The sequence below is a fragment of the Thunnus albacares genome, chromosome 5 (assembly GCF_914725855.1).
Source record: "Thunnus albacares chromosome 5, fThuAlb1.1, whole genome shotgun sequence".
NCBI classification, from domain to species: domain Eukaryota; kingdom Metazoa; phylum Chordata; class Actinopteri; order Scombriformes; family Scombridae; genus Thunnus; species Thunnus albacares.
This window is the reverse complement of record NC_058110.1, coordinates 17815754-17937649: the sequence shown is the minus strand read 5'-3', so window position 1 is coordinate 17937649 and position 121896 is coordinate 17815754. Positions and strand designations below refer to the sequence as shown.

At 41.2% G+C, this 121896-nt stretch overlaps 7 protein-coding genes across 14 annotated transcripts in view; 4 read left to right on the top strand and 3 right to left on the bottom strand.

Moving 5' to 3' along the window:
• The first annotated feature begins 2211 nt into the window (after positions 1-2211).
• On the top strand, positions 2212-18676 carry lmbr1l (limb development membrane protein 1-like). Its single transcript, XM_044351698.1, has 17 exons — positions 2212-2418; positions 8554-8638; positions 10870-10903; positions 11251-11390; positions 11956-12059; positions 12150-12273; positions 12373-12441; positions 12527-12591; positions 13668-13740; positions 13843-13929; positions 14068-14144; positions 14264-14341; positions 14439-14512; positions 14752-14842; positions 15881-15947; positions 16144-16305; positions 16856-18676. Exons 1-17 carry the CDS (start codon positions 2356-2358, stop codon positions 16939-16941), a joined length of 1479 nt encoding a protein of 492 aa, XP_044207633.1. The 5' UTR covers positions 2212-2355; the 3' UTR covers positions 16942-18676.
• Positions 18677-22837: 4161 nt separating this feature from the next.
• dhh (desert hedgehog signaling molecule) lies at positions 22838-28118 on the top strand. Of its 3 annotated transcripts, XM_044351700.1 has the most exons (5): positions 22838-23095; positions 23402-23452; positions 23549-23915; positions 26786-27047; positions 27184-28118. In XM_044351700.1, the coding sequence occupies exons 3-5, from the start codon at positions 23604-23606 to the stop codon at positions 28002-28004; spliced, it is 1395 nt and encodes a 464-aa protein (XP_044207635.1). In that variant the 5' UTR covers positions 22838-23095; positions 23402-23452; positions 23549-23603; the 3' UTR covers positions 28005-28118. The 3 variants fall into 3 exon arrangements, with proteins under 3 accessions (XP_044207635.1, XP_044207634.1, XP_044207636.1); XM_044351699.1 differs by lacking the exon at positions 23402-23452 and having other exon boundaries at positions 23773-23915; XM_044351701.1 differs by lacking the exon at positions 23402-23452.
• Positions 28119-31480: 3362 nt separating this feature from the next.
• kmt2d (lysine (K)-specific methyltransferase 2D) lies at positions 31481-68731 on the top strand. 5 transcript variants are annotated; one of them, XM_044352503.1, is made up of 55 exons: positions 31481-32215; positions 35173-35255; positions 35615-35726; positions 35839-36041; positions 36206-36315; positions 36424-36586; positions 37283-37454; positions 39025-39139; positions 39334-39512; positions 39627-39931; positions 40065-40184; positions 40325-41127; positions 41279-41392; positions 41514-41627; positions 41773-41877; positions 41966-42147; positions 42429-42593; positions 42799-42908; positions 43046-43090; positions 43200-43388; positions 43496-43684; positions 43774-43896; positions 45055-45176; positions 45279-45414; positions 45526-45612; positions 45714-45791; positions 45900-46058; positions 46222-46291; positions 46407-46645; positions 46774-46847; positions 47310-47360; positions 47453-49081; positions 49163-49336; positions 50894-51033; positions 51923-53718; positions 53802-53910; positions 55247-55328; positions 55421-55487; positions 55606-55838; positions 55967-58951; positions 59046-59195; positions 59305-59469; positions 59595-59742; positions 59860-59941; positions 60038-60210; positions 60425-60549; positions 60642-60777; positions 61612-61733; positions 61872-63243; positions 63375-63511; positions 63806-63936; positions 64851-65136; positions 65317-65390; positions 65500-65608; positions 65740-68731. In XM_044352503.1, the coding sequence occupies exons 2-55, from the start codon at positions 35207-35209 to the stop codon at positions 65830-65832; spliced, it is 15201 nt and encodes a 5066-aa protein (XP_044208438.1). In that variant the 5' UTR covers positions 31481-32215; positions 35173-35206; the 3' UTR covers positions 65833-68731. The 5 variants fall into 5 exon arrangements, with proteins under 5 accessions (XP_044208438.1, XP_044208436.1, XP_044208439.1 ...); XM_044352501.1 differs by having other exon boundaries at positions 31481-32451; XM_044352504.1 differs by having other exon boundaries at positions 31481-32729; positions 43049-43090.
• Positions 68732-69265: 534 nt separating this feature from the next.
• acvr1ba (activin A receptor type 1Ba) lies at positions 69266-85724 on the bottom strand. Its single transcript, XM_044352182.1, has 9 exons — positions 85507-85724; positions 75642-75878; positions 75268-75528; positions 74722-74952; positions 74275-74442; positions 73923-74079; positions 73519-73643; positions 73286-73416; positions 69266-71801 (listed from the first exon to the last, which is right to left on the bottom strand). Exons 1-9 carry the CDS (start codon positions 85568-85570, stop codon positions 71676-71678), a joined length of 1500 nt encoding a protein of 499 aa, XP_044208117.1. The 5' UTR covers positions 85571-85724; the 3' UTR covers positions 69266-71675.
• Positions 85725-89095: 3371 nt separating this feature from the next.
• acvrl1 (activin A receptor like type 1) lies at positions 89096-103359 on the bottom strand. The gene is made up of 10 exons (XM_044352072.1): positions 102695-103359; positions 95287-95358; positions 93156-93392; positions 92578-92783; positions 92387-92486; positions 92155-92301; positions 91743-92018; positions 91369-91566; positions 90415-90545; positions 89096-90174 (listed from the first exon to the last, which is right to left on the bottom strand). The coding sequence occupies exons 2-10, from the start codon at positions 95354-95356 to the stop codon at positions 90028-90030; spliced, it is 1512 nt and encodes a 503-aa protein (XP_044208007.1). The 5' UTR covers positions 95357-95358; positions 102695-103359; the 3' UTR covers positions 89096-90027.
• A 2889-nt stretch (positions 103360-106248) lies between these two features.
• On the bottom strand, positions 106249-112044 carry ankrd33aa (ankyrin repeat domain 33Aa). The gene is made up of 5 exons (XM_044352174.1): positions 111922-112044; positions 109874-110187; positions 109621-109750; positions 109397-109537; positions 106249-108635 (listed from the first exon to the last, which is right to left on the bottom strand). Exons 2-5 carry the CDS (start codon positions 110129-110131, stop codon positions 107833-107835), a joined length of 1332 nt encoding a protein of 443 aa, XP_044208109.1. The 5' UTR covers positions 110132-110187; positions 111922-112044; the 3' UTR covers positions 106249-107832.
• Positions 112045-119324: 7280 nt separating this feature from the next.
• arhgef25a (Rho guanine nucleotide exchange factor (GEF) 25a) overlaps positions 119325-121896 on the top strand; it is a 43411-nt gene continuing 40839 nt past the window's right edge. For both annotated transcript variants that reach the window (XM_044352601.1, XM_044352600.1), the window contains exons 1-2: positions 119325-119569; positions 120543-120678. In XM_044352601.1, the coding sequence (XP_044208536.1) occupies positions 119474-119569; positions 120543-120678 (232 nt within the window). In that variant the 5' untranslated portion in view covers positions 119325-119473. The remainder of the gene's footprint in view (positions 119570-120542; positions 120679-121896) is intronic.

Below are 121896 nucleotides of genomic sequence, written 5' to 3'. Positions count from 1 at the left end.
TCAATCGTCTCAATCTCCTAGTGAAGTAGAAATATAAAGTGATAAAAATGGAGATAAAATTCAGTAGATATAGCACAGAAGTACCCTCAAATACAGTATTGTATTTCCACTACTGATGAAAACATCTGTGCTTAAGCAGAAAACATTAAGAAAATATAGTTGACATTACTTTGAGAGTTAATCTTTTAAGCATGTAGGCCACGATTTCACCAACAGATGTCACTACATACAGTATATTCATTATCCATTATTTAGCATTAATATGGAGTGAAATCCATGTGCACATCCTCAAGTAGTTGAACATTTTAAAGGTTTACAGATGTTTAAGTTTGCTCTAAAACAACAGTCAAGTGCCCAAATGAACACTTTTTTTGTTTTTGCTGTAATCATTCCTCCTGTTCCTACTGACCATGAGGAGATCCCTTCATAATGCACTTTCAATGTAGGCCATCACTACCCACATGTAGGCCAATGTCGGTAGTGATGGGGACAAAATCCACAGTCTTCCTTCTGTACAAAATGTATTTAGAAGTTTATTGAAGCTAATATGAAGCCTCAGCCGTCCAAATTAGTCAAATGTAGTCAATATCTTTCTAGGTTACTGTCTTTTTAGTGCCAGAACAAGAAAACACTGGGATTCTTTTTTAACTAAAAAAAATGCTATAAATATGGAAAATATCCACTATATTTGACTAAATCAGATGACTGAAACCATCATGTGATCATCAGAAAAAAAACTTTTAACAACATTTTCCTCAAAATGAGGACTGTGGATTTTTCCCCCCATCACTTACATTATAAACTCATTTGGACATGATCCTCTAATGGTCAGTATGAACAGGAGGAATGATTACAGGAAGAAAACAGTGTTCATTTGAGCACCTGACCAGTGTGTTAAGACTGAGTTGAAAAATTGTGAACCAATCCTTTAGTGTTTGATTTGACTTGGTATGTGTGGTAGTTTCAAGTTTATTGCCAAATACTTGTAAGGATGCAACGTGATGACTCGTAATGAAATTCTTAGACTCAGAGCCAACTCATAAATAAAATAAGTCAAATAGTATTATAAGTAGCCAGCAAGGGCATTTGAGAGCAATACAAAAGAAGGCATATTTAATGATTAAAGTAAAACAGAATCAATCAATCAATCAGACTTTTTTGTATAGCACTTTTCATACAAACAAAACATAATGTAAAGTGCTTCACCCAATAAAACAATAACCCCCAATACCCTAGCCCCCCCCTCCCATAGAGTTTTTTTTTTAAATACTTTTTTATTTTATTGTCATCATGGCATTTCATACATCTTACCCATATACCTCTTATATAATCTATGTAGTGATGACAACATTTTTTTAAATATTTTTTATGACATACATAAATGATATGGGTAAGTGTGTCACCCAGTGATATGTCATACAATAAATTATACAATAAATTAAGATAATAAATAAATAAATATGACAATATTTACGGTACAGATTTAAATTATAAAATGTTATAGTAATTCTGAATTCATAGAAAAACATCTTTGATCCTATTTCATATTTTATAATCTGCCTGCAGTGTTCTATCAATCCCTAGTTTATTCTTATATTCTAAATTTCCCACCTTCTTACTTAAAAGAGGAAGGAGAACAAACAACAACAAAAAGCTGAGTCACAGATAAAGACAAAAGGAGAACAAAACCAAAGAGAGAGAGAGAGAGAGAGAGAATACAAGTCTTTACTCAAAGTAAGGGACACGTAATGCTTCCCTAGTTGACTGACAGACCTAAAATGTTTAAACCACAATCCAGTAGCTTCAATTCATTGTTTTTTTGTTGTTGTTTTTTTTTACCATATTATAGTAACTTGACCACTTGGACTTGATTTTTTTTTCAAATAAATTCAAGTTCCCCCTGATTTTATAAGTTAAATATTCCATCTGATATATTTGTTGAACTGTGTCTCTCCATTTGTCAGAGAACATGTTTTTTGAAGCCATAGCGTTTATGATTGGAAACTATCATAAATTTGATCAATTAATAGTGATTATAAGGTCGTACGTAGGCTATACACATACCTTTGTACATAAAAGTGATGATGAGGCTGAGACTATTAATTATAATGATGATTGACAGCTACCTGTGGTGCCCCCCCGCCCCCCTCCCCTCTCCGAAGCCCCGCCCCATGTGGACCCCTCCTTGCTTGGTTTTTTATCATAGCTGAGTGCAGCAGCAGGGCTAGCTCACTTGCATCCGGGCTAACCAGCCAAACATCCACGGCATTACCAAGAAGATGCCCCGTCTTTTAACTTTTTAGCTACTTCCCCCCAGTGCCTCTGAGCCTGAGGACACTGTTATGGTGGCGGAGAATGGAAACGGACGACGTGTCGGTTAGGGAGCAACTTTTCCACAACCGTGTCCGGGAGACCATAGTAAGTACTGAGCTAACGTTAATGCAAGCGTCGGTTAATATGCATATGAGGGGTCACCACTAACAATACGAGCTGCCACCTAATCATTGCTACCAAGCTAAGTCGCTTTACTTTCTTTGATTTGTACGACTCCAAGCGGTAAATGGTCGTGGCTTTGTCTCATATTTCAGCATTGAGCAGCAGTATATGTGTGAAAATGAGTTCAGCGGGAGTTTTTAAGCCACTTTAATGTTTTAAAAACGCTTGTTTTTTAGTGCTTGCTTTAACTCTACTGACGTTGAATATTGCATGGATGCAGCTGGTCATTAAGGCAGCGGTGTGGCACAGGAAACAGCAAGGAGCCTATTCAGCATCTGCGGCCCCTCCATTGTTTTTCTAACGACCTGGGCCTCTTCCCAAATCTTCCTTTCTGTCATGCATTATCAGCCTGCTTCATATTTTCAGCTTTACTCTGCTGTTAATAATGCATTTTTCCCCCTGTGCTGGTCTCTCTCTGGTCAGGACTGGCTCTGGTTTGTGTAACAGTCTCTGTTGAACTTCAGACTTGCCAGACAGATCAGTACAGTTACAGCAGGGCACACAGACACTGACCTTTAACCCTAAAAAATGTACAGTCTGATCTTATGAGCAGTTAATTTCCTCAGATTGGAGATATGACTGATACAGTGTACAATGAAGGACAATATCAGATAGCTTATCTACTGTAAATAGATAATGAAAAGTAAATTATACTAGTACTTTATTTCTATTTGCATTTATTTTGTTTTATTTGCAATGACTCAATCTCAGTGAAGCCAATAAACCTTTTCACTGCAGAAAAAAACATGGGTGTAACTAATAACATTAGCAAGGACCCAGTTTCATGACTCTGATACTGTCCATGCTCACTCAGTTGGAAGGGTTTACTGGGACACTTCATGTTAGTGTTATTAGTTACAGCTGTGCTCTTCCTTCTATGACAAGTCAGATGTCCGCTGTGAAAAAGGTATTTTGCTTACAATTGTAAAAAATATCAAGCAAAAAAAAAAAAAAAAAAAAAAAAAATCTGAGGCAGTCCGAAATGTTTTTTTTAAACTGTCAAGGCTCCACAACACCATTAGTGTTGTCTTTCTCCTTTTCTGTTTTCAAGTGGTTGGCTATGATATTTCAACATGAAGTAATTGGCGACCAGATTAAGTCCGCCTATGTTTGGTGTCACAGGCAGAACCTCTGGACAATCACAAAATCCTTTTTATAGTCTTACGGACGTCTTGTTTTACTAGCAGACACATATTTTAAATTGTGTAGCCAATCACTATCATCAAATTAGCTTTATATGAGCAATAAATGCAGTGCCCAGTGTATTCTAATGCCTTGATTTTGCCCTTGTCCCTTTCACCTAAAGACCTAATGCTATTAGTTGACACCCCCTTCTTAAGCCACTGGCTGGACTCAAGACTCCAGCTTACCATCCCTTCACAGTGCTCCCTCTCAGGCCGGTCAGCTGCCCCTGCATCTCTAGTTATTAATGGCTTTAGGCTAAGCTTATCTCAGCTGATTTTTAAAAAGATGAACATGTGGCAGAAATGTAAGTACCAGCTGTCGTGAGCTAGACATAGAAATTGACATAATAATAGTACTTAAGCAATAAATTGTGGAAGGACAGTCAAATGGTAAAAATCTGTGCTTGAATTGCAGAAAAAAGGGGAAAAAGGGCGGTATAGATGTGAAGTGACTTTAGTCAGATACTTTGCAGCAGCACTAACTGGTGCCACATTCCTGCAAGTCAACAGCCAATCTTTCCTAATTATAAATAAAGTGAACATGTTGCAATATGTATACTGTACAGTGTTGCTCACCAAGTCTTCTTTAAATAGATGATTAAGACAAAATATAACCTTGGGAAGATTTGATTGCAGCCAAATGCTTGTCTTCTTGATTTGATGCAACATTGTAAATCATTCTGGCGAATCTACTAAGTGTAGATTAAAGAAATTATTTATGTGAGGTGATAAAACACTCAACAGTAGAGCCAGGAGTACACACCCACAGCCCGCATCTGAGCCTAGAGGGATCAAGAACGATCGATGATCAGCAGGATAGAAGGTCACCATAAGATCCTGCAGTAGAAAAATGTGACACCCGGCATCTAGGATATCTAGTCACCATGAGAAAAGGTTTTGTACCGTGTTATTAATAATAAAAGAACATGGTTGATTGCAATTTTAATGCTCCACTTCATATGTGTTGTTTATTAGGAAACACTTTCTGTAGTTTTGAGAGAAGGCAGAGGGACATAAATGATGTTTTTTTGAGTACATCGCTACTAAACTGTCAAATATTGGATGACACATTCCAGTTAAGTGATCAAAACTCTAGGCACAACATAACTGCTCACCTTCTTGAGGATTAATATTTTGTTATTTCTGGCTGTTTAATAAATCTTGAATGGGTCTTGCCTAATCTATCCTCTTACTTATAAACAAAGGCCATCAGGCTTTGCTTGAATGCGTTGAGCTGGGCAAGAGGATAGGCGCCTCTGAAATAACACACGCTGAAGGAGTCCACTTGACATTTTGCTAAGACGTGCTGTGCCACTGCCAGCCTTCTGCTCCTTTGAGTTTCTACAGGGGACTACAAGCTTAGGCAAGATGTGAAAACATTTGTGCTTCATTGTTTGTGCTTGTATCAGCACAAAAGATGTTTAGGTCACTCTGTGCATTTTAAAAAGCTCTGCGTGAACTCTGAGCCCTGGAACTTTGTCTTCAACACAAAGATGTTCCTGTGGCTGCTGAATTTCTCTTTAATGCTTTTCTTAGTGGCCTGCCATGTGCTGCCAGATCTCAACAACACCAATCAGCACGTGTCACCACAAACGTGGACTACAGGGTGTTTATTCTGCCCCTCCACCTATTTCTCACCCAATACCCATCCGTTGTTCCCTGCTTTTCTTTTGTTGGATTAACCGTAGCAAGCTCCTTGCCAAATTAGACGGCATTATTGAACAATTTTGCAGACTGAGCTGATTAGTTGTTATGCATGGTCCATTGTTGTTTGTATGATGCAGCTAATGTGTAACCAATGATCATTCCTACTTTCACAGTTAAAAACACTGTGGTGTATTTCTCAACAGACTTCTGTTTAGTTTGGAAAGTTTTATAGCTTTATGTGGCATTTAAGGCATGATGCAGTCTTGTCAAGCAGGTCGAAGTACAGTGTGACAACAAGATATGTTTGACTTGCATAATTGCTTGTCCCTGTTTTAGAATTTTTGGACTCAGCCAGGGAGGTGGTAGCTGAGAATATAATAGACGCAATAAAGCAGAGAAGGTTTCTGATATCAGGTGAACTTGTCTCATGGTGCTTGTTAACACTGATCTGCACAAATGAGACAACAGCTTGTGTTTTTGTTTTCTTTTTACAAGATTTAGTCTCCGTTCTAAAGTGGGTCAACCTCTTGCAACTCCTGCAGTCAGAGGAGGGGTTCATGGTTATACCCCAGCCTGATTTGTTACTCTACCATATGCCCCAGTGATACATTATAGAATGGTCTTTGTCATGAATTTAAATGAATAAATACATTGATGTAAATATACACAGTCTCAATAGTTTTGATGTGTCCCTTTATCATCCACAGTGCATGTATTGGATTACACCACTGTAACCTAACGCTTAATAAGATCAGTTAATAGCCTCTTTGTTCTTGTTCCTGGGAACTCATTATGTTCATGTTTGTATCATTTTAAGAAACTTGTTTTACACCTGTGGGCATGTTGTTACGTTTCTGCTATTCTCCAGAAAGCCTCTCTGTTTTTGTTTGCTGCTGCTTTTACCTCAGGGACGAATTTCTACATCCTGTTAACTTTACTGAACTCCTTCTGATCTGGAAACATCAGTCATGTGCATCTGTCAGTCCAACATGTTGTTGCAGAGTGAAATTTCTCCACTTGATATAAAATTTATTACAGCCACGTTCGGCCCTAAAAGGACTGATCCAAATGATGTTTGTGATCCTGTGAGTTTTCATTGGTTATGACTCGCAAGATTTTTCACGATTAGTCAGTCAATCATTTGGTCAAGAAAACATCAGAAAATGGTGAAAAACACCCATCACAACATCCTGGAGTCCAAGGTGACGTCCTCAAATGTCTTATTTTGTCCAAACAACAATCCAAAATCCCAACATTTAAAATTTACGGTAATGTAAGACCAAGAAAAGCAACAAACTCTCACATTTGAGAGCCGTGAACAAGGGAATGTTTGGCATTTTTGCTTAAACAATTACTTAAACAATTATTTAATTATCAAGATAGTTGCTGATCAATTTTCTCTTGATCCACTAATCAATCAATCGATTAATTGCAGCTCTAATTCACACACTGAATTAATATTTGCATATCTGTTATATAATATGTGCATACAGATATTACAGATTATTATCTGTAACTAACTATCTGTAACTAATATCTTAACACGCTAACGAAGCTGATATTGTTTTCATGTCAAATGGGATGAATGGCAGAGATGGGAAAGACTCCCATTTTTACAACTCGATATTGTTCATGTTACAGGGCAACTCAAGACAGAGTTAGTGAGGGGTAAAAAACAGTACATTGATGATATATGATACAGTACTTTATCCAGTAAATGTGGGTTTTGTAACCTCATACAATGCGCGGTGTCTCTATGTGCTTGATTTTCAGGCACTTCTATATTATGAGGTACCAAGTCAGAAATATCTTGATAAGTTTTCTAAAAAGTGAATCACCCAGTCGTAATTACGAGCTGGATGTCGAAGTGAATTCAAGTTACTAGTCAGAATGTCATAATTACTGTAACTCCTGTATGACTTGAACATGGCATGACAATGAAGAGCTGAGCCAGACTTGTGTGAGGTATCCTAAAATAACCACTGTGCAGAGATTTGATTTAGATAATAACATGGCCTTTTCTCTGATGTTACCTTCAGGCCAAACTTTACATTTTTTTCCCCAGTAGTCATTATGATCTAAGAATAGCAAAGTTATCAAATTTATGTCCATAGAAAAGCTTTGTTTTGTAGTGTGAAAAGAGCATGACAGCTTCAAAGGGACAGCAAACACGGCTGTAGACTTTTAATCATGGATAGTAGTTACGTCTTGTTTGTCTAAGAGAGGAACTTGTGTTGAGGTTTAATTTCTTCTTTGCACAGGAACCTTTACTGACTGATATGCAGCAGAGAGGAGTGCATGCATCCTCTCCCACACAATGGTTTTACTGTGTCCTTGAGACACAAGTTTAGCGTACAGAGATATGTTTGGTATGTGTCTCTGAACTCGATGTCCAAAAATTCAATTTGTTCGTTTGAGTGTGTGTCTGAGCAACACTTAGGCGTTTACAGATTGTCCTGCTTAGGTGTGGTTCTTTTATTAGTAACTGTTCTTTCATATTTTTGCATAATGATCCTGCAAACGATTAACCACAGTGTTGGGGGTGAAATGTTGAGGGCTTCACCAGACAACAGATTGCTGAGTGAATATAGGTTTAGCCTAAATTTGTTGGTAGATTTAGGGTTATGTCAGACGATGATCTTTGCATGGGGGGGCTATCTGTCACTGGTATTAACCCTCTTTTCGTTCTCTCCTTTAATCCCTCCCAGTATATCACTGTCTCCCATTTCATTCTTTGTTTGAATACAGTGGTAATCTTCAGGCTCCATCTGTCTGTCTTGGCCTTGGTAAAAAGATATTTGCAGCTATACTCAGCGGGTTTTCTGTACTTCTTTCTGTTAATCTGTACAAAACAAAATATTCTATGAGAAACATGTATCATAGCTGTGACTGTATGTTTGCCGTCTCTTTTCCCCTCACTGTAGCTTTCTGTTCTGTCTCTACCGGATCATGTTCTTGGTATCTGTGCCACATATCCACCCCCACTTTTTAAGACCTTTCAGAACGCATAGATCAGATATTTGAGCCAACCTAAATAAATATGTTGCTCATCAGTTGTGCCCGACAGAACAGGACAATTTGTTTACAGCGCTTCACTTTTGTTAGTGATTATCAGCTTAAACAAGTAAAAGAAATAACACTATCTCAGTTTTTAGTCATGTTCTCAAACATGGACCGTACAAAGTGAAAATGAGACAAATAAAATTCCTTCCTGTCTCTTTTGCAGATCTGTGTGCTCCTGTTTTCATGCCTTTACATGGTGTCCTACCTCATACTTACCCACTTCAAGAAGACTGCAGAGTTTATCACAGGTGAGTTTTAAAGTCACTCTTCTTCCTGGATTTTAATAGATGCACCACATTAACGCTGCACTGTGAGAAAGACTTCCATCAAAGGCTTGTAGAGAATTGCCGGGGGGAGATTTGATGGTGTTGACAAGCTGACTGATTATATGTTATGGATTGTTTTGGTTTTTTTGAGTATGAAGGCCACACTTTTCAAGCAAGCACATGTTGTCCTTTCTATTTTGAGTAAATAGACTTTTATTTATAGTCTGTGGGGGGGGGGGGGGGGTGAGTGCAGGAGGCAACAGGGTCTTGTTTTAGCCTCATTTGTTTCATAAGAAAGCTCAGACAAATATAAAAAAAAAAAAGGAATGTTGCCTATTTAATAAATGTTACTCGTTTTATAAACATAATGTTCTTAATGTAATCGCACTTTTAAAAAATTCTTTATTGCATAACAGTCTAAGTTGTATTCATCTATACATTTATGTGTAGATATTTTTACATTTGAATATTTTTCCATGTTTGCGTACATGTAAACATGACCTTAGTTTATACACTGCCATGATTGCAAAACACTACCCGTGGCTCTGGACGTTGGCTGGAGCAGCCCAGAGGTGTAGAAGGAGTGTTATGCAACAAGCAACCACCTGTTCAGGCGATATTCCTGTGGATCAGGATGGTGGGGGGGCAGCGAAGAATGTTGCTACAAGATAAACACAGAGCAGTACTTCTTGAGTCGGAGCTTAAGGCCCCTCTACATAGACGAAAACATCTCACACTGGATCCTTTCAGCAAACGTATACAGCCAACATCATGAAACTTGGTTTGGTTTGTATTGTTTAATAATGTAGACAGGAGCAATATAGAAAAATATGTTTTGGTCCACACAGTATTGACAATGCCACCGTAGTTTAGATACAAGTAGAGCTGCAAGAATGTCTCAATTAATCGATTAGTTGATCAGTAACTGTTGTGATAATAGTAAAATCGTTTTAGTAGTTTTGAGTTTTGGACTGTTGGTCGAATAAAATAAGACATTTGAAGACATGACTTTGGGCTTTTGGAGATTATATCTTGCATTTTTTTGGCGTTTTCTGGCATTTTATAGACAAGGCAGTTATTGAGGAAAATAATCTGAAGATTAATTGATAATGATGTAATTGTTAATTGCAGCCCTACAAACAAACATTTACATTAGTATGAGTGTAACAAATATTCCTAATGTACTTGGATCAACAGTTCGTTCTCTATTATTAAAACAAAAAAAAATCCTGTTTAAAGTTCTTTGGGGTTACGAGTCTGTCAGTTACATAATAAATCCAATAACTTGCCACTATTGGAAGCAGATGTAGGATGTCCAACTAGGCAGGTCTCTCTGCTCCGCTGCGGCTGGGCGGGTTGGAATCTGGGGGATAGCCAGAATTTTTTTTTTTTTGTTTTCTTTAAAGAAACCTGCTATCCATTAGCTCACCGTTGTAACTGTTGTCTGTGTGTCAACAGCAGTAGAGCTGTTGTGCCCTGCAGCTAAATGACGATTGTGCAATACCATTCGACAGAGTTGTTTTTGACGTTAAGGAAACAAGAACCTTTTTTTTTTTTTTTTTTTTTTGCTCCTCAAGCTTTACCTCAGTGTTAAATATCTATGTCAACATTTGTTCAGGAAGGAGTTAAAGTACAGTGTGCAGTGGTGTACATTAATTAGCAAAGTACAGCAGTTCTTACAGTATAGTTTTAGACATCTATACCATGTTGCATAATATTAAACAGGTTTTTAGGGTTTTACAGAGTATTTTGGGCATACACAATGTTCTTATTATGCCAGTCTTTGCAGTTCTTTTGCATTTGTAATGTAGTTTTTACAGGAGACTCTTGGCCTTGCTTGAACAGAATGTTCCTAACATGCTCTCCCCCCACTCACTCCCCACATTGAGGCCAATGAAGCTGCTGCTTTTTTCTTTCTCATATGGACAGCCTCTACTACAGCTTTCCCCTATACATGTGTGTGTATATACCACAGTACACACACTCCACCCATGACAGCTTTTACCTTTGCAGTGACAACACAGACTTGCTGTCTATTAACACTTCAGCACTTCATCCGATCGCACTTAGAATGTGTTTAAACTTTCTACGATTACCAAAGTTGCAAAATAATTTGATCACGTCTGTCAAATTAATAATTAATAGAGGATCTAATCAGCAGTCACTCACTTTTTTGTAATAGATGTAATCCTTGTTTCTCTCTTATCTTTCAGATGATATTGAAGATGCCACCGTCAACAAAATTGCGTAAGTATAAACCTGTAATGATTAACTGACCCACAGCAATCTGTTCTCAGTCACTCTGATTACAGTCAGTGTGAATGGTTGAGCAGATGCCTTAGTCAACGTGACATGTGTAATGGCCCGAGGCCCTATGACTGTAGATTTATTGCCCTGTGTCGTGTGTGCCTGCCTGTGTGTTGATGTGGTTGCTGGCTGGGTTGGGACACTCCAACGTCTCTCCGCCCTTTGTCCCTACACGCTGGCACTGTATTACCTTATCCAGACTAGCCTTTCACCTAGGCTGTACTGCAAGGCTGAGGCTAAATACAAACTCACACTTATAGCCTGTCTTTTTTTTCCCCTTCTCCTAGGCTGTGGTTGTGTACGTTCACCCTGTCTGTCGCAGTGTGTGCTGTGCTCCTTCTCCCCATCTCTATTCTGTCCAACGAGGTGCTGCTCACCTTCCCACAAAGCTACTACATGCAGTGGCTCAATGGATCTCTCATCCACGGTACATCTTATCACATTTATCAGTCTACAACACCAAAGCAACAGCGGATAATTGTAGAATTTTGTCACATAAAAGAGGACATTGCTGTTTAAAACAGGATCAGATTTAATTAGGATCCATTGGTAAATCAATACTACACAGGCTTGTGTCCAAACAGCTAATTATTATGGATAGAGTGGCTGCGATCTGACTGGGTGTATTGTTTGAGGAAAAAATGGTCCAACTGTTTACAAATATCTCAGTCAAGCTCTCCAACTCCACTGCCAATGTTTTTTTAATCGACCGAGATGTAAAATAAAGCCCTCAAATCAATCAGGCCTGTAATGCCTGAGAAGTGAGTTATAGCAGCGTTTCCCATTTTTTTGTATTAATTTTGAGCTATTGCAACAACTTGTTGATTAACACATTAGACAAGGTAGCCAGTGTTGTCATACTACTTGGCAGGAACTATGCCGCTCCATGGTTTACTGTAGTACTGCCAAAATTTTTTGCTGCAATTTAACCCTAATAAATGTTTGCAGTGAAAAATTAATATTTCGAAAATGTACCTCTTCCTCTCTGTCAGGCTTGTGGAACCTAGTTTTCCTCTTCTCCAATTTGTCCCTGGTCTTCCTCATGCCCTTCGCCTACTTCTTCACGGAGTCTGAGGGATTCGCAGGGTCCAAAAAGGTACCAGCTTCGGTGTCCCAAAAACAAATGAATTTGACAGCATCAGTGTTTGAACTTGTCGATAACAGAAAATGTGTTTTGTGTGTCTAGGGGGTGATGGCACGAGTGTATGAAGCAGTCGTGCTGCTGTTGCTGCTGGCTCTGCTTGTGCTGGGCATCGTGTGGGTGGCATCAGCGCTCCTCCATGACAACATGGCCAGGAAGAGTCTCTACGGTGAGACACCTTCATTATACCTGAAGATCTTTTAGTGACAACTGGTTTCACAGTTTTTTTTCAATATGGATGCTCAGTCTGTTCTCCTCTGATTTTCAGACTTGTGGGAGTATTACCTTCCCTACTTGTACTCAGGCATCTCTCTGTTTGGAGTGTTGCTGCTTTTGTGTAAGTATATCTTAATCACAATTACTTCAGAGGCAAAAAACTTGACACTTGACACATCATTACATCTGTGTTTTTGTCTTCTCAGTGTGCACTCCTTTTGGGTTGTCCCGGATGTTCAGTGTAACTGGCAGCTTATTGGTCAAACCCCGGGTGAGTGACAAACCTAATATGTAAAATTTAAAAAAAACAAAAGTAGAGTCTACAGCTATGCCATGGATTACTGCAACTCACTGTACCTGGGTGTTGGCCAGTCCTCTTTGTCTCGCCTGCAGCTGGTGCAGAATGTTGCAGGCAGACTCCTAACTGGTACCAGGAAAAAAAGACAACATTACATCTGTACTAGCATCCCTGCACTGGCTTCCTGTCAAATACATGACTGAATTCAAGGTTCTTTTATTTGTTTATTAAAGCCGTACATGGGTCGGCACCCCTGTACATTACAGAACTTCTCTGCCCCTACTCCAACTCAAGGCCTCTTAGATTCTGCTTTTAACTGTTCCTCGATCGAGGCTGGTGGGATAGTAAAATAATAGAAAGTGAAATAGTCTTCTGCTTTCAATTAAATTAAATTAAATTAAATTAAATTAAATGTTCCCCCTCCACCGACACTTTCATGACAAAACTCAAGACGTACATGTTCTCAGTGGCCTTTGGTTGCTCTTAGTGGTTTTAGTATATTTTATTTTATAATCTGTTATTTTTTAATGAATTGGTCTTACAAGTTTTATTCTGTTTTCGGTTTTACATTTGTGCACATGTTTTGATATTGCCTTGTATTTTATCATTGCCATTCGTTGTTGTTTGTGCCTTTTTGCTATATTTGTACCTTTCTACTCCTGATGTCCTTTCACTCGTGACTGTTGTGCCTTTTGCTATAATTTGTACAGCCCTTTGGTCAACTCTGGTTGTTTTTATACTTGCTATATAAATAGACTTGATTTGATTTGATGCTGGCGGCTCTGTGAGGCTGTTCTTGGGCACAGTGGTGCTTTGAGCTAAATGTTAACACATCTTTGTTCAGTGTTAACATGCTAACATTTGCTAATCAGCACTAAAGTCAGGATGTTTGGAATGTCACCAGTTTTGCAAATATTAAGTAATTAACCACAGTTTTGGACAAATTACATAATCATTGAGAGCCATAAAAATGCCCACTTTACATAGCATATCCTTTGCATTTGTCTTGTGTCTGTGAACTGTTTTTCTAATTGATTTATCCCCCTCAGCTGTTGGAAGATGTAGAAGACACTCTGAGCTGCACCTCATTTGAAGAAGACTATCTCTCCAGGAAACTGAAATGTGAGTTGGTCGCCATGAACACACTTGTTTGCATCATCTGATTATTCACTTTAAAGCTGACTGATTGACTTTTTGCCTCTATCATGTGTTGCCTGATTGAAGGTGGCGGTACGTCATGCTGGGTCAAGCTGAACATGGAGGTGATGAAAAAAGAGTACCAGACAGCCCGGAGCAAGCGCATCGCCCTGGGTAAGATTGAGTGAACAGACTGCTCTCTGCTTGGTTTCTCTCACAGTGAATAGAGTGTATAGTCATTTGTTGCTGTACACTCATTTGTTGTTGTCGCTCTTCTCTTTTTTTTTTTTTTCCCTCTTGTTTTCCCCACAGAGATGCGTAGGAAAGCGTCCCCATGGCAGCGAAACCTGGGTTATCCACTGGCCATGCTTGCGCTTCTAGCACTGACGGTACTCTCTCTCTTTTTTTTCTTTTCTTTTTTTTTATTCATTTCTTCTCACAGGCTGTTTTTACTCCCATTTATTGAGCCAGCTGTTTCTATTTATAATTGCTGTTTATGTCCCTTCAGGTGATGTGTGTACTGATGGTCTGTTTCAATGTGTTGGAGTTGCTCCTCGATGAGACGGCTATGCCCAGAGGAATGGAGGTGAGGAAAGAAATTATGAACATGTCACGCTTGATGTGCAACAACTAGTCGTCTGTGCACACTGATGATTGCTGTTTTTTGTGTGTGTGTGTTTTAGGACCCTCACCTGGGGATGGCCTCTTTCTCCATGTTCGGCTCACTGGGCGCTGCAGTTCAAGTAGTCCTTATCCTGTATCCTTTTATCCCATTCAGCTATGATTGTTTGCACAGTGTTAACTCGTCATGTCCATTTGGCTCTGACTCATCCACTAACAGACAGTCCTTGATTGAGCAGACTGTGTGTGAAGCTGACTCATGCTGTCACATTCATACGTTTAAAAATTGATCATTTATATTCTGGATGTTGTTGTTTACTATCTGTGTGAGCGTTATATTCTCCTTTCCTGTGTTGTCCTTAAAATGACTCTCAGCTACCTGATGGTGTCCTCAGTGGTGGGTTTCTATAGCTCTCCTCTGTTCACTAGCCTGCTGCCTCGTGCACAGGACACCAACCTCACACAGGTATGTGACAGTTAGTCTTTACATGTATGTGAAGCCCCTCTCAGACATGTCATTAATCTGATGACAATTTAACAAGTTGGTCTCATGTCTGAATAGGCACCCTGGTCACTTTTACATAAAAGTTATGACTGCAATCTAACTAGGTCGGACCCAGTAACATTTCACTGTCATTTTCAGCACAGCACAAGTCTGACTTGAATGTTGTCAGATTAACATAAATGCTGCAGCAGATTAAGGGAAAACATGCCTTGTAACATCACTGTAATGAATTTTAAAAATCTCAATCATCATGTCTTATGCACAAATCACTTTTATAAATTAGAAAACACTGCGAAAGAACGAACTAGGCTTGAGGAGATTGATCTTCTCATATCAGATCAGTCTATTAGAACTATGTTTCCCTTTGCAGTGCGACTGGAGCAGAAGAGTTAAAAATCCTCGTACAACCACAGTAATAACCAGCACGACCTCTCTATATTTTCAATTTTCATTCATGCCAACTGTTGAATGAATGAAACCCCAGCAAAATGCTTTGAATGACAGGACATTAAGTCAGAGTACTGACTTAATGTCCTGTCATTCAAAGATTTTATATATATACATAAGGCTAGAATGACAAATAAAGCAAATCTGAAACAGAATTGAACATGGAGGGAAAAAAGGATTCAACAGCAAAATAAGTTTTAAAATCCATCACTGATGCAACCTGTGACAGAACAGGAAAACATCTTCTTCCTTGTTATCACAACATTTTAAACTCACCACTCTCTCAATGCTCTCTGCTCCCTCTCGGGCATTAGATGCCAACTATTGCGTGAGCATCGTCTCTTTCCGTAAATGTCATGTCTGAAGAAAGCCATAAGGAACATTAACGTTAAAGTCACCTATGTGTGAATAACATGAACAGCTTGATGAAGCCCGCAATGTTACATATTCCATGTCTGAAAAGGGCTTTATGTTGAAGTGAGATATTACCATTAACTGCTGATGCACCACATTTACTCCTTACAGTAACTTCTACATTTCTTTTCCTTTCAGATAATTGCAAACTGTGTTTCACTTCTTATCCTGAGCTCAGCACTTCCAGTCTTTTCACGCACACTTGGTAAGGACATACCATAAAAACACTTCTCAAAGACTGCATGTAATATCAAGTGTTACTGTAATAGAATTTTACTTGTAGTTTTAATAATGCCCACCAGAGGGCATTTGTATGCTATTAATCCCGTAGCTGCCAGCGAGGCCCTGCTTGAGCAGTTGATTCACCAGTGGAACATTGTTATTTGCTTCCATTGTGTCAGGGATCACCCGTTTCGATCTACTGGGAGACTTTGGTCGGTATAACTGGCTTGGGAACTTCTACATCGTCTTTATGTACAACATGATGTTTGCTGGTCTCACCTCTGCCTCCCTGATCAAGACTGTCACCTGGGCAGTACAGAGAGAGCTCATCCGTGCCTTTGGTCAGTCTTTTGTTTTTATCACATGAAGCAAAACGAAAGTACTGTGCATGCATATGTTTTTGTGTCTGTGTGGGGTTGTGCTGAGCTGAAATTCATTACACATAGTTGTGTCATATGTTTTCCCCCGTTTGGCCTCATTTCCCTATGGGCTGGTCTCTTTTCCTCAGATAGAAAGAATACAATTCTTTCAGGAAAGTGTAAAGGGACAAGAGGAGAGTCAGGTCCCCTCGGGGACCTTCAGGCACACCGCCCTAGACCCCTCGCAGCACACACACCCTCTAACCCTCCACCCAACACAAACAAGCACTCAGAGCATGGACACGCCAAACACACACACACATACAAGCAGTTCCCTTCCTCATAGTACAGATAGCATCTCTGCACTGTGGCAGCTCTCCTGCACTTTCCCATTGCCTCCCAACTCACTTTTGTTCTGTGATTAATAGACTTTCTTTTCACCTAAATCATTATTTTTTCTATCTTTGCAAGTTTTTGTGCCCTACTTTGTGATTGTGCGTGATCTTATGGTCTTGTTTTCTTTTTTTCGCAGGTCTCCACAGACTGCCCTTAACTGTGTCACGCTCCACCGTCCCCTTCAGACTCCTCCTGGCCAGTGGACTGTCTAAAATCCAGTGACTTTTTTTTCTCCTCACCACTGCCTCTCTTAACCTTTAGAAAGTGAGCCACTTCAAATGTGCACCTATTGGATTAAAGGCATTTGCAATTCAGTCCCTTTGCCAGCTGGTACAAGGGTTGGGTCGGCCTGTGTGAAGAGACTTGAAGGAGGCAAGTCTGTCCGCACTGTGTCCAGTGGGAGCTTTGCTTGAAGTTGTGTTTCATGACCAATATATCAGGGTCCAATTTTTTTTTTTGTAGGTATTTGACTGCAAGGACAGCTACTGGTACAAGCGGCTAGCTGAGTCATGGTTATGACTGGAACACGGGGAACAGGGATTAAAGCCATATCGGCAGTGCTGCCATGGTGGACACTGACAAAACAATCCCCCCATAGAGGATCTATTGGATAGCCGTTACTCTGATGACACATGTGAAAGTCAGCAGAGTTATTTTGAAATATTATGCTGTAGCTGTGACATAATTTCCTCTTCCTGCTCTAGGTCGATTTGAGTGTTCACTCTTTCTCAGTGGCTTCCCCACGCTTTCCTCTCCTAGGTTGTACCACTATTTTAAGATTGGGAATCTTACTTCCATGTGTTTGGTGGTCCAGTCTGTACCAATGTCAGTAAATGAGAGGAAGTTGTTATTGGGAGTAACTAGGACACAAAGTACTTTTTCTATCTATGGATCCACAGGTTACACAGAGAATATGAGGTTGAAGTAATAGTCTGGGCTACTTACAGTTGTAGAATAAAACGCATTTTCTGTGGTGGTTTGTCACTGAGCAGGGTTTTACTTTTGTACTTTTGATGACAGTAAGCTTACTGAGTCACAGTATTACTCTTTGATTTTGAAAAATACACTAAAAAGAAAGCTTTACACTTTGTCTTATGCAAGACCTTTGAATGCCATGTGACACTCACTAGGAGAAACTTGTGCCTTAGACCAATCAAACTGTGAATTATTAAGAATTTGTGTGGGAAAGTGCAATATGTTATAAGTAAAACTTTTAACCTTTTAACTTCACTGAAAGTAATTTCTGCTTTTGGTAATGTTTCAATTTCTGTCAAGTATTTTTCATCTCCGCCCTATTGTCTCGGTGAATGTTTAGAATAATTTTGGAATATTTTCAAAAAGCAAATGTGACATCAATTCATGCAATCTTTTCTGGTGTCCCTTTTTTAATTTTTTTTTTCTGATAACGTACATTTTATTGTTTTATCAGCTGTATCTCATCATTCTCAGTGTGTTGGTGATCCTGTGTCACCTTTTGCCTTTGCTGCTGTATCAGCAGGTTATTAGATGTTAGTTTGACCAGCAGGGGACAGTGTCTCTCAAACCCAACATCAGCCTCGGTGTTGTGTGGGGGTCCCTCTCTCTGGTTAGTTATTATATAGATATTATGTATGGAGCACTCTGAGGTTTACTCATTTCACTTTTTCTGGGAATTTTCTTTTGGTTTTTGGGAACAAAAAGTTTATAATGTATTGTTTTTTTTTATCATTATTTATGGGCATTTCGGGATCTATACTTCACATGTCGAGTCATTACTTAAAGGATTTGAACAGTTGTTAAAAATGTTGAATGTGATACAGTTGAGACAAATCTTTAGAGTTGTTCTCAAAGATTAAAAAAAAATAGTGTTGATTGTTTACTTTTAAGATGCTCTAGTGTTTCAGATTTTCTTAAAACTGAATTTTTAACCATCATTGTTTTATGAGCAGAAAGCAATAAAATTGTCTCATGTTTTTAACTTTGTGTCTTCTTTTTGGATACACATCAAGGTGACTTTTACAGTAAACCGTTCGTTTGATGTTGTTACATTTTACGAAATGTGAAGACATCGTGACTGATCTGATGTGGCCTGTGGTGGGTGTATGTGACTGGTGTGTGGGTGTCTGTCCTCTACATCCCTCCACCCTTTTGTTGCACTTCTTTAATCAGCAGCAGAAGAAAGACATATTTTGGGCTGTCTGTCAGCGGTGTCCAGCCACGACGCCACTACAGCCATAGCCCACGCTTTCCCCGCTCCGATGCAAGTGCCAGATAAAAATCCTGCAAATCAGGGGGAGAACCGACGTTCAGTCACATTCACTCCTTCACGTCCCCACTACCCACCCACCTCCTTTCTTCCATCCTTTTTCCTTGCCTATTGTTCATTTCCTCATCTCATTTTTCTGAAGTCAGTTCAAGAAAACCCCAGCTCTGATTAATTTCTCCCTCTTGATTTTTGTTTGCATTTCTTGTTTTGTTTTGTTGGATGTTTTAATTAAGCTTATTTGGTTTAGGTTTTGTTTTGCATTGCGTTTCCTTTTCTAAAAGGAAATGAACCCAAATGTCGCCGTAACATTACTTGCACAGCTGGAGACTGGTTAAGCTCTGAGGAAGTGACACATGAGCCAGACATAAGGTGTGTTTGAGAGAAAGGTTAGTGCATTACCATCATGTCTTTAAAGAATTTGTTCAATGTGATTAATGTTTGAACAAACTCAGACCAAAGCTGTCACTAGTGGGGTTAAGTGGTGATTCAGAGGGCCAACAACAACTCAAGTAATGCAATTTGCTGTCAAGTTATTAACTAAATGTCTTGGGACGTGACTTGGGAAGCAAGTGTTGGACAAAATTAAGGCATTGCCGCATAAAGCGAAGTGAATATAAACCGTTGCTGTAGTGAAATAAACAGGTTTCATGTATGTTTTTGCATTGGAATTCTCCTTGAATTTAAACAAACAATGCCACAACTGTGCCATTGAAAGTCTGTCTGGACTCCACAATGTGTTACACTTTTGAGAAATGGTGTACAATTTCTGTCAATGGTGCTTTAAGCCTTTTCGGCCTATTAGAGAACAACAGTAAAGTGAATTTAATTATTTTTGTCTATCACAGCACATTAAACACACCAACTACCCTACATTATCAATCTTAACCTTGGATTTAGTTGGGCAAACATTAGAATAGCGCCTATCCCTGCAGCAAAATATTAACGGTTGATAGCTATGCAATCAAAGTGTCCCAGCAGTCCCATTGGGTAACACACTCCATTGGACTGGTTGTCGGGCATATCGGGGACAAGGCGGGAGACGGGCAGCTTGTAATGGGATGAGATAGGCTATCTTTATTGTCAAAACATAAGAATGAAGGGGGGAAAAAGACAAAGATTAGCTTTCCTGACAGTCGGCCGTTTGAAGTTCATGCCAAAGTGCATTAGGGGCTGTTATTCCCTCGTTTGTACGCTTGCAAATACAGAACCACTCACAGGAAAAGGCGAGACTTGCTCGCTAATCAACTGATAATGGGTCACACTGTCTGTTTGCCCGCCATCCTGCGTGCACACTCACGGCACACTTGCTTCACACAGTGGACTGGCACAGGCATTTGTGATGTTGGGTAATTGTGGATGAATGGTGTGACATAGATTTTAGGGAGAAACGTGTAAAATTTGTGACAAAAGTGTACTCTGTAAGCATACAGTATCTATACAATGTCAAACAGATTTAAAGGGTCAGGTTCAAAATACAAGGTATAGCATCATATCTGACCTTTGACCTGCTTGTCTGGGGCCAGGAAGTTCCACCCTTCTCAGTCTATTGTCCACTTCAGTGCAGCATCGCCTCAACCTCAGCTTACTGGTGCTCTCTTTCAAACGCCATATCAAGGCTGAGCAAAGCAACTTAAACCCTGGACTTTACATGTTTATATTACACACTTTACATCACAGTGTGTGGTACACCTGAACTCATCACATGTGCTTCTAAGTATATTCTTACTACGGTGGGTAATCATGAGCACAAAGTTACAATACATAAGCCAAGAATCATCCAGTGTGTGCAGCCACATCAGAATGTACCACCCTGCCTCTTCCTGCACTGATAACACGGTGAGAGACAGTGGAATGGTTGGTGCAGTTGTGGGTAGAGAAAGGACGTGTGTGTGTGTGTGTGTGTGTGTGTGTGTTTGGGAGAGGGGAGGAAGGTGGTTAGGTGTCAGTTCCTTGACTTTCCTTTCCCCCCCTCAACCCTCCTAACGGCCTCCATCTAAGGAAGTGGATCCTGCAGAGTGTCTATTCAGCTCCACGAGACAAGACAAACACTTGAAATGTCAAAGCCAGTAATGTTGCACACCCTACATTCTATTTTATAATGAATGTATCCATAAAGACACAGCTTAATCCTAATTTTATCCTTGGCTGCATTTGCAGTTGTCAAGTATTTGCCAATTATGAGCCTGTTTTTATTGTTCCTGTAGAGAACTCCACAGATGAAGGAAAACCTGGCTTGCAGGTATGTAACCACATGCCCGGGTGCAAGCATAAGCGTCCATTTGGAAAGAACAAAGCAGGGTAGGCTAACCCAGGCAGGAAAGATGTCATTTTCAGTTCTGTGGCTTTGCAGGAAACTCAACCATTCACTCAGCCATGTACTCCCATCCTGAAATGGGGGAGTAAACGTTAAGAGCCAGAAGGAGGCAGGAGGGAGGCAGAAGGACTGGGGCACCAAAATAAAAAAACTAATAATAATGACTTTATTTCCATCTCCAACCCGCAGATGTTTGCTTCCTTCCTTTCCCTTTCATGTCAGATGGAAATCTCCTTTCTTGTATCGCTTTGATGAGAAGCACCGGTGTGGGTAATTGTAGATATGAAAGTGTTTGTTGCTTTTTTTTGATTGAGTCATTCCCTGCATTTGTCAAAAAGGCTGATGTCTCTCATCTGCATTGCTCAGGCCAAACTTGAGCATTCCTCTGTGTTTATCATTAGGACAGGAAGATGCAGCTTCGCCTTGCCACCCCTCCCTTCAACATCCTGGGATCTTTTGGACCCTTCCCTAACAAGGATGCCTTTCCATGGTCACTGTGGAGCTCGGTGACCTTTTGCCTTAACAATATGCAAAAGCAAATTTTAAGTGCTGCGCAGATCAGGCACAGTATGATAAATTCAAAGGGTAATCAGGTGTGCAGTCCTCTTTCAACATTATGAGTGTCTTTATAGTGACTTAATCTCGAGCAATCTTTATCATTCAATTAGGAATATCATCAAGATATACTCTGACGCAAAAAACATGAAATCCAGAAACCACTGAGCAACCCACTCTGTTGTGAGTGGGCCAAAGATTCTTTGACGCAAACTCACAGTGAAGAAACTGGCCATGATGCATTGAGTCCTCAAGTGTTCCAGGAAGCTGGAGATAGGATGGTGACACACTTCGACCTTTAATCCGCCATTAATTTCAGCTTCCGTATGTGATTACAGATGTCAGACCCCTGAGACACAATGATTCCTTTCTTTTCTGCTCCCTCTCGAGCATTATCTGACACATTTTATGACTTCTCCCAGCTATTGTTCTGAGATGGATAAAAATAATATGTTGATGTGGCCAGAGGGTGTTTCCAATGGAGAGGTCTTGGGTGCACTGGGTTCAGGGGTCACGTTGGTTCCCCAAACACAGGAAGGCAACACTGTAAGTCACAGTCAAGGGGTGTCAAGGCTGGACACTTGTTTTCTCTCTAAGACCTTCTCCTTCAACTCTGTCTATTAATAACACAAGTCATCACAGTGAGAGTTAACAGCTGACCTCCTCTGTGGTAGGTGGGATGGCAAACAGATGCAAAGGCATGTTGGTTTAAATATATTCAACTGACATGAGAGTTTGAGGCTGTATCTGTACTGTAAATTTATTATAATGCCTCATAAATACAGTTGATACCTAAATTATCATGTGTCTTATAAGCTTTAAAAGTTTGATTTCTTATTGGTTTAAAATGTTGCCAAAACAGTATAATCTATTAGTATCTTATGTACCTTTAAATTAAATACCTTTAAATATTTAATGAGGTGAAGGGGGAGTCATTGTGTTAACACAGTAGGCCAATCATATGTCCTTTGTAAGGTTGAATTGGAGGCGTGTGCTGTCGCAGTGGGAGCGCGCAAAGGAAGGGAGGGCAATCTTGTCCGGACGCTAATAAGACCCAATGGCTGGTGCAAGGTGGCCAGGAGCGCTGAAACGCGACAGAAGACGGTGGACGAAGGAGAGACGAAGGAGAAAAAAAAAATCTCAAGAGAAGCATTTCTGGATGGACAGAGAGGATGAGAGCGCCACAGGAGCGTCCGTAGGAATTGCAGGGGAGTTTGTGTGTCTCGTCAAAGGAGCTGCGTGGAGAGGAGAGGAGAGAAGCGGTAAGTGAGCAGAACCCAACGAAAAACACCTGCGTCAAGACAAGGTACCTGCGAAGGACGTATGAAGATGACGTTCAGCTCGCAGGACGCTTAAAAATCTGCTGATATTTGGTGAAACATTTGGACAGAAACATTTGAAAGCTTGTATGTCTTCTTGTTTTTAATAGCTGATGCCAAACTTCCAAAAAACTTTTGATTTGAACCAATCAGACCATTCATTGTGCTCTAGTTTTTGGTCAGAGCAATCATCAAAAAAGTACAAACATAAGTCAGAACAACTGACTCTGTACTTTTAAACTCTTTTAGGATCAAGAGTGAATGAAATTTAAAAAAGAGGTATCTTTGTCGCATCAGCTGGTAAGTTTTAGTGATAAAAAATATCAGCACTAATACTCCATGAGTTGCAATGGACCAAGATTTGACTCTCACATGTTATCACACACCTGGAACTAGGCTATCACTGCAGGCACTGTGAGCCACTGACTCCTGGGAGCCACAACCCTCCCCAATGAAGCAGTCGTGGTGGGCCCGCCTGGCACAGATTGGCCTGCTTGCTGTGTGGACTTGTATATGGCTGGTCCAGGGATGCGGACCGGGCCAGGGGTTCGGCTCTCCCCGCTGCAAGCACAGGAAACTCACAGCCATGCACTACAAGCAGTTTTTCCCCAACTTCTCAGAAAACAACCTCGGGGCCAGCGGGAGAGCAGAGGGCAAGATCACACGCAACTCTGAGCGCTTCAATGAACTTGTGTGCAACTACAACCCAGACATTATCTTCAAAGATGAGGAGAACACCAATGCAGACCGCTTCATGACTAAGGTGAGACTGGGGTGTAACGCTTAGTCGAGTTCAGTAATCTTCTTCGAATTGAATGATTCACTGGGTCACTTGTTTCCGTTCACCTCGGTGAAATGTGATGACTATGCAGTAGGCATTATGAAATATACAGACAGTGCAGAAAATCAGCTGCAGATTGACAGAAAGGATGCTCTCACTGGTGTCTCTTGAACCTTTTCAAGACAATCCCTATGCTGAATGACTGATTAACTACATACTCTCATACTCATACCTCATACTCTGCCAACCCGGCATGGCACCTTCAAATCAAATCTATAACCTCATTCATTGTTTGCTGTACTCTTAAGCTATTCCTGCCCTTGCCAGGCTCCTGACACAAACAAATGCTCAACACAGAGTGTGTAAGTTTTAACTAAACATCCCCTCCCTTTTCTTGAGATAAGAAGATCAGGATGTAATTCAACACTACCCTTTAAGAGACTGAGTTCCCCTTCAGGAACACTTCCTTTTAATCTTTAACCAAAGTCTTTGTTATTGGAAATAAAACTATTCCTATGACAGGTTTCTCAGACGCCCTACGAGGAGAAATATCCAGGCATGGCATTTAAATTTGAATTACTGATTGTTTAACAGGGATAGGTATCCAAATTCATATCTCAAATTCAGCTGTGAAAAGACTATTGGTGGCCTAGAGGATTGAAAATCTTGGCCAGGAGATGGGCAGCTTTTTGATGAAACACATTTAATCCCACTCTTCTGAATATGAACACACAGTTTCTTTATACTCAGCCCGTTTTGGATGCCGCGGCTTTCTGTGATTGTTTAGGATATGAATCTGTGTTCCTTCCCCTCCCTGAGTGATTTTATGTGATGGAAATCTGCGGTCGTATATGTGTGCCCTTCTGATGCCCATTTTGAGTGTGTGTGTATGTGTGCGTGTTGCCCCTCTTATGCCCAGATGTGAAAGACACTCTTTGTGCGTCATTTGGAGACTCAGAGGGGTCGCCTATACAAAATTCCCGCCTGCTGAAGTAATGGCACCGTTGGAAAAGCGACTATTGTAGTTCCGACAATGAAACGCCTCTCTTCAATGGCATTGCGAGAAAAATGTACCCAGTTTGTTTTCTGTCCCTCTCTCTTTATCACTCTTGCTGTCACATTCCCAAGTGTGTGCCCATACATTCTTCCCCTCTGCCCTCTCTCTTTAGTCGTCTCGCCGTTGCACTGCTTTCTTCTCACCCAACTTTTTTTTCCTCCTCCATCTCTCCCGCTTACACTCTCATCTCTCACTCTCCCAACCCTGCTTTTTTTTAAAAATTCTGTTGCAAGTTAAACTTTATTCATTCAAATTACAGGCCACAAGACTTGTCACTTCACAAGTCCCAAGTGAATAGGCTTTCAGGAGATGATAATGAGTGTATCACCTCATATGCTGACGTCATCATTTTTCAGCCTGCTATTTTGTGACAATGCTGACACAGTCTGTAACATTATGGCCCACGGGGGTGTTAAGAGTCACTGTGCTCATTTCTGATCAAATGTCTCAGGGGTGAAACCGAGAGACTCATGCCTGGCACAATCGAGGAAGGCAGAGAATGGCCTTGATTATTCTGTCACCCTGTCGAAAAGGCCAAGGAATGTGCCAAACTGGCTACAGTAGCTTTGTTCTTATTCTCCGATTGTTTGAGCAAGGTTGAGATGGCCTTTTAGCAGGGTAGAGGAGGAATTGTGAGATGATGCCAACAGACAAATAATTATAACCTGGGAGCCAGAGACGTGAGGTGTTGAAATACTGGAATCGCTCTCGTCTGACTTGCACTGAAATCAGGCTGTGCAATGAGGTGTACAGTACAGTCGCATACTGTTCATACCTCCTGTATTCTTAGGCTGTGCTGTTTCCCCCTGTTAATAAATGATTACAAGTGTCTGTCATTTCTACTGGAGTTTAGTGGAGTTCAGACATGCCTTTCACTGTACACGGTACAGCCTACGGACCAAGTGTAATTATTGTCTTAAACTAAGAATCATCTTTTATATTCTCTTAATTTAAGTTTTCAAGTTATAAACAAAAATATCTGAAGATACAAGAGAACACTCTCACAAAACATCTACACTCTGAAAACTATCCCACTGCCCCAACCCTTCCCTCCTTCCCCAACAGGTTACATCAGTAAATTTAAAAGTCAAAATAATATACTATTATAGGGATTTCAATAAGAGAGTATTCAGACATACACATAGAAATAACATTCACACAGCTCCACATATTCTTTTACAAGAACTTTATTTGGACGCATGAAGCAAGTTTTAAGTTACTCCAATATGTCATTGAAACAGTTATGACTCAATCCTTTCAAATCCCTTATTGAATCTATTTAGGTTCTGCTTTTGTTATTTAAGAACTAAAACTCAAAGATTGATCCGCCGCTCAAACTTTGCATTCTAATACCCATGTTTATATTAGATTTTTGCTATTAAGCTAAATGACTACCTGAATGTTTTGTACATTATTTATTGCTATTAAAAAAGAGGAAGAGGATAAAATATTCATTAAGAGATTTGTTAGACTCTTGGTATAATGAGTGTATGTATTTTACCAAAATGAAACTAGCCATTGGATCCCAACCCTGCACATAACTGCACTTTGCTTTAGAATAATGTTACTACATTATATAAATCGAGACATTTTACAGTAATGGAGACACTGTTTCTCTCTAAATGACTTCAAACATATCTTTGGCATTTCTGCACTGCAATTTCGTGTTCATTATCGACCAACGTATGTCTGTGATAAGCTAATATCAGCTGATATATAGGCTGGTTTATTGATTGGGCTCGAGTTAATACTACTCCAAACTGAATCCTTCCCCCCTGTCTCATTCTGATTCTAGCGGTGTAAGGACTGTCTGAACAGGCTGGCGATAGCAGTGATGAACCAGTGGCCAGGGGTACACTTACGTGTGACAGAAGCCTGGGATGAGGACGGTCACCATCCTCCCGGCTCTCTGCACTATGAAGGCCGGGCTGTGGACATAACCACTGATGACAGAGAAACAGAGAAGTATGGTCTCCTCGCCCAGCTGGCTGTGGAGGCCGGCTTTGACTGGGTCCACTATGAATCCAAATATCATATCCACTGCTCAGTAAAAGCTGGTAAGTTTAAGGAAGGAGCTTTCATAGCTTTCTTTAGAGTGTACTGTCAAATTTCATTCACTGTATGATGTATAAAGACAAAAAAGGAACATAATCTGTTTAGTCATCCTGGCTTTTTCTGCTGATCTTCCTGTAGATCACTCTGTCGCAGTGGAAAAAGGTGGCTGTTTCCCTGGCTGGGCCCGGGTGACTGTTGCTGGAGGGGGGCAGAAGACCCTGTCATCACTGGCTCCTGGGGACCGGGTCATGGCTCTGTCTGAGACAGGCCAAGTAGTGTTCAGCCAAGTCCTCTTGTTTCTGCACCATGACCAAGACAGCTGGTCTACTTTTCTGTCTCTGGAGACAGAAGATGGCCATAGATTGGCCCTTACTCCACATCATTTGGTGTTTTTAGCCCACCATTGCAGACTTGACAGCAGTGAGTACCAGGCTCAGTTTGCCAGCAGAGCCAGAACAGGGGACTGTGTTCTTATCCACATAGCAGAGGGTCAAGTCCGTCCATCTCGAATCAGCTCAGTCTCAGTAGAGGAAAGTGTAGGAGTGTATGCCCCCTTGACAGAAGATGGAACTTTGTTTGTTGATGGGGTGCTGGCATCCAGCTATGCACTGGTGGAGGACCACAGACTGGCACACTGGGCGTTTGGACCTCTGCGACTCCTCTACTCATTCGACCAGCTACTTTGGGGGGATCCAACAAAAGAACAGCAGGCCACTGACAGCGAAACAACTTGCACTAAGACTCCATTGCAAAGTAGCACTTTGGTCACAAAGGACAGAGCAGGTGTAGATGTGGATAGTATCACTCTTAACAAACAAGACAATCTGAGTAGACCTCTAAGAATGGAAATTAAAGAGAAACGCTCCTTGCAAAGACAGACATCAAATGTGCACTGGTATGCTAAATTACTGTACAGTTTTGGATCTATCTTCTTAGACTCCAACTCATTTCATCCCTAAAATCCTAAAAGTATAGACTCCATACATATCGTGCTGTTCAACATTACAACTTTGATACATTTACACTAACACTTCCTGTTCTTTTCTTCAATAAATTAAAGGCAATGGAATGGCTTGCTTGCTTTTGTCACCATTGTTTGCGTTATAATCTGTCATAATGATATACAATACATGCTAATACTTAAGTGATATTTTATCAGAGACTGAATTTGATGGCAAATTGTGCAGGTTCATATAAAAATGGTCATGCTATAATGACTGTGTCATAGTCTATTTGTACATCATGTTATTTGTTTTTAATTATTTCAAATATATATGTAAGAGATGTATTATTCTAAGGGAATAGGAATGAATTTTACCACAATAGAATCTTTATTTTTGTACTTTCTGAATCATAATATATAAATGTTTCATTTTATTATAATTAATTCTGCTACTGTATTGTACGTTCTCACTTGTTATGTCATAAAAAAAAAAAATTAAAATGTCATTTTATTAAGGGACACTGTTTTTCCTTCAGCTCTGGGATAAATGTTGCAGATTACGCGGATTTATCACTTGCTTCTTCAGCAAAAATGAGTCACTTTGCATGGTGAACCTGAGGAATATGCAAAATATGATTTCTAGGGCTCGTAGTTGAGCATTATGTGTGTTACAGTATTCAGGCTCTCTGTGGAAATCTAGTCTAACAGGCTGACGGGTTAATGAAAAGCCCAGATGTACTTAATATTCCCCAACTGTGCCACCACCTTGACTTTATTATAGCCTTTATCACTTAGCTCCTTCAAAGGAGTTATCAGGTTTCTTAGAAGCTTAGAGGAGACAGCTTTATTAGTGTTCATTGATAACTTTGGGTCACATGTATTGGATCTGTTGATGGTGTGGTGCAGTACATTAGTTACACCCCTTTGTATTTTGTCAAACCCCATCTACGCTCCTGACTTGTACCCATCTGTACTGTAAATTGTGACTGTGGTTTGCCACATCCTACTGAACATCTACTTTACTAACAACTTGGCAAAGGTTCATAATGTGTACGGCTATATTCAGGACAAGTAGTCTAGGGTTATACACCCCCTTGTGGAGGAACTGGTATCCTGCCTGTGAATTTGATTTCATATAATTTCCTGTTAATGTCTTAATACATGTAATATCTACGCTGAATAATAAACTTGAATTCAACAAACCTTGATTTGTATTATAATACAGTAGTATATTGGTAACCATCTGTGTACAATGAGACATTAATTTTGTCAAGGAATGCATTTTTATAGCATGGAAAATACAAAAAATATTTGAATGTAGTACACAACACTATGATATCTAAACTTTGGACTCAAAACAGACACGATATGAAGAAAACAATCCACAAAAAGACCTAACTGCATCCTGTAAAACTATCCTACTGTGTTTTTTCCAGTGCTCTTTAAACTTAACTGTGAAAAATTGCACTTGGAAAACCCAAATTGAATTCTCTTCTTCCAGTTTATGTTCTGTTGTAAACATCTGTGGAGGTACAGTATTCTAGGGGATTATCCTTGAGATGCAGGAGGCAGATGGGAAAGCACCGGCTCCGCTGACTAGCCAATAGGAGAAGCCTGATCTCCTAATACCACCCTCTATTTACATCCATTGGCCAATCAGTCACTACCTTCCAACTAGTCTCAGCCCCCCAAAATCTAATCCAATCTTGCTAAAGCTGAATGGGGAGTTAACTAATCCTGTCAGGGGGACCAGTAATAACCTATTTTCAAAATGAAAGCCTGCACACCCCTCATTCAAGCCCTAACAATCTCACATATTCCCTTAACAAATATTTCTGTTTGTAAAATAAGTCATGAACTGCTGTATATAAAATACTTTTTTTAGACACACCTGGACCAGTTGGGTATTGCTGATAGTGGAGCATTTGAGTCCATGTGAAATTGAAACATAGGCCTTCAGTGGCAACTGTCTTTGTAAAAAGAGTTTTCAATTGATTTAACATCTTATCAGTCAATTCTTTTTGGTCTGATTTAACCAGTGAATAATTATCAACAACCATATAACTTTCCTATAAATTAAACCACTAACTATTCTGTCAAATGCCCATTAAGAGGTTGCTGCTACTTTAAACAGTCATGGTTCTAAAAAGCATTGTTTTCACATCTGGCTTCTTTAAGACCTCTTGTCAACTTCCATAACTTACAATGTGTGCAAATAGGATCTAGTGATAATTATGGGGGAAAAAAATGCTGATCTCACCCACACCATGGTGAAAGAAAATTAAACTTAAAACTATAAAAGATACTGATAAATGTTTGTTTCATTCATCTAGTTGCAAGGGTCTTGAGGATACACGTGTACTCATCGTGTTAAAAAATAATTCTTGTAAAAATGCATGAAGTACATAGAGGCCTCTGCACACATGCATTACTACATGAGTTTCAGTGCAGGATCAGCTGCAGATCAACCGCCGCAGCAGGTGCTTGTTCATTGCCTGCAGAACACACGAGCTGTCAGGCGGTCATCTGTAATCACTAACATTACCTTTACATTTGAGACATTTAGCAGATGCTCCACTCTGCAGTTACTTGTAAGTGTTGAGTTATAACCTCAGTAAGCTACTTACCTGTAACAGTTCAGTTTTTTGTTCTGGGGCATGACGGGAGATATACAGTCACTGATGTGGATTAAACCTGTGACCTTCCCTCTATTTTACAGACGGTTACCCAACCTAATTTTCTGTTAGTTCACAGGATCATTCCAGTGACATCCAAGCTTTTACTGCATGTACTGTCAGACTTCTTGTTCGCAGTGTGGCCCATGAAATGCATGTGAAGGAATGGGTCTTGACTTTAGAAGAGTAAACACATATAAAAGTATTGCAAGAACTTGGGCTGGGACACACTTTTTAAAAACAAACAAACACGTGTTTCTCACATTTATGTCTGCCCTTATCTGCATAGCAATTGGAAGGTATATTAGGCTGGTTCGAAGGTATATTAGGATTTTAACATGACAACTGAGCGGCATTTTCAGTGAGAGTTCAACTCAAAATAGTAAAGGAAGTGATGAGTTCTCAAAACAACTTTCTTGAACCCATGTCCTAGGTCATCCATGCCACTGTGATTTTCTTTAAGTGATAAGGCAACCAAATGATAAGAAAGACCTACCTCCCAATCCCATCCCCCACACGATCTGTGTTATGTTCACCCACAGCATACATTATGATTACTCAAATCGAAAACCAGACTTAACTCTGCATTGCATTAGCAAATAATTATTCATATTTTTTTTTAAATGGAAACGCACAGATCTGTCAGCTGATTCAGTGTCAGAGGATAAAAGGGTAGAAAGGTGCAGCCTACTTGTCTAGTGGAGGGTTGATAGGGTATATTATCAGCCTTTTTAACACAGTATAGCATTATTTAAATTCAATGCAGTCATGTTATTTTAAATATTTATCCCTATGTCACTTACAAATACAATACAAATACATACAAATATCACTTATGGTAATTATCCAGGAAAGGCAAAACAATGAGACCATAAACCATCTCCAAATGGACTGGCTCATTTAAGTCATCATCAGTGAACCTGCTAAAAAAAAACTGGCGGAAAATTATTTCACTACACGGCAAAAATCAAGTCATCGATTACACTTCTCAGTCGTTCTCAGTCTCTCCAGCCTAATGCGCAATGCAAAACAGTATAGAAGAGACAGATAAAGATTAAGAAATTAGCCACCATACACATTAGTTATAATCAGCGCCAAGAACAATGCACCTAAACGAATTCAGTCACATCATTGAACACAACATATGCATGAATCCGTAGGCATGTCAAAGTAGCTTTGGTTTTACAATCATAACAATCTAATGAAAAATGGCTTCCCTGGATCCGAAAATCTAATGACCTAATATCTAACGCTAATATCCACCATATTCCAAGTGGTCCGCGCTCTCCCCATTAAAACCCCGTGCTATGCGTTAAAAGACCAGCCTTGCACAGCTTTTAATGACTGTTCTCATGCTGTAACACAATATACCAATAATGAGTAATAACATAACAATTTTTGCATGTATTATTTTTTGACGTAGTTGTTATTAGCTAGCACTGCTAGCCGCTTGGCGGAACAGCCGTGTGCAGACGCAACGCAGTTCAGCGAAGTGAACAGATGCTAGTGACCCATACAAGGGTACCCATGCAAAGTTGTGCTGCAAATTTAGGTAGATGAATGTCTGCAGTCGACTAAAACTTAAAGAAAAAAATTACACACGTACTGGCGTGTGAGAAAAGTTTAGGGCTGTGATTTTCGGATGCACTATTTTGTGCAAACTTGCGAGATTCCAGCACAGAGTAGAAGAGCTAGCTGGTGTTAAGAAGCCAGCCCGGATAGGTAGTTTTTGGGTTCACTGCATGAAGCTGGGAAACACTTTTCGGGACCGGTTGAAGACTTGTCTCGGTGTGTAGTAGTCCCCCCGGTAGTGTACGACCACTCGACACAAAGCTCAAGTTGCTGGTTAGCTTGCTAACCGTAGCATTATCCATCTAGTCGAAGAGCTAGCTAGTAGCACCGCACAGCCTGCCTTCCGCCGACGTGCACTTCCCCCACTCTCCCTCCAGCCGGCTCGCCGCAGCGTTAGTCCGGTACATAAAATGAAGCGACCATCAGCGTTTTGGGAAGCTGTGTGGCTGTTTGGATTTTGCTGATGTATGAGGAGACGATATTGTTTTTGTGAGGTGAGCTCTTTTTAATTGTGGCTTCTTTGAACTTCTTGCAACAGACATACCCAGAGACACACCAACCCTGACCTTAGACCGGGTAACGTTAGCTCCGCTGTCGGTAATATGTAGCTGTTAGCTTCCACAGATGGATCTGTCTATTTGCTGGAGGACTAGCCATGTTACCTGAGTGCTAACTTCAGGTTGAATAGTGCTGTACGGTTGCTCTGTCAGAGGTCTTTCCCACAGAGTAACCGGTTGACATTTTTACAAGTATGTGTTCCTGTGCATGACATTTGATGTATTTCTCGTAGTTGTACCTCTTCGGGACACTTTGCTGCTACGTCACCATCGATAGTTGTTACCTTTTCCGTATCAAACTGTCGCCAGTATGACTGGATAAGACTAGTTGCTGGAATACAACCAACCCTTTTGAAGTCGGTGTTTACATTGAGAAATAGTGCTTAGCGTTGCAATTATTCAACTATAAAATCTCAATAGCTTTTCCCCTTGGCATAGCAACAAATAGTAGCAGGTGTTGGTCAACATTACAAAATGAGAACAAATACGGTGAAAGTTAATTTGTAACGTTAACCCTTGTAACGTTAACTTAGCTAGCCAGGACGTTAAGACGTTAACGTTAACTTGGCCGTCATGTCATCACTTTTTGCTGTGGACAACTTAATTTTAGAGACAACGCGTAATTAGTTTGTTCGTTAGCTAACTGTATATAACACCAGTTTGGTTTTTGTAGGGCTGGTTAGTCACTTTATCGAAAAGAGGGTGCGTGTTCACTGTTGTCACATAATACGTTTATTACGAACATGTAACGTTACAAAAGGAGATTCATGTTGTCCATAAGATATATTACATTCTGCTGTTAAAAGCATGTTTGCTATTTGATAAACAGCGTTTATTACATCTTGTGTGTAGATTAGGTTGAAGTGCATATATCTTGAATTTTATTTGGGCAGTTTTGACTGTAATGTTACAATCTGCTCAAGCTTCAAAACACTCTCAAATAATTTCGTCAGAGATGCATATAATCTACGTCGTTATTGGTTTTACGTTATAATTCAGTAGACTCCGATCTTAGATTAAGATCATTTCTGCTCCTCTGCATTAAAAAAACACCAGAAAAACGACACCTCTGCCTTAGTAGGAATAAAAAAGGAACATTATGTTTGTGTGTGTGAATGTGAGTGTGATAACAGTAGCTCACGGGATGATTTTCTCAGTCTCAGTTAAAAACCTTTTTTTTGTTTGTGTTGAAACTGATGAAACACTGCGAGACTCTCGGCTGGATCAAACAATTTCGAAGCCACACTCACATTTCTTTTCTTTTGAACCCTTTAGATCAGGGCGTACAGCATCATATCACAGATTGTTCTCTTGGTTGTCTATTTTTTGGGGGAGATTAAGGATCATATGAGCAAATATTGCTGAAGCTGCCATACACCATAAGTAAAATACACCAGCATGCGAACTCCTAAGCCGATCGGCCCCTTTCAATGTATTCGTCTGTTAATGGCATTTAAACGTCAGAAACACGATATGGCATCCTATTATTAGTTGTGTGGATGAAAGAATGGTGAGCCCGTCTAGTCCTGCATAGTTTGTTTTACAATATTTTTGTCAATGGCGTGAATCTCACAGCGGAACTATGATGTGAGCGACAAAGGTTCTGCACGAAAGGAGCACCGCTGCAACAGGAAGTTCTGCATACGGAAGTTGTGTTTTCTTTGTGTATCCCGATTTATGGTTGTTTTATTTAGGAAAACACAATTTTATCTTTCATATTTTGTGCCTTTTCCCACAGCAGTTTCACCGGTTTGGATTATGCATTGTTGGGTAAATGAGTATTTGAAATGTTAAAGCGGTTTCCGATCGATCTTGTTTCTGTAACCCTCGCGCTATTTTCATTAGTTGCGAGAAAGCTCGGTTGCATTAGTGCTAACGTTAGTCAGATTAACACAATGAAATCGGCTAAAGACAGGACATAACATTTCTATGTAATTGTTTGCATTGTAGGTTGTAGGTCCTTACATGTAAAAAGTGCTTTTGGATGGGTAGGGAGGTCAGTGCGAACTGTGGTGTGGCAAAGGAAGATGCATTTTTAAAGGGTTTCTTTAATTATATTGATTAACATATGTTGGTTAATAAACATTTTCTGTTTTGCTAATTGAGACCTGCACACTTGTTATCTGTTATTTTTTTATGTGAACAAGCCTAAATCTAATGTATGTTGCAGGTGTATTTAGTGTTTTTTAAAAATATTATCAAATATATTCTCTGCAATCCATTACTTATGTGGTGATAACAGGCCTAATGTTCACGTTATAGCCTGAGTGACCCAACAAAATGTCCACAGAGTGTTTGCATGCTATGAAAGATTTTCTTGCAATATACATCTTCTGATTAACATTCACAAGTTGATTCTACTTATGTTTTTAAATTGTAGATCTCTGTCAAGGAGGTCAAAATCAGCACGGGGGATGGACGAGCAGAAATCAAACTGCGAAGAAAGTGACTCTGAACCAACAGGTAATGTGTTTGAATTTTCTTCATCTCCAAACTTCATCCATTATGAGCTGAAGTTATCACAGTGTGCTTGTGCTTTGATGTAAACAAAAAGGTCTTCATTCTCTCAGATTTTGAAGAGAAACGCACACGGATGAGAACAAAATCAGACTTTCAGTTTCACCACAACAGAGATTTGTAAATGTAAATTATTAGAGGCGATGACAGGAGAACTGAATTCATTTGAATGTTATATCCCCATGACAGATAAGTCAATGTGTTTTGTGAAAGCCATCAATTCTTCATTTTTTCCTTCATTAGTTGTTTTTAAAATGCAACGTTTTATTTTTCTTCTATAAATATTTTCTCTTTCTTATTTTTAGCTGATGACAATGCCCCTACAAAGCAGCTTGTCTCCTCTGAGGGGGAGTCTAAAGCCCTTCCTGCTGCTGAAGACGTGTCTGGTGTTACTGCAGCCTCTTCCAGCACACCTGTGTAAGTCCTTCATTCACACTGCTGCAGTCTTTCTTCCAAGAAGCTGCTCATTGTTGGCAACATCTAAAACTGAATATTTGCTTGTCTTGAACGATTGTTTGTGACTATACAGAGAGAGTGTTCGAGCATGCGCGCTTTGTAACTGCGTGGAGCGCAGCCTGCATGGACAGCGGGAACTGAGACACTTTGGGCCAACTTATGAACGGCCAACCCTCAAGCCATCAGCTTCCCCACTGCCACAGCCCGGGAATGATGACCTGTCTTCCATTGGATTTTCTGACTCTCCCTGTCTGGCGGCGCTCTTTGACGACTCAGGTTAACCTCAAAACATTATAACATTATATTCTATTAATGTACATTATGTAATTACTTCTACAAATGAATTATATTCAAGGCTTCATCTACTAGAAATACAGCGCAGGGATGTATAATTGAAATTTGGTCAGAGATGTTACTGATTTGGGCTTTATAATGAACAGGGGGTTGTTGGGTTCATCATTGGTGTGCGGTGTGGTCAGAGGGAGTGAAGCGGATGGAGAATGAGGAGCTGGAGAACGTGGATAAGGCTGTTATCTCAGGGACACAGCGGGTAAGTGCCCTGTCTATAAATGTGGATTAGATGGTATCAAATGAGAATATAGGGATTAACAGGGGCTTCCTTCACACAATCTTACTTGTAACCATTGGTTTGTTTCAGCTTTGCGAACACTGCAAAAGGCTGGGTGCAACCATTCAATGCCATGCTGAGGGCTGCTCACGGTTCTACCACTTCCCCTGCGCGGCAGCAAGTGGATCTTTCCAGTCCATGAAACAGTTGGTCCTCCTCTGTCCAGAGCACATAGACAAGGCAGAGGAGTTGGGTAAGAAAACCAGGCATCTTCATCAAAATTTTGATGTTATTACTTACTTTAAATCAAAGCAATCAGTTAGATTGTTCCTTTTTATTTAGTTTTCTCTGTCAAACTTGAGCACAGGGTGAAAAAATGCACAGACATTTCAGCTATGCGTTCTTCAGACTTGACTTTGGCTGCACACACCCAAGTCCCCCCTTTTTTGTTTTTGTTTGATCACAATGTTCTTTAACTCAACAATGTTATTATTTAGGGCATGCTCACAGTGTAATGCTTTACTTTTTACTTTTTATTCTTAATTAAACATTACATAGATAATGATCAACTGTCATTGTCAACAAACAGCATTGTCCAAAGCTGTAACTCATACTGAAAATTCCTGTAAGACAACCAGGACTGCTCCATACTGATCAGCTTTGGGCTGTTCTGCCAAGGCCTTGAACATTTTTATGCTCTTTGTTGTCATAAAATATCAGCTGTCTGCATTGCTTGAAAGTTAGAAAATAGCAATCAAAGGAATATCTTTCGTCTCTAAAAAGTTTAAATGTTTTCAAATGTAGACAATGCTCCACTTTGCTAAGCAATACAATAGGCAACTTTTTTAAAAAGTGTCTACTAGCCATCTAGCTATTCCCTATTGACTTTCAAGTTGAACTAAAAAGAATAAAAACCATCCTAATGTGATTTTATTTTTATTTTTTAAAGCGGGTGAAGAGGCTTGGTGTGCAGTGTGTGACTCAGCGGGGGAGCTCACAGACTTGCTGTTCTGTACGGGTTGTGGCCAACATTATCATGCCGCCTGCCTGGAGATTGGTGCCACGCCCATTCAGCGGGCAGGATGGCAGTGCCCAGAGTGTAAAGTGTGCCAGACTTGCAGGTGAGTTCACCGTTGTGAGTTAAACTGCACCCTACGCAAGAGATTTAGAGTGCTTAACATTTTGCATGACATTTGCATTTCTTTTTTGGCTGGACCGCAACAGCGGAGCCAGCCCTATAAGCGCAATTGTCCATGACTGACTAAGTGAGTAGTTGAGTGATGAAGTTACACCATTGGTTTGCTGAAGCTTGGTACACAGAAGTATACCAGGATGCATTTCACACCAAATGGCTGCAATGGTGGAGCCAGGTCAAAAGCTGTTGTAAATTTCGCTGTAGGATTGTTTATATTTCACTTCATTAAGTTTTAATATTTTTTCAGACAAGAAAGTAACCACTTAGATTCCCATTATGTGGTCAGTTTATCCAAATAACGCAGACGTTTTTGAAGATGTGAGCAGCTGCTGGCCGAGTGCCAGCCGGTCATCTCAGCTGCCAGCAGCCCGACTCCTGAGATGACCAGCCGGTCAATCTCCGTCGTCTTCCTGGGGCAGAGTCGGACTGGTCATTGGGAGCCAGGGCCGGTTGTTATGTGGGCCGCTTGAGCAGCCCATTATACAAAAACAAGAGCCTCTTATGTCTTTTCCTCCTTTGATATTACCAAACATTTAACCTCTTGTTTAGACTGGCTTTTTAACTTCATTTGGAAAAATAAGCCACACAAGGTAAAGAAAGGAGGTTTTGTCTATGTCTCTAACAGTGGGAGGTCTTAATGTTTTGGACTCTTTTCCATTCAACCATATTATCAAAATTAACTGGATCAAATGATTTCTAAAAGTATGTAGAATATTATCCCAATCTTTCTGTTTAAAAAAAAAAAGTAGGTTATTAATGTGCCCTTAAGCTGTCGGTAAACTTCTTATCAAACTCTTCAACTTTCTTATGTGTTGGTCCCTTCTATATAAGCACAACTGTTCTCCTCACAGATGTTTTTATGGAATAATGTCAATATCACAAACAGAATCAAATCATTATTTTTTGAAAATCGGTTTAACAACATTTTGCTTGTAAAACAGCTATTTAACTGTGAAGGGCTTCTGTATTCATATGAAGATTTTATAGTGTGCCTGTCTCCCAAAATGAGCACAGAACTGTAATTAAAGCACAGTCAATTGGCATTAAATGCTTTCATGTTGCTTATCACATTTATTCCTAATATAGAAGATAAATGCTCTTTTTGTATTCATTCAGTGTGTACATGTGACAATGTTTTGGGCTGATTTTCAGTCGGAGCTTAAAATATATTTTGGTAAGAAAATTTTATTTAAAGAACACAATTAGTATATTTTAATTTTAATTTCTCCAACAACGAACAATGTCTCATTTTTAAATTTTATGTCAATTTGCTTATTATTTTAGCCAAATTTTAGATTTATAAAATGAAATTCTTGAAGATGTTGCCATCTTATATTACATGTAAACAAACAAATCTAAGCATATATCTTCAAACATTTCATACACATTCCAGCCCTTTACTAGGTTTTGACCTAGTCTTAAAGACATTTGTCCTATTTTACTCAAGCTTTGTTTTCCATTTTTGAGAATAATGTCTTGATTCTTCAATTTCATAGACAACCAGGAGAAGACTCAAAAATGTTGGTATGTGATGCCTGTGATAAGGGCTATCACACCTTCTGTCTCCAGCCAGCCATGGATTCTCTTCCCTCAGACCCATGGAAATGCAGAGTAAGTCACATTTGTCATTTACGTCTGTACAAAGAGATCCCCTTACCCTGGAAACTTACTGTGAAAACACGTTCACTTACTTTTTGGAGACTGTCAGACAATCATAACATGTTTTTACTTAAAAGAGAGGTAGCTTCATGTGGTGCCTTGATCATTTCGTTTACGCTTTCTCCCCATTACCTGTATTTTGCCAGAGGTGTCGTGTATGTACGGAGTGTGGTGTCCGTGGACTGGTGCTGCCAGGTCTGGCCCAGTGGTTTGACAACTACGCCGTGTGTGAGGGCTGCCAGCATCACCGCAGCTCTATGTGTGGCGTGTGCAGCAGAGCTGCCAACCCATCTGTCGCTCTGCAGTGCTGCAGCATGTGCCACAGGTTAATTCAGTGTGCAAACGCAATAGCATTCATTGGAAGTTGTTGTCATATGTGGGCTTGACGCTCATGTTGTCATAAAATATTCCATCTTGATGATTTCTTTTACTGTTTTAGGTGGGTGCACAGTGAGTGTGCTTTACCGGGGGAGCTTCCAGAAGCCAAGTGCATTTGCCTGCTTTGCAAAGAGGATCATGAGCAGCAGCCTGCCACTCAAGCATACACAGCAGAGACACAAACCAGAGAAGCATCTGAGGAGACTGAAGGACATGTGCATTTGGTGGAGATGACAATCCAAACTGATGCAGATATGATGACAGAAGAGCAGAAAGACTTATCTGAGGTAACATCAAGACAGAGAGGCACATCAGTGATGGGTCAGACTGAAGCCAAGGTTGACAAAGAAACACCCATGGAGTTGGGTAAGTCTGAGTCAGACACAACATAAGACAAGACTTACAAGATATTCTAGTTATGAATTTTATTGGACTAGTAAAACAGTGTCTTGTTTATGTCTGAGGAGTGCCTTTGTAAGTTAATTTCTTTTGGCTTCAGGGGTGGAGGCTGCAGTTGTTGAGACAACAGACACTGGGGACACAACCATGGAGGAGGAGCCACAGGTAGCAAAAGAAGAATCAACTTCTGAGGTACCCGCTGCTCCACTTGAGTCTACAGGTAAACTCAGAACCCACTGTGGACATGCATATTTGAAAATGAACACAAAGAAGTACTTTATCATTTGTATGACGGTGTGCCGTAACTAATGATAGATTTGTAAATGATAACACTAATAACCATGCATTCCTTATTCTCAGATGTAGAATGTGCAACAACAGAACAGGGAGCCTCTTGTCTACCTGCTGACGAAGAGAGAGCAGAAGAGGCAGTCAGCCAGGTGACCCGAGCTGCCCCATCCCAGGACTCCATAGCAGAGACACAGTCTAACAAGCCTACAGCAGAACCAACACCAGTGTCAGAGCAGGACCCTGAAAATATGGAGGTGGAGAAGCAGGAGGCCACTCCCTCAGTGGAACAAGAAGTATCACCAGAGTTATTAAAGAGTGGATCTGACGGTGTGCCTATGACAGAACCATTCAGTAAGACTCCACCAAAGTTACCAGCTTCTTCTGCCTCTGTGGTCATAACAGAGCATCTACCCATGTCTGATCAGCAGGAGAGAAGTCCATGCCAGGACCCCCAGTCTCCTCTGTCTTTATCAGTAGACACACAAGAGGCCCTCTCTGCTGTGGACATGGAGGGGAGGCTACTACCTCACTCTGAAGAGGAGGAGGAAGAAGAGGATGATGAGAACTTGAGAGGAGAAGGGCATATTGTGGACATAAAGCAGGAACTGCTCGAGCGAGAGGTTAAGCCAGAATTGCTGCTGGACGAGATGTCCATTATGAGCCATGGAGATGAGAGCAGCAGTGGCTTTCTGGGCTCTCCTGGAGAACCCGATCCTCAGCTCTCCATGGAGTTCGGCCTTATACCTACTGGCCGCTCACACACAGATAACCTGCTCACTGAGACTGATGACTCGCTTCCCTTCGAACCCCTCAGAAGCGACAGAGAGAAGGTGAAACGCAGAGGATCCCCAGGCCGCTCACGGGTCAAACAGGTGAGGTCACAATGTACAAACATACGTGTTTGAGTGATTATGTTTCAACAGCCGACATTTTCGTTCAACTCTTGTTTTTGCTTTTAAGATGTCGATGTCACGTTGTCACAATGTGACTTTACATTAAAATGTTTTTTTCCTCTGCTTGTAGGGGAGAAGCAATAGTTTCCCTGGGAAGCGTAGACCTCGAGGGGGTGGTGGAGGGAGAGGGCGTGGTGGGAGGTCACGCCTCAAAGCCATGGCCTCCTGCATTGATGCCTTCTTGGTGAGATGTACTTTATATACCATTCAGATGGCATGTAATTCTTTCACTTTTATGTGGTCATAATTACCATTTCTCATTTGATTACATATTTTTGCTATGTCGTTCGTTCCCTTGTCCACAGCTAAGCATGACTACAGACACTGGAATAAATAAGGAGGAAGATGATGAGGAAGATGACACCATGCAGAACACAGTGGTTCTTTTCTCAAACACTGATAAATTTGTCCTGCTCCAGGTATAGCTCTTGTTGTAGTTTGACATTTTCAGTTTTCCTGTGGCGTTTCTTGTACCAAGAACCACAGTTGTCACTCTTAAATACAATGCAAACACACTCTGTGTTTCCTCTGTTTTATTTCTTCTCATGTTCTCTCTGTTTTCAGGATATGTGTGTTGTGTGTGGCAGTTTTGGAAAGGGTATGGAGGGGCAGTTACTGGCTTGTGCTCAGTGCGCGCAGTGTTACCATCCTTACTGTGTGAACAGCAAAGTAAGCACAGTGTTATCCTTTGATCTTTTTTTTTTTTCATCTCTGTACTTTGTTAATCCAGGTAAATCCAAACTGATTTCTTTTGTAGATCACCAAGACGATGCTCCGGAAGGGCTGGCGCTGTTTGGAATGTATTGTGTGCGAGGTGTGTGGAAAGGCTTCTGACCCTTCCCGTCTGCTGCTGTGTGATGACTGTGATGTCAGCTATCACACCTACTGCTTGGACCCGCCCCTGCACACCGTACCCAAGGGTGGTTGGAAGTGCAAATGGTAAAAAAAAAAAAAAAAAAAGATAAACTCAAGGAGCACAAAGCTTCGTTCAGCCTTGTAACTTTGAATGGGGTCAAATGGAAATGAATACATGTACATTTGCATATTATGTAAAACACTCATGCCCCAGCCTTGCATTGGCAATTCAGAGGCCTATCTCTCTGCCTCTTGCTTCTGTAGCAACAAAAAGATGTTACACCACTCAAATCGGCATCTGTATTTTTTTAATCTTGCATATTAGCTGTAGAATTGTTACAGTGTGCTTCACTTCTTCTGTGTAGGTGTGTGTGCTGCGTACAATGTGGTTCCAACTCACCGGGTTTCCACTGTGAGTGGCAGAACAACTACACCCACTGTGGCCCCTGTGCCAGCCTCGTCACCTGTCCAGTATGCAGAGAGAACTTCATGGAGGAGGAGCTGCTGCTGCAGTGTCAGCACTGCGATCGGTGGGTGCTGCTCATTAGAACTACATATGCACAAATCCAGACACAGAAACTGAGGAATTCATTAGACTGCAACTAATGAAGACTAGCGGGGAATGGATTATTTATGTATTTTTCATATCATGAATTATTCCATAAGATCTTTGATTTGCTGTGTGATTTGTTATGAAAAGTACGCGAATCAATGCATTTCTGTGTGCCTGTGCAGATGGGTGCATGCTGTCTGTGAGAGTCTGTACACAGAGGATGAGGTGGAACAAGCTTCTGATGAGGGCTTTGCATGCACATCCTGCACCCCATATGTTCCAAAACCTGTGGGTAAGTCTCAGGGTGACACTATTTTAAAACTGAAGACATGAAGACTATGGTTACAAAAATATTCATGGTCATTCTTGTACGTACTGATGACATTATTTTCTTTGCTTTTTCCACTTGCTTTTTGCCATTGTTCACAGTAGTAGAGTCAGCCATTATGGCTTCAATAAAGATCAAAGAGCCAGGTTAGTGGATTTTGCTTTTTCTTAGTTTTTATCATAAGCACATTCTGCATTGTTATCTTTTGTTTGTTTGATTGTAGGTCACTTAGAATTTGCAATTGTCACTTTACAGAGCCCCAGTTCTACCGGTTGGAGGGTGTATGGCTGACAGAATCAGGAATGTCCCTGCTTCGCAGCATCTCCATGTCTCCCCTGCATAAGAGACGGCAGCGTCGCTCCCGTCTTGGCAACTTGTGTTGTGAAGGAGGTTCTGATGGAATGGACCTGAGGGAGGTTGAAGGAGAAGGAGATGATGGAAAAGGTTGGCACACTGTTCGCTCATCCATTTGGTGTATGAACAGTTTTTAGGAGTGTTTTGGCCTTTAATGCAACAATTTATGCAAACTCAATGTTATCTTGTATATCTAGGCTGTGGGGAGCCCATGGACTGTGACTCTAAGATGGAGAACCCTGGGAGCCCTGACAGAGAAGGTGGTGTTGAGAGGGATATGGGTGCAGAGGGAGGCGCCGAAGGCATGGCTGACTGCGAGGGTCTCAAAGGGGGAGCAGAGGAGACAGATGACGGCAAAAAAAGAAAGCGGAAACCCTACAGGCCTGGTAAGCTCCCACAATTTCACGAAATAACTCAGAAAAGCCCAAAGTACTTGTAAATAATTTATGAATATTTTGTTAATAAATTGCAATAGGAATTGGAGGCTTCATGGTGCGACAAAGGAAGTGTCACACACGAATGAAGAAAGAATTTTTTGCCCAGCTGGCTGGAGAGACTACGTTAGATGGACATCCAATAGAGAGAACCATTGAGGAAGGTTAGTGACAACACTGACTATTAATTTCATCCAATATTTCAATGTTATAATAAAGTTATTCCATAATTCTCATATTTTTCATCACAGAAAGTAGTGGTTCCTAAGTGGGGAGGGGGCTCAGTGCTTTAGGGCAATGTTTGTCAATCCTGGTCCTGGGGCACCGTTACCTTGCATATTTTAGATGTTTCCCTGCTCCCAGCGTCATAAGAACCAGTTCTGAGAGAAAAATGTAGTTAAAAAGTATGAAAGTAAAAGTAGTGGTTTGATCCCTCTGACTGATATATTATCATATATGACATCATTAGATTAATAATACAGAAGCATCTGTTTGTAACCAGCATGTTACTGTTGTAGCTGCTGGAGGTGGAGCTAGTTTCAACTACTTTATATATAGTAGATCATATAGTTGACCATAAATAAGCTTAAAAGAGCTGGCAGCAGGTGTCCTGAATCCATGAAAGAAACAGAAATGTTGTTTTCCTTTTCCACTGCAGCAAAAGTAAACTGTTTCATTAATTGCTATGAAAAATGAGCCATTGTTGGATGTTTAAATGTTTCAAAATAAAAGACCAAAATGTTATTTTCTACCTTTTTTTGTTTCTGCTGTACCAAAAACATCAAATTGTGACCCCAAAACTGAGGTAAATACTGAAATATGAATTTTGTGTACTGTCACACCCCTAATTACAGCTACAGAATATGGGACCTTCTGCTTATGGTCTCTCATCTCTGAGGCCCTAAGGTTTTGAGATCGACATTTAGGGGTGTGACGGTATGGATTTTTTCTTACCACGGTGAAAAAGCAACATATCCCTGTGGTTTGGCAGCTAATCATCACGTCCCTACTGACATTAGCCTTGTGTGAAAAATTATCCCCTCATTCAATTTAGTGAGGCTACTCTGTTGACACAGTGGGGGTGCCAATGCAAAGGGATCAGGCAAAAAAATGCTGGGTCATTCTGCAAAAGAGTCAAAGTTGTCTGAACTTGTGCTGGTAGCAACATGCCCCCACCAAAACAGCCCTTTGCATTTTTTAAGGCAAGGCTGTTTTCTGTCTGAATGCCCAGTCATCATCCTTCACCAGTGGCAGCGTGGCCCTATTTTTTTTGTGAATATTATGAATTAAGGAAACAAAATTTCATGGTTTCATGTCCATAGGACCTCACCCTGATATTGATAACATTATGGATCCCAAACCAGTGGAAGGTGAGGAACAGGCCAAGAAACGTCGGGGCCGGAAGAAGAGCAAACTTGAGGACATGTTTCCAGCTTATCTCCAGGTTTGTGGTCTCTCTATGCAGTCTATGCTTTAAATGGTTTTGAAATTTCTGGTATCAAGTGATATAATGTTCATATCTTAAATGTTTGTAATTCACATGCAGGAGGCTTTCTTTGGAAAGACACTTATAGACTTGAGTAAGAAAGCTGTGATGATACCCCCTGGGCAGAGGCCAGGCACATGCCTAGTCCGACCTTCATTACCAGCACCGTCAGGGGTCAAAACTACTTCCCCAGAGAGTAAGAACACTAACTTGATCTGTGAATTATGAAAACTTTGCAAATAATATGTTATACTGGGTGTGGAAAAGGGGAATACATTGTGTATAACCTTTGTGCTTCTCTCACTAGCTGAGGCCAAGGATTGTGTGGTGGAAGACAATTTTCCTGTCAAGCAAGAAGGGGGTGAGGCCCCCCAGGCTCAGGGAGAAGGTGCAGGTGAGTGTCTGTATGGAAACTGATGCAACTGGTTTATTGTAATGGCATTTAGGTAATTACAGGTTGGATTCAAAGTACATTCAAAGTACATTTTCTTTTAGGAGTTTCTGCACCATCCTCATCACTCAAGGACCAGGTATCAACTGATCTTCACGACTCTGATGCAGAAAAAAGTGAAGGTAATCCCCCTGAGAGGATACTTTGGCATACAGTTTGCAACATTAAGTTAGGGAAAGATTTAATATCTGATGTTACATGCCTTACATGCTGTTGTCCTTCCATGGAAGGTCTTCCACAAGGGGTGGAGAGTCAGGACTCTGAGCAGTTCTTCCGAAAGGTTCTGGGAGTGTCAGACGGCTCCTCTTTGGGGGGCATGAAGCCCATCTTGGAGGGCAGTAAGGGAGAACTCAATCGTAGCACTTTGCCACAGAGAGCTCTCCTCTCAGGTGTGTAGAAGGGGATGCTTGTAGATCATATGAAAACCTTTTTGAAGTTCAAAACTCTGTTTGTTGTATGGTTGAGGATTTTGTAAGGACTAGGTATGCAAGTGAGATTCAGAGATTCAAGTGAAGTTCAGCTTGGGATTCTTACATGGAAAATCTCTTGCAGGGTCTCTGCCCTCAGCTGGAATGATGGATGCCTTTCCTGGCCTCTCTCAGTCACCGTTCTTTGACATGCGGTAGGACTAATATAGAATTTTCTTTGAATGTTTCTGAATTAAAATGGACTGTTGTTCCTGACATTGACACGTGTAAGCCCTTTGTTAAGACAGTACCCTATCACATGGTTTACAGGGACCGAGGAGGGCTGTTCAGTCCAGATGGGGGTGAGGAGAGCCCCTGGGCTACTCCCTCAACTCCAGCAACTCCCTCCTCCCCACCAACCCCCACTGAGACCGAGGGTGATGGGTTGTCATACAATCAGCGCAGTCTCCAGCGCTGGGAGAAAGATGAGGAGCTGGGAGAACTCTCAACCATTTCCCCTGTGCTTTATGCCAATACCAACTTTCCCACCCTCAAACAGGACTACCCAGGTGAGTGTGGAAGAATTACTATACGAACATGTCCAACCTATTATTAGAACAAACAGTCATGCTTTTTCAAAGTATAGGTTTATATCACGGTTGGATATTTAGCAGCTGTTTCATGTTTCCCCTGTCAGACTGGGCTAGTCGCTGTAAGCAAATCATGAAGATCTGGAGGAAGGTGTCAGCTGCTGACAAGGTTCCATATCTGGTAGGTTCTCTCTCTTTTTTTTTTTTTTGTAAGTCTTCCAAAGATGGATTTATATTAACTTCACACTTTCCTGCAGTTCTTTTGTAACACAATTTCCTAAAATGTAGTCAGTGACGGCAGGTACTTTTGGTTTTTCTGTGTTTGGTCATATTCTCCCTAGAGGCTTATGGTACTACTACTTTTACCTCTATGTGGAAAGCCTCAAGGGATAAATGGATAAATACAGAAAACTGACTCAAACTCAACTCAAATTTGAAATGTCTGTTACATTGACATCATCACTGGTGGGTACTGCTTATTTAGAACTCCAATGAGAAATTGGGCATTAGGATTATCCAGGTTCAGCCTACACAATGTATGATGTTTTTGCCATTGAACAAAACTATGATTATTTTTTGTTACAGATAAAATACTTTTCAGTTTCTCGACATTTTTATCTTAATATCTAATTTCTTTCTGTAGCAAAAGGCCAAAGATAACCGAGCAGCTCAGAGGATCAACAAGGCACAGAAGGTGAGTTTTGTATTGTCAAGCTGAATGAAAGGTACCAAATTAGAGTCCTGCACGGCTGTTCATGTTTCCTCTGTACTCCCCTCTTCTCACAGCAGGCAGAGAGTCAGGTGTGCAGGCCAGTCAAGACGGAGCCAGGGCGTGTGAAGGGAGAACGGCCCAGTTTACACCTCCAGATCCCTCCACCTTCAGGCTCTACGTCCATCTCTTCCCAGCCCAGCTCTGCAGGAAGCCCATTTCCCTTCCCTCCAGATTCAGGATCATCCTCTGTCTTTTTCTCAGATGGACCTGTTAAGACCCCGGGGTCAGCTGAAATCCGGACAGATCCCTTGGCTAAGCTTCCTCCTCAGTCACCCCATTCTCACTCCCACCCAACCACACCCTACTCCTATGCTGGGGCCAGCCCCTTACAGGCCTCTTCCTCAGGTTATTCCGCTTCCGGCCCACAGGGTCCTCCTCAGGGACGGCCAGCCAGTCTTGGCCCCTTTGACATGCAACCAGGAACTCCTGGAACCCCTAGACGGGCTCAGCAGGTTGACCCCTACTTCAGATCACAGCTGCAGCAGCAACAGGGTCATTTACCGCAATCACAGCAAGGCTCTCAGGAGTCCCTAGGACCTCCAGAAAGTCCTCATTCAAGAGGTGCTGGGCTTGGGGAGTCGCCTATCTTCTCGCCACCCCACAATTCCCACTATGGAGAACCTTTCAGAACCCAGCAAGGGATGGGACGGCCAGAATATGGTTCATCCCCATCACCCTCGGCAGTGGCGTCCTCACCTGCGAGCACAGGGCAGTACAGGGCTGATATGAGTGCACCTTCTCCTCGCTCCTCTGCAGTTGGAAGACCTGACTTAGCCACTGGCTCCCCTGCTGGGATGCTGGACTCTGGGGATGGTTTATTCAAGGCACCTATGACACCACGAATGCACCAAGGGGAGGGTGGGACACTTCATCCTGGAGCTTCCCCTAGCCACCACTCTGATGGCTACAGGCAGTCTCCCTCTCACTCTTTCTCTGACCCTCACACTCAGTCACCATTAACTCCAAGACCGCAGTCAGGTGATAATTGTTCTCTTGGGCCCCAGAGACACCCTGTAGCTCAACAGGAACTGTGCCCTAGAGTCCCCTCCAGCCCACAGTCCCAGGGCAGCTCTCAGTCTCCCCACACTCCTGGTGGCCTCTCCAATGATGCTTACTCTGTCCAGTCTCCTGCCACCCCTCGTTTCCAGTCTCCAGACAATTGTTCTCAGCCACCTTCAAGACCACAATCTAGAGACCCTTTTATCCACAAACCACCTCGTCCCATTTCTGTTGCCCCAGAGGGAAATACAAGTTACAAAGGCTCACCTCATCCTAACCAGCCACCTCCACCCCATCCCACCAACAGTTCCATAGGGGATCCTCTCTCTGGTAAACTGTCAGCACCTCCTCCTTTCAGCCGCAGCCCCAGCACGGGAGGCTTTCAGATAACCCAACAGCAGAGTCAGATGGTCCAGGGTCAGCTACAGCAACCACACCCACAAACTCAACAGACTACAGGGGCAGACAGCTTCAGCTCTAAGGGGCCACCTCCTTCTGGATCTCAAGAACTACCAGCTGTCCGCCCTCCAGAAACACCTCATCAGCCAGCTTTGCCGGGCACTCAAGAAATGCCTGACATTTCAGCAGTGCAGGACCCTGCATTAGTGGGCCTTAGCCCCTCTGAGCTGGAGAAGCACAGACAGGTATCAAAGTATTAGCCAAGGGACAATCATTCTGTGCAACATCTAGATGTTTTGCTAATCAATATCTTTTGTGTTCTTTAGCGCCAGAAACTAAGGGAATTCTTAATCAGACAACAAATGCAAAGAAACTCCATTAGACAAGAAAAGGAGGCGGCTGCTGCTGCTGCTGGCAGCGCGTCCCCTGGCTGGTCTGGAGGAGAGATGGGTGCCTTTCAACAAGACAAGACCCACAGAGCACCACCACCTTATCCACAGGTACACACATTGGGCCTCATTCACAAACAGTGTGTACGCACAAATCTGTGCTTAAATTGTGTGTAGGAATGTTTTAAGCACAAACCTGGGGTTCATCAATATGTGCTTACCTGAATTTGTTCTTTCTCTGTGAATAAATTTAGAACTGCCGTAGACCATGCATATGCACAAATCATGAACATCCTACGGTCTTAAAAAATGATATAGTCATTATTTATTCAATATAAACTGTACATTACAACAACAATTATTTAAAGAATGATTGGGCCTAAATATGCAACATTTAAAAGTGTGAAATTGCTAATAATACACTTACTTTAGTAATTGTAAAATTAGAGGCTAAGATATTGTAATCCATAAATAATCATTATAAATGTAATGAAATTATTAATATATTAAAATTGTCCTGTTCCCACTTTTAGATGACAGTAGCTTATATATCGGAATTTCCATATTTCAACGTGACAGCGATTAATTTCCCCCATCAGATTTGGCCATAATATATGTAGCTGGTTAACCAGCAGCCTGTTCAGTGTCCTCACAGACAGTTCAGTAGTGGCATAGGGAAGGGTGCTCTGCTTTCACTACATCATGGTCTGTTGTGGACAGAGATGAAACATGATGTGCACCCGGCGCAGCAGTAGAGATTTATTTAGATCAATTCAACAGATCTACACATTTACCAACTTTTTATTTTGTTACGGACGCAGTTGTGCAACAGGTATACAGGCTGTGTTCACAATCAGGCTCCAAACGGTTGTACTAATGACATATTTACCTGCCAAATCTGCCTTTTCTGGCTTCTACTTCTGAGCGGTGAAGTTTTTGTACATTTTTATCATCACGGCCCTCTTTACAATGCATGACAGCTCTCTCCACTGCTGCACTGCTCCAACAGAGCTTTCCTTATATAGAGAAATGGGGGTGTGGTAGTATGTTAATTACTAATAACAGGCCTGTCAATTTAGAATGATTCTGATTCATTAACATACGCACGGTGGTAAGAACAAAGTTGGCCGATGTGCACGTGTCATGAATCTGATGGTAATTTTGCATGCACACTTATTTTGTGCGCCAAGTAAGAACATTTCTATGCACATATTGGTGAATGAGGCAGATTGAGTGATATGACATAAACCTTACAAATGCAACATCTTGACAACAGTGTGATGTAGCAATTAGGAAGATGTCTTTGTATGGCCAGTGTAAAATCCCAGCAGGTATGTGCTGAAGAGTTGATGAAAAAGAAACTGAACGACTTAATTAAAGTTACAGTTGCACCATTCTGTTCTGTTGTGCTCCTCCACCGTCCCATCACTCAGAGAACTCTGTAGTTTCTCATCTCAGGCTCCACAGAAGAGGAATGAAATCATGCCCATCTTCCACTGCAGGCTAAAAACCCACCTTTTCAGATAACAAAAAATGAATGAAATGTATTGCTCACACTGTACAAATGCTGTTCGATCTCTCTGATGATCAGTGCAAGTTAAATGACAAAGTATTACAAATAAAAGGAATGGTGCATTTACGTCTATTTGCTGTTTTTACTTCCTTTAGGATCGTGTTGCTGTTACTACTGCTGGAGCTCAGGCTTCTGTGGTAGGGAAGATGCCCATGGCTGTTGGAGGCATGGAGGACAAGCTAATTCGCCCACCACCTACAGGAACCCCTGCCATCATGGATCCTAGTGCACTAAGGTAAGCAATTAATTTTAGTAGAATCACAATTGGTGTGAAATAGTAAAACTTTGACCATGGTCTGGGTGAATACTTGATTCTGATTGCCTGCAGGGTGTCCGTTAATTTCTGATAATGGACACCTACTAAGTAGTTCCAGTGAAACTGTCTGTTCACCGTTCTAAATGAATTCACTGGCTAAAATGAGTAACCATAGCAGCAGGGACGCAGTCAAAGCTTCCGTTTACAATTTATTGCAACATGTTAATAAACTAAGCTAATGAACAACATTCCATTGCATAAGAACCTTATAGGATAGTAATGATTGTTCCAGGTATTAGTCAAACCCCCAGGTGTTACCAGTGAAACTGAGTTATGGCTTATGAAAAACTTCATTCCTGATAATGGTTACCTTGTCGAGCATTATCCCTTACTTGGTTCGTCTTCCACATTTAGAAATTTTCCCCCCACTGAGGTGTGTTCAGACAGACGGCAAAGCAAATTTTTGCCTTGTGCCATTTGTGCAAATTTTACAGCTGGACAGTTTGTGTTAATTCACACCAAATGGCCAATGTACTGACTTTATAGATGTTAGCTGTAAGACAGCTAGCAATGGATACACTGACATTGTATGTGGTAGTGTGCCTGTGTGTGTTTGAATAATTAGTACCTTAATTTAGTCCCAGCCCTTACATCCACAAAACCTGTAACATATAAACACTATTTAAAATCTCCCTCCATTCAAAAATGCATTTTACTTGTTACTTCACTTGGATGGTTGAGTTTCACTGTGCAGAGTTTCAGTATAAGACAGACATTATTCAAAAGAAAGTATTTTATATGTTTCAAACATTTCTGGAGGGGATCTTTAAATTGAAATCATTTTCTTTTATGCTTCTCTGTCTTTCAGGCCGTCAGGGCCCACCAAACCTCAGGGCATGTTTGCCCGTCCACCATTCCCTCCTCAGTGGCAGGGCCAAGCTCCAGGTCCAAGGAGGTTCCCTCAGCCTGGCATGGAAGCTATGGGTGTAAGGCACAATCTCAACCCTGCTGTCAACATCCAGGGTATGGAGGGTGTGGCCAATCCCCACACCATGATACCGGGACATGGTGGAGAGACTATGCAGCCAATGGGTCAAGGACCCCCACCACAGTTCATTGAACTGAGACACAACTCACAGAGGTTACCCCTGCGACCCCAGTTTATGCCTCGTGGACCCCAGCCCAGACCACGTCTCTTTGTCACACAACAAGAGATGGCAGCACCTTATGTACAGCAGCATCCTATAGCTCAAGCTGTTGGCATTCAAGCAGAGGGGGGCAGTGACTCACAGTTGGGGTTACAGCAGGGTGGACTGTCAGTCTTATTGCCTCAGCAGTCTGCAGGCCCAGTAACACAACAGCCCCACCACCTGCAGCCTCAGGCAGCTACTTTGACTCCCAACACTCCTAGCTCTGAGCAGCATCAACTTCCACAACCAAGCCTAGTCACAGAACCCCAGCCTGCCACAGTAGAAAACAGTGAGGAACTGCCAGAGCCTGACCTTGAGGGACTTGGGGATGCCCCAGGGGATGGGGGTGTGGAGGATGAGGATGATTTGGCTCTTGACTTGGACCCAGACAAAGGAGATGATGACTTAGGAAACCTAGACAATCTTGAAACCAATGATCCACATCTAGATGATTTGCTTAACAGTGATGAGTTTGACTTGCTGGCTTACACCGACCCTGAACTCGACCAAGGAGACCCTAAAGATGTCTTCTCAGATCAGCTGCGGTTGGTAGAAGCAGAAAGTGAAACACCTTCATCTTCCTCTGGATCTGTACTTGTTAAAGTGGAAGGGAAGCCCAAGGTGGAACCAGGGCAAAAGTCTCTCTCAGCAACGCCTGCCACTGCAGGTGGGTCAGCTACCCAACTGCCCTCGGTAGAAATTGCAGATATCTCCAAAGTCAAAGTAGAAGACCGAGGTCTGACCCCTCAGCTCCAGCCAGGACAGACTGTTGTGAAAGATGAAATGGGAGAAGCGGTGTCCATGCTTCTTGGTGGGACCACACCATCAGCTAAGCCTGCACAACCAGAAAACCAGTCAGCTTCACTCAATTCTGTTCGATTAGGGGGAATCCCATACCCTCTGCCAAGTCAAGCTGATCCATCGCCTTTTCCTACAGCTGCTCCACATACAGATATTGGTGATGATCCTCTGGGGCTACCTGATGTAGGGGGACAGCACTCGCCTGCTGTAGATTTGGCAAAGGTAGAGAGCTCTTTGGATGGTGAACTGCCTCTTCTAATACAAGATCTGCTGGAGCACGAGAAGAAGGAACTGCAAAAGCAACAACAGCAGCAACAGCTTAACTCTCTCCACCAGGGAGGCATGGCACCTCATTTTCCTGGCCTCCCAAGTCAACAACCGAACCCGCAGGCACCTGGGCAGATAATGCTACCACACCACCGCCCACCTGCCCAAGGAATGATGGCTCAACCAGGGATGGTACCCCGTGCTCCACACATGTTGCAGCAGCAGCAGCAGCAGCAAAGGCTTATGGGTCCTGGAATGGCACCCCCACCTCACATGGCCATGGCCCAACAGCAAGCCATGATGAGAATGGGGCAACCAGGGATCCATACAGGTCTCAGTCATCAACAGCAGCCACAACCAGTGGTTAAACAGTCACCTCTGGCCAACAATTTCTTCCCAGATAAAGGTAAGCACCGTGGCTTGTCATTAATCTATGTAATGATGTTCTAATCATACCATATCAACAGATGTCTTATTCTTTTATCGTAGATTTAGACAAATTTGCTACTGATGACATCATGGATCCCATTGCCAAGGCAAAGATGGTGGCACTTAAGGGTATCAAGAGAGTGTTGGGTGGTCCCCCTGGCATTAACAGGTACTTTTTGTTGTGTAAAGATTCTATACATAAGTTGGACATTTTCCTTTCAATTTCAGTCAGTGTCCAATTTTTCATTTTCTATTCAACAATTTTTGGTTCATTTTTGATATCCATACAAAAACCTGAATGGAAATGACAGAAATTTGTTTAAAAATATTCACTTTCTTCATCTGTAAACACAACATGAGCACATTGCTGCAACCCAGCAAAGCATATGTTCACTCCACATATAAGACTAAGAACAGAAAATAAAAAGAGGGATGCTGACAAAAATGCCACATGGCCAGTCATTCATGAAAATGAATGTTTACCAAGTCATTAGTGAAAACAAAGCAAGTTCTGTAGGAAGAGGGGCTCAATGTTTGAAAGAGTTGGAGTACTGATTTTGGGGATCAACTACTTTCCCTGTTATCTGGTGACCTTTGCAAGAATGTCTTAGTGGTAGCTTGGTATGATGGCAGATGTTAAAAACAGGAAGTTTTGCTTAGTGTAGATGTTGACACCCACAGTGATAATACATTTTGCCACCAAACAATACCTTGTTAAAGGCTCTGCATATACAGGCTGTTTAGCCACCTATGTTGTATAAATACAGACAGGTCAACTTGTAACCATTACATCCATGCACTTATAGCAGTTCATCATTTTGGACCTCTTTTCATTTTCACTTGCTTTTCCAATATTTTTCTCATAGAATCACAGAATTAGCAAAGCCTGCATTTCCAGTGTAATGCAGTCCAGTAAGATATGACTCAATTGAATCAACTCCTCTCAACATGTTGATAACACAATCACTATTTTTTTCAGTTACAAAATTAGGATTACCTGAGTCATTATTGCCACACTTCCCCAAGACAGAGTAAGCAAATGTAGTGTTGTGCACCCCTGAAAAACTGCACTGGTGTTCTTTTAATATTGTAGCATTGTTACATGCTGTTCAAAACATAAGCATAAAACTAACAAATGGAGACACATGCACATATTTTATAAAATATCAACAAACAAAAATGCAAATTAGCAACATTTGGATGAAAACTTTGTGTAACTTGAGAGACACTACAAGATCTGCAGTGTTACTGGCATAACTGTTTGCTAGGAATTATTTTTAAAAATGCATATCTCCTCTTCCAAAAGGAGTTAAGCCAGTATGCAGCAGTGTGACAGTTGTAATGTCTAGTGTCTGATTTCATCACAAGAATCCGCTAGGTAGTGGTAACACCATAGTAATTTGCTACTTTTTTGCACAGTGGTTTCAAAATTACATACCCTTATAGACGATTGTTCAGTACACTGCAGGTATTGTTATACATTATATGTTTCGCTCTCTCTCCAGGCAACAAGTTTCTCTGCTTGCTCAGAGGCTGGCCTCTGCTCCAGGCACAGATCCAGGTCAACTTTCATCTGGACCTCCAAAGGTATGCGGTCTTGCTTTTCAGAAGTGATACATTAAATTTAATTTAATGTATTATGTGGCTGATTTATTTAAATGCTTTCTTTTTGTGTTCAGGAGGGCGAAACAAGTGATCCCACCCAGTCAAGACCTAATCCTCCCCAGTTTGTGCAAGGAATCATCAGTATGTTCTACCAGTGCTGACTCTCATTGGAAATATATTTGGTTATTTGGAAGATGTTATATTGCTGCCCCCTTAAGCATGCCATGTGGATGTTTTAAGTTATCCTCTTTTGTTACAGATGACGCAGAACAGCACCAATACGAAGAATGGCTTCTTCATACCCAGCAGTTACTCCAGATGCAGTTAAAATTTTTGGAGGAACAGATTGGAGTTCATCGCAAATCACGCAAGGCACTGTGTGCTAAGCAACGCACTGCTAAGAAAGCTGGCAGGGAGTTTGCTGAGGCAGATGCGGAGAAACTCAAGTTGGTGACAGAAGAGCAGAGCAAAATTCAGAAACAGCTTGATCAGGTGTGTAGATTTTGGAGAATCTGATTAGTTGCAGAAAATTTCATGACATGTTAACCAACTTGTCCACAGCAAAAATACATGGCATCTTGATATGCAAATTCATGTCTGTACATAATTATTCTCTTTAGGTACGCAAGCAGCAGAAGGAGCACACCAATCTCATTGCAGAGTACAGAAGCAAGCAGCAGCAGCATCAGCAAGGCTCAGGACTTCTTACCCCAGGTCATTCTGCACAGGGTGGCCCCCCTCACATGTTTCCCAAGATGCCCGGCCAGATGATGATGGGCCAACAGGGGACGCCAGTAATGGGCCAGCACCCTGGCATGGTGCCCCAAGGTGGAATGCCTGTCAGAATGCCCCAAGGGCAGCCCTTTATTGGAGCAGCCCAACCCCAGCTCCCTGCAGCTCTTGCAGCCAGTGGTGCCAGGGCCCCGGGTCCTCCTGGAGCTCCAACAGGATTCTTCCCACAGGGGCCTGCAATGCAGGGTGCGGACCCCAGGCTTCTCCAAGAAAGACAGCATCAACATAGGATGCAGATGGCGAAGCTCCAGCAACAGCAGCAGCAACAGCAGGTGATGATGGGCCAGCAACCGATGCCACACCCAAGTCAACAGTCTGCCTTAATTGCTCAGCCACAGTCTGGTGTGATGGGGAACCCACTTATTGCCCAACAACAAGCAAACACTCAACAGGGGATGCTAGCCAACCAGGCCAACCAGCAGAGCATGGTGCAGGTTCCACAAGGAATGGTTGGAGGCCAGTCTGTTGGTCCACAGCCACAGAACCTTATAGGAGGCCAACCCATAAACCATGCTCAAGCCATGATGGCAGCTCAACCAGGAATTATGGGGAACCAGCCAGTTGCACCTCCACAACAACAGAGGCCTCAGCTGATCATGGGTCAGCAGGGAATGGTTGGATCTCCAGGTCATCCTGGCCTTAGGGGTCCCCAGGCTCAGTTGACTCCACAACAACAGAACATTCTGGCCCAACGCATGCTTGCTTCTCAGCAGCAGCAGCAACAGCAGAAGAATTTGGCCCACCTTCAGCAGCAGCAGATGGCACAGCAAAGACAACCAACACAATTGATCAGTCAATCCAACCAAGAACAAGGACGGCTGTCCCAACCTTCTACGCCACAGATGGGTTCCTCACCTTCAGCAGGAAGTATCACACCCCAGCCACAGGGAGCTATGGACAGCCAAAACTCAGGCCCCAAAGAGGGTGGGATTCTCAGTCCAGATACAAGAACATCACCACAGCAAAGTGGACCATCCACTCCCAATCAGTTGTCCCAACTAGGCTCTGCAAATGATCATCAAACTGACTTGGGTCGACAGCAATTACAACAACAGCAGCAGCAGCATCAAAACCAGATTTATATGGCCCAGCAACAACAGTCAAATCCTCAGTCTGAGCAACAATCAGGTTTGGTTGCAAACCAACAAACTGGTGTTCTTCAGCAACAGCAGCAACAGCTTCCACTCACTCTCCAGAGGCAAGGTTCACTTAGTGCTGACAAGCCCAATTTGATGACTATTAAAGAGGAAGGAAAACCAATTGATTTCTTAGTTCAGCAGCAACAACAAACTGTTCAGAATGCCATGCAGCAGTCACAAGATCCCAGCATCCAGCCGCAGATCATAGGCCAGAACCATCCTGGACAGCCACAGACTGTTGTGATGGGCCATAGTCCACAACAGCAAGCCCTCATGGCCCAGCAGCAAAAACAACAGGCCATGATGGGCATGATTCGAGCCCAGCAGCAAGGGATGATGGCACAGAGGCCTGGGGTTCCACCTGGACAGATCCGCACCCCTATCAACATCCAGGCTATTATTGCTCAGAATCCTCAGCTCCGCAATCTTCCCCCAAACCAGCAGATACAGCATATCCAGGCTATGATTGCCCAGAGGCAGCTCCAGCAAGGACAGATGCTGCGGATGTCAATGGGTCAAGGCCAGCACAGTCAGTTGAGACCTCACATGCCACCTGGACAGGTGCCGCAAGTTGGGCAGCAGATGCCAAGGATGGAAGGCCAACAGATGCCGTATGGAGCCATGGGGAAGCCAGGAACAGTGGGCACTCAGCAACAGTCAGTCATGTTGGGCCAACAACCTGGTGTTGCTCCTCAGATACAGCAGGGGATGATGGTTCCTGGGCAACAACAGCCGCAAGTAGGAGAGATGATGCAGCAACATATTATGAGAGGTCAAGTACCAGTGCCACGATCCCCCATGGATCAGGGTCGTATGGTAAGGCCAACATCTCCACGCCAGCCATTAGCCAACTCGCCTGGGGATCCACAACGGCACGCATTTAACCAGGCTATGGGGATGCGTCCACCCACTCCCAACCAGAACCAACAACAAGCTCTAATGGCAGCTGCAGCAGGCCGCATGCAGGGTTCCCCATCCAATGCATATTCTCCAAGAGGTCCGTTTGGCATGAGCCCAGCCCACCCAGCCTCACCCCATTCATCCCATGTCTCTTCACCTTCCATGGCTGACAGTAGGGCTGGAAGGGGGAGTCCATACAGCCAAGTCAAGGCATCTCCACTCAGGTCACCTGGAGCCAAGAGTCCAATTGATTGTCCAGGACTGAAAGTAGAAACTCAGACCTCAGGCAATGAAACATGTCAGGCAGCCTCAGTTATTCCTAATGGGCCACAGAAAGGACTGAATGTTCAGCAACAGTCACAGCAGGTTAAAGAGAGCCATGTTCTTCAAACACAACATGGCTCTAGAGAGGGGGATATCTGCAAGATGACCCTGCAGAACATTAAACAGGAACCAAGGGAGGTTCGGTGTGATGGTGCGGGAGAGGGTTCTGAGGATTCTGGGGCTATAAAGCGAGAAGTAACAGGTGACATGGTTTCTTCTGGGAACAACGCTTGCTTTATTAATGCTGGAAACATGGCTGGAGACCCTGGGACTCAAGGCACTAGATCTGAGACTGGACAGCAACTACTACAGAAACTCCTGAGAACCAAGAACCTTCAGGTTGTTGCTCAGAGGCCTTCTGAAGGCATCCACAATGAGATTAATGGCCACATCAACAGCAAACTAGCAATGCTGGAGCAAAAACTTCAAGGGACTCCACGCAACATGGAGGTATGTTGTATTTTACTGCATTCATTCTTTTTGTCCTCATCATGATGTTGTAAGTGGGGAAAGAACCTCTCATTTATTTTCTCGACTCTTACAGGATTTGCAGTCTATAACAAAAAGGGCTCCTGTACAAAAGCCAAAGCGCACTAATAAGGCAGCTGGAGACCGTGGGCCTAACTCACGGAAAAAGAATAAGAAGGAAGAAGTTGGAAAAAGTGCTGAAGCCCTGATAAAGCAACTCAAACAGGTAAATGGATGGCAAAAAAAATAATGTCTTAAATGATATATGACATTGGGTTTTTGAAGAGTGTTTCATTATTCCACATCATGTAGACTAATGGACATTTACCTTTCAGGGTCTCTCTCTGCTGCCCCTAATGGAACCTTCCATCACTGCTAGTCTGGATCTTTTTGCCCCTTTTGGAAGCAGCCCAGCCAATGGAAAAGCCCAACTCAAAGGATCCTTTGGAAATGCAATGCTGGACAATATCCCAGACTACTATTCTCAGTTACTCACTAAGGTATAACTAAGCTGCAACATGTACCCATGGTTAACTGTTGCAGGCTGTGACAATATTTGGTTATTCATTAATGCTACTTCCACAGCAAAGTTGTTTTAAGAGCATATTGTTTTGTGCCCTCACAGAGTAATCTCAGCAACCCACCAACACCACCATCCTCCCTCCCACCTACGCCTCCGCCTTCTGTACAGCACAAGCTGCTCAATGGAGTGACTCCTGGGGAGGAGTTGTCTGAGGGTCAGAAAGACACTGAGCCAGCAGAAGCGCCAATGGGTAAACACTGGGGGATTTGGCATGAAATTAATGTTTGTCCTGAATATTTGTCTAAAATCTATCTGCAGTTGTGCAGTAATTGGGGTTCCTCCTAATATTCTACAATTTCCCCTGCAGAATCTGTTACAGAAGAGGTGAAGAGTGTAGACATTCTAGCAGCTCTCCCCACCCCACCACATAACCAGAACGAGGACATCAGGTACGACAGGAGAAGTGTCCGAGTTCTTTGTCAACCACAATACATGGATTTGTTGTTGCTGAGTGGCTATGAACGTAGGAAATGTCTTTTTGACAGGATGGAGAGTGACGATGAGGATGCCCCAGAAAGCATCATCCCGGCATCATCCCCTGAGAGTAATGTAGGAGATGAAACCCCACGCTTCCCTCACCTGAGGGAGCCTAAAGAGGAGGATACAGAGAGAGCAATATCCCCCATCATCCCCCTCATTCCTCGCACTGCCATCCCAGGTGAAAATTGCAATAATTTTACATGTGCTCTCTATAAACAGCAACATTCTTCAGACATATGAGCATGTTAAAGAGAAATCTATTCTGAACATGATTCTGATGCGTTATGTTTTACTACTGCAGTCTTAAGTAATTTTACCATTAAATCGATTTATATTGCTGACATGAAACTGACATTAATAAAGATGAATTTTCACATTTTGTTCTCTTTTAGCATTCCCAGAAAGCAAACCATTTGAAGGAGCTGACAGCAAGGCAGTTTCCACATCCAACCACTGGGACAAGGCCAAAAGTAACGAGGTGTCTGTTACCTTCACATTGTCCTCCGCTGCAGCCAAGGTACTAAGCCATGATATAATCGCACCCTGTTTAACTTTTCTTTATCTTCATCCAAAGGTGACAAAAACTTGAACTGACTTTTTTTTTTCCAGAAACTGAACCATGTGATGATGGCCATGGCCCAGCTACTCAAGATAAGGATGCCAGGTTCTTATGAGGTGACTTTCCCTCCCCCAAACCCTGACATGCCTGGAGTGGATGGGCCTGGGAAAGGACCCAGCCAGTCAGGTATGCATTTATAAACTACTGTTAATTTGGATTCTCTGTTGTTCAATTAAGTTAGGATGTTTATTTTATACAGTACCAGTTTGGACACACCTTCCCATTCCCTTGAATGAGAAAGTGTGTCCAAACCTTTGACTGGTACTGTAGGTCACAACAAGATATGAATTTGACTCAGGACATTTTTCATGTCACCCTGCCACACCAAATCATACAGTTCTACTTGAAAATATATTGAAAGGAACAAAAGGTCAGTGTGTTGTTTGAGGTACCGGTGAGACAATGAAATATGATCAAAGTCAAGTTGGAGTTACAGATTAATGCATTTAAGGACTGATAGGAAGGCAAAACACTGCAAAGTGGGTTGTAAAACTAACGGACAAGATTTTACAACTCTGGAAAGTTATCACAGTGGCAACTGTTTTATCTTTTGTTGCAATGACCAGAGGTAAACAGTCAAACATGGCGTTCATGTTACAAAGTTTCCCACCAGGAGTGTGTGCTTGCACTTGTATGTGATTGGCCAATGCAACGTGACATCAGGATGCGTTCCGACAAAGGTTGATTCTAGTTAAATTTTTTGCTGGATGGCTGCTGCAGATTTTTGCTGAGCCTTATGCTGTCCCCACTCCCGCAGTGAAAACGCGCTGCTCCCATTCAAATGAATAGGAGGGCCGACATTTTCACACATTACTGGATTTGGTCTGAATGTGGCCATAGTCTTGTCCTTTTATAGCCTCATATAGATCGAAGCCTGTCAGTGACTACACTGCCAGGGACACACATGTACTTTATTAATCCATAAATAAAGACTAATGTTAAGATGTTCATGTTTTTCAGGGGCTCTGTGTGTGAAGGATGGCGCTTCACCCAGTCAGGATGAGTGGCTAAGGCAATTTGATGTGTCTTTACCAGGCTGTACATTGAAGAAACAGGTGGACATTCTGGCACTTATTAAACAGGTCAGTCATTACAAGGCTCTTGAGAACTGTGAATTACTGATCTCTCTTCTTCTTTTTTTTTTTTTAAGCATGTATTATACATTTGCGTTATATATTTCTTGAAAGCTGTATCTCATCTCATATGTGAATTTTTCTCAGGAATTCCCAGAGAATGAAGACAAACCAGTCCAGCACTGTTACACAACCAAGGTAAATGACTTGGATGTGCGCCACCTTCCAATTATACCAGTGGAGGAATCTCCACCCCCATCGCCGTCCCCTCCACATCCTTCCCCATCTGCCCCAGTTCCAACGAGTGACGTCGAACCTTCCAAAAAATCAGCTTCTCCATCCCCCTCACCCTCCAGTCCCGCCAATGTCCAGATCAAGACTGAGGCTGAACAGGATGTTGATCCTCCTACTGATGCTGTTCAACCAACTGATGTCACAGAGTCTGAAGTTGCTGCTTCAGAAACAGTCACTGATCCAGCAACTGCTTCTGCAGTTCCTGATCCTCCTCCTCAGACTGAAAATCATCTGAGTCCTGCTGCCAAGGAGGAGGAATCGGTCACTGATCCAGCACAACCTCCTAGAGATTCTCCCAGCACCATGGAGTCTTCCCCTAAGGCTGTCAAGCAGCGCAGGCCTCTGTCCCCTGATGAGGAGGTGATACTCCCCAAAGTGAAAAAATGGAAGGGGATTCGCTGGAAGCGTCTTCAGATTGTCATCACAATACGTAAGGGTGGGTCTAAGAAAGAGAGCAGCCGTGAGGTGGCTGAGCTGATGGAGCGCCTGCGCATTACTCTACGACCAGACAAGTTGCCTCGGGATAAACGTAAATGCTGCTTCTGCCACGAGGAAGGTGATGGAGCCACAGATGGGCCTGCACGCTTGCTTAACATTGATGTGGACCTGTGGGTGCACCTCAACTGTGCCCTGTGGTCCACAGAGGTATATGAGACGCAGGGGGGTGCCCTCATAAACGTAGAGGTGGCCCTGCGTCGTGGACTGCGGACTCTGTGTGCATACTGCCAGAAAACAGGTGCCACCAACAGCTGCAACAGACTGCGCTGCCCAAATGTCTACCACTTCGCCTGTGCAATTCGGGCACGCTGCATGTTCTTCAAGGACAAGACAATGTTGTGCACCCAGCATAAGCTGAAGGGCCCCAGTGAAGATGAACTCAGCACGTTTGCTGTTTTACGGCGTGTCTACATTGAGCGTGATGAGGTGAAGCAGATTGCCAGCATCTTACAGCGAGGTGACCGCATCCACCTTTTCCGTGTTGGCGGTCTCATCTTTCACGCTGTTGGCCAGTTGCTTCCCTCCCAAATGAGCAACTTCCATTCACCCACTGCCATCTTCCCTGTCGGGTATGAGGCCACACGCATCTACTGGAGCACGCGCGTGCCCAACAAGCGATGTCGCTACCGCTGCCGCATCAGCGAGGATGATAGTCATCCCCTGTTCGAGGTGCGTGTTCTGGAGCATGGCATGGAGGATTTACAGTACCGTGACACTACTCCAGAGGGTAAGACCTTATATACTGCTCCTACTCTAATGTAGTATGATATATCTCAGTTGTGGTCTACTGTGGTCTGTTTCTACTTATAATAACTCTTTTAACCGCTGACTGAATTAATTCACCATCTTTGTCTTTAGGGATCTGGGACCGGGTTGTTAAACAGGTGGCTAAACTCCGAGATGAATCATCCATGTTGAAGCTGTTCACTGAACATGTCAAGGGAGAGGAGATGTATGGCCTCACAGTTCATGCTGTCATGCGTATCACTGAGTCGGTAAGATTTTGCTAAGAATTAGCAGCAAGAAAAAGTCACTTTGTCTCCACGTTATAATTGTCATGTCTCCAGATTATAATTGAAGCCCCTTTACAAGCCAATACCCACACATACTACTGTGAGACTACTTGACATCTGCCTCTAATAGTCAACATAAACATGAGTATACAAATAGTTCCATTGTTAACAAAAAATAAAGTAAGTATGGGTACATAGCCACACATGTTGGCTATGATATAATGGGTCTACAAAGTGCACAATTAACATGATTTGTGTTACTTCGTTGCGTTTTAGTTGCCTGGAGTGGAGAACTGCCAGAACTACCTTTTCCGATACGGCCGTCACCCACTGATGGAGCTCCCTCTGATGATCAATCCCACTGGCTGTGCTCGCTCTGAGGCCAAGGTCGCCACACACTGCAAGAGGTAAGGCACAGTATGAAAATAACAGGGATGTGGAGGGAGGCTGAAACTTTTATTTCATTATGTTGGAAAAAGTAAGACACTCCCCCCAACCTTTTTTAAAGTCCCCCTCCACTCAAAAATGTGTTCTGCTTCTTGTTCTACAGTTGAATGTTTGAGCTTCACTGTGCAGAACGATGTATGTGCAGAGTTTGAAACTAGAAAGCTGTTTTTCACTTTCATCTGCTGAAAGTGGAAAGTTTCTCTGCTCACTGAAGATCTGATTTTAAGAGGTGGGCCTACAAGCAGGATTTGTGACATCACAAATAGTATGGAAGCCAATCGTGGTCCAATATTCAACTTGCACAAGTGTGATGTGGAAACTTGAAGCCTCCAGTGCACATACACTGAAAATGGACTAGGATCTTGTGTCCAGTAGTTTAACTTTTGAGATGAAATATATATTTGCTATTCACATATTCTGGGATTTTTAAAGAGGGAGATGATGTATATGTTATTTTAAGGATTTTAACAAGATAATTTTACTTTTTTTTGTGGAAAAACTATATTAGACACAAATAATTATTCAAAGTAGAGTATTTTATATACATCTTAAAATATGTCTGGAGGGATCTTTAACATTTTTATTGGACCCTCTCCTTGATTATGTAAAAACTGCACTTTCCTCACCCGAAATGATCTATTTATAATAATAATAATAATATAATATATAAATGTCCAACATAATACAATTGTTTTTAAAAACTATTTTATTGTTAATAAAAACATAATTAATCTCACATGAGAAGAATAAATTAAATCTGATATGAGAAAAAAGTTGAGACCCTCCCCTGTTCTCCCAAAAAAAGTCACACTACCCTCCCTTAAGCAAAAAGCAAAAAAATAACATAACTAATACCCACATACATTTTCTCCAGGCCTCACACCTTAAATAGCACCAGCGTGTCAAAGGCCTACCAGAGCACCTTCACTGGGGAGCTCAACACACCATACAGCAAGCAGTTTGTCCACTCCAAGTCCTCCCAGTATCGGCGCCTGAAGACTGAGTGGAAGAACAACGTGTATCTGGCACGATCCCGCATCCAGGGCCTGGGTCTGTACGCTGCAAAAGATCTGGAGAAGCACACCATGGTCATTGAGTACATCGGTACTGTCATACGCAATGAAGTGGCCAATCGCAGAGAGAAGATCTACGAGTCGCAGGTATGCCAATTAGACACTTGAAAGCAGAAAGTACACAAGCAGCATTTCTTGAGGTATGCACAAAAAAACCAAAAGGAGAAAAAATCTTTCAGCGTTGGGACCAACAAGGTATTTATGTTTGCGAAAAATTAAAATTTTAAGTATACATTAACCTTTTTCTGTTGTCTTCCTCTAACTTAGAACCGTGGGATCTACATGTTCCGCATCAACAACGAGCAGGTGATTGATGCCACTCTGACCGGTGGCCCAGCTCGGTAAGTACTGATTTGGTATTGGTTGCCCTAATAGTAATCCGTTATGTGTGTGGGGGTTTTGTTTGTACTTTATTTTTTTTAACTCGCCTTTTATTCCTCTCCTCTCCAGCTACGTCAACCATTCCTGTGCCCCCAACTGTGTTGCAGAGGTTGTAACATTTGACAAAGAAGACAAGATTATCATCATTTCCAGTCGCAGGATCCCCAAGGGAGAAGAGGTGCAGTGCATTAAAACACTGACAACTACTCACTCTTACACATCCTCTTAATTTTGCTACTTTTTGTATGTAATCGTCGGTTAAGTTCATTTTTAAATCTAAACCTTGAACTCTCTGTTTCTTTATTCTAGCTGACCTACGACTACCAGTTTGATTTCGAGGACGATCAGCACAAGATCCCTTGCCATTGTGGAGCCTGGAATTGCAGGAAGTGGATGAACTAACAAGGAGAAAGAGAAAAATAAATGGATAATTCCCCTCTCACTGGTGCCAGAACACTCCTGCGCCAAAGCCTTTGAATCTTACATAGCCAGTGCATAAGCTGTTCTGAAAGATGTGGAGGAAGGCTGGCCTCCATCATTGAAAGACTAAAGCGTTGACACCTGTAGCCAAAGGTTTGAAGAGCATTAATCAATAAAAGCACCCGACCACCTCCACCAACAGCAGCTTGATGGTGGGCCTAACTTTTCATGTTTGGACTATTCTTTTTCCTCAGCCAAAACCCTTTCCCCCCTCGACTGTTCTCAATAAGCTTACAGTGGCTGGAAAACAATCCTCAACATCTACCAAATGATTCTGACCCTCTATCAATACTCATAGCGCAGAGCTCAACCTGGAGCTTCGTCAAAAAGCCATTTTAAAATACTAAGAATGAACTAATAATGCATTTTTATGTTTTAAGTCGGACCTATTTCCTGTCCCACCCAACCACACCTCCCCCCTCACCTCCCAGAAAAGGCACTTTCCCCATCAAGTCATCAATGAAGACAACACGGATATTGGCTAGCTAGACAATCTTGATGTGGCTCTGTGTAAGAACTGCATATGATCGATGGAAAAAAAAGTTAATATAACATTTAAGATGCTATTGATCTGTGGCTCCAGAGGCACCAGATGTTCTGACTGTGTGGAGTCCCAAGGTGGGTTAGTTGGACCCAGTCTACCTCATTGATTTAGCGGGAAGTGACTGCTTTGTATAAAAAAAAAAAAAAACTGTTAACTGCTACTGTGGAACAGGGGGGGAAAGGGGGAATGTTTTTATGGGCTTAGCCTTCTCGGACAAGCAGGGAATCTTAAGCAGCAGGTTTGCTCTATCTACTCTATGCTGATGATGATTTACAATAATGAGCCAACATAATTATTATTCATGAATTATTTATACAGAGGAAATATATGACAGTTTTGATAAGATATTGCATTAAAAATCACAATCAGAAGCTTAGCGGGTGTCCTGTATGCCACCAAATCATCCTGGACATTGATGTAGCTTTTCTTCTTCTTTTTTTTTTTTCTTTTTCTTTTTATTTATGCGTCTCAAAACCATGCTATTAGCTGTGTGAAAGCACAATAACATCCACCTTTTTTAAGTTGCTTAAGACAGTAATGGTGTGAATGAATGGCTCTAGGATTTACTTGGTCTTTGAAGAAGACTATGAAGTCCCAAAATTAACCAACTACACATTTTTCTTGTTGCTTCGTACATTGAAGTTCCACTCGTTGAAAAACCAGCTGGTGGATGCATGACTACTGTCCCATATGATGCTTTTTATTCCCCAACAACTCAATCTTTTCACAACTCAACCTTAAACTTTGAATCATGCCTCTTCCTATCTGTATTATTTAGTGGACTGTTGTTAAACTTTACTGTAGTAAGTCTTCCTCTGCCTGAGTACAGCCTGCAGTGTTTCTACTTCCTCCCTGTAGTGTGCTTTTTCTAGTGCTGGTACTGTCCTCTCGAGGCTGAACTGACGGCAGGGAAAGACTTATTGGATAAAAGGGCATTTGTTTTCATTTCTATGTAAGATGAATGAAAAAAAAAAAGTCTTTAAAGGGAGCTTTACTAAAACTCCACCTTCCCATACTACTTTATTTCCTCCTTCCCCTAACCTAAGACCTCACATGATTTAAAAATGCAAAATTGTACAAACTGTATATATAGTATATGCATTAGGGGGACAGCAACTCTTTATCCAGCCCCTTTGTAATCAATAAAGTCAAAAAGTGTAGAGAAATAAAATTGAAGAAAAAAAAAATCTACCACTGGATATCATTTTAACAAAGATAAAGCTGTATATAAATATAAATATATGTAAAATGGCAAACTAATATCTTTATGTATATGAACCAGAGTGTTTTGCATTTACCTGTTTTTCTATTAGTGTTTTTGCTATAAGCTCTCAGAGACAAGTTTGTTAAAATAGGTATGAGAAAAATGTCTGGTCTTCTCTAATCACTTTGCGACGAGAAGCCGAGGTAACTACAAAACTGTTTGCGAAAGGATTCATGTGGAGAGTCGTTAATTAGACATGAAAATCACTTCTTGCATAAAACAGTACAATGGTGCATAGCATTTGTATTTATGTAATATTGTTCGTGTTTTTTTTTTCTTTTTATTTATGCTACTGCTTGTTGATTACCAAAACCTGTCCCTTAATTGGTTACAATTGGATTAATATACTCTTGAATGGAAAATCTTGAATTCCCTAGAATATTGTTAGTGTTTTGCTTTTTTATATCTTCCTTATAGAAGTGAATGTGTTGGTAAACCTTGTGAAATGGTTACTTGGCCTAATGTATGTTATGATGTAATACTCAAAGTTAATCCCATACTTAACCTGGTAATGAATTGCACTCTGATAGTATAACGGAGAACTTCTCTAAAGTGGTAGATATTGATCAAGTATCCGAAGCAGTGATATATATATTTTTTGGTATGTTTCTATTTCAAGGGAAGACCATAACGAGACATTATGCCGCTCACTGGATTTTAGCCTGAATAATTTTTAACTTCTCTGAATCTTAATTTAAGTTCTCTGCATATCTTATAATTTAATAAAGTTTGCTCAAAATTGAAGGTTTTTTTTAACCTCACCTACTTTTTAAAAAGATGTTGCATCTGTACAGCAGAGATACTTTTAGGGAATATGAATAAATATAATGATCATTTTTAATTGTATGTGGCATGTTTTGTATGGATATTATTTTGAATTGTACATATTTTTTTCAGGACGCCAGAGGTTGCATCTCTTTATATACAGCTTTCCACTCCCTTTCCCTGTCATCTTATTTCTTTGTCTGCTTTTGTTTCTTGTAAAAGGAAAAATAAAATGCATTTTAAATACATGCTTATTTTACTTTTTTTTTTTTTTTATATAGTTTAAAAAATAATCTTAACTCAAGGCCCACATAACTGATTTCTTGTGGTGCCACCCCTAATGGCCTTCATCAGTGTTTGCTAGGTCGTCATGGTGATGTTTCCCTGGTCCATGTGACCTGATTGTGGAACTCTGGTCAGGCCACAAGATGTAGCTAAAAGCTCCTGAATAAATCTAATAAGTGAACCATGAGATTTTTTCATTTTTAAATTAAGGCCTCCAGGTTAAAATAACTGCCAACTGTCTGATTTCACAGCTGAGGCTCATAAAGAACACATTCATTCAAAGGATTAACACCCAAAACCCATGAAAAAAATGCAATTTGATACCTTAAAAATACTGTATACCTTATATGCGTATAATCCAATATATGGTTTTCTTGTTAGGTTTAGTACAGCCTGCATGCTTGCTGAACTTCTGACCTTTCTACATCTGGAGGCAGCTGTTGACAATGAAAACACTGCATGACACCCTGAATGAGCAGCACCGCTGAAGTCACAGATAAGAAAAAAAGGAATTTATTGTATATCATCTATATACACTTTTTGAACTTATTCTGAAAAGATTTGCACAACATTTTTTTTTTTTTTTTTTTTTTTTAAATCTTGAAGTATTACTCATGAACAGGATGTCTGATGGTCATATACCCATGGCAACAAATCAAACATGGACAGGAGTGTTATGACAATTTTGGTTCAACTGACAGCAGTCTCCCCTTTTCCCCTCCCAGCCCCCCTTCCTCCGCTACGCTCTGCCTGCTGAACTTCTACCCATGTTAACAGTAGCAGCAACATTTCTGGGGTACACAGCCAACGACCCGAAAAAATAAGAGAAAACAACAGGTAGGAAGAGGGGAAAGTCTTAAGTTCATCTACCTCAGTGCAGAGGACCCAGTGTTTGAGACAGCATGCAAAATGGATACTAACATGACACATGGATTCTGGATCAAGTGTTGATAATCATGACACAACTAACATTAACTAAAGTCCATGTGGACATAACAGTGCAGAGCCCAATGATGACAAGTGTCAGTGTAATACTCTCATAACCTTGTCTGCAAACGGACGACAAAGTAGAACGATAACATGCAGTTTCACTTTTACAGCATGTCAGTCTTTGAAGGTAAAACCTCTGAACTACTTATCACATCTAACTGTACGTTTCCCTGGAATCCACATGTGTGAACTGTCAGCAGTTGGGTTTATTTCTGAATAAATAGCCATCGGCAGTATCAGAATTCAAGGTTACACGACGCTCCTAAATATTCCAGTGTCAATGAGAAGGAGATGTCACCCCAGAGGACATAATGTAGAAACAGACCTGCATTACTGAGCTCTGAAAAGAACTCAACAATCAATTCCAACAATTTAAAAAAACAAAAACAAAACAGAAGTTGCAGCAAAATGATCTGGGATCAGTAGTACCACCGAACTGCCATGAGAGGAGCAAGTGAAAAACAAAATCCAGCAGATGACATGACAGTGTTATTTCCTGGCACAGTTAGAAACCATGCAGACAGATCTGAAAGTACCATTCAAGCAAAAAAAAAAAAAAAAAAAAAAAAAAAAAAATCACTGTTCAGATGTCACACTGGAGCTTGTGGCATAAAAGAAAAAAAAAAAAAGAAGCATGTTTTATATACAAATCATATGTACCCATCATCAGTAGTGTCTAATGTCAAAGTCAAAAGAAAACACCGATCATTATGTCTTTACACAAAACACAAAAAAATACATTAAAAACAAAAAAAAAAAAGGAAAAACAGTATTTTTTCATTGCCATTTCATACGCCTCTTATTTGCTCAGTGTGCATGATGTCATCGTCTGTCACCAGCGGGGGTTATGGCTACATCCATATTTTAACTGAGTATCTTATTAGATGAATGCAGAAAAAACCCCTAAAATCTGAACTGTGGTGAAGACTTGGACTGAACTACATTAACATTAATTTTCATATCAAGACTCCGGCTTGTCACGTCTCATCTCACAGTGTTCATCAATATGAAATAAAAACTATCAACAAATAAATAAAAAATTAAAAACCATCCCAAACATTATCCCTGCCAACGTTTCAAACTAACACCAGGACCGGACCGCATCGGTTGTGCGCAAAACCTGCGGGTCTCGCGCGTGATGAGGAAGCTACAATTGTTTGTAGGATATTTAAGTGAGGGATTAAAAGCACAATCCGGCTGTTTGTTTGTATGCTTAATTACCAAATGTCCAATAACTGATTATGTCTAATGAACTACAGACTATACCAGAGGACATCTTGGTGTCTTTGAGACATGCTAGTAGTCCGGACACCTTTTACACACAACTAGAAACAGTGCTTCAGCCTCCCCCACCCTCCCCCCTCCTCACACACTCACAGCAACAGAATGTGTAGCTGCATGGCCAACAGAAGTTAAATGTTATAGTTCTTGAAGTTGAAACCCACAACATGCTTGACTCTTCTGGACAAGGTTAGTCCGTCATGGGACGATTTCGAAGAGGTAAAAAAGATCAAACAAGCAAAAAAAAAAAAAAAAAAAAAAAAAAATCCCGTCACTGTACAATAGTTATTCCTGCCATGGGAAATGAAAAGAAAAAGAAAAAAGGTTGAGTGTGATGATATTAACAGTGGTAGTGCTGTAGTGTTGTGGCCCATGGAGAAGGGGAGGTCGAAGGGGGGACGGGGAGGAGACACGAGGAACAAAAGGGGGAGGTAGGAGGAGGGGAGGAGAGTCGATAGGAGTGGGTGATTCTCAGTAGTTTTGGCTAAAAAGGTGAGGTAGGCCTTGTCACAACTTGGAGTGTGGCTTTAAAACTGGCAGGGTTTTCATTTTGCAGTCAGTCTTTAGTGTTTGTTTCCTATGGGAGTGTGGTCTAGTTGTGCGTCTCCAGCGCGCCTTTTTTCACCGCCTGGCCGCTCACATCTTGACGTCCTCCTCCACGCTGAGTTGAGACAGAGTCTTCTTTATGCGCAGGGCCGTCAGTCTGGCCGCTCCGTTGGCGTACCAGCACTCCCTCATGATCTTCCCCATCACACGCAGTGACTGCACAGGTAAGGAAACGTGGGTTAGATTTAAAATAAATTTAGGCTAAAACAAGACATTTGAGTAAAAAAAAAAAAAAAAAAAAAAAGACACCTGCAGTTAAAGATGGGATAATAATGACCATGTAGATATTAAATCAAATGGAAGTATTCTAAATGTTTTGTGTATCATTTCATTAACATTTCCAGCCTGATGTGTTTGCTCGCTCTGGAAACATTGATTTAAAATTTTCGTGGTGATACCAACTTCTGCTTGTAACTAGAAACACCGCCTCATGGTTGTATGCCTCCGCAAACCAGACAAGTTGCAGTTTACATCCATGTCTGTCCAGACTCATAATATTTGTAGTGAACACTTTGAAGGAATTTAATAAAAAGGTATTAAGAGTATTTTCCAATAAAGCTGATTGTGATAGAACACAAAGTTGCAGCCATGACAGTAGTCGATGCTTCAGATATGGATGTTGCTGCAAAGAAGCTACAAATTTGACAAAAAGCTACAAAACATTAATGCTTCACACACATTTTCAACCCGGCAGCACAGAAGATCTTTACAATCACCAGAGTTTCAAGATGGGAACCCAAGATTAGTGTCACCACTTCAAATGTGAAATATGATCACAATCTCCCCTTCTGCTCCTGAGTTATGGCGTTGAATAATGGCCAGAAAAATGTTTTTGCAGACCATTATGTCACAGTGACATTGACCTTTGGGATATAAGATGTCATCACTTCATCATTTTATCCTATCAGACATTTCTGTGAAACTGTCATAATTAGCGTATGAATTCTTGAGTTATGGCCAAAAGCGCCTTTTGTGAGGTCACAGCGACCTTGACCTTTGATCACCAAATTTTAATCAGTTCATCCTTGAGTCCAAGTGCATATTTTTGCCGGACATAGGCTAATTAAATTCCCTCCAGGCGTTCTTGAGATATCGCGTTCACGAGAATGGGACGGATGTGAGGTCACAGTGACCTTTGATCACAAAAAAATCTAATCAGTTCATCCTTGAGTCCAAGTGGACGTTTTGCCAAATTTGAGGAAATTCCCTCCAGCTGTTCCTGTTCACCAGAATGGGACAGAGGGACGGAAGGACAACCCAAAAACATAATGCCTGAGAGCCGGAAAAATGAGCTCACTAGTGAAACCATCCTAGTTTTTGAGGGGATCGCTCACACTAGCAGACGGCGGAGAAACATCAGGAAAATGAGGCCTGTGAAAACTGAGCCCTGCACTGTTATGAAACAGTACAAGAAAATAAAAGAACCTGTTGGACCTTTCATAGGCTATATATAAAATTTAATTTAATGCTCCCCACAACAGTGATTGACAAATTATTGCTCCATATTTAAGTACTCAAGTCAGGACATCCTGTACTGCCAAACTGATAATGCATAACTGCCTCTCTACAGCCACCGAATGTATTTTTAGAAACCAGTCAGAGCAGCTGTTGGTGTAGAGTGTATATAGAGTGTGAAATACCTCGTAGCTCTGCCACCAGTTGGGCACATTGGGCCTCAGTTTCTGGTCACACACCACCTTCCTCATCTCCTCTATGGAAGGGTCAGAGGGCACGAGGTCGTAGTAGGGCAGCTGGTACTCCTCGTGGATACCTGAAGTAAACAGACTCGGGTTTCATGCTCTCGTTCACTAGACGGATTCATTTCACATGAAGCATGTTTACTTTTCAAATCAGCCTGCGTTAGTGGTCTTACCTCCTGCATTGCAGCGACGCGCGATCTCCCAGTACACCAGGCCCAGCGCGTAGATGTCGGCACATTTGAAGGAATCAAAGTGTTTCATGTTGATGGTTTCATCCAGGACTTCTGGAGCCATATACCTAGGATTGACACAAAGAGCAGCAATGACTAATAGCACCAAATACGAGTTTGGAAATGACAGTCTTTTGGTCTTCAAGGTGTTCATGCTCACTTGGCAGATTGGCTTCACAGAAAATACTTGTTATTAAGATCAACTGCTATTTTTGGTCTTTTCATGGGATTTGTTGACAGTAAGACAAATATAGAATGTCACCAGACTTAAATGTAAAGACCTGCAAGAGCGCTAATGTCTAAATGTGAACGTGTGCTTATGAGTGAATGAATATGGAAACATTTACCTCTTAGTGCCCACGCGCTGGTTAGGTGCTATATCGATTGTGTCCGTGATGGACTCATGGCGGACTGCCAGGCCGAGGTCAGCTATGGCACACATGCCGTTCTTCTTAACCAGGATATTTTTAGACTTGAGGTCACGATGAGCAATGCCAGGCTTACCTGAGGGAAAACAGATAACACATCATTACATTTGCATCAAGAGCTTAGCACAAATAGCACATGATTGCTGAATGTAAAAAAAAAACAAACAAAAAGGGAAAAAGGTGTGTGCGCTTTAACGTTCCTGCTGTGTTTGTTTGTTCGTCCGTTTAATTTATTTTTTCGTGCTGTGTTTTACATGACAGATCGTCTCACCCTGAGTGCCGAGGATCTCCATGTGAAGGTGTGCCAGGCCGCTGGCAGCTGACAGGGCCAGTTTGATCATGCCCTCGATGGTGACGGAGTAGCGGTTCAGGTAGTCAAAAAGGGAGCCGTGCTCATGATAGTCTGACACCAGCCACAGCTGAGTCCAGGTGCCATTATCTGCAAAAGAGCAAAAGAAAATGAGTCTTATTATAGTCATGATATTAACATTATATTAAATTTCACTCATTTTCATGGTGCAAAATAGGATTTCTTACATGGATCCCTTCCTGTCTGTCTCAACCTTCCTTTCATTTTGTTTTTAAAAGGACAGACTTACTTTACTTTGACTTTCTTGTAATATAGGTGGTCTAAGAATTGACCCCAACAATGCTAAAAAAAATCCTCTGAAATCTTCAAGGGATTGGTCCAAGTCTACACATAGAAACACTCCCTCACCTTTATTGTCTGCTGCAATGAATCCGAGGATGTTTTCATGGCGCAGCATGATTGTCTGGTAGATCTCAGCCTCTCGGAACCAGGAGCGCTCCTCTCTGGATGAGAAGATCTTCACCGCCACGTCTCCTCCCCTCCACTTTCCTCGCCAGACCTCACCGAAACGACCTTTTCCTATTATCTCCTGCAGCACGATGGTCCTGGCCACTGTTCGCTGCACAAACAGCGGCAAACCTGAAGGGGGCGGCAGACGACACATGAAATGTTTACTAGTGTTCTCTGTGGACTTGTTTTCCAGATGTGGAGTGGTGGATGAATTCTCAGCAGATTCTAGTTCAGTTTCTTTCTTCTTTTTTTTTTTTTTTAATGTTTTACAGAACAAAGCATTAAAAGAGAAAATACTTGGCAGATGTTATGTCATGTCCGTCTATGTTAAATCATTTGTTATGTTTTGTCTTGATTCACCAACATAGGACATAGAAAACCTGTCCTACAACACCAAAACCATTCTTTTTCACTTTACATCGTCATATCAAATCACGTGTTTACCAGAGCCTGATCCAGAGGTGGACATGTCATAGATGAGGTCCTGCAGGGTCTTGTCCTTGGCCAGGTACAGATGGTCACAGGATGGGTCCTCTACTTCCAGCCTCTGCCTGTGGCTGTAGGCCCTCTGATGATACTGGAACAGGAAAACGCCAACCATCAGCAGCACACAGAGCAGGAACACCGGCCCTGCGATGACCGCTACCAGCTCCACCGGCCCCCATGAGCTTCCTGAGCCCAACCAGTCCCCCTCCTTTGTTGGAACTAGGAGGGCAAAACAGAAGAGATGGAGAAATAGAGGTGATTACTTTAAGGTCAACAGACTGAATCTGTTGTTTGATGTGATTTTTGTCTGATGTTTGATGATGGAGCCTCACCTGGGACCTTCAGGTCAATACTGTTGCAGTAATCTACATAGCAGCAATGTGTGTTGAGTAGGCCTTCAGCGCTCAGACAGTAGAAGGGTTGTCCAGGAGGAACCAGGTTGTCGCGGTTGATACAGATGCGTACATGTTGCTCCTTCCCCTGGATGTAATATGTAGAGGCCATGCAGGCGCCATCCGTCTCGCATTCATAGCCCGTCTTCTCACAGTTTGTGCAGTTACAACGCAGAGCTGCGGGAAAAAAAGAGAATTGAGTAAGTTAAGATTTATCAGAGAGAACCATGATGTTAAACACATTTCACTTTGCAATTTTGTCCAGCAGGGGGCAAACTAGCCCCAGTTTCAACACAGGATGCAAAGAGTGTCCCATTCAGTTATGGGCATTTTGTGACAGGCAACCACAGAGCTTGAAGTTGGTAGCAGCAGCCAGACGGCCCTGGCGGCCCTGAAATCAGATCCTTCACTGCAGATGAACCCAAACATGCTGGGTGGAGACGGACCTGCCCAGTGGGACAGACAAAGTGAAACCCAACAAGGGGAGAGGGCTCCTGCCAAATCCCCAATGCAGCATTCTAATCCATTCCTCTCTTCTGTCTGTCTCACACTGACACAGAGAGCTGCCACTGTTTAAGCTAATGAGATGGGAGTTTTATTAAACACAGCACACTCCTGCGCAGGGACCTATTAAAGCTGACACAATGGAACTCCTGCCGCTGCCATAATAAAACTACGGTGGTCCATCTACACACTCAAATGAGGTCAGAGCCAGAAAGTCCGCCACATCTGCCACATATAAAACAGAACCAGTGTCGGTTGAGCAACCCAGAGAGCAAACTGATTAGATTTGGACTGAAATGTGATTTTGAGTCATAGCACACATGCTTCTCATTTAGATTAAGGTCAGCACAAAAGGCTTCTTCCAAGGTTTTCCTATTACCAAACAGAGTGCAAAGCAGGACCACGCAAGACTGGATAGTTGTGAGACTAAGGCACTAGTTTTCACATGGGAAAAACGCAAGGAAGCGGCTAAGCTCAACTGAAGCCCAGCCAGTGATAAATGACGAACTGTCTGACTGACAACAGGGCCGTGAGTGAGGCGTGACAGGCCAAGAGCGGCTCCTTGGTTGGAACAAAGGCTGGACCACTTAAGACTAATCGCTGTGGACTTAGCAAAGACAAGACCACCGTACCAACAACAACACAGGAGGAGACATAAAGCAGAGAGGAATTTCAATCCTTATTCTCTTACATAAAGAGAGGCTCAGCATCGGTTGGACCGCTGACAATGTCTGGCCCAGAGGAAAGAAAAGATTTTAAGAGTGGCAAGCTTCCACTAATCCTCTGTGTCTTATCCTGAGGGTTTCTTTGACCAGATGAGCTCACTGATCTTCCCTGTTTGTACCAACTTGGGTGTCTGTCAAAAGGTGTCAACAGATTTTAACACTTAAATGAGCCAACTGAGCTGTGACACTATTAGGCTTTTGTTCAGTTCAATAAAAAAAAAAAAGAAAAAAAGTACTCAACATGAATGATACATCGATTGCGACATCAGCATTTAACATCCAAGTGTCCGCAACCACAACCTCTGGTGTCATAGGAGTGGTTTCCACTCAGCTGAACTCTGGGGAGGTTGTAATCTGTGTGGGAGCATTTTTTGCATGTAGCGTGTTTGCTGATGTGTCTATGCTTGTTCACTGTGTGTTAACTGGAAATGGTGGAAGTACGGTTTCAGTAAAATTTCTCATCTGTTGAATGTTTGTGTGCGTGTGTGTGTGTGTTTTCTGCTCTCCGGGAGGTGAGCGGGAAAGTGGCAGGAACTCTTAGTGGAGTGTGTCCAAATTCACTACAGTTCGCATGCAGATGGAATTTCCTACAGATTACACAGAGGTGAAGCAGGATGGGCCTGATAAAGAGAGAAAAACAAGCCCTGTGCCACATCACGCGAATCTGCAGCATTAATGGAGCAAATAGTTTAGCTAAATAAAACAGATGACCGGAGTTACCAGCAGTAGGTTAGGAAGCTAGACGACACTTGATATCTATCATCAAATTCAGACAACTTGAACGCCTCCTTCCATCAGCCTCCTCTTTTGTAGGACTGGGCTCTCAGTAAAACAAATCAATTTTTAGCAAGCGAGTCCAGAAAAGAGTCGTTTTGATCAATCCATCCTTAAAGTAAGATTGACACTTTAACAAACCAAAAGTTTTTGAGAGAAAGAGTTTCTCCACAGCACACACATTACGGATAACTGCTGGAAGCTAGATTTAATGCCCTTAATTTTTCTCATAAGAATCAAACTGAAGGCTATAAAAGTTCTCTAGGAGAAACATATTGCTCCAATATACAGTAATAAATTAACAACAGCAGCGAGCTGACAAGAACATCATGATCTGAAATGAAAAGACGCATCAATCATGGAGACTGTGTGTGGTAAGACAGATGGTACACAGAAGTTCAGGAAGGAAACCGAACATGGCGGAAAACACACACATTCCCGCCTCGAGTCTACCATGGATGGTTTGTGGTCTACCAAGACTTTGGTTTGTGGGAAGTCTTCCCTTTCATTAAGGGCTACCTTGTGACTGTCCATAAGTCTTCACACAAACAAGCAACAACATAAGGGGTGACCAGTATGGGGGGAAAAAAAAAATCTATGACAGAATATTCAGTTTAATCGATAAGAGACAGAAACTGTTTATAGATAAATACCTAAAAAAAATAGAGGTTAATCATCACATTGAGGCAAAAATTCTGTGAACCACATCAGTCTCGCTCATTGATTTACAGCACTGCTCATTACAACCTAATACAACCACAGATATTAAACGGATAGCTCAACAGAAATGGTGTAGTGAAACATCTACCGGCTGACGAATCACAGTGTTCAAACAGTAGATCATCATATCATATGGTCCTAAACAGTTATTCCACAAAAAAAAAAAAAAACATGGCAAAATGTGAAACCAAGACCTCAAAAATATTCAAAATGAATGTCATCCAAGACAGGGTATGGGCGTCTAACTAGATCACACAATGTCCGAGAAAGAATTTCGAGCCCACTAGCATTCACCCAAATGCCATGTTGTTTGCACAGTGCTCCACATATCTCACTGCATTCAAAGCAGAAGTGTCACAAAGATACACTCGAAGGAATAATATCAAGCCTAAATACACACAGATCTGAGTAGAGGCCTGGTGTGTGTAGGTTTTTTTTTTTTGTGAGTGAACTCTGCTCTTGTATCCACATAATTGGTGGTCTTTACACTGGTCCTTTGTGTGGAGATTAAGACGACATGAGGAGGGATTGGACTGGCCCTGCACAAACAAAGAGCAGAGTGGAGTGGGGGAGCACACTTCTGTGTGGAGCAGCGAGGGGGGATGGGTGGCGCGCAGGGGACAGGCTGGGGGTTAACAGTAACAACCCCGATGTTTGGGGGCTGCTCTGGGCCAGACAGATTGGGGAGGGGGGGGGTGGTCCCAAATTGGGCTGGACAATACAGAGGGGAGGGGGCAGAGGGGGTAACGAGCTGGACTTACGGGGCCCCCCAGCTGCGACTGGGGTCTACCCAAGTGACCAGCTGCGACCGTCATTAAAACCCAGTCTAGACTTTGACTTACGGGAGGGAGTAAATAACAGGAAAAAGGAACAGTGAAGGAAAAAGGGGAGAACACGGCGTAAAAGCGATTCCTTTGAGCTGCCAGTGTGTGAAGTTCCTATCATTCCGTTCGTGTTGAGACAGGAAATGGCAGACATACTGAGGAAGGGATTAATAAAACATTGTTGCCATAACCAGCATCGCCTTAACTTGGACCCAACTAAAAACCACAGCATAGTCCCACTCCAAACAGCTTTACACATTAACTATGTTGACCGTGTTATATGTGTGTGTGTGTGTGTGTGTGTGTTGTTCAGACCTACTCGTGCGGAGCAACTCTGTCAAAACAAAGGTGAACTCACTCGTATGGAAAGTAGGTCTGGGATGATATGCTTATCTCCTGATTTCATAGTATCATGATACTTGGGTGCAGATTTGATGCAGAATCAATTTTTGATTTAAAACCAATTCTCGATTGAATGAATAGAAAAAGGGGCACTATTTTCAGTCTATTGCTCCAGTATACTGTGTGCCAAACCGTTAACTGGTGTCCTTAGTCCACTGAAATACAATATGAAACATAACTGGCAATTAAGATAAATGGTCTGCAGCCTTTTTATTTTAAAAAGTAAACTGCATTCATTAATGAATGAATTAATTTAAAAGCATCTTACAGTCTCCTGCCTGTATGAGAATAACAAACTGCTGTGTTGCTATTAACGTTATGTTTCCAGCAGTGCAGAGCAGCCTCTCTGCTGCACCGTTAGCTCCGGGGGAAAGACATCGCTGTTCAAGACCCTGAGTGGGTGCAGGGTTTTTAAGGTGAAACAGACTGAGCACCGAGTTATTTTCTTCACCTCAGAGTTGGTTTAAGTTGTTAAATGCTGCAGTGTGTGTTGGTCAGCCGGTCTCGTTTGTTACTGCTGGAGTTTGCTGCTCCGCTAATGTTAGTCTCTGAGTCACGGCAGAGAAAGTATTCATAATATACTTCACTCCCCTCTTGCAAAGGTAAATTAAGTCATTAAAGGGGCATTAAAAGGCCTTTTTTGAGGATGAACTACAAGATAACTCCAGCGTGTGCACACTGTAAACTGTCCAGGTGCTGCACTGCCCCTCGTAGTTGAGTTGCGCCTTTTTCATCCCATCAATGTCATCGTTATTAACATTTTGAAAATCGATTTGACATTTGTGAATCGATTCAGATTCGTAGGAGATAAGAATCGTGATTTTTACGTGTATCCGTTTTTTTTAAGCACCTCTAATGGAAAGATGATCAAGTCTGCAGAAAATACTCTTTAAGCACGCTCTGCACAGACTGGCGGGTTATACAAACATAGTGGGTTTCTGGGGGCTATGCGACGCAGACAGACAGTTGGTATGTGCGTGTGTGTATGGGGAGCAGAGCACCATTACCAAAATGCACTGCCTGAAATTAGATCCATACAGATACCAGACTGAGAGCTGATCAAGACAAGCAGACGCCACCAGACAGTGTGAGTGCAACACACACACACACACACAGGCACACGCATACGCACACACCACAACTGTGTCCTAATCAATGCTAGGGGAAGAAGGAAAGTCATTACCTTTGTCTGCATCTCAGGGTCAGATTACTGATCTGATTCTAAAGTGAAGTCTCTGGGGCTGAGGCTGCCTCTACTATCTCTACCAACCACCACCCTCCAGGCAACATCCCATCCTGTCTGACTGTCTGCTGCCCTGAACGAGTTCAAAGGCACACAAGTGTGAGTACAGACTCAATCTGGGCTTGATGCTGGTGCTCAAATTCCCAAACTGGTCATTGTTCTTCTATAATGCCCCAGTATGTTGCAGTGCTGTGAGCTCATGCATCTGCCATGTGACTTGAGCTTAAACCCCTTTTGAGTATTAGCAGATCAGAAATTTACCAACTCCTCCATTTTCTGTCTTTTTACAGCCGTTGGCACAGTTTCACTCCGAGTACAGCTGTGACTGGGGATCAAACTTTAACACAGTTTTGGTACCGAACAACGAAATATGTGAAGTACTGAAAGCTGCCATCAAATGTTCCATCCTACCTTTTCAAAAACAGTTCCTGATTTAGAAGTAAATGCTAATTTTATTTAGACAAAGTTCTGTGTGTGACCACTTGTGTTTACATGACATTTAATATCTAATAACTTTTAAGTGAAAACAAAGATTTTATTTGACAAATGAAGCATCGAAAAAAGCTTTTTGTGAAACTCGTATTGGCACTAGCACAGAAAATCTTCACAAGATTCCCAGTCATGACTACAGTCAGGAGAAACTCATTATGGAATTCCATCTTTTATAAGACTGACATTTTGCAGAATGACAGATTTTTTATGTGATGCAATTTTCTTAATTAACAATATAAGACAAATCCAATTAAAACTCATTATCATGCCATGTCGTGCAATATAAAAAAAAAAAAAAAAAAAAAAGATGATTAATGTTATTTTGCATACAATGCATAAGCAGATGTTATGACAACAAACCAACTTCTTCTGATCATCATCACCAAATCAGCCAGACCCATCACTGTGTTCATGTAGGAAAGAAACAGGGACAGTCACAACGGGTTTTGCACACTCTTTTCAAGCTAATGTCACCATGAAGGCCTGACAGGCAGGAGGTACAGGTTTAAAACTGAACTTCAAGAACTAGCCTGATATAAGTTAGATAATATGCAAATCAAAACTATATGTATCAACTGCCCTACCCTAGATCACATAAATCAAAGCATATCATTTGTTAAGGAAGTACTGGAGCAAACTTGACATGTATACTGCACACCTTCCGGCAGAATATTACGAGGCAGAGCAGGTCTTATCTACATTCCAACAGCAGCCAAGAAAACAAAAACACCTCTACAAAGAGAAGTGTAATGGAAGACGGGTGTCAAGTTTAGCCCTATAGACATGAACTCACATAGCTACCGGATCTGTCTGGGTGTATTGTGACAATAACAACTCTATATCTTCAAGTACAGTTAAGTTATAGCACTAACGTATACACTACAAAGACCCTTTTAAAAGAAGACAGAAGTGTTCTGAGTAAATTAATGGCATGGAGAAGAGGCTAACCCAAGGTGAAATGGCTGGTTCTGCAGTGGTAGTACTCCCTTGTGGTCCAACATCAGTAATGGCGGAGCTGGGTCAGTCAGAGGCTACGCTGTCTGCTATAGCAATTAGGACTCGGTGCCTCCGGGCCAACGGAGGTCATTAACGACACAGGTCATTATGGAGGGAAAAGTAGACCACCCCAGACCTGACCTGAACCTGACTGGCTCAGTGCCCAATTATAGAAACTGTTGGTAAACACTGATTTCTGAAGGAGAAGGCGTCTGGGACAGGAAGTAACCAGAAATTTTATACAGAAGACGTGCAGCTTCATTTGATTATAATTTAGCTGCAGGGACTGAGCGGCCAAAGCATCAACCCAATTAGAACAGGCCTTGAAAATTGCTACACATTTAGAAGCAACAAAACAACAACAACTTTCTCCTTTTCAAGCTTAAACCAGCTGAAAATACTACAATGTCTCCGCCCTCCCCTGTCCAGACTCTTTTCTCCTTACAGACACACACCTTTGAACCCAATAAGTTTCAAGCTTTCTCTGTACATTCCCTTGGCTCTGATCTAATGGGCAGGTGTACACATGTTCTGATCTGACTTGCTCATGATTCCTCCACCTGAACTCTTTCACACCAAATTTGACATTTAACAGCACCTGTAGCAGAGTTAAGCCCTGCACAGGCAGTTCCCTGAACAAGTAGAGAAGTAGGGACTTTTCTGGGTTTCCAATTGCTCTGTCTCTGATTTACACTGAGGCACATCAGGAAATGACAAGACTCTGGCAGAGATGTGGTAGGGCTACTAAAAGTGAGTGCAGAGTTCAAGAGATAGCGAGACCTCATCTAATCAAAGGCCGTTCTTTAATCTAGGGGGGAAAAAAAACACAATCCATGCTAAAGGTTTCTCAGCACCTTATGGTGGCGGTGAGTAAGTGAAAGCTGAAGTGGGACCACAGATAACAAAGTACAGATTAAATTCTGATAAAGCACCCAGGCCTTTTATATGAGAGAGAAAAAGGGGAGGGCAGGAGGAAAAGAGAAAGAGGGACGCGCCCTACCTCACGGCAGTGTGGTTGACAGTGCCCATATCACATTGCCACTGTGTTCAATGCACCCGGGCAGACACAGGCTGCGTCACACAGGCATGTAATGCCCATAACACTAGTGACTCCTAATCCTTATGAAGTCAAAAACATATGACAGATTCATCAAACCTGTGAGTAAATAGTATTCCCACATAAACATACTACACTCGCCGCAGTTGTGGAATCTGCTCCAGCTTAGCCACTTTCAGGTTTGTCTGGTTTCAGCATTTGCATGGTGTAATCCATTATATGGTGTGAAACCATGGCTCCAGACAGACTTGTGGGCCCCTTTCACTAAAGACCCTGCCAGCTGGACAAACCCATCATCACCCCCTGTCTGCTCAGGCCACACACACCTACCCCCACTCTCCCCTCACACACCACTGTTAGTGTTGGAGTAACCCAGTCACACAAACTGGCCACACAGGTGTGATCGTTTTCCCAGCATGACTTATGTGAACTGATCAACCTCTGTGTACTACACCCTTATCTAAACTAAGCGGGGGAGGAATATTTTCCTGTTTCTTGGAAGGATGACTCAACCGTTTAAAGTGTGACGGCCCCTGCATAAAAGCACAACATACACTCAGTGGATGACAATGTTGTCGACATATTTATTCTGGCACACAGAGTTGAATCTTTTTATTGCTTTGTTTATCTGCATGGTGGCAAGTTGCAACAAGGTAGGACTGCTTCTAAATATGGAGACACAGGACGAATAAACAAATGGGGGGGCTTGCGCAACCTAGGACATGCATGTGTATTTAAATTGTCATAAATAGAAAATGTTTTTTTGTGTTTCTGTCTTCATGCAATCCCACTGCTCTTAAGCTCAATGCTCCAATTTTGTGGCTGTAAAACCTCTGTACTGTCTGTTTAATTTTTGTTTTATCACCCTGCTTTCCTATCTATATTTTATTCTTCTTTTAAATTTTGGGAGGGAGTTAGTCTGTACGTTGAGTGTTTTTATTTATAACAATTTATTTACATCAGTGTTCCTTTTTTGTATGTATATTTGTGTGTATAAAAATAATAATTCTTTGGAGCAAAGTTGAAGATGAGTACCCGCTGCAGAGGCAAACATCCACAAGTTTAGAGCAACATACGCCCCTTTGAGACTGTGGTGATGGGCTGGTATCAGCTGCTCCAGCAGACGGACAGGATTCAGACTGAAGCAGCCCCATAACTGGCGCCTCAAAAGACCCCGCTTGCCACATTTCCATCACAATGAACCCAGACTTCAACTCTGACTTCTGTCTGGGATGGCTGAATACACGGCTGTTGTCACCCTATGCCAGCATTCACTTTCTGCTGGAGGCCGCTAAGCAGCCCTTTTCACTCCTTACAAATAGACACCAATGCAAGAGCTGCCAGTGTTTACTCTCAGAAACACATTTCATGCACTAAAGTAGGGGTAGGCCTTCATTCACAGGCTCCTTTCTCCTTTCTCCAGCGTGGAAACCAGCGCTCACAGCATGTGTCCAAACTGTAACTGATCAGATTGCACACATTTCACCCGCCAGCTATCATTACATTGTGTTTTACCCAAACAAATACAGTGATAAGTAGTCACAAGCCAACACGAGATGTGTTTTGTGAATATGTTAGCATAACAGCCACCCGAGAGATAGCGTTAACTTAAATATCAACACCAGGCTGTGCATTATTACTCGGTGTGTCTATGCTTCACAATATCATTTCTGTGTTGTAGCCCACAAACGAAGCATATTTATCGACAATATTCAACTTTATATAGTTCATTATCTAGTTAGCTAGCAAACGTTAGCTGGCGCTTCGAAATAAACAGCCCCACCATGTTGTTGTTGTTGTGGTTTAGCTACTTGCTCCGTGCTCAATAACGACCAACAAGTCAGGTTTTGTCACTCGGTAAAAGACAAAAAAATCTCACTCGATAACAAACTAACAAACAGCCTGACTTTTGGTGCGGGAGAGCCGAGGTTTTGAGGTCAACGCTAGCTAGATACGGTTAGCCAAATCCCCGATACACAGCGCCATGACGATGAGCGACAACAGGCGATGCCCGGTCCAGGAAAACACATCGAGACAAAAGCCGGAGAGGGGCTCAGATGAAACTTACCATCAGCGACAGCCACCAAGCCGAACAGGGCCAGCAGCGTTGGGGCAATTTGTTTTAGAGCCATTTCTTCAGAATTCCCATCTCTCCGCGATGAAATGCGTCCGAAGTGTGTCGTTATCAACACGACCAGACCTGAAACACAACCACAGTCCGACCGCACACACCACCACACCGCCAGATACGAGCCAGCCAGCCAGCCAGCCAGCCAGGCGAGTGACGTATTTAAAGGGGTGTGCGTGCGTGTTTAAAGGGGAGGGCCGCCTGCAAGTCTGCAGCCGAGGTCAGGAGCTGTGTTGTAAATAAAAAGCGGATGAATTACAATCTTACTGTCTCATATAACCATGAGGCAGAGTGAGTGTTATAGACGCACGATATGTTTATTTTATTAGAAAAAACAACAACAACAGTAAATTATGACTTCATCTCCACGGTATTACTCTGTGTCCTAATGTTTTAGGTTATCACATTAAACAGCTGCATTTAGCTGAATGCATTCCTGAAAATATAGTAGTATTTTTTCATGTTGTTTATTTATAGTTTTAGTTTATGAGCGTTTAAATATTATGTTATATAATTGATGTTGGTTTATTTGGATAAGGAGTACTGCACTGTGAGTGATTTTATGGTTGTATAAACTTGAACCTTGACTGAGGTCATTACTTTAGAGCCGCAACTATTACTCCGTTAATGGATTAGTTGCCAACTAATAAATAACCCTAACCCTAGCCAACTATTTTGATAATTTTGATAATCGTTTTTAGTCATTTAAAAAAAAGACCAAAGTCTCTGATTCCAGTTTCTCAAGTGTGAATATTTTCTGTTTTTTAGTCTTCTATGATAGTAAACTGAATATCTTTGGGTTGTGGGCTGTTGGTCAAGACAAAAGAAGACATCTGAAGGAATCACTTTGGACATTTTTCACCATTTTCTGACATTTTATAGACCAAAGAAGAAATCAAGAAAATAATCGACAGATTAATCGATAATGAAAATAATTGTTAGTTGCAGCCCTATATTACTTAAGACTGCTTTTGATGATTGGTCTCTTTGAAACAAAAATATATTCAGGGAACATACTGGGTCTAACTGGCCATCTTCTACTCTTATTGTTCCTGAAAATGTAAAATCATCAGCTGAATGTTTAATGTTTAGGTAAAAAAAAAAAAAAAATAGTGAAAATAATCTGATGCTATCTTTGTTGTTGTTCCCTCAAAATGTGGACCCATGGATTTAATAATAGTTAGTATTTTATTAGAAAAGCAGAATTAAGCATTATTACAGTTTACTGTCTATGACTGTCAGACTATGTTAAAGTCAGTTTCCATAAATTCCAATTGACATTATGTCATGGTAAAATCGTGACATTTCAAAAGATGATTTAAAACACTGAAGATAATCTGATGACATTTATGACAATAAAATGTGTTATCAGGGATTTAATGATCTGAGGTCAGTCACCAAACTCATGACTCTTGTTAAAAGTAGGCCACGCCTACATTCAAAGTAGACATTTGAAATCAGCCATGACATAGTCCTCTAATGCAAATGGCAGAGGAATCCAATGTGACTGTGACTGATTATTAAACCTTTTCTCTTATTCTGGATGTAGGTTAGAAGGCGGCAGGGGCCTTATGACTCTGGGCCTCCCTGCACTTGTCCCTCTAGTATTAAGCTAGTCAGACTATGAAATACAGTATCAGTCAAAAGTTTGGACACACTTTCTCATTCAAGTGAATGGGAAGGTGTGTCCAAACTTTTGATTGGTACTGTACACGTGTCAATCCATCCATATTCCCTGATCAAATTCTGGGAGACCAATTTGGTTTCAGCCTTCATAAAAAAAAGAGGCTGCGACATTTGATTCCTTACTGTCCCAGTTTTTCTAAGATTACATTTCAGCTGCTGTATGAGATTTTTGAGAAAGTTACATCTGCTTGCAGTTTTTAGTGAGAAAGATCTGAAAATTTGTACATGGTGTTTTGGTCCAGATCTATTCCGGGTTTTCTCTCAGCTTGGGGACCAGTCTATACCCCACTAACACTTCCAGCTGCCACTGATTGAGAATGAAGCTCAGGAAAGGGTGAGTCAGGCTGTAACCAGGTGCATTTGGGACTTTATCTGTCCCTGCTTTTATCGCCTGTCCTCTTGCTAGCGCTCTCACTGATCTATCCTCAAGCCTAATTGTGTCTGCATAGTCTCCTCTGTGGCTTTATATCTGTCCATTATCAGCCCTGTCCAATTTATCTTCACATGTCCTCAGCATGCGTTGTCTGCTGAACAAATCCCTCCGTCTCTGCCGAGCCATTTGGAGTGATCCCACCGTGAAAAAGAATACACAGAGGAGGGAAGCAGAGAGAGAAGTGAGATGGGCTCTGCACTCACAGACAGGGAGTTTGGCCTCTCTGATACTTGAACAACCCCCCTACAGTGTTAAAAATAACCAGCTCTTCATCTGACTGACCAGACAGACTGGGGCTTTGAGGGAGTATTATCTCTCTGGAGTTTGTTCAACAACCAGGCAGACAGACAACACACACACACACACACACACACACACACACACACACACACACACACACACATGCACACACAAACAGATAAAGGAAGAGCAAGCATGACAGATACAGAGAGAAAACATTACATGAAGGGGACAAAATGATTATTTTCACCAACCGCTGGGCAACTTTCTTGGGAAAAATGTTTGCAGAATTTTGATTCTTGTTGGACATTTTGTATTCTTTGTAACAGTCTGATGTTCTGCATGTCAAATTAGATAATTTCATGCTTCACTTTGACCACATTTTTCCCACCAGATCATTGGAGAAGCAAAATATTTGTTTTTTAAAAATATTTTTTAATATAAAATGAGACCATTTTAATTTAACCTGACACTTAATCCAACTTAATACACTATGGTTGCTCAGGTTAAAGCTAAAACTGTAAGGCTATGGTTACATTTTTGACTCATCTGAAGAGCAGACATACATTTTTTCAAGCAGTTTTGTTTTTGAGGAAAAAATGATTTATGTAGAAATATGTCAGAGAGTCTATATATTAGTTATAAATGAAACTTCACAGATTGGATAATCCTGAATGTTTGCATTCTTTCTTCATAAGTGACAAAATTAAACATGACATGTGCAAGGTTATATTAGCATTAGCATTATATTAACATTAAAACTTTAACTACTGAGCAGAAAAAGCAGCAAAAATAAATAAACCTTTTGTTTTTTTTACATGTTTATTCATGTTAAGTCCCCATTCAGTCAGGTTTGTCTTACATAATTGCATTTATATTTTAACTTGAGCATCTCACTGTAAGGTGAGTGTGACTGAGAGAAAAAATGCTGATCTTAATGAATATGGTGAATTTCATGCAATTAACAAAGGACTTCATGGTTATTTAGATATGAGGAAATACGTACAGCAGGCAATTATCTATCAAAACAGATTAAGCTGTAAACCTGTCGAGGTGAGCTGCACTATACTGTAAACAACATGTATCACTGTCTATAATCTGATGACCTCTACTGGCCAATGAGAGGATTGCATTCATATCTGCTACAAATCAGAATATACAGCCCCAACATTTGAAAAATACAATCCTTTATTCAACATATACAATATTACATGTCAGTTATTTACTTTTTAACTGTTGTGAATTCATAGGGATGGTGATGGTACATTTTAGGCCTAGAGAAATGTAGAAAAATATTTTGTAAAAAAGTTGTGTCATAAAAATGAATAATATAATGTGTCTCTTTGCTGAATAATAGAAAATAATACCCCCTTTTGAAATAGGTTAAATATTTACAACAAACCCAATGGTGATATAAGACAACGGCCACAGTTAAAATATGTACAACTAAATAGCTCATTGCGTCTATGTGCGGATGATAAATGCTCATTTTTATAAAAGTTAAACAGGTAATGTGCTTTGTTATGAGCATGTTATTACTTACATGTTTCCTGTAGTTATAGTGAAGGACAACCAGGCTCTTTCTGTTCTCTTTTCTGTGGTGTTGGTAATTATGGGAAAACCCGCAAGTGCAATTTTATTTCAGAGAAACTCCAGTATGACAAAAACAAAACTATGTTGTACTTCCTCTCATCCAAGACGATGAGTAATCACGCTATGTTTACAGAATGATGAATAAAATCCTGTGTGTGTCGAAAAACAGCCTATGAATTGTTCTGTGATCATCACTCTATCGTCTGATCTAAGTTTTTTGCAGTTGAAAAGAAATATTTGATCTCATTGGTTTTCTTTTAGGGGCCTCTTGGTTTAAGGCACCCGAAATATGGGAGATGAAAATTGGGCTAACAAAGAAAATAGCCTTGGGTGCAGGACAGTCTAGACACTACTGTTCAAAGTCATATGGTTTTAATATAATGCAGTGACTGTGTGAGTCATTAGTTCAAAATATGCTAATGATATGCACCCAATGCTGTTGGAATGTGGTGCAAAATCCCTTCAAGCTGTTTCAATCTTGTGGCCCTGTTTCATTCTGGTGCTCTGGTCTAGATGTCCCGTTTGAGTTTCTCGATGCTGAAGTCGCTGTCGTGGTCCAGTTTGGAAAGCGTCTTCTTCACCCGCAGCGCTGTGAGGCGGGCTGGCGCATTCTGGAACCAGCACTCCTTCATGATCTTCACAATGGCCGACAGGATCTGGACACACAGTGACAAATGTAAAATACCACTTGTCCATCACAGTTAGTGTTTTGTAATGTTTCTGTTAAAGCAGTATTACTATGTTGACTGTATGTGCACAAGGTTTACCTGTGTGAGCACATGTCTTGTTAGGTATAAGTGTGGGAATTTGAGAATATGTGAGTGCCAAAGGTGAGGAGAAGTGAAAATAATTGCACTTGTGTGTGTGTGTGTGTGTGCATGTATCAGATGGCCTACCGGATGGGAATGAAGCCTGTTGTGCAAGCTGGGCCTCTGCTGGTCCACACACACCACCTTCTTCATTTCCTCAAAGCTGGGATCTGAGGGCACCATGTCAAAGAAGGGAGGACGGTACTCTTCCACAATCCCTAAAACAACACAACAGAGATTTTTAAAAAGATTCAGCTGTGCTGTTTCTTCAGTTGAGCAGAAAAATAATTACCAAACTATTACAACACAGGTTGTAAGACTTAGGGTGCATTGTAAAAAAAACCCAACTCATTATCAACTTAATGAATAGACTGTTGAACCTCTTTTATCTCAGAAATTTTCAGTACATAAATTTCTCTTCATACAAGGCCTGAAATAGCACACTCCTTGAGATAGACTATAGTGGGAGTTTTGTAAAGTATGTTTGACTAAACAAGAGAGCAGGAAAGATATCAATTCCCTGGCGACTACACTATGATGAAGATCTGCAAGGCCTGTTGAGTGTGTGTATGTGTGTGCACCCAAATAGCACACACACAAAGTTATGGATGTGTATGTGCATCCATTTACACTAAGTGTGTTTGTTCATGTGTGCCTGTGTGTGCGCGTCCATCTACAAATTGTGTGTGAGGGCATCTGGACTATGTACAAGCGAGTGCTGACACCAGATAAGACTGTTTATAATTACTGCAGTGCTAATCATGAGAGAGGATAGTAGAGACAGACACAGACTAGGAAAACACTGGAGTGCTGAGAGACATGGGACAAACTGCCTCTTATGTATACTCTACCAGAGCCAGACAGACATGACAGAGAAAACACATTTTCAACATGATGCATTTGAGTGAATGGGTAACACATCAACTTATAACAGATTCATTGAATAACATTTTCCTCCTGAAAATTGAGTAGGTAAAAATTACTACACCAACTAAAATCTACAAAGGGACAAAAATCGAATCTGCTGTTGCCTCAAGTTACCATTGACAATGGTCCTGCGTGAAATTTCCCAGAAAACCAGACCCAGGGCCCAGATGTCAGTTTGCTTGTAGGACTCAAAGACGTCCGTACGTATACTCTCATCCAGCACCTCAGGGGCCATGTAGCGCTTGGTCCCCACACGAGGATTGTTGCCCACATCGAGGTAGTCATTGGACTGAGAGTGTATCACAGCCAAACCTAAAAGAGAAGGCACAAAGCACAGACACAACCTTTTAATTTGCAGCACATTCCCAACTTCAATATAGCTGACTACTGTTTTTTCTCATGATATTGAGTGAAATAATCAGTGCAAGTTGGAAACAGACACAGTTAGAAGGTGTGATGTGCTTTCCTCGCTTCGACTCAACCCTCACCAAGGTCAGCGATGCAGCACTGTCCGTTCCGCTTTACCAGGATGTTTCGACTTTTCAGGTCCCGGTGGGCGATAGCTGGCTTGCCCTGGGAGCTGACAATCTCAGTGTGGAGGTGGACCAGACCACAGGCCACAGACAGACACATCCTCAGGCAGCTTTCAGGCTCCAAGCTGCTGTACTGCAAGAAGTCGTAGAGTGAACCCAGCTCATGAAAGTGGGTGACGAGCCACAGCTGGGTGCTGGAATTCTTGGATGTCATGTCAGAGGCTATGAAACCTAAAGCCGGAAGAGAAGATGGCTATTTCAATGTCTGTCTTTTGGCTGATGCCTTTTGAAGTGCTACTGCACCTTTCCCTTCACAGGAAGCACATCACAGGAATAATGTCTTTTGAAATTAAATCTGCTGCCGTACCCAGTATGTTGTCATGTCGCAGCTGCACAGTATTGTAGATCTCTGTCTCTCTGAACCAGGACTGCTCGTCCCTAGAGGAGAAGATCTTGACAGCCACACTCTCCCCCATCCAAGTTCCTCTCCACACCTCCCCATACCTGCCTTTACCTGAGAACAGAGTGACACAATTACACAACTGGAAAGCACAGAGAAAAGACAGAGTGGAGCAGCAGTGGTGAGGAAGGAGACTGACCGACACACTCGACAAGTGAGATCTGTCTGGCCATAGTCCTTTGGACCAGATAGGGCAGCCCTGTCCCACTCCCTGATGTACAAAACTCATCAAAGATATCCTGGAGAAAGAGATGAAAAGAGATAATCCATATATGACAACTGGAAAACTAGAACATCTTTTGATAGTATTCTGTCAACATCAAATCTTACGCCGTATGTGGGGTCATCTCCACTGGGGACTTTAAGCATGGTGACGTCATGGTCCTCAACATTTCTCAGTCGACAGTGGGCACGTCGGAAGCGCAGGAACACCAACAGGCCACACACACTGGCAACCATGATTAACAGTAGCAAGGCCACGGTGATCCACAGCTCTGGACCTGGGAGTTCTGGGGGCATTGCTGTCGATACTCCATCTGGTTACACACATAAGCAATCAGGCACACACACATATTTGAGTTTGCGAAACCAGTGGAGAACACTTCACAACATTATCAAGAGAAGTTTATAATTTGGTATTCTATTTTGATTGAAGGTAAACATACAGGTAACGTAACATTCAGTGTGTCATCAGTCTAAACTGGGAAAGCCACTCAGTATTCATTTACTCAACCTGACCACAAGGGGGAAGCAGTTACTATGTAGAGGGAAGCTTTGAATCCCATCAGTACAAAGCAGAGCCTGTGAGAACATTGATGCCAAACCAGGAAGATCAATACCACACTGGTTCTTCAGGTTACATGAATGTGCTGTTCAAATGTTGGAAAGCAATGGCTTTGGGTACTGACCAATACCCGGAGGTGGTGTGGCATAGGCGTTGCACAGGTCCTTTTTGCAGCAGTGGACATAGAAGCGCTCAAAGGAGGTGTAGCATTGCTCCCGGTAGTTTGCCTCAGGGAAACAACCCTTCTCCTCCTTGCCTTTCACCCAAGTGTAAAAGCAGCGGTCTCCTCTGCAGGTTTCGTTCACACATGTGCCTTTTTTATTCTCGCACGCACACAGCAGCTTCCCATCATCTTCGGAGTCTGAAGCAGAAGGAAATATACACAGACAGTGCAGACAAACAGGCAAATGCACGTGTTTGCTCACAGGAACATTTGTGCATATGTGCACAAATGCATGTGCATTACACGGTTGTATAAGTGAATAATAAATTGAGAAACCTGCCAAAGATGAATGTTCTGGGAAAACTAAGAGACAAGCAAGGCCAAACATGAAGAATAAGATTAGAAAGTGATAAGCTGTACTTGTAAAGAGACCTTGGCTTCCTCAAGGGGAAACTCTAGTGGTAATAGAAAGAGATACGTATGTATCTACATTTCCTGGCAGCCACAAGATGTCACATAGATGTGCAAGGCTTGTGGTTAACCAGGAGAGGTACTTTTGGTTTTGAAATGATACAGTCCGTGGTCTACCTGAATCAGAGTGACAGAAAAACAGAACAACAGAAAAACAGAACAACAGGAAATGAAAAGTCTGAGAAAAAGAGGAGGAATGACTAAATCAAGGTAAACTGGGATGTTCATGGTGATTAGGGGGTTGTTTTTATATCCTAAATCCTCCCAAATTTGCCTCTGCATTATGGTACTTATGTTTTTCTTTTTTTCACTGACATATGATTGAGGTAATTCATGCCAAATATGACTGTAGCAAATAATGGCCAGGTCAGTTGCTAAAGCTTGAACTCACCAGCATAAAAGTTTAAATGCATATAGTGTGTATGCATTGAAAAGCACAAATACTTGCAGCAAAGGCATTCTCATGTAAAAACTCCTGGCTGAAACATAACTCTGCAGACACTTGCAGAATGAACATCTAAGCCACAAATGAGTGGAAAAGGGAAAACCCCTCCCCCAAAATACTGAAACAATGCTTAAAGACACAGCAAATTAAATAAAACATTTTCATAGTTCTAATCCTGTGTCCCTGTGTCAATTGTTTATGTATCTCTTGTTATATGCCAAACACACACACACACACACACATATATATATACATTTATATTAAGAAATTATATCAAAATCCCTGTCTTTTCTCTTCCTGTAAAACATTTATAAATGTTTGATGACTCATCTTGAACTCAGAGGTGTAAAAATCCATCTAATCAAAATAAAACTGCACTTGACTACTTGTGATAGTAGCTAGCAGAGCAGCATTATAAAGGGAAGTGTGCGTTATATCAGTAAGCAAAAACTTTGTTTTCATCTCCAAAAGAATGTAGTTGGGGTCTAATTTGTTCATTTCCCCCTCATCATCTTCCTAATCTAACAAGAGGCGAGGGAGGTATGTCTGTGGAAGCTAACTATCACGCTATATTCGCTAAGCCCCTTTTTAGCAGTCCAATCCCATCTGAAGATTTGATTTAAATCCCTCTTGTAACTGTACACCCCACACATATTCCATTTCACTGGGAAATACGTAACAGTATAGAGGCTAAAGACACTCTAATTTCCGTTTCACTGTGGCTATAAAGTTAATATGTTCAAAACTGACCACTAGGAGGCAGAAAGATGGAGCAACACGAGCATTCTTTTTCAGGCCATCTGACAAAGTAAGTCTAATATTTATGAGCCTTTTGAGCTCTGGTTTGGTTCACCAATTCCTGAGTTGATACCTGACTGTCTTCACCAGCCACTCTGCCCTCTCATGCCAGGCAGGTAGCCCGTGCTTTGCTTGTCTGAGCTTGTTTGCTGGTATCAGCTCTTTGTTTTATATGAGAGGGTTGGTGAGAACCGTGAGACTGAACTCTAGAGTCTATGTGTGAGCTGGAGAACAAAAACAAAGTACTAAAAGCTGCATTCTCAGTGAGTTATGTGGCATCATTATCAAAAGTATCCTTTAATGGAGCTGTAATTGAGTGGAGCAGAGTGAATGCTTGTTACAACAGTGGACATTTTCTACATCTGACCACTAACTCACCTGCATGGATAGCAGAGATCCACAGAAATGCCCCAGCTAGCACCACTGTGAGCAGAGCAGAGCTTCCCATCTCTGTGAAACAAGAAAAAAGTAATTAATAACAGTTAATATAACAAAATGATGGTAATATAGACTGTCTCTTTATTAGGCCCTGTTATAATGAGAAACCAGAGATTTCATGACATTTCAACTGCTATGTGATTGAAATTTACAGACTGTAACTTAATAGCAGTGTATATGAAGAGTCGAGCAGTGGCTACAGCCCGGACTCTTTGGCAGAGGAAGCTATGAGGTCAAAAACAACAGTCCGAGGGCCCAGCCTGTCTGCCTGTGTTGTAATTGCTCTGGATGGGAAAAAGGGGCTTAAGGGGAAGGAGGCTGTAACAGCACTCCAGAGTGTTTGTGTATGTGTGTTGAGACTGTGTGTGGCGCTGTGCTACCCAGGCTCCAGGCCTGTCGACTCCTCGACTACCCTGCTTGCAAAATAAATATTGATGGCTATGCTTCCTGCCATTGAGTGGCCCCACCCGACTAGCCGGCGAGACTCAGTCTACTCATTGTTTAGGGCTGCACTGCAGAGGGTCACGCAAACAGGAGGGCCGTCATACACGACTCAGCCTTTCTCACAGCTGAAGCACACTAGTCTGTAACTTGACACTCAGGTTGACGTGATTTATTTAACTAAAATATCAATAAAAAGTGAATAAATTGTAGTAAAGAACAACTGTAAACAAAAAGAGCACAAAACACAGTAAAAAATATCAACTGTAACAGAGCCTATGTTGTTTACATAAGGAGCATTTCCACGGCAGGAACTTTCCCCAGGGACTAAGAACCTTTTGAGGAACTCAGTTCCCCTACCTGCGTTTCCACCGGATGAACTGGGGTCTAAATGAGTTCCAGGGAGATTGTTTTATCCCCAGAAAGTCCTTCCCGAAAGTACTTTCTAAAAATACAGGAACTTTGGGGGTGGGCTTTGCAGGGACAACCGTCGCTGATTGGTCAAATACAGACACCCTGACTGTTTCAACTTATGAACCACTTCATTCATAAAACAAGAAAGTACTCTAGTATCGATATTAGAATGAGTAGAAGACTTTTCTCTTCATTTTTTTAACATTAAAGGTAAAGTTAGGCTTTGTTGTCGGCTTCCTGACTTGTTTTAAAAAAGAGCGAGAAAAAAGAGAGAGAGAGACAGCGTGGTGGTGGTCGAGCAAGTTCGAGAGCGAATGAAGAGGGGGAGCGACAGTAGCGAGATCAAAGCCAGTGAATGAGAGAAATAAAATGTTGTTTTCTGATTGTTTCATGTCTCTATGTTCTAAAGCAGAAATAAATAACCATCACAGATGATTTACTGTGAGGACAGACGCTCTTTGCATTTCTCCCTTTCATTCATTCCTTACATCTAGCTCATACAGCAGTAAACACAAAGAACATCTGCCGTCATTTTTTAATTCCTCATGGGTCTACCTGGTTCCTCAGATGCCATGGAAACGGAAACAGGATTGCACAACAGGGACTTTTAGATCCAAGTTTAGCTCCTGAGATTTGTTCCTCTGGTTCCAAAGTACCTGGAACCTGGAAACAGGGCTATACACTCTGCTAAATATGAAGTAGACCTAAATGGGTAAACGTGTTTTTTTAAAGCAAACTGTGCCTACAAGCCTCTTGATTTTTGTTCACATGCTGGGCACAAGACTCTTAGACTCTTTTCTTCATGATTTCATTACAGTTGCCTTTTGTAATCCCACTGTCCCTTTGTTTGTCACTAAGGAATTACATAAACTAATAAATTACAATTTATTACATAAACTAGAAGATTTCTCCATGCTTTTAACTGTCTGACTAAAAAAGAAAGCAGCATACAATAACACAAACAACCATCAGTCCTGACAACCTTTAAGTTACTTCTTCACTATTCTTTTTTATTGTTTTAAATGTCTTTTTTTTTCAAATATGAAGTTACATTTTATTAATTCCTGTGTGGCAATTCTTGTTCTGCATTTGACTTGACTATTTAAGAGTGGGCAGCTACAACACAGTGCCCGAGGATCAACTCCAGTTCCAAGGCCACAGTCATGATTAAGAGCAATACAAGCAATATTACTACCATCTAACAAGCATGTCTTTAGTAAAAGCTGTTGTCTGATATGTGGTTGATATGTGAGAGAGACGTGACCTGCGCATGTTTGTGGGTTCTTTTACTACTCAATCTGTGTAGTATATGCAGTGCTTGAGGTCTGTTCTGTGAAATCTGAGGTGGGGGGCATTTATAGTAAATCGCAAAAGTGTGCAGTTAGATGAACAATGCTATGATGTGTGCCTAATGGCCCATGAACAAGTGTGAATTAAGTCGGTGAGACAGTTTCTATAGAGGCTCGCCCCTGACCACAAGATGGTTTCTACTGCAAGGTACCACAAGTACTTGCCTGGTTGTTTTGCAGCTTAATGAATAAGGAAAGTCTGAGTCACATTACTGCACATTTGAATGCAATGGGTATACAGTTTTGGCAATTTGTTACTGAAGCAAAACCTAATTTACAAATCTAATCAAATAAGAATAGGAATTGAAATTGCCAATTACTGACTCGTGAAGCAAACAGTCACTGTTAAACCACTGATTTACATCTCTAGTATGCTTTAGGGGAAAGAAATTACACCTGATGGACAGTCTGTCACCACAATTTATGAATTTAAGAATAATGAAGAATACTGAATTTAATGAAACTCAAATCCAGTCCTCTCCTCGTATCACTTCACTTTTCTTCCTCAAAAGGTTCTTTTGTCCTGAGAAGGTTATACTTCTGATTACTTAGTTCTATTAATGCTTAATGAAACATGCATTATGTTTAACCTGTTTAGCTTTAATGAATAAATTCAGACTCAACCTTAAGTAATAAGTATGATCACTGTCATAAATGTCAAAAAAAATATATAATAGCTTGTAGCATGGTCTTAAAGTATGATTTCTAAAATGAGCTTATTTCCACCCAAGACAGGTTAGTCAATGCTTGCTGTAAGTAAGCATCACTGCCTGCTTTATCATCAAGTGCTCTGATAAAATAATACTATAAATAATAATAATAATAATAAATAATACTTAACATCTCTTTCACAACAAATACTGCATCCCTTGAACTGCCCACATCTGGCAGCGGAACTTGCACGTCAGCACAAAACTGCGGATATCCTCTTTTAGGTGTGATGCATTTAGCTACATATATTTTAGTTCAAACCACAATAAGTCACCACATTACAACATGTCAAAAATCACTGAAGATTTTTGACATGTTGTAATTGGATACAATTGGTGTCATAAAAAAAAAACTTTTCTTTAATTTCCAATCATGGTTTACCTGTTTTCTTTATATGAATTTCTTTTAAGAGCCATCTGTCTTGAACGTGAGAGTGTCCTCAGGGGAGTTTCCAACATTTATCAAGGTTTCAAATCATATGTGCAATTTCGGCTAGATCAGATCATTTCCATTTTTCATGAGAAATCTGAAAAAAGATCTGACATGCTAAAAAAATGATTCATGGGGTTAGTGAGTAACACCTAAAATCAACAACTTTTTCAGAATAAAAAATTAAGTTTGTTACAAATACATGTTTTAGTCAGTTGATAACTTATTTTAAGAAGTTGGTCAAAATGAATATAAAGAAGACTGTCTTCACTTAGTAATAAATTGATTTTGAATAAACATGTTTGCCCTCACTTAACAATAGAAAAGTATTAAGTCAGTGCAACTTGTATCTAGTGAGCATCCATTAAAAGCAAAAGGCTACAAGGCTGAATTTGCCTTGACTTGTTTTGCTGCCCCAATAGAAAGGAAGGATAAATGGGAGTTTGCATAGAATATAATTTAAAGCTAAGTGAGTAACTATTTTTGCTTTGTTTTATTCATAACAGCTACCAACTGTATCAGCACAGTGCAAGAAATCATTTTTACACAACACTGAAATTGAAATTACAGCTTGTCCTCAGCTTATTCAGCAATTGTAAAGTTGATAGACTTTTAGCTAGCTAGTTTCTTCCAAATAGTCTTTTTTTATGTTTTGTTTTACACTGGCAGCCGCATGATGTTGACACTGAACTTGTGTAACGTTAGTTGTAACACTGTTTTCCTAATTTAAAGTTGCCATTGGGTTGATGGAGGTTTGGTCAGCAACAGCTGCATAACAACTGCATAAATCTGTAACAAATGTAGGTTACTACACATGTTTCAGTTTGAAATTGATGCATGTTGATGTTTAAACCCTAGAGTTATTTTTGTGTGAGGTTAAAGTTGGATAATTGAGCCACAGCTAAAGAACATTCTGTGTCCGAGTGCAATCTGCAAACGCAGGCGGCAGTCGACATCATGTTGTAGAAACGCCATAGGAAGAGGCTTAGTTAAGTAATAAGCTAGTTATTTTAATCACACTACTTAACATTAGCACATAATAAGGTCACTACTTAAGACTGCCCCCCCTCCAATCATACACACATATTTATCACTACTACTTATTCTATTTAAACTCTTCTTAATGCGCATATCGAAGGAACAGACGGGATCACATTTCACTGTGATCGTACCTTACATGATTACATGCGACAAATAAACTTGATTAATTGATAAAAAATACACTAATATTGCCATTGTGTGTGTTCTATTTGTATTTGCTGAGGTGTTATAAATATTTAGTCCTCCTTCACTGAACTAAATGGGGTGGACTAAACAGAAGCACATCAGTATGATGTGATACAGTTTTACAACAAGCACAAATAATCTATACAGCCTCAAAATGACAATACAGTTGAATCAAAACCTCCCTAAAGCTGTCTCAACAAAAACTGAATATGATTAACTCTCATGAAGGTAGAATTCATTGCAAGACTGTTAACTGCATTAGTTTTTGCTTGGTGGACCCAATGAACTGGCAATATGTATGTTGTTCAAATCCATTTCTGATGTTTTCTGTGTTCTTTTTGGAAGTAAAACAGATATGTATTTACAAAGTAACGTGGAAAACATGCTTCTATATTCCTCAGGGAGAATTTATGTAGCCATCTGCTGTGTTTTTGCCAACACCAGCAACACTAAATTGATGTATTCCTTTCCACATAGTGTATAGTGTTATTTTTCTATTCTATTCTTTAACATGTGCAGAGAGTGAAGCCTTGGATTCAGTCCTCCAAAATCCACATTAATCATATGAATATGTTGTTGTTGTTGTTGTTTATCTTGTTTAAGAGCAACTTCCTGGTAAAAGCTTGCAAGTGAAATAATAATACTCAATACTCAAAACAATGAAGGTAACAATGTACCTGGGCATTTCTGAGTAGAATGGATGTAAAATAAAGACGTTAGAATAGCTTAAATGAAGCAAGTTGACCACTTAATATCACCAAAACTTTTTAATTGAAATTAAGTTGGTTCAACTTAATTAAGCTTTTAGAGGACAAAACAAATCATGTTGGTTGTACAAACTAATTGAATTACTCTAACTATAAAAGTCTCATGGGATTTACTCAATAATGGCTGCATTTGAATTACTTAAAAAGACAAATGCAAATTTATTACCTTATTTTTCTTAAGTTGAGTCAGTGTATTCTCTTTTTTTTTAGAGTGTATCTTTAGACTTCCCTTCTATCTGGTTAAGCTCTGGAGCTCCAGCTCAAACGATGAGAACCCAACTCAGCATTCAACTCTCACTTACTGAAACCACAAGCCATATTTCACTAAACAGCAAAGAGCACTTCCTGTATTATGCAGCCTACATGTCAGTGTCAGTTAATCTGTGGGTCCAGAGGAGGAAAAGCATAAACACAACTCCACCCCACAGAATGAATTTATTCTCAGTGGAGGCGGCACAACTGCGTCTCATTTCTCTAGCTATCATTTTTTATCATCCACAGGGTTCTGACATAGGAGAGAGCCGTAATCATGTCCTTCATCGTAGGCAGCCTGACTTAAGATTCCAGCACACTTCCTCTCTCCTGTTTGTCTCCCTTCTGTCTAATGCTACACCCGCTTGACCCAAGGGGAAAAGATCCATTGTCATCTCTTCCTCTCATCTACACAGCTTTGACTCGGGGAGGCAGATCTCTCATTCCATCTGGATGACTGTATGGTTATGGTGGTGGATGGTGGGGGCATGGCATAGCACAGCAGCCTCCTCCAACAGCCCCTCCACTGGGCCTCATCGCACCAAAAAACCCTATAACTCTATCTCTGGAAGGCAACTTTAAGCAGTGACACTGCAGAAGCTTCTATCATGTGGCTTAATGGTAGACAACATCACATTCAGTCCCTTTTTTAATGACTTAGCCGAGCATTTAGAATGTTTGTGTGCTGCGTGTGTATTTTATGTGGAAAAACCCTTAAATCTGTAATCCAGTGATTGCGACCGTCTGCTAGTTACAGCGACAGAATGGAATGACTGATTGTATCTTCATTTCACAGACAAAGCTAGGCTTGGCAGGCTTTATACCTCAGTTGCTGCATGCAATCTCTCACATGCATAACTACAATGAATGCGTGTCTGGGAAAGAAAAGGACAGATCTCGACTGTCACTTTATTTGATTTGTCTGCCATGTAGACCTTAGACCTACACATAAATACACATAAACTGGTCTTTGCTTCCAAAAAAACCCCAGTATGAGTGTGACCTGATGTCATGGATGTCATGCCCTATACACACAAAGGCTATGTGTGTGTGTGTGTGTGTGTGTGTGTGTGTGTGTGTGTGTGTGTATGTGTGAGGTATAGATAAAAATGTGCAAGGAGGAGACGTACACATCTATGATTATATATATGTTTTAAGATATAGGCCCACTTATGCAGCAAATATGTCATTTCTGCAAATTTCAAGAGGTCTGAACTTTTCACCTCAACATGTTTTTGAGATATGAATCTTAGCACATAAAGTACAGGCAAGTGGTGCAAGATGTAAAAAAAAGAAGAGAGATGTCTAAAGATACTTGCAAGTGAAAGTCCTGAATTAAACATATCACATGAGTACAAGTACACAGGTTTAATCAGTGTATGATTATATGCTATATGATATGATTATTACTGATGTTTTCACATTTAAGAAGCAGTTTACTGTTGAAGATGGGACAGTAAGGAACAAATGGGGCAAAAGCTACATAAAACTCCACCTTCAAGTTGGTATTATAATGAAAAGAGTGTCATATACGTTAAAAATCATGTTAAATGTTAATTTGTCTTTAGTCCAGGTGGACCACTTCTTGACAGCTGTTGGTTCACATCTGGAAACACGTGGAGTGATGTGTGGCGCTGCCAAAGGTGACTTGAAGTTCAGTGTTAGCTACAGTTCACATCATAAGCTATAGGCTATAACAATCACAGTGCAGCGTATACAACACCTACAGATAGAGAAAACAATGTTTTACGCCATTACCTGTTTTCTGTTCGCCGTTCAACGTGACAGATGTAAGCGCCGCTCGTCTCCCATATCAAAGTCAGCTTCAAGTGTCTCCTCCGTGACCAAAGTATGTCAAAAAGTACAAGATACGTTTAACATACAGCTGGCTCCATTTCCAGAGGGATTTAAATCGCTTTAGTTTTCGTTTAAACGGCTCAGTTGCAGATGTTTCATCCAAAGAGAGCTCACATCGTTTCCTGCTTTGAAGACGACAAAACGACGTTTCTAGGAAAGAAAGTTCGTCCGCTCGCTTTCTGCTCCAAAATAAATAAAAGCTGAAACCGTTCAGGTGATAACAAGTTAGTTATAAAGAAGAAGTGAAAGACGTAGAAAATAAAAAAGGCGGCTATGTCCTGGCAGGGCGAGTCTATCTCATCTCGGTCCAAATCTGCGCTGATAAACCACCGACAAACCTCCGCTGTGACAACTTCACAAGTGTCGCCTCACCGTAAGCTCTGTGCCACCAAGTAAAGACCTTTCTTTTGTTGTTGTCTGTGTTCGTGATCTGAAGGCAAGATTGCAGATTTTAAATAGTTTACAGTTTTGTCCCACCCCTCATTGTCCCGTACAGGGTCTGCTCTGCCTGGAATGTGTTCTCATTGCGGTTTTCCTGTTGCTTTGCGAAACCTCTCATTTTCCTCTTTCCCCTGTGTGCTGGTGTCTGCACACTGACAGGAATGTGCTTCAAAGACCCAACTAGGATACAATGACATTTTATAGGCTAATTTATGTAACCACAAACCATATTTTTTTATAAGTTCTCACTGCAGCCCAGTGAAGGTTTTATCATTTCAGCAAAAGGGATGATCTTAACCCTCATCCTACAAACATATTTAACATACAAAGACTACTGACTGGGGTCCCTGGGGACCCCAAGAATAAACTACTGTCCATCATAGCAAAATGTTAACTTATTTCTTTTCAAAACATTATTAGTTACATATGTAATTAATAACAAAAATGAACTCAATAAATAGTTCCATATATTAAAACTGCATAGGCAGAATTGGGTGCTTTTGACCGGGGTCAAAAAAACACTAAAAACAGAAACAGGAAACAATGATATGAAGTCATTAGGAACAAACTGATTGAAAAATTGGAATGATAGAATATAGCACCTTTGAGATCAAATAAAATAAAATATACCTCTGGGGTCTCTGTGTTATCCCATTTGGTAGGATTAGGGTTAAAGAGTTAAGTGTAAGAAAGCCGCAGCCTATATATTTCTATACAGATATATCCATATATAGCTGGTGGACAGGAGATATGTGTGTGTGTGTGTGTGTGTGTGTGTGTGTGTGTGTGTGTGTGTATTGAGTGTGAGTAAAGGAGAGAGGGGTGTGTGTGCTTGGAATCATATTTGCTGTGTGCCACTCGACAATTGAATTCAAGTCAATATGCTTTCTTGGCATGAAACATAATTTTAATATTATTACACGATATTATTATACTATTTTTATAGGATTTCATTACTATTTGTTTTGTTGTAATTTTTGTTATTCATGATGGTTTGGCAACATTTACTATGTTTTTCTGTGCATGAATAATACTACCAGGTCAAATTTGACCCATGACTCAACAGATGTAATTTTTTTTGAATATATAGGCATTAAAAAAAAAGATCGAAATGTGTTTTATTGTATTCAGAAGGCCATTGTTGAGGATGTAATGAAGCCTTGTTTTGATTAGAAAAAATTTAAAGTATTTTTCACACATTGAAACTTGAAAACGGGTCAAATTTGACCCTAACACAATAGGAGGGTCAATAGGTTTAACTGCTGGCCTTACATTTGTGTAAGTTGCATACTGGACCATGATTGGCTCCAAACTGTGATGCTTGTGGGTTCACAGATTTAAGGTGATGCATAGCAACAGTTTTCTAGTGTCAAACTCTGTACATACATCATTCTGCACAGTGAAGGTCATCTAAGTGAAGTAACAATAAAAAAGTCCCCTACTTCAACGAAAAGTCCATTCTTAGTGTTGGACTGGAGGTTCCAAGTTTACACATCACACCTCTCTAAGTTGCATATTGGACCATGAGTGGTTTAATTATGAGGTCATAAAATCATGCTCACATGTACACGTCTTAAACTCCACCAGCTTCAGTAAATAAATGTGAAAACAGCCCTGTCTTGTCAAACTCTGCACATATGACATTCTGCACAGTGAGGTTCAAACATCCGCGTGAAATAAGCACAGTTTTGAGTGTAGGCGAACTTCAAGATTCATCATTCTATGAAGAGACAACACTATCCTGCTGATCTGTACGGCTAACGTATTTGGTGAGTATTGTAATGCTTACGTGTCCTCTCAAATTTCGGATGGCGGACAATGGTGCTCAAATGCCCATCTTTTGTAACAATGGTGGTATTGTGGCAGTTGAGATGTTTCTCAATAGCTATTACAGAGCTGTCTCTTAGATGCCAGAGAGACGGCACTATGTGAAAAACACTTCATTCAGCAGAGCCTAAGAGAGATGTCTTCATGTCTGTAATATAAATTCCCCTCCTTGTTCTCAGACTCTGTAATCTCTCAGTTTTTTGGCTTACGGCTGCAGACACAGCTGGAAGCTCTCACATCAGCTGTCATGTAGAAAAGAGAGCAAATTGTTGTTCTTTTTTTCAATCAGCATTTACGTATGTTTCTCTCCAACTAATCTCTGTGAGTCAAAGAGCCACCCTGCCCTATTCCCTGAAGGTCTTTCTAGAAAAGCCTTCATTTGTTGTACAATCTACTAGAGGAGAGGAACTGTGATATTGCTCCAACAGACATTGTACTGTGAGTTATTCATAAGCAAATTCTTGATAAAGAGGAGGCTTATTTTACTTTTCTTTAATACTACTGAAAGCCAATATTTTAGCTATGGCCCTCATGTAGTTTTGACTTAAGTCACATTCACACTTCCCAGTGATATTCTCAGAGGTCAAAAACTGTACAATTGTGCTACATCTGTTTGTGAATATGTGTTCACAGTCTCATGGTTGCGGTCTAATGTGTTCTTTCATTGAACTTTCGAGAGGTATTTATTTTAGAGCTGACCTCGAGTCAGCAAGTTCCCTCTGTGAGGAGGAAGTGACACTAAACACTAAAAATATAATGTTATATGTGATGTTTAATACTTAAAATGACCACTTAAACAAGACTGATCTCTCTGTTTGTGTACTTGTGCTTTTTGTTGAGACAGGAAACTTCAAATGTTAGCATGAAACCCAGGAAATTAAAAACAGTAACAAAAAAAAAAAAATCAAAGTAGCTACCCATAAAAGCTAACTATTATATAATGATGCCGCACATTAGATTAAAAGATTACAGACCAAGGTTCAAAAGCCATCCCATGCCACTCTAGAGTGCACATTATAGGCTTCCTTTAGAAGCTCAAAGCAACTTTATTCTATATGAGCAGTGTCGAGGAGGTAACTTTAACATCTTTTTCTATTTCAGTAACTGCACATCACCAAAATGTTTTATGTAACCACTTCAAATACACTAATGGTACTTTTGGTTACATGGAAGAAAAACAAACTCACTTGCAAAGGTCAGTAAATTTATTCCAAGCTTGAATACAAATACAAGTTTTCATCTGTCTCACTGAGGTAGAAGACCTGAACTTTCTGAGTCACTTTCACTTAAAAAAAACCCCGCAGGAATGATCCTCAAATGTTTCATATGAACATTATCTAAATAGAACATTTTTTCAGATAACACAAATATGCAATGTGGTTACAAGTGTATGAGTTATTAGTTTTTCATTTATACATAATTTTACAATTTACCAAGTTGATCTATAAACAGAATATTTTAAAGTGTCCCAATAGATGCCTTGATAGATAGATAGATAGATAGATCAATAGATAGATAGATAGATAGATAGATAGATAGATAGATATTTAATGTATGCCCATCATATTATTAACACAAATTTCCTGAGTAACATTATGTACAAATAGATTCTTTTCTGTGTGTATGTAATTCAGAACGCAGATGTGAGGTCTGCTGTTGATTTCTATGAAAAATATTGTTAGCAGCAATTGTTGTGATGGTGTAAGCACCGGCTGACCGGAGACTTGTAAGAGCAGGCTATCTCATGATCAGACAAAGTGTTGCAGACAGCTTTTAGTTCATTTTTCACAAAGTTTGGAGTATGAAAATTCTGTCAAAAAGACATAATAAAGGCATCTGGTAGATGCTACATGTTACATACAGTGGATAACCTTCCTAGAGGAAGAAGAGGCAAAAGAAAGAGTGTTTGATAAAAAACTTTATCAAACAGCCTTTATTCTTTGGGTCAAAAGGGTTTGTGTATAGTTGAAAATATTAAAGATGATGAGGTTGGAGCCACATTAGTGATCAGCAAATCAAGTCAAATATATCACTTTACCTTTGACTGATGGTGGTGCAAGAGGGATTGTTATGACACAACTGTGCCTCTGTTTCTTAGACTACAATGTACCAATTTCTGTAACAATTGGTTTGATGGGTTGGCATTAGTCCCATTGCAGAGAGGAAAAAGAAAAAAGGTATGACAACCTTAGTTGCCTGTGAAACTTAAGTGTGTGGCCTTGTAAAAAGCAGCCACAATAGATTATTCTATTGTTTTGGTTATTTTGCATTAAATACCATGATGGCACTCTACTTGGAAACCGTTCACAATACACAGCTTGGTAAAATCTTCATAAGTGTACAGTGTTTAAAAAAAATAATATAATGACAGGTGTCCATGTTTAGTGTAACTTTGCATCCCCATGAGACTTTATCTACTAATCCACCAATTAGGAGTTGAATTACAGACTTATGTCAGAAATGTCTATGTCACAATATATTCCCAAAACCAATGGAGGGTTGTTTAAAATAATTTTCAGCTTTCCAGAGATGCTGAAAAATACACCATATGTAGTAAATTCAAGTCACTCCAGTTTTGCAAATTCACTCCAAGCCAAAGTTCAAATCCATCTATGGGTGTTGTTGGGTTTTCTTTGCCAATAGCACACTTACAAACTTTTTCAGTTCCTTTTTCTTCTGTTAAACTGGCCTTAGGGTCACTGTAATCACATGCTCATCCCTCATGATGACATTATTACAGTGAAATCCTCTGTGGAAAAGAGAATAATGCCTCATTTTTTGCTTGATGAACCTTTCGACTCCTTATTTTTTTTCTCTTCCTCGTTTTCTTTTTCTTTTTGCTTCTCTCTCTTTTTCTCCTCCCTGGCCGCCTTGTACTTCCAGACAGGAGGCTCCAGGTAGCCCTTTTGGTTTTTCTTCTTTTTCTCTTTCTTTGGAGTGGGCTCCCTAGATTTTGTCACTTCAATCTTAGGAACACCAGAGGGGAAGATGCTGTTCCTGTGTGCCAGGCTGCGGGGAAGGAAGGCTCTCAGCAGGTTTTCCCTGCGCTCTGCCTCGTAGTAGGAGGTCAGAGATATGGATTTGGCTGACACAGCAGTGGGAGAAGCTGAGGTGATGGAGCCGTTACTGTGGGACACTGTGCTCTCCTCCAGCTCCTTGCTGCTGTGCTTTTCAAGTAGTTCAGGAACTGCAAACCGTCGCTTGCCAATCTCTGGAGGGCTGGTAGGACAGAGTGGACGGCAACCGGTGGCTATCAGGGGGCTGTGGATGCCTGTGGTCATCCGCACCATATGGTCCATGACTCCATTTTCTTGGGGGTCCCGAGGGAAGTTGATAGTAAGTCTGTCTTTTAAGCACTGTCTCAACTTCTGACTAGCTGTTTTGGAGGCAGTGGCCTTCGCTACCAGTTGCTCCAAGTCAGGCCAATCAGGAATGTAGCTTTCACAGAACTGCTCAGCTATAGGCTGAGCCTGCAGGCGGCGTAGTCTGACCAGAGTCTCAAACCTTCCTGTCCTAAGGACCCAGTCCCTTAGGCCTCTCCTTTGGACCAGGTCCCTTGCATTCATATTTGCACCTGCACACGGAAAGCGGAGGAGAAATAGAAAGCAGAGAAAACAAAGAAACAAGTTATTATTGGTTAGATGTTGAGGGATATGAGGAAATCAATTGCTTCTTCAACTTAGTAAAATGACCCCCCCATGTGGTCACTTTTGGAGCACAACTCATTGAATAGGTGTGTAGCATGACACTGACAGAAACGAATCAGGCTATCTCACAATATAGTAAAATATGATATAGATTGCAGTTAGGTGAAAAAAATATACCAAATCAGGCCAGAATCTCGCAGATCTGCTGTAAAACTCTGGCTGTAATCAGTCAGTTTAGCCCATTATTGTAGGAAGACAAGGCATATGTACCACACATGGCTCATGTTTGCCTGTAAATCAGACCAGATTGAAGATTAATGTTATCAGTCTGGTTTGGACATAATTGAAGTTGAATAAAAAGTGTGTGGAATTTTTACAGCACTATCCTAAATGTGTCTGTGTTCGGTTTATTAGGACTAATCCTAGATTAGCTCACGGATCAAGTGTCTGGGTTTAGCTTGTGTATCACATGGATAGAACATTTATATGTAATTTATGGTACATCTTTCCCTATATGTGTTCATGAATTGTACACAGTAATTATCATCCTAGCATCCTAACTTCTCCTAAATCATTTGATATGTACCATGGGTGAGGGTCTGCATCAGTCTCCAAATAAGTGATGCTCCTCCTATCTGAATTAGGAAATACTTCAGAGTTTATGAGGTGTAATGTCCCATAAACTTACCATGCATTAGTAGGGCCGACACACACTCTTCTCGGCCCTGCAGGCCTGCCTTGATGAGGGCTGTGAAGCCACGAGGATCCTTGACCTCAGTGTCCACACCAGAGTAGTAGTTAAGGATATAGTTTAGAATGGTGATGAAGCCTGGATTGAAACAAGTGATGATGTGTTAATATGATTTGATTTAATTAAGGCTGGATGTAGTTTTGTGCCGTCTTCATACCTACCTGCCTGTGCAGCAATCATGAGAGCAGTGTTGCCATCATTGTCTTGGTGGTTTATGTCTATTAGTGGACATGTGTGCAGTATGGTGACAATATCTACGAATCCTTTGCTCACAGCCAGCATCAGTCCATTCTGACAGAAAACAAGGAAGAAATAAATTGACTTTTGTTGTAATTTACATTCATTTTGGGCTTTGTCACAGAAATATACATTTCTTGACTTGTGCGATAAAAAAGAATATGAAATGTAACTTACTTTGCCGTTGATGTCCAGCTCCATGGCCTCTTCTTTAGTGATTCCTCTTGCCATGATCCTACGCAGGGATGTGGGATCATTCTTAGCACAGGCCTCATACAGTGTTTTAGAAGGCTCTTTGTCCTCGTCATCCCTTTCATATTCGGGAAACACTGAGTCATCAGAAAACAAACTCTCTGAGTCACATTCATCCAGAAGGATGTCCGAGTCCTCGGATGGGCCCTCGCCCAGGTCGGGGTCATCGTTTGCAGTGGCCATGGGTGGGACCCCTGGGATCACACCTGGTTGTCTGGTTTGCTGCACACCACCCACATCTTAAACAGAAAAATATTAAGTGTTATTGTCATGAACAAAAATATAATTTTCATGTTTTAGATCCCCTCCTCGTCTTTCCAACCATATGACAACCTTACACAACCTCTGAGTTCAGACTGAATGAGCTCATTTTCAATTTAGATAACCGCATTGTCATGTTTTGGGTGTAAAACTTGTTGCAGTGTTAGGAGAATAGCTCCGATGGCCCCTTAACAAAGACTGCTGACATATTACATGCATCATTTTAGGTGCCAATAACAAAATGTGTTCTTATCCAACTGCATTTTGTTTAGTCTCATCTTATTCAGGAATGTGTATAATTTCGTCTCCCCAACATAAGCATCTTACACTAGCTCAAATGTGACTGCAACACTAACAACACAACACTGGCACCCTTTGAAATAAGCATTTTAAATAGATCTGGTGACCTTATAGGGCTTGTCTTTGAGGCACCATGCCTAAAGAGGATGAGGAGCTTCACCTCACTTTAGCCCTCCTGTCAGAGTTGCTGATCCGTAAGTCTTTGATTTATAAGAGGCTGTCTGTATAACATGCTTTTTTACCCATGTTTGTTCACTGGCTCAGCCCATTATAGAACAGAGGAGGGGTAGTTACTATGACTCTAAGATTAAACAAATAATTTCAGCATATTTAAGGTAATTGAAGCCCACAAAATGTATATAAATGTGCAAGATCTGTGAATATGTACGAATATATAAAAGGTACAGTAAATGGTCATTAAACATTGTACTTGTGCAGAAGCTCAGTCTGTGAAAGTAATGTGAATGAAGGCATAGTAGGAGGAGTGTACTGGGCTGCAAAAGGCCATATGGTGCCAGAAGCAATGGGAGGCCAGACTAGTGACAGCATCTGTCATGGTGTCTTAACCGTGTGACATCCAAGTGCACTTGGATGTCCAGTGGTTTTCTGGCTTAAATCAAAAATTATTCTCAACTACCACTATTTTCAATCAACTATTCAAAAAACATTCATACAAATTTTATGTTTCAACGAAGTACATTTTGAAACCAGTGATGCTGCTGTTTCTCAAAACTCAGACAAAAGATAGGCTAGACTTCTTGTTTTGAAGGAGCTCCAGATGAGAGTGAGAAATATATAAAAAGCTTGATTGCTTAAATGTGTGTTTGTGTATCAGCGATAAAGTGAATTTGGAAAATACTGCCAGGCCCTTCCAGTGAGGATTTGAGGGTTTTAGTTTGCAAGCTGCCTTGGCCCTGCATACATCACTACACCATATCCACAACAGAATTTACAATGATAATTGTTTGCACAGAATTAGCTTTGCACCTGCTAACAATTATATGTTAATACTAAGTTATTAGAGTAATAGCATCTTTAGGATAAGCTCTCGTTAAATGCCAGATAGAACCACTCAACTCCTTTAATCCTGCAAACATATGTTTCTATTTCAGTATTGTGTCGAGCAGAAGAATGAATGTTACTATCACACAAACCTTTCTCTTTCTTTCCTTCCTCTGCACAAACATAGAAAGCTCCCACTTTAGCATTGTGGCCTGCACTTCCTGCTGAGCAACAACTTTCAATCTGCTCAAGCTCCTTCTTCTAAATGCCAAATATGAACTATCTCTGCTGTCCCTCTGAACTGTGTGGTGTATAGATGTAAAAGATATGTAACCATTTATACAAAAACATGGAAAAACATAACAAATAGTAATAGCAGTCAAACAGTCAAATAACAGTCAAAGTCTCACCCTAAAACAATCCATCCATGGATAGTCTTCTCCTTTTTCTGTCTTTATGAACTCACTCTTGGTTGGTTAAAGCATCTTGGTGTATTAGATTTCCACTCTTCCTGTTGGCGCTTGGTAGCAACTGGTTAAGTTTAAGTTTCCCAAACTGACTCCAGCTCTACGCTGCCCCCTCCCTCCATCTCTGCTACTGGCCAGTTAGGTTGCCTCATCAGCCAGCAATCCATCCAGGTCCCAACATAGACTCTGCTGTCCTAAGTCAGGCAACATGCTCTCTCCCTCTCATCCTGATTACAGAAGATTTAAGGATTAAGAGAAAGAAACAGACAGCAGCCAACCTTGCTCCCCTTACTGTCTGTGGAGTTAGTCTGCTCTCTTTCTCCTCTCTGTCACTTGTCTCCACAGCTCTCCCAAAATCTGTTCATCCACAGTTCTTGCTGCCCGTCTGTTGTGTCAGAGCAAACCTCTCTAACTGTCTAAATAAGTGCTGTGACTGAATCATGGAGACTATGGCTCCCAAATCTGCTGTGCTGCTGAGGACCCCCTGCCTGCCTGAATGATTTCAGTGTGTCTGCGTGATGAGAGACAGCATCTTGGTTCTGTTTTCCCATGGAAATCCATTTGCTGGGACAACAAACTAACCCTGCTGTTACTCTAAGCCAGGGGGCCTTGGTAGTAATTATTCCCATGACAGGGATGACACACAGACATGCATGGAAACACATGGCCATACAAACACCAAACACAACACACACAAACACACACACAAACACAACTCATTGTATACCCACACAGATGCTAAAACAGTCAGAGCAAGCAACTGATTTGCCAAATCAGCATGCTTACAGTGCAAGAAAGAAAGAAAGCAAAGTAAATGTAGAAAGTTTTTCTGCTGCACTAACATAATATTATGTGTTTAACATACCCAGAAGTTCAGTACCCTCATTTTTATCTATAGATAATTTGATTCAATGTAGTTTTTTGTCAACACAAATTTCACAAGTATGAATAACCCAAGTAATCTTATATTCCAATTACATTAAACCAGATTAAGCTTCTTGAATTAACTTTTTACTAGTTTAACATTGGTCCAAGCCCTCTGTTTGAACTGTGACCAATAACCTTTTTTTTTTTTTAGGACTGAGCCCCATATGTGGACAGGGATATCGTGTGAACAGGTTTATTCCTAGCATCAGGGACTCAATCACGTCAAAGGTGCATCTAAACAGATTAACCCTGATGTTTAATTGGAGTAAGGCCAATTGGTGACTTTGTTAATGTGAATGTTGCACGTGTTATGCAACAGCTCAACCTCTCTGTTGGAAGGATGTAGACTGCCTCCTTCTGATCAAACTGTGAAATGCAGCGCTTGTACATGAGCTAATGTAGTTGAACAAAATATTCAGACAGACTATCTATCTATCTATCTATCTATCTATCTATCTATCTATCTATCTATCTATCTATCTATCTATCTATCTATCTATCAAATGCTCTGTACCAAATTATTTTGATATTAGATGCCAATTGCTGGGTAAAGCCACTACGACAATTTGGACACTTGAGCCTGAGAATTATAGTTGCTCATCTACTCTGAAGAATTAAACAATAAGTGGCATGTTGTTGCCATCTAAAGCTGAAACACCAACAATATCATGCCTAAAATAAATCCCATTAAATGCCCCAGCCATTTCCTTATCAGAAGCTGCCTCTTAGGTTGTGAACCATCAGATCAGATGTACAACATCACACTAACCTGGTCCATTACTCAAAAAGTGCTGTGTTTAGACACAAGAGCCTGAGGTGGGGTTTGACTCCTCACTGATATGAAACACAGGAAAAGGAAAAAGGGCATGCTTGGGGGCAAAGAATTATAGCTTATGAAAATAGAAATGAAAATGATAAGGTATAATACAGAGGAAAGGGAAGTCTGTTTGGCACAAAAGGGCGAGGTAGAGGTGGTGTGTGTGTTCTCACTGTTTCTCCTTTATCCTTTTATAGCTATACAAGAATGATGAAGCAACTTTTACCAGATGAGGGCAGCACAGCACACACAGCAAACTTTATCAGCAGGTTTATGTTTATCTTAGAAAACAGTCATTGCTCTGGCTTCCTCAAGGAAAATCCAACCAATGTTACAAATGATTACTAATCCGATGAATAAATTAAAGAACATTTTGTTCTGATTCCCACCTCCTGATCACACTCTCCTTTTAGGGTCATGGGTTATTTTCTTTCCTATTCTTCAAATTCCTCTCAGAGTCATTCACTCAACACTGCAAAAGGCAGCCCAACCTCTCCCCAGACGCCAGTATACCCAGCAGAGGTCAGTACTAGAGCAAAAGAACTTGGAAAGAGGCTTGGGAAGCAATGAACTAAGTTTAGCCAGCTTAGTGACTGATTCTAAAGACAGCCATGTGCTCAGCTAATATTAGACTGCTGGCAGTCTCTCCAGGACCGGTCTTACTAGTGCTCTGTGAGCACCCCGCAATATTATTTGCAGCTATATGGCTAAAAGACAGAATCCAACTCTACTATTTGTTCTTAAGCATCTAAAACATCAGGAATTAAGTGAATGGAAGGAAGCAGGGAGGAAACAGAGCTAATCTTGCTCATGCAAGGCAAGTTATTAGTTATTACAATAGGAAGTGGAAGTTTGTGGTGATTGTACTTTGACTCAAGGGCAGGTAAATAAGGCAGTAGTAATAAATACTGCACACTAAGGAGACAAATTGTTCAGAGCCAGAATATCTCAAACTTTTGCCCCAGGAGGGATTAACATTTAATTTGCAGCGGGTGCAGGTCAAACAAACATGCAGAAGTATGAACCTGCAAAACCACGGCTCCCTTAACATATTCTTTCATATCTATGCTTAAATGCATCTACATATAAAATTCAACAATTACCAAAAACAGTTTTTATTTACACAGATCAACAGAGAAACTCAAAATCTATCCAGTGTTTGGTTTCTTGTGGGTTAGAGTATTTCTGCAATGCAGTATAAATCTGATCACTTGTTGTTTTGTTTTGATCTGAAACAGTTAAGTATACATTACATTTGCAATATTGACTATCTTTAAAAAATGGCACGCGGTGAAAATCATGAAGAATCGTCAAGATAAACATCACCACGTGATTGCATGTCTGGCAGTCATAGGAGATGTTTATCAAAGGATGATGTAATTTGCAAACATTTCATTGGTCTTGAGTAATCAAATTCACTGCACACACAGAATAGGATTCCTACTTTCTAAAACTAAGTGCCATATATATACTTTAAAATGTGAAAAGCAGTTACATATGTCAATTGTCTGTTACTTCTGGCAGCCTTGGTTTAGAGAAAGTGATTCCGATGTGTCCACAGTCATGGCCAGTGTGATGAATGATGTAGAAACTTTGTATGAACATGACGTGGTTGTTGAAAGCAATCTTCTTCCAACGCCAAGTTTAGTGTTCCCTTCATGCTCTCACATCTTTACTCCACCTCTGCTGCTCATTTCTCTGCGGTCTTCATGACTGCCAGTGACTAATTGCACTAAGCCCTGGTAAAGTTATACTTTTTAATTCTTCCATCACAAGTGCCCAATTTCTCTTTTTTGTAGAGATAATGTGAAACCTAGAAGTCTGTCATGGCTCAATGAAAACACATGAGCCAAAAAGAGAGAAAGTAGAATTTAAATTGAATCACATAAATACAAGTCCTTTGTGACGTTTTACAAGAGATTTTATGGTTAAGGTACTAAAGAGTAACTGTCACACGTTAGAGTTACAATCTTAGGCTCTAATTTAAAAGAATAAATTCAGTTGTTAGACCAAGTTCTGTGGTATGAATGCCTCTTCTGAAATATTCAAAAGTATTCAATCAAATATTTGAGAAAGTTAATAAGAGAAGGTCTCCAATCTGTGTGAAGTCCTATGAGAGATTTTACATAAGCTATCATTGTATTATTATTCATGGACATTTTTTCTTTCACTTTCACATTATGAACATACAGTGGTCCAGCCACTCCTTAATAAATAAACAGACACTGTCCAAAGGTGCACCAGTCTCCATTGCAAACATCTAATTTAGTCATTAAACTTTGAGTCAGACAGACATTTATCTGAACATGTTAAACACACAGAAACAAATAACCTCACTTAATTATCAATTAATATATCTAAGGTGATTAGAAAAAAAGCTAACCTATTTTGTATGTTGCAAAACATTTACTAATATAACCAAGCATTAAATGAAGATATGTTTTATGCTTTTAGGCATCTCTCTTAAAGTTAGATATTTGTAGATAGCATGCTTAAGAAAACTGTAAGAGACACCCTCTTTTTGGTGTCTCACATTACTACAGTACATTGACTACTACTTTTATGTTTACTACTCCTGACTTTTATGTATTTTTTTAATAATATGGTATTTACTTTACTCATATGGCTGCCTACAACCAACATTTCAACCCTTATTATGCTGGGCAGGTCTTCAGATCTCATAGAGGCTCTCATGGAGGAAGCTCGATCACCCTTAGCCAGCCTAGACTGTGTATGACCAAAACAGGACAGCATGAGGATCTCAGGCTGCACTTTGGCTCAGTGGAGGTAAAAAACTCTGAGACATAGCTGGGAAGTTGTCCAAAATGTGCATGAAATTTGATTGCTAAAATAAAATCTAAATAAAAGAAAAATCTGCTGTATAGCCAACAACGTGAAGCTAAAACGGTCTGCAGCATTTTGGGCTGTCTGCAATCTGGAAATACTCAGGGCTCCGACAGTTGAATTTACAGGTTAAATAAAAGCATAGATCATAGTTTCCAGGTGATGTAAAGACAAATATTGTCAGAATCTCTGATTTGTCGCAAACACGCCTGTTTTGCAAAGCTTTGTATGTTTCTTCAAGCTTAGCTTGGCATCAAAACTGAGCATTAATCCTTTGAGTAGCAGCAGCTACATTCAGGCTCTGTCCAAACATCCATTTTTATCGAAAGTTATAGATAAAGTTGCTATGAGCTTTCATGAATTTGAATCAATTTCAGGAATCAGTCAGGAATATTAGTATAGCCAGACACTCATGACTCAAACTATAAGAAAAAAATGTATTACAAGATAAAAATGTGAGTGATGAACTGTAAAGAAAATGATTAAGATAATAACGGGTAAGTAATGACTACAGCAAAGACAAAAACAAAACACTAAATTGCTGCTTTTCTGGGCAAATTGCCTCCAAACTGAAGATAGATCTGTAAAAGAGCGAGCCAGGATTGCTTTAGATGAGCTGTAACAAGATTAGAGCAAATAATAATTTCAGTCCTGTCTGCATTCAGTAGCATAAAATCAACAACTTTGAATAAAAGTCATTTAATCTGGCCAGCAGCTGTTTGCTTCTGAGCTATCACTCAGTTTGCAGACAGGTACTATTAACCTGCTGTTTCAGAACTTACTAGGGTTGGTTACATCGCTGACTTTTTAACCCCTTATTAACCTGAGCCCAGCTAGGGATGGCAGTGTCTGTCTGTCGTTTGCTTCACCACTTTGGTTCAGACTCAAATATCTCAATAACTACTGGATGGATTACCATGAAATTTTGTACAGACATTCATGGTTCCCAGAGGATGAATCCTACTGACTTACATCATCCTCTGACTTTTCCTCTAGTGTCACCATGAGGTTGACATTTGTGGTTTTGAGGGAAATGTCTTAACGACTACTGAGCAGATTGCCATTAGATTTATTGCAGATATTCATCTTATGTTATATAATAATTATGAGTCTAGATTTAAAGGGACAGAGTGGTTTATCTGATCTAATATATAACCAATGAAGATGTGTTTTTCCCTCATGTTGTTCCAGTTTACAGGATTATCGTAAATACTTTGGCACTTCCTCCTTCTTTTTGCTGTTAGTCAAACAGTAACTGTGCAGTCATAGTGTGCATGTTACGCAGTTACATATGCACATTTGTCTAACATTTGTTAACTCAATCATGCAGTTAGTTTGCAGAATTTAACTTCATATTTTTTTGTTGGAGTAATGCGACCCAGGTTCAATAAAATAAATAGCTAACTGTACAGGAATTGTGAGTTATTAAATGCAACTGAAACTTAAAAAAAACCTCTAATGGTCATTGAAATTGACATTAGAATAGCATGATTATTAGGGGTTTTAACTTCAGCAGTTATAATTATGTGACCTGTTTGTATTAAGACAAATTCATTCTTAATTTCAGGTGATTCCACAAACTCTGCGTTTGCTTTTAATTTTCACTTTGGCTTTGAAACACGAATGAATTTTGCTTATGTATGGTGTACTCCAGTGATATTTAAATATTTATTCTCTCTCTCCCTCTATCTCCCACACACACACACACACACACACACACACACACACACACACACACACACACACACACACACACACACATGCATACAATTCTTTCCATGACACAGACTCTCCATGTGGTCAGCAATGTCAATCTGTCAATAAACAATGTTGCAATCCTCCTAACTTTTAATGGCGATTAATCTTACAAGTAACTACAAACCCACAATACTGGTTTGATCAATCGTTTTTTTAGGCGGTTAAAGAAGTTGAGTGTGTTGATATGTGTGCAAACAGTGACAGTCTCTTAAATAGTTGAGCTTCATGGGCCGTGTGTTCATACCTTATTTGGGGATGCCCCGCTGCTCAAGAAATCACACAATCCATGTGTCACTGCCTGAGACTTTGGGCATAGATGAAGAGAGAGTCTAGGATGCCAGAATAGCTCAGAGAAAGGCAAGAAGAGATATAGGGAAGATTAAAATAGTTTGAGATTGAGGGAAAAGTCCAGGTGGTGAAGACTAAGAAGAAGAAATGAAAGAAGAGAAAGAGTAATAGAGGGAGGAGAGGGTTTGGGGAGGGGTTGGTGATCCTCTTATAGCCAATGAAGAACAAGAAAGGAGGATTTCAGGGAGGGTGATGTGCTCAGTCCTGAAGTCACAGCTCACCGTTTCAGCATTCACAGAGGAGGACAGGAGAGGATCAATTTTACCAACAAAACCGCACAGAGAATACTTCCACACTGTCAGGACTTCTCATTTAGAAGAATGACAGAGAAGAGGACTCTGCCTGAGAAGGCCTAAGTAAATCTTCAATCTGTCTTTCCAGGGGAGCCTCATATTGAGAGGGCAAGGTGGATACATGCATTGGAGTAAACCAGAGTTACAGACACCTAAAACCAGCTCACCTGTGTGTAGTGGGGAAGGAAAGAGAAGTAGGGAAGAGCTACGGAGTGCCTGCCTAATTGCATGTTCCTAGGTCCAGACAGAAACATGCCCCTCTCTTCCAAGATCAATTATTCATACGCATAAGGTTTCCTGTGTGTTACGGGCAAAACGAGGCGGGCTGTAGTGGCTCAGCTCCAAACTGTGGCACAGTGCGCTGAGAGACAAGAGCTGAAGGAGCAGAAAACAGGGAGACAAGACAGATAGAGGACACCGGGAGATTGTGTGACAATTGGAGATCAAAGGTCGAAGCAGCAGAGGAGAATAATCTGAGGAGGAAACAGTGTTTGTCGGTGTGAGGAGAATGAAGGCTCTACAGAAGAATCAGGGACGCACTGACCAGATGTTGGGAGCCATGGCTGATGTGCTTACGTCCGTGGCTATGCCCAATCAACAGTGGGTGAGTTGTTCATCTGGCTCCGTTGAGCTCTGTTTGTGTATTTACTGGCTGTTTATCGGAAAACATAATGCCACAAATCCAAAAGGAAAGAAAAGAACATATGGATGTATTTTTCTGTGCTTGTGGAGCATGATGTCCCGCTTATCTCTGGCCTACATCACTGCATACCAAGTTTATTTTGTGTCATTGCTATAACTTAGTCTTAAACCTAAAATGGTCAAGGCACAAAAGCATAAATAGAGAGAGAGAGAGAGAGAGAGAGAGAGAGAGAGAGAGAGAGAGAGAGAGAGGGATGGATAGAGGGAGATTGCTAGTCTCTGTTCAGTGCTTGGGAGGAATCTTGGATGTCTCCGAGGAAGAGGAAGCAGAGTAGTAGTGATTAAACCGTCTGACTCATGCAGGTCTAACGCTTCACTGCAACCCTGCAAATTCATTGTCCTCCTTCCTTCCCTTCATCTGTCTCCACCTCTCTTCTCTCTACTTTTAGAGGCGTCCGCATGCTGGTTGTGACACAGCATCTGGTAATTCAGACATACAGAGTTCATAGTACAGCAAAAGGTCCAGTGGGTTTGTTTATCTTGATAAATCATTTCCGCCATGGCAGATAACGGTAAAAACCATAGCAGTGATTATAATCTGCCTCCATCCCCTGCAGAGGAGTGATAACTGCGCTTGCCTCTGTTTAACCTGTCGTCTGGTGCTGATGGGTTTTAAATAAAGATTGAAACTGCGGTCTGAGAAGCAGTTCTTATCCAAGCTCTGTGGCAAAAGTTGGACCTCAACAATTTCCATTGCATTCTTGTTCAGTGCGTAATGGAGACAGTGATGAAAAAGATGCAGGAAATTGTGGAAAAATATAGCTGCTGGTATAATGTTTTGTGGCGATGTGACCGTAAGCACTCTGTACAATCTTGCCATCACTTCCTCCTTGAGAGCAGTGCTCCGCAGCTGACAAAGGCATCTCTGTGTGTAGCTCTCAGAGGGTGGTGAGGCGGACCTCCCATCAAGCGAGGAGGAAAAGGGGCCTGTCCAGGTCCAGTGGGAGCCAGAGGGGCTGGACTGGGAGCAGCAGGCCATCACAGAAAACCCAGAGCGGAGAGAAAGAACAGGTAAGACCTGAAAGAGCTGCACTGAGCGTGACAGACCATTTTGTGACCCCAAACCCACAATGCAAGTCCAAACACTGGCCCTCACCAAACCAGTCAGAGCTTACAGACTCACCGAAACACAAACGTCCGGGCTCAGCTTTGATTCTTTCTGTGGAAGGTCTCAGATTTCGGTGCAGTGACTTCTAAAGGATCCTGCTCAGCCACTTAATCACTCAGTGAGAGACTACTGGCTACAATCTGTGTTGCTGTTTACATATATACAGTGATGGTTTCTTCATTCAAGATTTATGACAATACACAGGCTTGAATTTGCAAGTGTGTACGTGCCATGTGAGCTACTGCTCAGGTCTCTGCTTTCGGCACAGCCTGTTGCGTGCATGTTAGCCATATGTGAACACAGGATCAAAACAGGCTTGAGTCCCATCTGCCATATCTGATGGTGGTCATTAGGCAGTAATAACTTCAGGGAAAGTATCAGATTGGAGTTGCCCGAGTGTTGGCGGTTTATTCCTATGAAACCCCACCCCATCCTCTATTAGCACTGATAGCAGTAAATTACCATGCTGTAATGTACCATACATAAGTACTTGAGAGAGAGAAAGAGGTTTTTTGTGTAAGTGTGTACACATGCAATGCTTTCCAGATGCGGCAAGAAAACACGTTCAGCTGCTTCCTTTCCTCTTCTGCCCCAACACTGTTGGTTGCACTAAGGGTTTGCATGCTTTTCCATTTTCCTTGAGTGAAATGGAACAAAAGGAGCTTTGTAGCTGGTTCTGGGTTTGGCTTAGAGGGAGTATGTGTGTGTATATATATATGGGAGGTTGGGTGGTGTGTACCATGTGGCTGGACCACTTACTTTTGTGCAGAACAGTACATGGCGCACAGAGAAGGTGTGCGTGAGGTGAGGCTAGTGGGGCCAGAGGAAGCTGTCAGCGATCCTTATCTGTAATGGTCTTACATGGATAGGGTGTGCTGCTGAGGTTAATGCTGCCAAATATTGTTTTAGCACACAACTCATGGCTCAGAAAAGCAAAAAAGGTAAAGAAATGCGTTTAGGGCGATGTGGAAGGATGATTACCCCAAGGCAGATTGTTCATTTTAGACCCACACAAGCTCCTTTGCTCAATTGTTTTTGCATAGCCCAATTTCCTGCGGATGGGAAATTGGATGGAAAATCAATGAAACACAAGGCAGAAAAACATCTGAACTGCAACAACA

Bases quoted from the DNA above. Each gene is read 5' to 3' on its own strand.
- ankrd33aa (XM_044352174.1), bottom strand. From the start codon at position 110,131: ATGGCCACTGCAAACGATGACCCCGACCTGGGCGAGGGCCCATCCGAG. The intron at 109,751-109,873 runs GTAAGTTACATT...GTTTTCTGTCAG, and splicing joins AGCTGGACATCAACGGCAAA to AATGGACTGATGCTGGCTGT. The intron at 109,538-109,620 runs GTAGGTATGAAG...GTTTCAATCCAG, and splicing joins CATGATTGCTGCACAGGCAG to GCTTCATCACCATTCTAAAC.
- dhh (XM_044351699.1), top strand. From the start codon at position 22,891: ATGGCTGGTGCAAGGTGGCCAGGAGCGCTGAAACGCGACAGAAGACGG. The intron at 23,096-23,772 runs GTAAGTGAGCAG...CCAACTTCTCAG, and splicing joins GAGAGGAGAGGAGAGAAGCG to AAAACAACCTCGGGGCCAGC. The intron at 23,916-26,785 runs GTGAGACTGGGG...TTCTGATTCTAG, and splicing joins CAGACCGCTTCATGACTAAG to CGGTGTAAGGACTGTCTGAA.
- acvr1ba (XM_044352182.1), bottom strand. From the start codon at position 85,570: ATGGCTCTAAAACAAATTGCCCCAACGCTGCTGGCCCTGTTCGGCTTG. The intron at 73,644-73,922 runs GTAAATGTTTCC...TGTCAATCCTAG, and splicing joins CAGCGCGTGGGCACTAAGAG to GTATATGGCTCCAGAAGTCC. The intron at 71,802-73,285 runs GTATTTCACACT...TTACCTGTGCAG, and splicing joins ACTGGTGGCAGAGCTACGAG to TCACTGCGTGTGATGGGGAA.
- lmbr1l (XM_044351698.1), top strand. From the start codon at position 2,356: ATGGAAACGGACGACGTGTCGGTTAGGGAGCAACTTTTCCACAACCGT. The intron at 12,442-12,526 runs GTAAGTATATCT...TTGTCTTCTCAG, and splicing joins TGGAGTGTTGCTGCTTTTGT to TGTGCACTCCTTTTGGGTTG. The intron at 13,741-13,842 runs GTGAGTTGGTCG...GCCTGATTGAAG, and splicing joins TCTCTCCAGGAAACTGAAAT to GTGGCGGTACGTCATGCTGG.
- kmt2d (XM_044352503.1), top strand. From the start codon at position 35,207: ATGGACGAGCAGAAATCAAACTGCGAAGAAAGTGACTCTGAACCAACA. The intron at 42,148-42,428 runs GTAAAAAAAAAA...TCTTCTGTGTAG, and splicing joins GGTGGTTGGAAGTGCAAATG to GTGTGTGTGCTGCGTACAAT. The intron at 45,792-45,899 runs GTAATCCCCCTG...CTTCCATGGAAG, and splicing joins TGATGCAGAAAAAAGTGAAG to GTCTTCCACAAGGGGTGGAG.
- acvrl1 (XM_044352072.1), bottom strand. From the start codon at position 95,356: ATGGGAAGCTCTGCTCTGCTCACAGTGGTGCTAGCTGGGGCATTTCTG. The intron at 92,784-93,155 runs GTCAGTACCCAA...GTGTGTAACCAG, and splicing joins CACACCACCTCCGGGTATTG to ATGGAGTATCGACAGCAATG. The intron at 91,567-91,742 runs GTGAGGGTTGAG...CTTCTCTTTTAG, and splicing joins GTGCTGCATCGCTGACCTTG to GTTTGGCTGTGATACACTCT.